Source organism: Trachurus japonicus, chromosome 19, assembly GCF_045865225.1.
Source record: "Trachurus japonicus isolate A0001 chromosome 19, Traja_1.0".
Lineage (NCBI taxonomy): Eukaryota > Metazoa > Chordata > Actinopteri > Carangiformes > Carangidae > Trachurus > Trachurus japonicus.
The window spans coordinates 20,764,847-20,879,828 of NC_140925.1; the positions used below are offsets into that span (position 1 = coordinate 20,764,847).

General features: G+C 43.7%; 11 protein-coding genes across 13 annotated transcripts; 7 read left to right on the forward strand and 4 right to left on the reverse strand.

The window, feature by feature from the left end:
- Positions 1-6,779: 6,779 nt before the first annotated feature.
- On the forward strand, positions 6,780-8,835 carry LOC146967916 (parvalbumin, thymic-like). Its single transcript, XM_085762493.1, has 4 exons — positions 6,780-7,348; positions 7,527-7,659; positions 7,767-7,876; positions 8,599-8,835. Exons 1-4 carry the CDS (start codon positions 7,288-7,290, stop codon positions 8,625-8,627), a joined length of 333 nt encoding a protein of 110 aa, XP_085618619.1. The 5' UTR covers positions 6,780-7,287; the 3' UTR covers positions 8,628-8,835.
- A 7,088-nt stretch (positions 8,836-15,923) lies between these two features.
- On the forward strand, positions 15,924-18,327 carry pvalb3 (parvalbumin 3). Its single transcript, XM_085762520.1, has 5 exons — positions 15,924-15,990; positions 16,477-16,543; positions 17,086-17,218; positions 17,683-17,792; positions 17,919-18,327. Exons 2-5 carry the CDS (start codon positions 16,483-16,485, stop codon positions 17,942-17,944), a joined length of 330 nt encoding a protein of 109 aa, XP_085618646.1. The 5' UTR covers positions 15,924-15,990; positions 16,477-16,482; the 3' UTR covers positions 17,945-18,327.
- A 2,019-nt stretch (positions 18,328-20,346) lies between these two features.
- On the forward strand, positions 20,347-23,835 carry pvalb9 (parvalbumin 9). The gene is made up of 5 exons (XM_085761326.1): positions 20,347-20,566; positions 21,666-21,733; positions 22,243-22,375; positions 22,878-22,987; positions 23,579-23,835. Exons 2-5 carry the CDS (start codon positions 21,673-21,675, stop codon positions 23,602-23,604), a joined length of 330 nt encoding a protein of 109 aa, XP_085617452.1. The 5' UTR covers positions 20,347-20,566; positions 21,666-21,672; the 3' UTR covers positions 23,605-23,835.
- A 1,342-nt stretch (positions 23,836-25,177) lies between these two features.
- Positions 25,178-38,073, forward strand: ccz1 (CCZ1 vacuolar protein trafficking and biogenesis associated). Its single transcript, XM_085761955.1, has 17 exons — positions 25,178-25,318; positions 29,163-29,238; positions 29,338-29,434; positions 29,582-29,679; positions 29,776-29,869; positions 29,995-30,075; positions 30,150-30,197; positions 30,343-30,426; positions 31,193-31,368; positions 31,918-31,999; positions 32,325-32,386; positions 34,316-34,427; positions 34,742-34,775; positions 34,950-35,067; positions 36,457-36,615; positions 37,293-37,420; positions 37,541-38,073. The coding sequence occupies exons 2-17, from the start codon at positions 29,225-29,227 to the stop codon at positions 37,594-37,596; spliced, it is 1,443 nt and encodes a 480-aa protein (XP_085618081.1). The 5' UTR covers positions 25,178-25,318; positions 29,163-29,224; the 3' UTR covers positions 37,597-38,073.
- A 1,580-nt stretch (positions 38,074-39,653) lies between these two features.
- On the forward strand, positions 39,654-45,665 carry dlgap5 (discs, large (Drosophila) homolog-associated protein 5). Its single transcript, XM_085761619.1, has 19 exons — positions 39,654-39,759; positions 40,650-40,892; positions 41,014-41,201; positions 41,376-41,441; positions 41,552-41,591; positions 41,685-41,762; positions 41,867-41,965; positions 42,114-42,188; positions 42,282-42,319; positions 42,410-42,654; positions 42,754-42,927; positions 43,031-43,119; positions 43,232-43,392; positions 43,489-43,590; positions 43,694-43,943; positions 44,075-44,724; positions 44,819-44,984; positions 45,331-45,374; positions 45,492-45,665. Exons 2-19 carry the CDS (start codon positions 40,655-40,657, stop codon positions 45,603-45,605), a joined length of 2,817 nt encoding a protein of 938 aa, XP_085617745.1. The 5' UTR covers positions 39,654-39,759; positions 40,650-40,654; the 3' UTR covers positions 45,606-45,665.
- A 202-nt stretch (positions 45,666-45,867) lies between these two features.
- On the reverse strand, positions 45,868-50,169 carry rsph10b (radial spoke head 10 homolog B). The gene is made up of 18 exons (XM_085762288.1): positions 50,087-50,169; positions 49,893-49,968; positions 49,661-49,729; positions 49,285-49,458; positions 49,122-49,207; positions 48,922-49,042; positions 48,560-48,736; positions 48,311-48,416; positions 48,112-48,227; positions 47,827-48,016; positions 47,619-47,724; positions 47,439-47,518; positions 47,097-47,245; positions 46,775-46,879; positions 46,557-46,664; positions 46,321-46,381; positions 46,050-46,240; positions 45,868-45,953 (listed from the first exon to the last, which is right to left on the reverse strand). The coding sequence occupies exons 1-18, from the start codon at positions 50,167-50,169 to the stop codon at positions 45,939-45,941; spliced, it is 2,013 nt and encodes a 670-aa protein (XP_085618414.1). The 3' UTR covers positions 45,868-45,938.
- A 408-nt stretch (positions 50,170-50,577) lies between these two features.
- pms2 (PMS1 homolog 2, mismatch repair system component) lies at positions 50,578-56,187 on the reverse strand. Its single transcript, XM_085760760.1, has 15 exons — positions 55,901-56,187; positions 55,355-55,494; positions 55,047-55,133; positions 54,873-54,975; positions 54,600-54,783; positions 53,692-53,859; positions 53,503-53,600; positions 53,319-53,418; positions 53,147-53,231; positions 52,903-53,055; positions 51,918-52,731; positions 51,675-51,842; positions 51,488-51,588; positions 51,199-51,368; positions 50,578-50,741 (listed from the first exon to the last, which is right to left on the reverse strand). The coding sequence occupies exons 1-15, from the start codon at positions 55,912-55,914 to the stop codon at positions 50,598-50,600; spliced, it is 2,529 nt and encodes an 842-aa protein (XP_085616886.1). The 5' UTR covers positions 55,915-56,187; the 3' UTR covers positions 50,578-50,597.
- Positions 56,188-56,580: 393 nt separating this feature from the next.
- eif2ak1 (eukaryotic translation initiation factor 2-alpha kinase 1) lies at positions 56,581-66,207 on the forward strand. 3 transcript variants are annotated; one of them, XM_085760762.1, is made up of 17 exons: positions 56,581-56,955; positions 58,517-58,684; positions 59,231-59,367; positions 59,537-59,571; positions 59,665-59,764; positions 59,861-59,941; positions 60,031-60,124; positions 60,217-60,268; positions 60,350-60,408; positions 60,439-60,533; positions 60,669-60,896; positions 61,001-61,109; positions 61,318-61,424; positions 64,945-65,059; positions 65,165-65,244; positions 65,403-65,636; positions 65,866-66,176. In XM_085760762.1, exons 1-17 carry the CDS (start codon positions 56,787-56,789, stop codon positions 65,989-65,991), a joined length of 1,989 nt encoding a protein of 662 aa, XP_085616888.1. In that variant the 5' UTR covers positions 56,581-56,786; the 3' UTR covers positions 65,992-66,176. The 3 variants fall into 3 exon arrangements, with proteins under 3 accessions (XP_085616888.1, XP_085616887.1, XP_085616889.1); XM_085760761.1 differs by having other exon boundaries at positions 60,350-60,533; positions 65,866-66,207; XM_085760763.1 differs by lacking the exon at positions 56,581-56,955 and adding an exon at positions 58,112-58,263 and having other exon boundaries at positions 60,350-60,533; positions 65,866-66,199.
- On the reverse strand, positions 61,463-64,534 carry LOC146967924 (ankyrin repeat domain-containing protein 61-like). Its single transcript, XM_085760764.1, has 5 exons — positions 64,206-64,534; positions 63,850-63,944; positions 63,471-63,639; positions 62,702-62,902; positions 61,463-62,105 (listed from the first exon to the last, which is right to left on the reverse strand). Exons 1-5 carry the CDS (start codon positions 64,287-64,289, stop codon positions 61,476-61,478), a joined length of 1,179 nt encoding a protein of 392 aa, XP_085616890.1. The 5' UTR covers positions 64,290-64,534; the 3' UTR covers positions 61,463-61,475.
- Positions 66,208-66,704: 497 nt separating the features above from the next.
- On the forward strand, positions 66,705-77,059 carry usp42 (ubiquitin specific peptidase 42). The gene is made up of 17 exons (XM_085762464.1): positions 66,705-66,832; positions 68,414-68,663; positions 69,738-69,944; positions 70,102-70,212; positions 70,428-70,527; positions 71,171-71,238; positions 71,335-71,405; positions 71,538-71,620; positions 71,728-71,839; positions 71,936-72,076; positions 72,384-72,484; positions 73,700-73,865; positions 73,988-74,719; positions 74,844-74,926; positions 75,087-76,262; positions 76,600-76,907; positions 76,998-77,059. Exons 2-17 carry the CDS (start codon positions 68,423-68,425, stop codon positions 77,057-77,059), a joined length of 3,762 nt encoding a protein of 1,253 aa, XP_085618590.1. The 5' UTR covers positions 66,705-66,832; positions 68,414-68,422.
- Positions 77,060-78,793: 1,734 nt separating this feature from the next.
- Positions 78,794-111,183, reverse strand: cyth3a (cytohesin 3a). The gene is made up of 13 exons (XM_085762465.1): positions 110,945-111,183; positions 98,205-98,287; positions 97,816-97,880; positions 96,157-96,223; positions 95,465-95,583; positions 92,817-92,897; positions 92,567-92,679; positions 90,376-90,524; positions 90,098-90,209; positions 86,018-86,094; positions 83,442-83,513; positions 82,809-82,963; positions 78,794-80,258 (listed from the first exon to the last, which is right to left on the reverse strand). Exons 1-13 carry the CDS (start codon positions 110,961-110,963, stop codon positions 80,186-80,188), a joined length of 1,185 nt encoding a protein of 394 aa, XP_085618591.1. The 5' UTR covers positions 110,964-111,183; the 3' UTR covers positions 78,794-80,185.
- Between the last annotated feature and the right edge of the window lie 3,799 nt (positions 111,184-114,982).

Sequence of the window (114,982 nt, forward strand, 5' to 3'; positions counted from 1 at the left end):
TGAGCCTCTGTTGACAGCAGTACACCTGCTCTTCCCCAGTCCAGATCTGGGACCAGCGCCCGTCTGAACGAGCACCACCGCTGCCAAGGGCACCGCCATATTGGGTGAACTGGGAGTGTGTGTGAGTGTAAAGAAAAAGGGGAGGGGGAGTGTGTGTGTTTGTATGAAAAGGTGTAATGAGACGGACACATGGGGAGAGGAGGGTGGGTCTGTGTTGGTGGGAGGAATGTGTGTGTGGTGGTGAGGGGCAGGGGGGGGGGGGTCTATCTTTACTCGTTTCCTGGTGCCATGAGAACACAGATTACTGAGAGTCATTTATTACTCCATCATTCAGCGTATAGAACCCCTGTCCTGACAGCAGGAGAAATAACTATCCCTTCAAAGAAAATGACAACATCCGTACGTACACAGCAGGGCGGGATCAGGGTGTCATGCTAAACCAGACCATACTGCCCTACAAAGGCAAAGTGCACTATCTGCATTTTTTCAATTTATTTTTTTTTGACCAATCAAATCTGTAGCATATTCTCTTCAATCTGGTAGAATGTGATATTGGTACTGCTAAAAATGTCCAGAGTTATTGGGCTTTTTATTTTGCTGTGCATCCAAAAAAAAAAGCACTGTGAAACCAAGGCAAAGAGTAGCTACTGTACTCTCTACATTATATAATTTACTCTACAACTCCATTGGAGTGAAACCAAGGCAAAGTGTCATATCTGCACCAAAACCAAGGCAAAAGTGCAAAATTGGTCAGAAAGACAAACTACAAAATACATTTAATTCAGTCCACCTTTATCTAATCAATCATAGACTTGGTAGTTGTTCATAATTTGATGCTTAAATCTGACAATGAAAAACACAAAAAGCTGTTTTTCTCAATTTGGCATTTTTACAGATGTACTTTGCCTTGGTAGGGCAGCATAGTCTCCAAATGTCCAGTTGAGGTATTTTCATGCAGTGTCAGAAGAAGTGTCACTGCCTCCATGGCAATGACAATTACAGTCAACAAGAATGACACACACGTGATGGATCACCAAGGTGGAAATACATCCACTTAGTATATAACAATATATTACATGTGATGTCAGGCTGACATGTAAAAGCAGAGGTGCTGTTACTGCCTCTGCAGCGTGTCGTTGCAGCTGTCGACCACTGGACGGCAGCAGAGTGACAGCTTGTCTCCGTGAGGGGTTAACACACTAAATACTACCGGTGAACATTTGTGTCACTAAGTGTTCAGCAAAGGCCGAGAAAGACAACAGCTTTTAACCCTGAACCATTATATCATTATATCAGCCTGGGACTGAAACCTCTCGCCCTCCGTCCAGGGCCGTTGCTAGGAATTCTGGGCCCCTTAAAGAATACTAAAGTGGGCCCCTACCCCTGACTTTTCCACTTTTTTTTTCTTATACTACATATGTATTATCATTTTTTATTTAGCCTACTTTGTCTTGATGCTAATGCGGCATTACTATGAGTATTAGTCAGGGTCTTATGCAGAATAAAGAAGATTATACTAGGCTACTGGTGTTTTTTGTGGGCCCCTAGAATTACCATCACTTTCCCCCCTATACAACGGCCCTGCTCCATCTGCACCCATCTCTCTGTCTGCACTGGAGCCTTTTCAAAGTTTGATCAGTGTATGTAAACACTTACCTCATGCTGTCCTGTAATCAAACCACAGCTAAGGGACCAGCTTAACAGGGCAAAATGACATTTCAGCAGCAACATACGGTTAACACACGGTTACCACACACACACACACACAAGTGAGGAGGAATCTAATTCACATGACAGGGACTTCTGGGCAGCAAAAGATGGTGGAGAAAGTGTTGAAAAGCGTGACTGTGACCTCTGACCCTGCGTGGACACAGTCACACACTTGAACAGGCACAGACTGAGACAGCTGTGGGACTCCTTACTCCGTGTTCATGGAGAAGCTGAGATTGGACGTTCGCTGACAGAACTCTCATTTACACACACATCCAGAGCCCTGATCAGATAAGAGCAGATCTGTTTCAGTGGCTAATCTGAAATGTGATGAGGTTCACAGGGGCCCGTGGCTTTAGAATATACATAAATATCTTTATTTGGGAATCAGACTCTGCCCAGGGGTATATCACACTACCTCACACTATAGGAGCATGAAACACTACGCTTCACCTTCACGTCAAACCCTCACTTTTATATGGAGATTTGTTGTATAGGCTCTGTTACAAAGAGAATGGGCTGTGCTATATATATATATGTATGTATGTATATATAGGGGGGGGTCTTAACTTGTCACTATGTCGGATCTATCGTACTATGTCACGCACCTCCATCTGTCCTATACACCTATAAATCCACCCTGTCTCTCTGCCTGACACCACTATTTTTGCTGCAACCCCCCCCCCCCCCCCCCTCCATCCTTCAGAGACTTCCGAAGGGAGTCCCCCACCCCACCCCCCCAACACCCATCAACCCTCTCACCCTGTACTGTCCCAGCAAAATCCTATCACTTGCATCCTAAGCTGGCTGGTATTCATCAGGCCCCGATCCAGTTGCGGGGCAGCGACCACATTTGAGTCGAAAATGTAACGAGTCAGGATTTTCCCCTTAGTTACGGCCTAAACAGATGAGAGATGGAGTGGTCAGGAGTGAGGCCGATGGAAACAGCTTGATCTCAATGCATTTAACATGCATTTCATCATTTGCACTTAACTCTACCAGCAGGAGGATCAACTTCCCTCCGCCCTCTGACAGATCACACCAGCAGATCGCTGCTGTCACCCACCGGCCTGCAGCATAACAGTCTATGATTGACACTTTTCTTTCTGTTCAATTCTGTGGTAAAGCAAAGGGAAGGATTTGGAAGTGTTATGCTGAATTCAAACCCACCACCACCAGTATTGTGCTAACGTAGCTTAGCATAAATACTGGTAAGGGGAAACAGATAGCAGGACGTTACGTCATTTCTTGGCCAGGGTTCTCTGGAGTCCCCCTCCTGTCTGGCAACTTGCCCTGGCCGAGAAATAGTTCAGCACATAGTCTCCTGTAAAACACTGAATGCTTGTTTTACACTTTGTTTTTTCTACCAGTTAAACAAACAAGATACAATGTGTGAGTGATCTTTAGAGGTGCTGCTAAGCAGATTCTGTTACCGCCGGACAGAGCCAAGCTAGCTCCAGTCCTGCATGCAAAGCTGTTAGTCAGCAGTTAGCTGCCGCTTCATATTTAGAGACATGAGAGTGAGTATTTGCTAACTCCCAGCCAGAAACAAAATCATTATGTGTCCTAAAAAATAAAAATAAATCATAGCATCCCTGGAACTTATGTTTCAGTGAAACTGTTTCAGCAAGAAACTCAGCAAACTTAACACACTGTAGATGCATGCACAGGCCCACATGAACACTCACACTGGGCTGTAGACTAAAGACTAAAGGTGCATTTACAGAAAACACAAAGTCGTCATCAAACACATCCAGTAGAGAAGAGAGGGACACACACACACAGAAACACACACATGCACATAGCCACAGACAACTGCAAATTAAAGCCTGAAAGATTGTTGCCAAAACAGAGCAGTGAGATAAAACTGTTAGCAAAGACAGGGCGTCCGTGGGAGGCAGGGAGGGATGGGTGTGTTGGAGAGGGTATCTGGGCTGAATTCGAGATCGTCACTGGCATGTCCACACTGCAGCTGGTCAGATAGAAATAGATGAAGCAGTAACCAAACCCAGGGAAAAGGAGGAGCATCCACTTTCCTCAGGGATGCATGGATGAGCTGGGTATCTCTCCTCCTCCTTTCTCTCTTTCTCTCTTTCTCTCTCTGCCTGTCTGTGTCTCTGTCTGAGAAGCCAAACGTTTCAGGCATTACAGAGGGACTTAAAGCTTTAGTCCAGTATGCAGCAGGACATTAAGTCTAACCTGATGACATTATCATTTATCTGAATTAAAATGGCTTCCAAGATAAATTGTTTCTACAGAAGGCATTACACAGAGCAACTGCCTGAGATCTGACACCCTGTCCCAAACTGATTTTATATTTATTCTGTCAATATAGTGAAGGTTAAATGTGAATATAAGAAAATTGGGCATGATTAACCCAGGGAGAAAATATACTGCCTGCTTAAAAAATCAATCTGGTGATGAAGCACTACAGGTTGAATTACTCAACAACACATGGCAGATTATGATTCAACTTTTATAATAAAGATATCATATTACCAATAATGACACAAAATAGTCTGTGAAAGTCACTGATGTGTGGTAGAAAACAGAGAAGGAACATTATGGACAACATACAGGTAAATAGATAGTGAGAAACAAACACCGAGACATGAAAATATGGCAGTATAGACATAGATACTAATAACTCAGATGGTCATATAGTTTGTGTCCATGTTTTGTATTCATTAAAACATTAGGTTTCTTTCTTTCTTTCTCCAATCTGTTAGCAGGATAAACTGTTTTTCTACACTGAATAATAACTTAGTGGTTTATCTGTTGTAGACTTTTGCACATTAGGTGATAAAAACCCATAAATCTTTATGGTTTTTTATGACTATATACAGATTAGGAATTAATGGGAAATTAATAACTGGTGCCAAGTCAGACCTCATAAAGTTAATCCCCACAAAAGCCATTTTGTGTCTATGATACATCCTGTCAAAGTTTCCTTTAGCAGCTCAGCTCCTCTGGATAACCATTGTGTTGTATCAATATCTCAAAGATAGAAGAGAAACCAGTTCAGCGCATGACAAGAATATACCTGGAAGAACACAGAAGGGTCATTAATATGTGAAAAGTGTAACCTACCATCTGTTGGTGTAATGCTCACCTCTGTTGCGTTTCATACTGGTTGTCCCATTGCGTAGTATTTCCCAACACAAGTTGCAGAAACAAATAGGAAAGATCAAGGCCATGTCCAGAAAGTCCAAGAATCGACCTGTATGTACTCACAGAATTTGCCTTTAACTTGTCCCAAACACACATTCGGCCACGCCCTGTCAAGTTTGCCAACATGAGACACGACTTTTCTCAGGTGCAAGAGACAAAAACAAGTTTTCCCTGCATGCAGAAGAAGAGGAGAGTGATCGTCCCTGTTTCCATTGCTCAGACTGCTGAACAGCTGCAAGTACCTGTCAGGAAAACCAACTTCCCTGAATCACTACGTGCACAGGGCCATCACCCCATTCCCATCCATCTCTTTCTGTGTCTGTCTTTTCCTGTCTGTCCCATCCCCCTCTTCCTCCTCTCATCCACTGCTCCATCACGCAGGAAGGACTGCTCTTCCTGAAAACAAGCAGCAGAGCGTGGAAAGGGGCAAGGCCGAGGGGGGCAGGTACGTGGAGGGGGAACAGAGGATGTTTTTGTCATTCCTCTGCCCCTCTGGTTACTGCAGGCCTCACTGTAGTCCATCCTGAGGAAACCGGGCTCGCGTCACTCTGGCCGGGCCTCGGGCCCACACGTGCTGCCTGGTAGGGCCGGTGTGACGCAGCCCTGCAGCCCCTCACACAGGGGAGCTGCAAACATGTTCATGCACTGAAACCGTGGAAAGCACCGCTTTTCAAATCAGAATAGCATTAGAGTCAAGATGAAATCACATGGGCTGTATCTCAGTTTTAATGTGGTGCAGGGAAGGAGTGTGTGTGTGTGTGTGTGTGTGTGTGTGTGTGTGTGTGTGTGTGTGTGTGTGTGTGTGTGTGTGTGTGTGTGTGTGCGTGTGTGTGTGTGTGTGTGTGTGTGTGTGTGTGTGTGTGTGTGTGTGTGTGTGTGTTTCTCTGCCAGAACAAAAGTCAATAATTTTGCCAGCTAGCCACCCTCCATTTCCTGTAGCTGCAAACTGCCAAGGCACCTGCAAGTGTGAGAATTCCTCAGCAGGTGGTTTTCCACAGAGCCCCATTGAGTGATTTATAATGCAACAAATAAAGTGTGTGTGTATGCAACTGGGAGATAAAAAGCTTCAAAGACATGGCCCAGCTCTGCACTGCAACATGCCTTTCAGCTAGGCTATATGCTGCTATGTCAGCCACTTGTTAAGTCCAGTTTTGTTGTGTATTCTGTGACTTGACTGAATGCAGAGGCACATTCTGTGCACCCAGAGTCTGTGCATAACACAGTTCAATGAGAAAGTCTATTTCTTTCTTTCTTTTCTTTTTTTCTATAAAATAAGGGTTTCATTTGACCAGTATTTCAAATGTTTTTTCACTAATCATGATAAATCCATTTTGAGCAACATTATTTCCATTGCATGCTGGGAAAAAGTTCACTGAATTACCTTGATACTATTCTTTTTTTTGAATATTTCTAATTTAAGATTTGCACGCCAGCAAAAAGGGTTTCAAACTAGTTCTAAAGATTTGTTAAGCCATTTGTTACAGTCATAGCCAACTGAATTACCAAACAAGTGGCAATAACAGCTGGTCAAGTGACAAGTAAAATAGAATATGGCTAATTTAAAACATTTAACGCCCTCAAAACAATGGTCAAGATGATTTTTAATTCAACACAACATAGCTGACCTTCAATTAAAATCATTGTGCCAGTGACGTTAGCAAAGAGGACCAAATAAAATAAGCTATAGGTCAGCGTGATATCACTCCAACAACAACAACAACAACAACCTAACAACAACCCAATTAACTATCACATTTTAAAATAGCTAGGAGTCACCAGGGACTAATACTGTGGTATGCACATATAGACCTTCTCTGCCCTTTTAAATACACAGTCACATCAGAACAGAGGTGTTGGTACAGTATATGTGGTATATATGAGAACAAGGTGACTGAGTGGACACAGCTCTGTGGAGTCGAGCCTGAGAGTGACACAGGCCATAATAACAGGATGTTTACAGCCTGCGGACACATTGCCAGGGACGACCACCGGCAGGCAGCAACTGTAGCTGGAAACACTAGTGAACAGGAAATGCAGGCCAGCCAGGTTCCCTTAAGATGCACCAGATATAACCCCACTGACTGCTGCTTTGTTTACACACAGGCACAGTCTGTTTAGGACTTAAATCCAGAATGACCTTTGACCTCCCAAAGGAACAGCTCTGCAAAACACAGTCGTGCAAAGGCAAGATCTTCTGTCTTGACACACACACGTAGGCTGCACATGCACACAAAATGGCTGAAGTGGTCAGCTGCAGGTGACAGCAGACAGAAGGACACTGGTAGTTTCTGACACTGGGGGGGGGTGAAGCCTATTCACTGCCACCAGTTGTTTCTTTCTGCCCATCAGTGGTCACGTATCACACCAGACTGCAACATCCATCGCAACAGACTCACCACCACCACCATGGCTGTCACCGACTTTCTTGCAGCTTCAGACATCACTTCAGCTATTAATGCTTGTAAAGGTGAGGGGGCCATATTGGAGTTAAGTCTTATATCAATACATTGCTTTTGCCCAAAGGTGTGAGGCCTTTATTTCACTGTTTCATTATACTTCAGAGTATAGTGATGTTAGTTGTTGCATAGGAAGAATCATTATTCTAATTTACTTGATCAACTTGAGTTTTATCTGTTTGCTTTCAGCCAAGGATTCCTTTAGCCCAAAGATTTTTTTCAAAACTGTTGGTTTATCCAAGAAAACTCCGACAGAGATCGAGAGGGTCTTCAAGATCTTGGACCAAGACAAGAGTGGCTACATCGAGCAGGATGAGTTACAGTTGAGTTGTATACAAATCTCCTATGTTCTTCTCTGGTGTATGGAGCTTATTGACTCACTGTGCTGCTGCTGCCTCCCTGCTCTCCTTCCTGCTCTCCCTCCTTCAGACTGTTCCTGCAGAACTTCGCCAAAGGAGCGCGGCCCCTGACGGCCGCCGAGACCAGAGCTTTCCTCCTGGAGGGAGACTCGGATGGAGATGGAAAGATCGGCTGGGAAGGTGAGCAGGTCTGAGTGGAGCGCTGCTGCATTGTATTTTAGTTTGTTTGGTTTTTAAGCTTGAATGGTTCACTTGGTTACATTGGTCAAAAGGAGTAAAAGTGTGAAAAGTAAAGTAAATCAAAAAAAATTTAAGAGCATTTTAAAGTCTTTTCTTAACAAAAATGGTAAACATAGATTCAAAATATTGGTAACACTTTATTTGACACCTATCTCTGTAACACATTCTAACCATAGCCTACTTATAATGAGTTATAATGCGGTTATAGCACTGTATAACAATAGTTATAAAATCATAACGCTATTATAATACTTGACTTTATAAGCCATTATATAATGCTCTATAATGTGTTATGCTTATTGTTATAAAGCTTTATGATAATTTATGAGTGTTTATAATGATAGTTATACACGTAAATAAGCCAAACACATTATAACTATATTTATAATGCATTATCGATGTGGGCATTGTCAGCCAGTTACTAACAATTATAAGGTATTATAATACCTGACCATAAGTCATGATAAAACGCTTTATAGTGTGTTATGATTATTGTTATAAAGCATTATGATCATTTATGAGTGTTTATAACTACAGTTATGCAGTGCTATAACTGCATTACAGATTCCAGTATTTTATGTATTAATCTACTGTAGAGCATTGTTTTAGCAGAAGAATTTGGAGGAAAATAACCTAAATGTGTGAAATTCTGCTTTTTCCAGAGTTTTCTGCGATGGTCAAGTCTTCATAAAGCCTCTACGATGTTTGAGTGATCTGTCGTATGGTGGTGATCCCAGGGTGGACCTCTTTTTATAATGTTTAGCTACAGTAAATGCCATGGACTCACCCATGGAAATGTATTTAATGAAGTAATTAAAGTAAAGCGCAAATGAAATCTTGCCTCTCTGCTCTGTGTCTTTCCCTGCCAGAATCAGAAATAAATCTACTTTTCACCACCAGTATGACTGTGTTGTGTTGTTGTCGTGCTGACACCCAGACCGAGCCTGAACTGAACTCTCTCTCTCATGCATTCATGTTATATTGAGCACTTGGAGCGGTTCAGCCTTTCTAGGGGTCGGGGGGGGGGGGGGGGGGGGGGCTTCAGGTTCTCCAATTAATGACAGGAGCAAGTTTCCACCTTGCAAATGACGCATTTGTCATTCTGGCAACTGCAACCTGACAGCATAGGTGGAATAGTACAATAAGGTGTGAATCATATGTTTTCACTTGGGCATCATGTGCAGCCACATTTAGACTCTTTCATCATTTACCACCATAATTAATTCAGACTAAATGAGCATTAAACAACCTCACTGTGGATAGATCACTTCACCTCTCATACTCTCATCACATGACACCACGTACACACTGATTCAAAGTCATCAGTGAAAAATGCATTACAATCGGTTTGCAGTTTGTACATTATGGCTAATACAGCACTGAGCTGTAACTCTTAACAATGTTGTATTTTATGTAACTGCTGAGTTTAGTATGGTTTTAATAAGAGAGTTGACCTCAAACTGTAAGTTATGTAGCCTATGACACAGTGCAAAGACAATTTGCTTTAGCTCATGAAAGCATCAAATTAGTAATAAATAAATAGCTCTGACTGTGTCACATGATTTGCAAAGTGATTCCACTTCGTCACTGCTTCATAGTGAAAACTGTTACAGAACTGACAGTCATCTAATAACAGACCGTTTATTAATCTTCTGTTTTTTAAATGAATTTCTGAAATGTTTTTTTTCCCCTTCAAAAATGCCACTCTCTTTCACAAATGTAATAATGAATGTTTTTGAGAGCATGTCTGCTTGTATGTTTCACTGATATTTACCGATACGATGAACTTATCTTTTCATTTGAAGGAAACATATTGCTGCATTATGTTTCTCTGCCAGTGACTGAGCATTTGTTTAATTTGCTCTTGTAGTAGATGACATCAGGACAGTATTCACTGGCTTTTTGGCACCTTAGTCTTAACCACTGTCCAGACTTGAAATGTTTATTTTAGTGATTGCAGATGGGGAGGGGGATGGGGGATGGAGGGGGGGGGGTCACAGGCAGGGTTTTGGCCCAGCCTGGCCCAGACAGGGGTCTGAGGACACAGCAGCAGCAGGACTGGACTGTCTGGCAGAGCCTCAGCGGTGCAGTGACCCAGCGGAGGAGCTCTGGGACGGGGTAGAGTTTCTGGGCCAGAACATTTACAGGACTTCTGTCGATGTCGCACATTTATTTGCAGCTTTCTCTCAGATGGCAGGCCACTGGTCTGCTGGGCAGAGGAGCTGATAGCGGGAATAATATGGGTCACTTCTATTTCTGCTGTAGCAAGAGAGAGCAAACTCCTACAAAAACATTACATTCTTAACAGGAAGCTGATCTTAAAATATGAACTAAAAGTAATTCACCATCCCTTGATGATTATTAAAGCAGGGAAACATGAGGTTCATCAAAGCGTTCCACAGATTTATCACAAAACCGAATTTCAAATATAAACGTCAGAATATGATGGGAGAGCATCCCTCACTTTCTCCAATTACAGGCGTTCATGGCCTTGCTTAATGGGTTTCAACTCTGCTGTGAGATATTTGTAATTTAATCCCGATATCGAAGAAGGGCAGGAATAGTTACAGTATCTATGGCCGAGTCGTTTGAGGTGAGGGACCTCATTTGACCACAGCAAATGTTAAAGGCCAAAGATTAGTTTTCCGAGCTTTTAAGAAGATTTGTGAAGAGGAAGCAGAGTGAATTTATCTTTTTTTTAAATGCCAGTGCCTTTTGTGGCTGAGGAGAGAATATGTGAAACCCCCACAGTGATGACACAAAATTACACTCCACATTTAAGACATTTATTGTATGAACCCAGTGTTAAAATGAGAACTTATTCAACAAACATGAATGTTTTCGATGTCATTTTTGTGAAAATGTGGTCAGTGAAAACACAGGTTCACCTCAACACTGCCACCTGATGTACAATAGGCTCATAACAGCCTGCAGTCGCCCTGGGAGATGATGGGTGTGAAACCCCCCAGGCCTGGACCAGTCGCTCTGATCACTTCATTGTTCAGAGCAGAGTGAGACGAGACCCCCGTGTTACTGCACAGCCACACGGTGCCACACTCATGAGTTAAGACGATGATGATGATGATGATAATAGCGATGGTGATGATGAGATGATATCAGCTTTCAGTGTTTCCTTAAATAGCAGCTGAAATAGTTTTATCACCATAAGGAGAAATCATGTGAATGTGTGTACGAGGCCTGGCAGATGATCCTATGTACGCATACTATAAATTAAAGTCTGAATACCTCCTGCCAAGTCGCTCCCCGTCCTGCTACTATAGCGCACAAGCACAGTGCCGTGTGAACCAATGTTTACTCATCATCTTGTGCCTGATTTGTATTATCTGTGTCCCCCCTTTTATTTATTTTCACACCCACTGATATAGATTTCATTCACATGAGCAAAATGCATTAAACTTTGCAGATACAGCCGTCCATAATGATGAACTGCTACGTACACTACAGTGACACAAGGAGGCATGAATCCTGAATATTTATTCCTGTTTATTGAACTAATGAGAGAAGATGTTGGAAATGGAGCTGTTTGTTTATACACGTACATGTACTCCACTTGAATCTTGTCTGGTGTAACTGTGAGTAGAGAGCTAAGTGGGGCAGTAGACACTTTGTGCTGCTCCAGTTTTATTTTTTGTTTGTGCACTTTCCCAGCTGGAAGGAACATCTCATGCACATGAATGTTGAGCTGAATGCAAGAACTCACAAATATCATGGAATATATATATTTTTATATAGATTCAAGTCCAAGTTACTGTACAATCTGTGTAAAAAACAAAAGATCTAAGCACACAAAGTGATAAATCTTAAAAATAAAATCATGTTTTCATTTCTTTCATTTTCTTTTTTTGGTCAGGACATCGCTGTCGTCTGTGATAATCAATCACAGCAACTTGACACTTTTCTGACACTGGAATGCCACCAAAGTCATTGCAGACATTGTCCGGATGCCAGTTACACACAAGCTCGTTTTCACCAAAACGGTTGAGTTCAGAGGGCACGTGTGGGCCGTTAATCACTGTCAGTAATTATGATGTAGATGTAGATTAACAGATTATGCTTTGCTACAGGCAATATACTGTGTTTCAGTCAGCATCTCTTTATTAAGGAACTCTTATGGTTTCAATAAAAAACAATATAAACTAAAAGAACATACACAGGGTATATACTTACCAGTTATCACAAGTATTACAATATAAAGAAAAAAAACTATTAGAAATGTTATATTCCAATGGGAAAACTATTGGATACAATGTATAAACAACTGCTATTGGTCCTGTAATAACTCACATTATCCAGAGAAGCCTGGTCTGTCTGATCAGGCTTTACAATAAACAATATGAAGGTTTACCTCATCCTTCACTCCGTTTTGCTGTAGCAGGAACTACATGGCCTCAGAGTACGTTTCACTCAAATCAGCAGTAGTACAGCGGTTAAGCCCTCAAATCTAGGGGAATTGTGCACTTTTTGAAAGAAACATGAAACTTCTACCATAGTTAGTTTATACCATGAGGTTTATTTTAAGATCGGGAGGGAAGTCAGATTTGACCTCTGAGGCCCGGGAGAGGTCAAATCCAAGATCCAAGATCCAATAATATTCAAAAATGCCTATCGCTGGAACCAAACACAGTAGAAAAACACTTAAGGTGTCATTTCCCACTACCTTTTGGGTGCCCATTCTGTTGGTGATACCTTTGAGACCAATAGAATTCAAGAAAATGCATTTAGATCAATGTGGAGGTCAAATAATGCAGACATAGGGAGGTGAACGGTGCAAAAAGGTAGTTTATTTCCAAAATAATAGCCTAACAGTGATGATGATGTTAATAATGATGATAATAGTGCCAATAATAATAATCATTATCATAATAAGCTCTTTTTTTTAACTGATTTATTATTAACTCATTGGCTGCCAGCCATTTTCAGAGCAGAGAGCTGCATACTGCCAGCCGTTTTAGGGCATTTTTTACAGATCTTTCAAGACCCACAGAATATTGTGTTCATGTAAACATGTAAACACCAAAACTACCAAGAGAAAGAATAGACTCTCTTCTTTCATTAGGAAAAAAAGTTTGTTTCTACCTTTTTCCATTCTTTAGTAAACGGCAGTAGAACATTGGCTGGTTTCGCCAAAAACACCTGTTTTTGACCAAAACACCTGTTTTTGACCAGAACACTGAGAAAACAAGCTTTTTGTGGAAAGAAACATGTCAAGCGGAACAGTGACTTTGAAGTTAATATACAACAGACATGTCTATAGACATCAATGGCAGCCAATGAGTTAAAGAGACACTGTCTCTCGGCTCTGTTCGTGGCACTAGTACACCACAGCCGCTTGTTACTCTCTCCCTGGCTCTCAGGCTCCGGTCCACTTGGTGCTCCTCCTCCTCTATCCTTGCCTGACTGAGGGCTGCCACCGTGCCCCTGGTCCACCGGTGAGGGATGAGGGGGACTGCCAACTGGGGGCCCACGCCCTCAGACCGACAAAAGCTTGGATCATGGGCTGACTTTCAAGAGATCGCAGCGAGGGAGCTGCTCTGCTACGTACAAAACCCTGACCCAGAATCAGGTCGTCTGCAAGTGATTTAGCACCAGGTTCTCAACAAACATGCAGTGCGAGATTGGAGAGGACCGGCGGACCACCATCCGGCCACGCGCCAACCCTGTCACCAACGGCTCTACTCGCTGTAATCAAAAGCCGGTTGTCAGGGGGTTTCGCTAGATAGTAGGTAGGGACAGTGGGAATCTCGTTCATCCATTCATGTGTGTCACTAATTAGATGACGAGGCATTTGGCTACTGGGTCATACGGTTTTCCGTGTTTACCTGCACGTCAGGCGCCATCATGAGTACTACGACATGATACAGCCCATACGGACTCATTTCTGCATCAGCAGCTGGTCCGCCACCTTCTATAATCATTACGAGCCCAAACTGCCCCCAGCTGACCGCCAGCCGGTGGGATGCAGCCAGGCGGGGTTCCCGTTATAGAGGGCCAGCCAGCGTCGTGTAGAGGTCCCCTCAGGGCACCAGCCACCCTTGCGGCCGTCCCTCATCCCTTTGAGGACCAGCTCGGCTCCTGGAGAGGGCCGTAGTCCTCAATCCTGGAACGGCCATACCTAAAACGTGACGTCAGCCGACTGCCTTCCACTGATTGGGCAGAGCGTTGTCACTGGAAGAGTCGTGAGCGCGATGTCCGACATGAGAATTCATCTGTACCGAGACCGTTGTTATTCCTTCACCCGAGTTAAATGATGCTGTGTGGAAAACCACGCTGTGGTCCGTAATCGAGGAACAGACAAGTGAGTTTGGAGCTGACGAGAAGATCGAAAATAGAGAGAGAAACAGTGTGGCCTTGCGATCCCCCACCCCTGCTGAGGAGGAACTAGAGAACTCAGCTGTAATGGAAAAGCACCTTTACTGAGCCGTGCCGTGACTGTGTAGTGGAAAAGTGCCAATAGTTACTCCTGCCGTTTATCTGCACTTCATTAAATTTCTTCACTTTGACATTCAAAGTAGAGTTCTCAACGGGCCTGAAAATTACAACCCGACCTGACTCGGCCCGTGGGTTTTAAGCCCGGACCCGACAGAGCTCGATACACCAGCATTAGTTGTCTGGCCAAACCCAGCCCAGCCCAACAAAAAAAAAGAAAACTAAACTAAAAAAGTGACATGCTTTCTTTGCAGCGAGAGCAGATGGTGACGCAGCAGCACCTTATCAGCGGGTGAAACTGATTCAATTTCGGCCACAAAAACATTGTGGTTTTTTGGAGATACACACAGCATCTCGTGCCAAACCAACCCGACCCATCGGCCTTACTCGGGTTTGGGTTGAAATTGAGAACTCTAATTCAGAGTACTGGGCGAAAGCACATTGTGTCAACTCCCCTCCATGGGCCTTCGCAATGCTTCCACACAGCGTCAGACACCACCCCTCTCTCCGCGGAAAGAGGAGGGCGACAGTATTATTAAATTGCAGATTTGCACCTTTACATAAATGCATTTTCTTGAATGTGTTTTGGTCAAAAACAGGTGTTTTTGGCGAAACCAGCCAATGTTCTACTGCCGTTTACTAAAGAATGGAAAAAGGTAGAAACAAACTTTTTTTTCCTAATGAAAGAATAGAGTCTACTCTTACTCTTGGTAGTTTTGGTGTTTACATGTTTACATGAACACAATATTCTGTGGGTCTTGAAAGGGTCTGTAAAAAATGCTCTAAAACGGCTGGCAGTATGCAGCTCTCTGCTCTGAAAATGGCTGGCAGCCAATGAGTTAATAATAAATCAGTAAAAAAAAAAGAACTTATTATGATAATGATTATTATTATTGGCACTATTATCATCATTATTAACATCATCATCACTGTTAGGCTATTATTTTGGAAATAAACTACCTTTTTGCACTGTTCACCTCCCTATGTCTGCATAATTTGACCTACACATTGATCTAAATGCATTTTTTTGAATTCTATTGGTCTCAAAGGTATCACCAACAGAATGGGCACCCAAAAATTAGTGGGAAATGACACCTTAAGTGTTTTTCTACTGTGTTTGGTTCCAGCGATAGGCATTTTTGAATATTATTGGCGGCCATCTTGGATTTGACCTCTCCCGGGCCTCAGAGGTCAAATCTGACTTCCCTCCCGATCTTAAAATAAACCTCATGGCATAAACTAACTATGGTAGAAGTTTCATGTTTCTTTCAAAAAGTGCACAATTTTCATGCTTAGCCGCTGTACTACAGCGTATATTATTAGCCCTATGCAATATCAGGCACTTTTGCATAGGCTTACACTTAGCCTACCATTTAAGCATCTTCATTTATGTAGATATAAATAGACCAGCTCTGTCTACTGGACACATTTTTTGACCAACTGCTTTGACTGCTTTGCACACAGTGTCTATTACATAGCCTATGCATCATATTTCGGGTGAGTGAAAGTATATAAGCTTGTGAGAGTCGCTGAGGGCTTCACTGCAGTGAGCAGATTCATCAGGTTCATCAGAGCGAATCCACTCTAGCCTTAGAGGTAACCCAGAGGTGAGTTTCACTGAAGAGCTGCAGACCTTTAGCCAAGACCTCAGCCTGACTCTCAGAGTGCGTTTCAGGGCTTCAACTTCATGCGACGGGATATAAACCGAGGAAAGGGCTGCACAGGGCCAGATTCTGAGCATCACAGGCTAAGAGTTTGGCTTTGGACAAACTAAGGAACTGAATGAGGAAAAAAATCAATCTGCCATCCAACTACAGCTGCAGAGGATCTTTTGCCTTGGAGGGCTTGATTTTGGGGAGGAAAAAAAAATTGGACTACCTTTTCTGATCATTTGTGCCTTGGAATACTCAAAGAGAGGAACCGTGAAATACAATGCATGGCATAATGGAGATTTCACGTATAGCTTTGTAATTCCAAACAACTGTAATTTTTAAAGTGCAGTGAGGAAACCTGACAGGGTTAGATGCAAAGTGTGTGATTTGCTGCCGCTGAACTGATGAAGTGATGACTTGTCCTCTTCTCTCCTCCCTCAGTTAAAAATGGCATTCGCCTCAATTCTGAAGGACGCTGACATCACTGCAGCCCTTGCAGCTTGCCAAGGTAAACCCCACCAAAACCGTCACCACATACGGTATTAAAACATGATAGTAGCTGCATGCGCACAAAATCATGCACTTAGGCAAATCAGCTCTGCAAGAGAGGGCCTGGACTTCTACATGTCTCATTTGTAGCTGAATGTCTTGCTGCATAATTAAGTTCCCGGTGTAGAGTCACCAGATAACGGTATGACCTATAAGACTTCCTGCCTCCTCCATCTTTCCTGTGTGTTTAACACTGAGGAATCCTTTTTAAGCTCATCTCAGATCAGTGAGGCAGCAGACATGCAGAATGTGACTTATAGAAATGTATAGAAAATGCCCTAGAATAATAGCCTAGTAATCTAGACGCACCCTAGTGGCAGCAAATATATTTGCTCTGATATAGTCTGGCTTGTCAGGCTACTAGAATAAAGCACGCATCTTTATTTGTACTGTGTAAAGAACAGCTAAAATGAACTGGAGATGAATAGAAATGAAATGCTTTGCATCTTTGCATGTGCACTTTCCACGGCGTCTGACACAGTCCTCTCTGTGTCTCCTCAGCTGCCGACTCTTTCAAGTACAAGGAATTCTTTGCTAAGGTCGGCATGGCAGCCAAGTCCGCCGATGACATCAAGAAGGCCTTCGCCATCATCGACCAGGACAAGAGTGGCTTCATTGAGGAGGATGAGCTGAAGTAGGCATCCTCTCTTAGATTTCACCTCCAGCTCCTCGGGGCTCTCGTAGCACAGGGATCATCTTTCTTTGGCCCACGCCGACTTGAGCATGATGTCAGCGGCTTAAAGCATCGGAGAACATTGGGCTACCAGGTGTTCTCCTCACGAGTAACTCTATATCTGCTGCCTCCTCTGGTGTCTCGTGTTGTAGGGCGACAAAGACCAGAGCTGGAATCACAAGGAGCAGAGCTGGAATGTTCTGGGCCAGATCAAGTGCATTTAAATTAGTTTCACAGTGAGAAATCCTGAGTGATCCAGAGCTGTAAAAGAAAACAAAAAAAAATCCAGTGAATAATCAGTCAAGATTTGTAGACAGTGATTTTTGTCAAAAGGTTTTGAAACGGATAGAGAAAGAAGAGTATCTATCAGCTGTGACCTGCTCTAACAGGATTCATTCATCACTCTGTTTCTCTGTGTTGTCCAGGCTGTTCCTGCAGAACTTCTCTGCCGGTGCCAGAGCTCTGACCGACGCTGAGACCAAGGCTTTCCTCAAGGCCGGTGACTCTGACGGTGATGGCAAGATCGGAGTTGATGGTGAGAAACTTGCTTCTTTTCTTTCTTTCTTTTTCTTTTTTTTTGATGATGAATCATATCTGTCGGCCTCAAACTAAAACTGATCTTGAAGTAACTGAATCTCTCTCTGTGCTTGTCTCCCTGCAGAGTTCGCTGCCATGGTCAAGGCTTAAAGGAATAAACTGACCAACAACTTACTCCACTACTCCAAAGGAACAACTTGAGCCAAGACATACTCCTCTTCATTTCTCCTCTTCCCGCTCACTCTCTCTCTCAAATCACACCACTTTTATACACTTGACCTTTCACCCCTGACCATAAACTACCTGCTCTCCCTCTCTCTAACTCTCTCTCTTCCTGGCCATGCTCAGATCTTTTCTGTCCACATTGAATGTACCTAAGTGTATAGCATGGTTGACTTGTGTCTTTTCTCTCTCTCTCTCACTTCTGTCGTCGTTTTAGTCTGTGAGTTTTGCGTACTGTGAGATCAGTGATGATGCACTTTTGTGGGAAACGGACGGACGATGAGAAAGCAATAAAGGTTCTTTTTCAATAACTCAAGTCTGACCCTGGTCTTCAATATGCATAGAAAACTGCAAGGAAAACCAAAGAAGGAAAGAAATGCCTCATAGAGGAACCTCTTTACTTAGACCACAGGATATGACCTGTGAAGGTGCAGTAACAGCTGAGGAATTTATATCAACATACATAACACTTAAAAGATGTTGAGGTAAATCTGACCTAAAGATAACAATGGTCTTTGAATCAATCCACCGCAGTTGAGACATATGCAAACTAATCTAAATAAGTGCATTTTTATAGAAGATTCTGGAGGATACTACTGTCAAATTATCATAAATCATAGGTTTAGTCCACTTAAATCCACACTACATGACCTCAACACTCATTAGAGTGGCCTTTAGTACAAGTGAAGCACAAACGCATAACATTTAGTTAAAAGGCTACCATTGCTACTAAATAATGTAAAAGAAAAAAAAGAATGTGGAAATGAGCCAGACAGTCACTGTGTAATGTGCATTGTACAGAAATATTGACCTGAGGTTTGCTATTATTATCCACCAGAAACTGTAGCAGAAAAGCCCTCAGTAGCTATATCATATCTAACAAAAGTCACGTTTATTGCTTATGAATTCAATTTTTCATTTGTAAAAAGAGAGATGCTGCTGCTCTCCCTAAAGTTACGTAATCACCCTTTAAAATGCCTTTTTGTGCGAACACTAACCAGCTGGGAAGGCATCCTGCTGTGGTGATGAGGCCAGTGTCAGATTCACCCTTGTAATCTAGACTGGATGCACATGCACCAACTCCTAATCCGGCCCTCAACACCACTGTGAGGTTACGGTTGCCGTGGCGCCCTGCAGTGGCAGGTAGCAGCCACCAGATGGCAGCTCTCATCTGTGAATGAATCAAAGGGCTTTCAGCTGGTGTTGTACATTGAAACCTTGGAGACTGAGATGTGTGTTAGAATCAGGTTGGTTTTATTTCCCAGCTCTGAGTTGAGTGAAGCGGGGGTCTGTGAGACCCCCCCGTCTAAATCAGAGGTTCACCGCATTGCAAACTTTGGAGAATAATGAGGTTTATTCCCTTGGTTCTCATTACAAAAAGACTCCCCTGCCCCCCCCCCCCCCCTCTCTGCTAATGCTATTAGTGCTGACTGGATTCACCAGAGATGCTGCTGTGTCAGATGGCTGGAAAGGTTTCCCTCTGCAACAGACTCATCAGTTTAGAGTGGACTGTTGCCACGGTGACCAGGTGTAACACCACAAAAAAAAAAGCACCGACACCCTCACCTCGCAGAAGGTCAGAAGTGTGTGTGGTTGTCCTTCTTGTTTTTTTGTGTTAAAGCATTTCCATTTAAGACCTATTATAAAACTCAGAACTGACCCTTTATCTAACCTCCATTATAAATCAAAGGATGGAAACATCCTAAAGTGTTTTGGCAGCAAAACAGCCTATTAAATATTAAACAGCTAAATATGCTGTTGTCTTTGGTAGATTTTATGATGAGGAGACAGTTCTGCTTTTAGTGCACAACCCAGACAAATGTCCAAACTGGTAACAGGACACTAAAAACAAAAGATGCCAAGGCATTTCCCACCAGTTGCAACTGCCAAATGGGCTGTGTTCATCTCAGGTCAAATCTATACCAAAGTCCTCTTTGAACTTGTTAACTTGTCTGCAGGTTTACAGGTAGATAAAATGTACCCCGACAGTCAGGTGTTGAGCTTGTAGCCAAACATCAGTGCAACACACGACGAGGACAACAATCCTCTGGTGAGTCATAAGATGATTTATGACCTGCTGCTCCCTATGGGCATCTGAATTTAGGAGATTATTCACTAAAACCAAAGACAGAAAGGGGACCTGATTAAATTTCACATGTGTGTAAGCTCTAACATGCACCTGCACAGAGAGATAGAGAGACACAGAGAGAGACAGAGAGAGAGAAGGGGAAGGGAGGGGGGAGAGGGACACTGTAACACCAGGGAAAAGTTGATTGGACCAAGTTATGACAGTGACGGGGAAAGGGAGAGAGCAGCGTGGAGCGGATACAAACAGTAAAGGTTAATTGTGCAGGTGGGCAGGTGAGGAACTTGAGAAGAGGCGACTGGTCTGTGGAACATTTGATCCTCCAGCTCCAGCCGGCGCAGCAGCTCAGTGTGTATATAAGAGTGAGCCAGCTGCCAGGGGCCACCACAAAGCCTTATCTGTCATCTGCTGCTGCTGCTACAGCTGCTTTGGACCTGGACCGAGACGAGCCCCAGCCAACAGCGGTGAGTCCAGCTGCACCGGGACACTCTGCTGCAGGTGTTGGCCAGGTGTGCTGTCTGTCTGGGGATGCAGCTACAGCAGTGCAACTATTTAGGCTACTTTCAGCTTCTCTTTTTTTCTTTTTACACTGTTTCAGGGGTTTACTCAGGTATAGAAATGATAAAACATTCTTAGACAGTAGAAATTCTTTGTTTTTACCAACAAATCCTTTACAAATATGATTGTAAAGGTGTTTAAGCTTTTAGACCAATGATAGGATTTGTTTTTAGCTCAAAAACATTTATTCCTCTAAACTAAATGGTGAATATATCATTACAAACAGGTGATATTTGGATTCCTATATCATTTCTGTGAACTTTAAGGGACGGTATGGAAATTACTTGCAATGTCAGAAAGTAACATTCTTGATTTTGTTTATTTTGTTTTTGTTTTTATTTTGTTGTTGTTTCTAGGTCACGCTCTAGCAGGCTTAAACATTTAGCAGCTCCAACGTATATATCTATAAGTATCTATATTTACAGTAATTGCTTGGGGAATAGTGCAAAATAATTCCAGGAACACTGCAGGAAATCTTTTTTTTTTTTTAACGTTTTTATTAATTTAAAGATTGCTTCTCCACCATTGCACCCTGCTCCCCAATCATTTATGTGCAGTCCCTAAATGCCAATTATGTTGTACAGCCCAACCAGGCCAATTAAGCAGTTCAAGGGCAGCAAATAGTCTCAGTGATTAAAGGGCCACCAGGGGAAATCATATCAGGAGCACAGTCAATAAAGAATGGATCATAACATCATCAATTAGAGATTTATGAAATGAAATATAGGTACAAGGGGGAAAACAGTATAGCTCTTGAAATATTACCAAAACACATTCTCTATTTTTTCTTTCTGCATTTCAAGTATTTTTGCTAAACAATCACTGTGGGAGTCTTGATGAGATCATAATATTAACCTAGAAAAAAAAGAGCTAATCCAGCTTGACACAAAAATGGGACCGAGTTGCCTGAAGTAGATGAAAAAAAAAGTGTGTGACAGAGAAAGAGGGAGAGTGTGTGTGTATGTGCGTGTGAATAATTTACTGACCTGTCCTTTTACACTGCAGGACCAACATGTCGCTCACCTCCATCCTTTCAGCTGAGGCCATTGAAAATGCTGTCAAGGACTGTCAAGGTAGGATTTCAGCACACACACACACACAGGCCCAATCCCTGCTCTTGGAACTACTTATTATCAATTTAATGCACGGTCCAAAGTGACTGATTTGAACAAACTTCTGTGGGATCAAAGCTGCAACTAAACTAAATAACTAACTAATGAACTTATTTCACGTCTAATTTTGATGAAACGTTGAACTCTTACAGAAAGGTTTGTGATCTGCATTGTTTTCATTATTATGCAGTGTCCTCTCCTCATATCCAGGTTGAAATGAAGGGTGATGAAATCTGAGTTTGGAAAGGTTTCTGATCATCTGTTTTTTAGTGGACGCCCGTGTCTGCCAGCTTTAAAAGATAAAAAATCAGAGTTGGAAAAGCTGCCACCTGGACAGCCGCCACAACATAGCCACAGTTTTAATCTGCACGTCAGCTCCCACCCCGGTGGACCTCGTGGCTCAGCTTTCACCCCATCGTTCTGTTCTCTTGTTTTCTCATTTCATTCATTATTCCTCCATGTGATTCCAGCTCCAGACTCGTTCTGCTACAAGAAGTTCTTCCAGCTGTGCGGCCTGTCCTCGAAGACGCCCCAGGAGGTCAAAAATGTCTTCCAGATCCTCGATGAGGACAACAGCGGCTACATCGAGGAATCTGAGCTCAAGTGTGTGACATGTTCACGTTCCTCACCTACAAGCTGTTGTCCCCTTTTCCTACATATTCACAGCTTATACAATAATATGTTAGTGCTCTAATTCTTATCACTACAAGTCGCTGGACACATCCACATGGCTCATTCTTATTTAAAAGTTACTGTATTAATGGAATAATTCCCATACAGATTTATCCTGAGCCACAGAGTTAAGTATACAGTCTGCGTGTATTCTTGTGTCTGACAGAGAGAGATTTAGGACGATGAATTGCACAGTTGTATTATTGGAATGGCACCATTAAGCCGTTTCCTAATAATCCACCATGGACAAAGTGTTATGGTCGTATCTGTGTTATGTAATTCACCTTTGTGTACCAGGAGCTGTGTGTACAACTGTGTAGATTTGGAATTTGTGTGTTTATGCGCTTTTGAAAAGTCAACTCAAAAATGACCTGTGTCTTTGTGCATGTGTGTGTCTTTGTGCATGTGTGTGTTTGTGCATGTGTGTGTCCAGGTACTTTTTGCAGCGGTTCGTCCCGGGTGCACGGACACTGACTGAGGCAGAGACCAAGAGCTTCATCTCAGCAGCTGACGATGACAGTGATGGCAAAATTGGAGCAGAGGGTCAGTGTCTGATTTCTCAGATCCTTATTTCTAAAACTCCCAATGTAGGCAGAAATGATCTCAGTGGTTGGATTAAATCTGAGTGGCTCGGTGCAGCTTAGAGCAGTTTTACTCCCCTGAGATCACAGATCTTAATGTATATATTGAATGTTGAAATTAAAATGCCCTGTGCTGTGTCAGGGTTCTTTACTTATAGTGAACAGACCAGATAGAAACAGCACAACGGATCATTATTTAAGCATTTTGGTTTCATCATGTTGGTGCCTTCAGGGTCTTTGTTTAATCACATTGCTTCAGCTTTGTCATAAATCACATGCACTGACACCAGAGGTCAATGTGTGTGTCAGTTTTGCCCATTGTCCAGTGAGGACAGCAGTCGGCATCAGAGGTCAGCTGTGTTGCATAAAAGGATCAAATGATTGGACAAAAAAGAAGGGATTATTTTTGTCTGTTGGTTTGTCTGGTCACTCAATTAAAGGTCAATTAAAGGTCCCAGTCCCAGTTATGCATGCAGGGATTTTGCATATGGTTGATGCTATTTTTTGGGGGAGATTCACATTCATTTCAACATCATTTCTTTTTCTCCTCTAGAATTCCAGACGATGGTCCTGTCCTGAGTTTTGCAGATAAAGAGGTCTCAAGTCTTCAGTCACCTCCCCACATCTGGAATCAAGTGAACCCGGCTTCCATTACTGGTCCTTTTCTACTAAATTACTCAAATCTGTGTGCATCGGTTGTTTTTAATTGACCTTTTGTCTATTTAAAGACAACAGAGTTTTAATTTGTCTTTCCACTGTGTTGGCCCATGTATAGCCTACTTGTCTGTGCACATCCCACCTCTGATAATGAATGAGATGAATAAACGTGGAAGAATACATTGCCTCTTAATGCCTGTCACTTGTTATTCATTAGATTCTGCAAACTTCATTCTTATTTGAAAATAGAGCACTTTTATAATCATGGTAAATACTGTTGTTTATTATGAAGTTCAAATACAAACACTTAATATTAGATAATAATTTCACAGGACACATATACCAAGACTTTCAAGCCTACACTAATGTTGGTGACAGAGTGTAACTTGTGAATACACAAAACAACTTCAGACACTAAAAGAAAAGAGAGGATGCTTTGATAAATAATGAAATGAATAGTTATCATTTGACTTGATGCAATGTGTAGTAAACAGAAAAAACTGTATCAAATGAGTATGTGTCATGAATACATTTTGACTTTAAAGGTGAACTATTATGTTAGCCAGGTCGTTTTTCTGCTGTTATACTAACCCTCCTCTCGGCCATGTGCATCTGTTGAAGCCAGAGAGAAATAAATCAATAGAGTGATAGATACGTTATATATCATATATGATGTTACGGCATGTACTGTATATTTGCGTTGTCTTATCTGTCATAAACAAGAGATTACAGGTTACGGGGTGTGTTTGTGTCGCGGTGCTGCAGAGACGAGCTGGGACACCGGGACGGCAGCATGTTTTCAGCGACGCAATAAGTGACACACACGTGGAAGGCAGAGAGCCTCCATTCTCCTTCATAACAAGTGAAGCCATTTATTAAACCATACAAATTACTGCAAAGCTGTTTAATTAAGGTAAAAATTAAGCATAGTTAAGCTACAAATCCTGCATAGTTCCTTTTTAATACGGGGTCAGTTCTCCAGGTTACACCCACAAACACTTGGTTGCCACAGTGTGTTTTTATGCAATGCCAGATTAATTCTATAATCATAAAATCAGGGCTCTTTGGGTGCCACATCATCTGTTGGAGGACTTGTTCTTCTTGTCCCTGAGGAAAGCTCTTTCTGATTATGACCAGCCTGTATGTTTGGGTCTGTTGTTGTTTTGCCAAGTGAATTTGAGACTGATCAGATGCCCCCCCTGACCAAAAAGTAGGCCTACTTGAACTTTTAATTTCCAGGTTATCAGGAACATAAAATCTGAATTTAAAGTTTATAAATCTGTGTGAATTCATAGTTCATAAGATAAAACATTCTCATTCAACAAATGTTTTGTGTTACTAGTTTACACAGATTTAGGATATAATATGAACAGATCTTAATGTAATTGTGAGGTATAATTTAAGCAAAGGACAAAACCTCACGTTTCCTGTGCGGACTCGGAACCTTTATTCGGCTTGAAGTGACTTTTACCCGGACAGTTGGGCTTGAGACACCGCGCTGTCAAAAGCAGGAAGTTAAGAATGTAAAGTATAATGCAGCGTCTCCTCTCATTGATCTCATTTCCTCATTTTTTATTTTTATTTACGCCGTCTACAACCACGAGCCCTTGAGCGTGTTGTGTGTAACCTCCGTCAGGTGAGTTTTACCGCCGTGTTGCTCCGCTATAGACCCGCTTCTCTGGACTTTTCCTCCGCCTGGACCTCACCACTCCACCGCTACACCGCTACAGAGCTAGCGGAGCGAGCTAACCTGGAGCTAACCGGCTAACCCCGCTAGCTGCTACCAGAGCGATAGATAGAACTGTTATATCTAGATATAACTAGATATATAATATTATATAATATAGATATAACTGTTATATCTGTCGCTCTGACTGCTACTGCTGACTGCACTTCACATCGGCCGGTGGTTGACCTGGTAACCGTTCATGGACTGGTTGTTGACCTGGTAACCGTTCATGGGCCGGTTGTTGGCCTGGTAACCGTTCATGGGCCGGTTGTTGACCTGGTAACCGTTCATGGAAAGGTTGTTGACCTGGTAACCGTTCATGGGCCGGTTGTTGACCTGGTAACCGTTCATGGGCCGGTTGTTGACCTGGTAACCGTTCATGGGCCGGTTGTTGGCCTGGTAACCGTTCATGGGCCGGTTGTTGACCTGGTAACCGTTCATGGGCCGGTTGTTGACCTGGTAACCGTTCATGGGCCGGTTGTTGACCTGGTAACCGTTCATGGGCCGGTTGTTGACCTGGTAACCGTTCATGGGCCGGTTGTTGACCTGGTAACCGTTCATGGGCCGGTTGTTGACCTGGTAACCGTTCATGGGCCGGTTGTTGACCTGGTAACCGTTCATGGGCCGGTTGTTGACCTGGTAACCGTTCATGGGCCGGTTGTTGGCCTGGTAACCGTTCATGGACTGGTTGTTGGCTTGGTAACCGTTCATGGGCTGGTTGTTGGCTTGGTAACCGTTCATGGGCTGGTTGTTGACTTGGTAACCGTTCATGGGCCGGTTGTTGGCTTGGTAACCGTTCATGGACTGGTTGTTGGCTTGGTAACCGTTCATGGGCCGGTTGTTGGCTTGGTAACCGTTCATGGACTGGTTGTTGGCTTGGTAACCGTTCATGGGCCGGTTGTTGGCTTGGTAACCGTTCATGGGCCGGTTGTTGACCTGGTAACCGTTTATGGGCTGGTTGTTGGCTTGGTAACCGTTCATGGGCCGGTTGTTGGCTTGGTAACCGTTCATGGGCCGGTTGTTGACCTGGTAACCGTTCATGGGCTGGTTGTTGGCTTGGTAACCGTTCATGGGCCGGTTGTTGACCTGGTAACCGTTCATGGGCCGGTTGTTGGCTTGGTAACCGTTCATGGGCCGGTTGGCTTGGTAACCGTTCATGGGCCGGTTGTTGGCTTGGTAACCGTTCATGGGCCGGTTGTTGGCCTGGTAACCGTTCATGGGCCGGTTGTTGGCTTGGTAACCGTTCATGGGCCGGTTGTTGACCTGGTAACCGTTCATGGGCCGGTTGTTGGCTTGGTAACCGTTCATGGGCCGGTTGTTGGCCTGGTAACCGTTCATGGGCTGGTTGTTGACCTGGTAACCGTTCATGGGCTGGTTGTTGACCTGGTAACTGTTCATGGGCTGGTTGTTGGCTTGGTAACCGTTCATGGGCCGGTTGTTGGCTTGGTAACCGTTCATGGGCCGGCTGTTGACCTGGTAACCGTTCATGGACTGGTTGTTGACCTGGTAACCGTTCATGGGCCGGTTGTTGGCCTGGTAACCGTTCATGGACTGGTTGTTGACCTGGTAACCGTTCATGGACTGGTTGTTGACCTGGTAACCGTTCATGGGCCGGTTGTTGGCCTGGTAACTGTTCATGGGCCGGTTGTTGGCTTGGTAACCGTTCATGGGCCGGTTGTTGGCCTGGTAACTGTTCATGGGCTGGTTGTTGGCTTGGTAACCGTTCATGGGCCGGTTGTTGACCTGGTAACCGTTCATGGACTGGTTGTTGACCTGGTAACCGTTCATGGGCCGGTTGTTGACCTGGTAACCGTTCATGGGCCGGTTGTTGGCTTGGTAACCGTTCATGGGCCGGTTGTTGGCCTGGTAACCGTTCATGGGCTGGTTGTTGACCTGGTAACTGTTCATGGGCTGGTTGTTGGCTTGGTAACCGTTCATGGGCCGGTTGTTGGCCTGGTAACTGTTCATGGGCCGGTTGTTGACCTGGTAACTGTTCATGGACTGGTTGTTGGCTTGGTAACCAGTTGGTAACCGTTCATGGGCTGGTTGTTGGCTTGGTAACCGTTCATGGGCCGGTTGTTGACCTGGTAACTGTTCATGGACTGGTTGTTGGCTTGGTAACCAGTTGGTAACCGTTCATGGGCTGGTTGTTGGCTTGGTAACCGTTCATGGGCCGGTTGTTGGCCTGGTAACCGTTCATGGGCCGGTTGTTGGCCTGGTAACCGTTCATGGGCCGGTTGTTGACCTGGTAACTGTTCATGGACTGGTTGTTGGCTTGGTAACCAGTTGGTAACCGTTCATGGGCTGGTTGTTGGCTTGGTAACTGTTCATGGGCCGGTTGTTGACCTGGTAACTGTTCATGGACTGGTTGTTGGCTTGGTAACCAGTTGGTAACCGTTCATGGGCTGGTTGTTGGCTTGGTAACCGTTCATGGGCCGGTTGTTGACCTGGTAACCGTTCATGGGCTGGTTGTTGGCTTGGTAACCGTTCATGGGCCGGTTGTTGACCTGGTAACTGTTCATGGACTGGTTGTTGGCTTGGTAACCAGTTGGTAACCGTTCATGGGCTGGTTGTTGGCTTGGTAACCGTTCATGGGCTGGTTGTTGGCTTGGTAACCGTTCATGGGCCGGTTGTTGGCCTGGTAACCGTTCATGGGCCGGTTGTTGGCCTGGTAACCGTTCATGGGCCGGTTGTTGGCTTGGTAACCAGTTGGTAACCGTTCATGGGCTGGTTGTTGGCTTGGTAACCGTTCATGGGCTGGTTGTTGGCTTGGTAACCGTTCATGGGCCGGTTGTTGGCTTGGTAACCGTTCATGGGCTGGTTGTTGACCTGGTAACCGTTCATGGGCCGGTTGTTGGCTTGGTAACCGTTCATGGACTGGTTGTTGACCTGGTAACCGTTCATGGACTGGTTGTTGGCTTGGTAACCGTTGTTAGGTTTATTTATTTGTTTATTTGTTTATTTGTTTATTAAGATCCCCATTAGCTGCAGCAACGCCACAGCTATTCTTCCTGGGGTCCAACAGTATCAAATATACAGTTGAAAACACAAAACATAAACATTATAAAAATTTAAAACAAAAAAACAAGTGAGCGATATGCTTAACCTAACAAAACAAAAATGTTAGGTGCTGCAACAACAGACGTCACCATGTGTTTAATTCACCCAGTTATGTTTGATCTGAACAGCTGGTGTTGTAAATGCACCGAGGTGTTGAGGCTCAGCGGCTACACGACAGTAAACCTGCACTCACTCTTTACTGTAATTAATTAAAAGCTGGGGCACTAAGCTATTTCCTCCACCGAAGTTATTGGATGCTTGTTATTAACTTTTTAGTTGAAACCCTTAAGTGACAGCAGATAATAAATGACAGTTTTCAGAATGAATATGTGGGGTTTTGATATTATAGAGTTGCACTCAGTTCCCAGTTTATTTGGTACCATTACATCAAAGCATAGCTACGGCTGTCTGGTACAGTAGCCATGTAATGCTGCATACTATATCTATCAAATGATTAGTTTTTGTTGCAACTGTTTCACTTTCTAATCCCTAGCTATTTACACTAAGTGTCAGTAGTAAGCATACAGAGATCGATCCCTTCTATAAATGCCCACTGTGCTTTCAGCTTTAATGCACATCAACTATACTTGGTGTGTGTGTGTGTGTAGCCATCAGCTACTTATTAGTTAATTACTGTTATCTCTACATTTGCCATGTCTCATTATGTGATGTACTTGTCTTCATTCTGCAGACACACGGCATGCTAACCACACTGTCTTTGGAGCAAAGGAAATCCAGACACAAGTTACACTAATGCTGATGATTAGGTAACGATGATGCAAAGCTGACATTGATGTTTCTTGGAAGAAATGTTGTGGTTTGTCAGCTTTTACTCTTCACCAACTCTCTCTTTGTGTCGGTTGCAGCCCCAGAATGGCCTCAGGAATGCAAGAGAAACAGTACACGCCATCTCTGCTTAATTTCTTCATTTATAACCCCACATTTGGACCACGGGAAGGAGAGGTGAGCTTGACTTCTACAAGAAGAATTGTTATGCTAATGTTTTACACCTAAATCAGTTTTCTTTTTTTTCTTTTTTTTAAAAACTTATTCACCATTAACAAAATGTACAATGGTATAAGTCCATCACTAATGTAATGTCTTTCTTAGGAAGAGAAGAAGATTTTGTTTTACCACCCCAGTGATGTTGAGAAGAACGAGAAGATCCGAAATGTAGGCCTCTGTGAAGCCATTGTACAGTTCACCAGGTATCCATCTTAACCAGGTGTCCATCTTCATTCTTACAATAATGTTTTCATCCCTCAGTTTGCTTTTAATTGTCGTGTCTTGTTTTTGTCTTCCAGGACCTTCTGTCCAACAAAGCCAGCTAAATCCCTGCACACACAGAAGAACCGGCAGTTTTTCTTTGAGCCTGAGGACAGTTTCTGGATAGTCATGGTATGTTAAAGGCTTACATGCACATTGATTGTCCAACATTATGTGTTAGTTAAGACTTTATTGGCCTTCTATGGAATGTAATCTACCATTATCTTGCTAATCTCTTTTTATTTGCTTTTCCTCAGGTGGTTCGAAACCCAATGATCGAGAAACCAAACAAAGATGGTAAACCTCCAACAGTTGAATATCAGGAAGAGGAAATACTTGTGAGTTTTTCACATTTTTTCTTTAGATATTGGCAGTTTTACATTTTACTTATCGTGCCCTCTCGTCTTTCTAGGATACTGTTTATGGTGCAGTTGTAAGACAATGCTACAGTATGTACAAGGTCAGTTCCAGTTTGTTTCTGTAACTTCCCTAAATGAAGTGTCTTCCTATTCTAAAACCCACAAAGTAACACGTTGGCAGACTAGCAATTTTAATGCAAAAAGAAACATTTTCTAATAATGTTTTTTTTTTTCCTAATGCCGTAGCTCTTCAATGGCACATTTGGCAGATCGATGGAAACTGGAGGAGTTGAGCTGCTCACACAGAAGCTTGAAAAATTCTTCTACAGGGTATAATTATGTTCACTTGACTTTGTTGCTAGGTGGATATGTATATTGACCTTGCCTTGACGACATGATGTGTTTGAATATAACAATGCACACACGGTTATTTGTAAAAGTCAGTTAAGCCTGAAGTCAGTGTTTTGACAAGGTCCGGGCCTACTGGTGATATTTGCACTAGATTTACTTTGTTTTATCTCTGGGTAAATGTTCATGTCACTCCTGGGAACAGACGTTTGCAGTCACACCTGATTTCACAACAATGATCTCTCTACATTAGCTGTCTTCACCTCACTGGAACAGTGCTGCCCTTGAGCAAAGCAAAAAGCATAAAAAATTCATTTCTAATTAGGGAATACCCTTCTTGAGTGAACGCAGGCTTCCCTCGCCGCCGTGTAACTGAAAGACGGAGCGAAAGAGAGAGCCTGCGGTGTGTGTATCAGAGGTTGGATGTCAGTGCCTCTCTGCCCCAGGGTGATGCAAGCGTCTGTGCAGAGCGCCAATCAGAGTTTCTTATTCAGCTTTCTTTACTGCGCTGTAAGGAGGCTCTCGTAGACGTGTAAACTAACCCTTCGCTCCTTAACCTTCTCCTGTGTCTTGTCATTTTCATTGTGTGTGTGTGTGTGTGTGTGTGTGTGTGTGTGTGTGTGTGTGTGTGTGGTGTGTGTGTGTGTGGTGTGTGTGTGTGTGTGTGTGTGTGTGTGTGTGTGTGTGTGTGTGTGTGTGTGTGTGTGTGTGTGTGTGTGTGTGTGTGTGTTTACTCTGGGGTTTCCAGTATCTGCAGACTCTCCACTTGCAGTCCTGTGACCTACTGGATGTATTTGGAGGCATTAGCTTCTTCCCACTGGACAAGATGACCTACCTGAAGATCCAGTCCTTCGTCAACCGCGTGGAGGAGAGCCTCAGCCTGATCAAATACACGGCCTTCCTGTACAACGACCAGCTCATCTGGTACAGAACGACCGCTTTGCTCCTGACATTCACCATCTGTAAGATTTGACGGCTGTCACGATCGGACACAAAAATCAAAGCACCAACATCTGCAAACGCATCATGGCATGCTGGGCAAACAGAGGTGGCTTTAAACACGGCATCTAATCCTCTTTGTGGGTTTATGTGCTCCCTGACATGTCACTTGCCTTTAATTGTGCCCTGAGCCGCCCAGCTTGGCGCAAAGCACCGGGGATTACGTGATTGCTAATGAAATGGCTCGAGAGCAGTGTGAACTGTCAATAGACAAACAGAGGAGCTGTTTAATTACTGCCCAAATCAGCCCTGGAGCTGCACTGTGCTTTCACTGTAGCACCTTCACAGCCACGGCTCAACTGTAACTACCACCAGGGGACAATTTGTTTCAACATCTTAGCTCATGGTGAAGAGTACAGGTTGCAGCACGCTGACAAATATCCAGTCACACCTTGTTCTTTTGCATTTTGTTTGCACAGTCTCTTGTCAGCGTTGGAAGGTCTTAAATGTTTAACCCTTCGGTTCTGTCTGCAGGAGCGGACTGGAACAAGATGACATGAGGATCCTGTACAAGTACCTGACCACCTCGCTGTTCCCCAGACACTCAGAGCCAGAGGTGAGGGGGTGGGGGTGAATGATGGACTGATCAAACAAATGGCTTGTGGAAGTATGGGAGACAAACTGAGGATGTTACAAAGCAACGGGTGTTTGTGTAGATTATTGCTACCAATTGTGTCTGATCCTAATGCTGCTAATGCTTCACCCGTGATTATAGCCTCAAACTTTAACACCACACTGAATAAATACATAAAAATAACAATGTGATCTACCATAAAGGGTTAATTATAATAATAGGCAGCTGACCTGAACAAGAGCCAAAGTACTTTCAAAGCTGTGCCACATCATTTTTGCCTTTCTGCTCTTGTCTTTTCTCCTCTCAGCTGGCCGGCAGGGACTCTCCTCTGAGGCCGGAGGTAGCAGGGAATCTGTTGCACTATGGAAGGTAAGCCCCCCCCCTCTCCCCCCCTTCCTATGCACAGGACACAGTCTACATTAGGGGTAAGCCCCCCCCCTTCCTATGCACAGGACACAGTCTACATTAGGGGTAAGCCCCCCCCCCTTCCTATGCACAGGACACAGTCTACATTAGGGGTAAGCCCCCCCCACTTCCTATGCACAGTACATTAGGGTAAAATGGGGATCTAGTTTAATTCATTTAATGTCTGGTGTGTTGTGTGTTGCACCAGTTGAATAAACAATAAGCATGAGTAATGGGTTTTGCTTGTTGTCAACCAAATTAGATAAGAGGGGAACTCCCGTGGCTCATGGTGCGTTGCATTTGGACTGGAAAGTCGGAATTTCCAAGTTTCCAGTCGGAAATTTAATTTTAACATAATAATAAGTTGGTGCAGGACTGAAGTCCTCGGCAAATCCAAAATGGCTGCTGTGCACAATAGGAAAAGTGAAAGCTGCTATATCATAACACGTCTGTCTTATTAGTGTCTGATTGCGTCAGTCACACACACACACACACAGCACTGTTCAAGCACACACCAAATACAGCCCAGTGAGTTGTTATAGACTGGTTGACAACAATAAAAGGCTTGTCGTTTGTTGTACTTGGACTTGGTTAATCTGCTCATCTGAGGTAAATAGAAAGCAGCGTGACATGTTGCAGTCAAGCAGCAGCAGAGTGTAGAGTAGCGCGGTAACTTTCTGTGTGTGTATGTGCTGCTTCATGTAACTAACGTTCAAAGGTGAAGTGGGGCTGGTGCAATAGTCCCAAGTGTGACTCCTAGTGACCTATCATGGGGCGGGATTTTACAGCTGTAACTGGAAGACACTGAATTTATGGACCTGATGAAGGTTAGAAAAGTTATTATAACTGGAAGGAAATGAGAGAATAAAGCTACAGATGCTGTTGGAGGCCCATGCAGGCCGAGCTGCACATAGAGAAGGCAGAGTTAATGCACAGAAACGTCCTGCAATGCAAGTACTGTCGTTCCCCTTGATACTAAATGGCATCCATGAACTCCAGCGATTTAACAGCATAACAGAGAATTTCCTGTTCAGTCTGTGATCTTATCATTTGAATCAGTCATGGAGGACTGAATCTTGGAACTGAGAAAATCAATTTGTCCTTTTATGATTGAAGTTAAATTACAGTCTCACAGTTGTCTGCCTCCACCAATCAGTCCAGTTACTGTTAACGGGGGGGGGTCTGTCTAGGACGGCAATGATGCAGTTACTGTTAACGGAGGGGGGTCTGTCTAGGACGGCAATGAACCTGACAGTTACTGTTAATGGGGGGGGGGTCTGTCTAGGACGGCAATGAACCTGACAGTTACTGTTAATGGGGGGGGGTCTGTCTAGGACGGCAATGAACCTGACAGTTACTGTTAATGGGGGGGGGTCTGTCTAGGACGGCAATGATGCCCAACACTGACCGAATATAAAGGTATTACAGTTCATCTTGTGGGGAACCTGTCACTCTAAACTACAAATCTAAACTTCATGGTGGTAATAGTATGTGAGTAGGATTCATCCTCTTGGGACCATGAATGTTTGTACAAAATTTCATTTTAATGTGAATTGTTGAGAAGTGACCTTTTAGATTCAAGTGGTGAACCGACCAACTTGCATTAAACAAATGACTGACAACATAAACCACTCCCCAGAGGATGAGCCCTTCCTGTTTTGGACATAGCTTTCTCCCTTTTGCCACAAAATGACAACTTTTTCCACAGTCCTACGTGCATTCATGCTCTCAAGAGGATAAATCCTTGGTTTGTAATCACCATGCAGCCTTTCCTCCAGTTCCTAGCAAGCCTTTTGAATTTCATTTTTACTCATAGCGATTCTGTCAGATAACCACAATGATTTTCACATCCTCTATCTGAGTAATTCATTTGAGCTCTTCTCTGTTCTCCAGGTTTTTGACAGGACCGACCAATCTCAAAGATCCAGAGGCCAAATTCCGATTTCCAAAAATATTTGTGAGCACAGGGGACGGCTACGAGGAGCTGCATCTGATCGTTTATAAGGTGTGGCTGAGTACATATGTCCGTTGATTCATTCATATGCAAACAGGAGTATTTTTAATGTATTAAAACAGGAAGGTTGTTATTCATTTTTAGGATGATTCCCATAATCTGTGACTGGGTGATTTGTTTATGAAGAGTAGGTTTAGAATGAACTATTCTACTGCTCTATGAAATGATATGGATTTGGGGGATTAGACAGCAGAGTTTTAAAATGATGAAGTACGTGCCATGATGCTCATCATCACGTTAATGTAATTTCCAACCTGTGTGACCTTGATTCTGCATTTAACCTGTATTGGTCTGTTCTTCTCCAGGCGATGAGCGCGGCTGCTTGTTTTATGATCAGTGGTGAGTGTGCGCCCACACACAGTACCTATATTATGAAATTGCCATTCTTCTCTCTTTTGCCAGCTGATTTCTTAAATCTATGTTCTATTATTTTGGTATTTCATTTCATATGTTGCTTACGTGGAGTTTTAATATTATGTTTTTACTCAACCATTCTCTGCTGCGTCTCTCCAGCCTCAGTGGAGCTGACGAGGGAGTTCTGCGAGCAACTGGACGGCCTGGTGGGCCCTCAGCTGACCTTGCTGGCATCTGATATTTGTGAACAGTTCACCATTAACCGCAGGATATCAGGGTCAGTTGAAGATGCATGTTCTTGTTTTGTTATAACTGCGTCAGTGTCACTTTTCTTACAACACAAGGAAGGATTTAAAGCTCTGCTTGAAGCATCAAGAGAATCGTAACAGTCTTGCAGTGTGAGATGCAGACGTTGCAACTGCTTCATAGCAGTTCACCATGATTTTCTTAGTTCATATACTAATCATGCTTTGGCTGTTTTCTCACTCCCCATAGCTGATGCTGCTGTATAATCATGGCTGCAACTGATAATTAAGTCATTACCGATGTTTCTTTCCCCTATTCGTTGTATTCACAGAGACTGTGAAAAAGAAAAATTGTGAATTTGCCACTTTTAAACAGCTGGAAAAAGAAATTATTGTCATTTAGGTTTCTCAAAACTGCTATCACTTATGTGTGATATCTTTTTTCTGTGGAGTACTATTTGGTTAATTAATCATCACAGGTCATTCGAGAGCTTTAGTTTTAACTCCAAGCAGAGCGCCAGTCAACAGGTTCTTGTCTTTCTGTCTTAGTTGGAGGTTTAGTGCAGTTGTATCAGAGGTGATTACAGTAACCGAGTTGTTTGTCATCAGTTTGCCTTCGGTCCTTTTGTATCGACTCTGCCAGGCTGGCATTGATAGGCGAGACTCTGGTGGATATCGTCATGGCACCAGTTAGGGGTAACTGAAGCAGTGCAGCTTTAAAGACTAGCATCCTAGCCTGCAATTTATCCTGGCCTGCTCTCCTTTAACACTTGGCCTCAGATGCGCCCCAGCCTGTAATGTAAGACTGGACCCGCTGGCCAGAACAATGTGACGGGCTCTTTTTAATCACTCTAGTGAAGAATGCTCTGAATAAATGATGCCGTCCTAAATTCCTCAGCTGGCATCCAGGTCTCTGTCCTGATTCGGCCTGATGGAACTGTAAATAATTAGATAGACATTGATAAAAATCAGTTGTCCAGTCCCTTTAAATGCATGCAGCCACACTTCCAGAGATGCAATTACAGTCCTGTTACAGTAATAATGTGATCTCAGCTCACATTGGAGTGCATGGACAGTTGAGTAACTGAAATGCAGAACTTGATGTTATCATCTTTTATGTGTGTTTACAGAATGGCCTAGCTCAGAGAGACCTCATCATTGTGACCTGATGTAGTTTTATACCGGGGCCAAGGCCAAGGCTCTATCCTAACGGTTTAAGACACAGTCAGAACATGTGCAATAGCTCCTTCTGCCATATGATGTTATACATGAGAACAACAACTCACTGAATCAATAAACGCCACCTAAATAAATTGAAACTCTTGAAAAAGATGCATCTTTATTCTGCAAAGACAACAATAGTCCAAATGGTAAGTCCAAATATTGACTTGGTTTCTTCCTTCCTTGTTGTATCTGCTCAGGCCAGAGAAGGAGCCTCAGTTTAAGTTCATCTACTTCAACCACATGAACCTGGCGGAGAAGAGCACCATCCACATGAGGAAGACCGCCAGCGTCTGCCTCACCTCTGTCCATCCTGACCTCATGAAGATCCTGGGCGACATCAACTGTGACTTTGCCAGGTACAGCAACAGAACATCTGCCTAGGACAACTACTGCTGCTGTCTTTCTCCAGATGTTTGTGAAGGAGTTTTTCTTAGTGGACACAAATCAGTTTCGTGGCGATGCTGGCTTTCACAGTAGAAACTAAAGAATAGATTAAAATTGGTTAGTTTTAGTTCTGTAAACCTCCTCTTATGTCAGTGTTGGTAGATAGTATAGCAGCATGAGGATATAAAACATATCTGCAGCTGTGAAGAGCAGCTGTGCAGTGCAGTATTTTCAGATTTTATAAATGAAAGAAGGAAATGTGTAAAACCACCAACTCCCTCTTGTCCCTGGATGTCAGTGAAACTGTGTCATTGTCTTACATAATGCTGTGCTCCCAGGAACTTTGTAATCTTACTACAGTATTATATCTTGTGAAGTGGTCATGAGATTGTAGTCATGTGAGCATCCCATTCTCAGTCTGTGGGACACACACTGGCATTGACTCCCCCAGTAGCACTATCATTTCCTGTTCCCTGTTTCCCATCTGTCATTTTTATTTTCTCAGCACATCTAAAACGTTCTCACTCTGCTATTTATGTAATGAAATATAACCTTTTAGGTAATTACATGTGGGTCTCTTTACGTGTGTTTAATGCAGAGATAAATACAAAATCTTATTTTCCCTTCAATACAATTGTGTGTCTCTCAGGGTCGACGAAGATGAAGAAATCATCGTTAAAGCAATGACAGACTACTGGGTAGTCGGCAAGAAGTCAGACCAGAGAGAACTGTATGTGATCCTGAACCAGAAGAACGCCAATCTGATTGAAGTCAACGGTACGTCCCCGCCACCTGGCTACGAGTGAATCTGTGTCGCTACCACCACAACAGACAATCTGCCTGGAGGTTTAATCTGCACTTCACCCTTAATGCCCTTTTCTCTTTTCTCTTCCACAGAGGAGGTTAAGAGGCTTTGTGCAACACAGTTCAACAACATATTCTTCTTGGACTGACGGAGCGGAGAGGCTGTTTCACAACACTAAAAACTGTCAGTGTTGCAGGGTATCATGACAGCATCAGCGTAATGCAATAATTGCATTGTAAAATAAAAAAATACAATAAAAAGCTTTCTCACCAAGTTTTTTTTTAATTTAACCTACAAAAATTGTAATTTCCTCTTGTAATTATGTGTAAAAATCCAGATTTTTACTGTACATTCACTTTATTTTATTTCATTTTCTTTGTACATACTTGTAGGATTTTGTTAACTGTTTGTTTTGATTTCATTCAAATTAGAATTTGTTCAGTTTTTTGTTTGTTTTTTTAATGAAGGCAACTTGACAAAATTAATTTAAAAACTGACACAGAACAGTTCACTCCAGGTTCCTTTGATGATCAGTGATGGTTTTAAAATGAGATGTCATCATGTCAGAAGTGTTGTGGTTTGTAAACAACTACGCTAACTTTAAATAAATTAAGAATTAATTTTACATGGTGTAAGAAATGTGTTTTTTTTTATTGAAATATGGCTTTAGTTTAGGTACATAACGATGAATAAAGGCTGACACTTGCACAAAGATCACATCCTCAGATCAATCAAAATGAATGCAAACTAGACCACTAAACTTTTACATCTACAACTGGGTAAGATGAATCTTTTATACCACAGACCAGAGTGTGTAAGTGTTGCTGTGATAACAAGGTACCTCTTATAAAGTTTGGGGGAGATCAAATTTAATCTGGCAGTAATGCTATCTTTACAATAGGAAAAATAGGTTCCATGTGTTCATTGTTTTTGAAAAAGAATTACAGGAGAGACTGACTACTGGTTTTTATTGTGAAGCAGAATGCACGACACAAGTGAATATGCTGAGATAAAAATACACAGATGCTGTAAAAAAAAAAAAAAATTATTGGAAACACTCAACCTGATGGATCTACTTCTGTCAAATCTGGCAACCCCCTCATCCATGTGGAGTACCTCAAGGCTCCATTCTCAGGTCCATTTTATTTGACTAATACACAACATGTCCTATCATTTCTGTGCTGACAACACTCAGATTTAAAGATGGCAACGATGATGCTAATATTTTTACTTTCCTTTACAACACATCCTGTAGCGGCCCCTAACCCTTCACCTCCATGCTCTAAAGGTCTCTAAACAAATCACCACTGTTGTGAAAGGTTGTTATTTCCAGATAAGAGACATCACCAAACTCCAAACAATATAACTCTTTATTGAAATCAAAGTGTTGTCTTTGTACAGCTGGTGGACGATGCCACAGCCAGGTGATTAGCTCGTGTCAGGAGGAGAGACAGAGACTCACCTCTACTTGCACCCTGTCATTGGCTACCTGTCAACTACTGAATGGATTTCAAGGTTACTTTTATTTATTTCCTAATGCAACATGTCTGCATGCCAGTGCCTCTCTGAGCTCCATCCACAGATCCTCAGACCAGCTGTTCCTGGCCGTCACCTGGTCCAGGATCAGGGGAAAGGCTGATTTGGCATTTGGTGTGGCTGCTCAAAGCTTTGGAACAATTTAGCTTTTTTTAATTAAGTGCCCCCTCTCTTTGGACATTAAAATGTGTCCATGTCCCCAGGCTTTATTTTTCATTTTTACCCCCTGTTTTTTTTCTGTCTGTCTCTATAGAGTATTTCATGTAGCTGTCACCACAGTATGTTGTTTCTTTGTGTTTTATAATACAGTGCTCTGGTCAAATTATGTTGTTTAAAATATGCCTCAAAATAAATACATTCGATGTGATGTTAGAGAAATTAAAGTGATTGTTTAAATTACACTTTGTCCTCCAGACCAGAGGGCGGCACCAAATCTCAGACTTCCACACGCGCATCAATAATTTGAAGAAGAAAACAATGAACCAATCAGAGCTCGCCGTTGAGTCTGACTCTCAGCCAATCAGCGTCAGCGTTGAGTCTGACTCTCAGCCAATCAGCGTCAGCGTTGAGTCTGACTCTCAGCCAATCAGCGTCAGCGTTGAGTCTGACTCTCAGCCAATCAGCGTCAGCGTAGATGATTTTCAAACTCTCGCCCGCCATGATTGTTGTGTTTTCAGTCCGTCGGTTGTCCGCTAAGTTTTAGTTGTTGTTTTTAACCAGACAGTCCAAAGAAGGACTTTGTTTTTGTCCGTGTTTCTTCTGGGAAAAGGACGAGGTAAGACGTTAATATAAAACATCCATGGGTTAGACAGAGATAACAGATGTAACAGATGTAACTCACTGGTGTCAGATAAGATAAGATAACGTTACTGTCCGTCTGGTTGGTCAATTCAACTGTTAGTTCACGGTTTCCTCTTGTTTCTGGTTGAGTCGGTGCGGGGCGGCTAAGCTAAGCTAACCTCGGCGGCTAACGCATTAAAACACAGTTTAGCTCCAACGCAGCTTCAGTTTTCACAGACTTTATGGTGAAATGATAACTAAACGTTGGGTAATCCTCATGCTGAGTGGTCGTAGTGAAATTGTACTCACTGGCCGTGATAAACAGAAGTTAACGTACATAATCGTTAACGTACAAAATGTACACGATACGCAACGTTTCTTAGCTTTAATGTCTTTATCCTTGTTATGTTGCAGAGTTATTTTTCTTTACATTTTGAAAGTTGATTCGCTTTCTGGTCCTTTCTGAGCTCTGATACTATTATTTAAGTTGGTTTATGTAGCTTTTTAGAAAGTTAACTAAGTTTGCTCACGCTTCCTCAACTGAGATGAGGCAAAACTCGGTTATTCTTATTTAAAACCAGTCTTCATGTTGTAATCTGTGAGGGGAAAAGGATCATGCAACTCCTAAGAAATCATATTTGAATAAACCTTTATTGTTGTTATCATGTTATTCGTCCGTTGATTGGCATTTGTAGTAAATATTGTAGTACTCATTGATTTTAAGTAAAGTAAGTAAAATAAGAGGATTAAAGAGGACAATAATAGTTACTTTCTCATTTTTGTGACAAATACAGTTACATCTATGTGATGCATGTTGATATTTGGAATAAGTCTCATATTTGTTGTTCCTTTGTAACACCATCTGCCTCTTTCTGATTATTCCAGGTAAGATGGAGTCTCGGTTTTCTCACCTGCGCCAGCGGGACACCAGTGTGTCGATGTTGAGGGTCAAACTGTCCCGCAGACGGTCTCAGAGCCAGAAGGAGAATCGTGACCGTGTGATGAACACACGCAGGCAGCTGGACAAGCTGCAGGAGCTGGACATGTCTTCCCTGGACGCCTCCATCGCCGTGGGCAACATGTCCGTCATTCAAGAGAAGACACTGAACACTGCAAAATCTGTGAAAAGTAATGCTGCATCATCCAATACGGCTTCAACTCGCACCTCATCACATAAGAGAATAACTGCTGTTATCATGTTGCTGATCTGATTCATGTGCTCATCAATCCCACACCTGTTTGTCCACAGATGTTGCTGGAGAAGAGAGGTTGAAACAGCTGGAACGCTGGAAAGAACGAAAAGCTCTTGAGAAGGAGAAAGAAAAGAGAGAGAAGGAGCGCAAAGGTGTTTTTAAGACCGGCGTGTATCATCACAAGGATGGCCTTGACATTGGTTCTCTGCCCGTGGCCCCAGTTGCCACAAAGAAGACTAAGGAGGTGAGGACGGACTCAGTAGCCCTACCAGTAAATGATATCCCTTCTATCACAATGCATTGTATTGTACTTACTGGACATGATGATCTAAGTTAAAGGTTATTTTGGCTGCATTGGTACATTTAAATGATAAACGGCTCCTACGAGCTACTTATAATATTTTTACTTGTCTTTCAGACAAAAGTGGTCACAGCTCCTCAGAGCAGCAGAGTCACCCGTTCAATGAAGCAGCAGCAGCAGGTAGTTTCCTCTCTGCTGTTGAACATCTTTCTGATACAAACTTCCATAAAACTTAAAGTTTCACTTGTCACACACTTTGTTGCATAATTTTTCTTTTACCCAAATCTCTACAGCCGCTGAAGAGACAAGACCCAAATACTGTGGTAAAGAAAGGTGAACTATTGAATGTTACTTTTATTTCAAATGATTCATTGTCATCTCTGGTGATTATTATACATCAGGTCTGACCTGTTGCTTTTACTACAGCTCAACCTGCTGCTGAAAGATCAACCAGGACCCGGGCAGCCCCTGCACCAGTTACCAACAAGACCAAAGTTTGTGCAGGTAACCGATGAGAGAAAATATTCTTACTTGTTACTGAACCCCGAGACCAGCGATCGAGTTTTGTCCTATTGTGTTTCCTTATTTACATATCACTGTGTCTGCAGTGGAGCCGACCGTACGAGGTCTGTCGACCAGATCAACCAACAGGCCTCCTGTTACAGCAGCGCCGCTGCTGAAAGACAAACCTAAGGACAAGGCTGCAGGTAACAAAGAGCTGAGGCTGTTGAACATTTCTTTGGTCTTTGACAGAAATTGGAAGACCACTGGAGGTGTGATGGTCAGAATAAACAAACACAGACATTGCTGTTGTAGGAAACCACTCTTAATGTCAAATATCCCCTCCACCTTCAGATGCAAGAAGCACCAGGAGTAGAGCCATTGTCAACCTTGTGGCCCCCCCTTCTGGCAAAGAGAGAAACTGCAAAGGTATTATTTAATGATTGTAGAACCATTTGGTTTTGGAAACTGACCAGTTTTGCTTTTCCCGTGTGAACATGAGCTATTGTTTTTGACAAACAGAAACTGCCAGTGAGCCCACTCAGGCGCCTGTCCCCAAGGTTAGCATTTCTATGAGTCTGTGATTACATCTTTTATAACTTTTTTCTTTTACTCTTAGAATATGTTGACATAGTTTCTGTCTGTTACAGGAAGCTGAGCTGAAGGAGCCTGAGGAAACTCTTCCACCCCCCAGCCCGTCGCCCAGCCCACCGCCCAGCCCTGAGGAAGAAGACATGGTGGTGGACCAGACTGACGCTGTCCCCGCTGTGCAGTCTGTCGAGGCTCCGTCCTCCTTTGCTCCCCAGGGTTTTGTCTTCCAGGCTCCTGCTACTCTGCCGTCCTTCAGGTTTGAGCCTCTCACTCCTCGTTCAGCAGAGGCCTTCCTCACCCCCAGGTCAGTCTGTTTCCCTCTTCTCTTATCTGTTTGTCTTCAGCTATTTAATACTCAGGACAGTGACTTTACATGTCGTGTTGTTGTGAATCTTTGACCCAGCTGCAGCTTCACGCTGCCACCACCTCCTGTGTTCAACTTTGAGTCTCAGTCTGAACCAAGCGACCCCTCTCCCCCTAAATCACCTCGCCGCTCGCCACCTCGCCTGTCCCCCACGCTGGCCCCTCCAGCTCCCGCCAGCCCCCTGGAACCCCAGCATGATGTACCGTACTTCAGGTGAGAGCCCTTGTTTTACCTTTCTTGTTAAATATGTTCTAACTTTACAATCAGTTGTTTAGTTTTAAGCCCATCTTCTTTTTTTCTTTGAAAATAAATTCAGATTGGAAATCAGCAATGAGACAGACAGACTTACAACTCTGTGTGTCCAGTGGGAGCCCAAAGTGGAGGATGAGTCCATCCCAGAGGAGAGTGAGTAACAAGAGCCGCATCCTGAACATGTGAATTAGCAATCTGCAGCTGTATTGCCAGTATTCCCTAACTAAACAAATGTGAATAAGTTGCCTTTGTGTACCGTCTATAGTGAGAGACCGCATGCGTACAGCTGTCGGCCAGGCCAGGCTGCTGATGAAAGAGCGTTTTAAACAGTTCAGCGGTTTAGTCGACGACTGCGACCTGGGCCGTGGCGAGAAGATCACCACCTGCACGGACCTGCAGGGATTCTGGGACATGGTTTATTACCAGGTGAGTGCCTCGCAGCGGAGAGACAACACACTGTTTCACACACCAAGTATGTAAAGAAAAGGACAGTTTATAGATGGATGTTTTGTAACTTTTCAGGTTGAGGATGTCAACAAGAAGTTTGAAGCTCTGAAGGAAGCGGAGGGCCGAGGCTGGGTGGAAGAACACAAGCCTCCTCCACGACAGAGGAAAGCTGTGAAGGTGAGTACAGTACTCAGTCATCAACACACTGTTTTTGCCCCCATAACTTCCCCTCATTTATGAAAATAAAACACTCCTTGTTCCTGTCTTGTCCTTTTGACAGAAGCCGTCAGCCGCCGCCGCCAAGCCTGCAGGAAACAAGACAGCAGCCAAGTCTCGCCTGGCAGCCGTTAAGGCGGCCATGAAAGCCAAACAGCAGGCGGCCGAGGCAGAGAAAGCTGCACAGGATGCTGGTAAAAGCCAGGATGACCCCGGTCTGGACTCTCAAGCTCCCCAGGCAGAGCCCCAAAAGCCAGACACGGTGGTCTTCGATGGAGGCTTCTTTCAGGTGGAGAGTCCAGCCAAACCACCAGGTGAGAATACAAAATGACACACACACCCCTAAGAGTTTTAATATCATGTATCAGTGTTTGCTTCTCTGCTGTTTCTGGCTGCTTGAGCTCTAAGACTCAGATTAAGGTTTCATACATCTTGTCGTCTGTAGGTTCAGTGAGAAAATCCAGCCGTCTGAGTGCTGCCGTGCTGCCCCAGGCCTCTCCCTGCCCCAGTTATCTCACACCCAGACGGGTCACCCGGCGTTCCCTCGCTCTGACGCAGACCCCGGTTCAGAGCGCCGCCTCGCCTGCTCAGCCCGTCTTCACTCCTGCCCAGCTACGCCTCACCCTGGAGCAAACCCCGGCCACACCACAGTCACAGCACGGCTCTCCCCAGCCGCCTCAGGAGAGGAACGAGACTGTCAACGCCTCTCTTTGTTTCTCACCTGTCAAGGAAGCGGTTTCAGACGACACTCGGCCTGAGGGAAGCCCCGCCCCCCCGACAGAACCAGCGCCAGTGCAGGAAAATCCTGCCACACCTGCACATTCTCCACTGCCATCCAGTTCTGTAGTGGAAGAGCAAGGTGAACCAGCTGAAGCTGTCGGTGTTAACGTCAGTGTCTCTCCAAGACTCTCCCTCTCTCCATGCAAAACACCTGCACCCATCGCCCCCGCCCCCGAGCCCTCATCATCTCTGAGTTTCTTGCTGTCACCCTGTGTGACTCCCAGCCAACCTCCCAGCTGCTCCCCCCCCGCCGTGCACAGCCACGTGGAGGCACCAGAGTCTGTGTGTTGTACACCGGACAGCTCGGTTGTTGAGGTAAAGTCAAGTCTCACCGTCGGAGGTTGTTTAAATCACAGCTTGGCATTTTCTCTGTCTATACAATCAACTAATTATTCTCTCGAAACTGTAGGAAATTCCTGGTTTGGACTTTGAGCGATACCTTCAGCCTTCACAGAGATGCAGCCTGTCACCGAGCGGGGCAGTTGCCGTAGAGACACAGTCACCCATGGCAATGGATGTTGAGATGGAGAGTCCCAGAAGTCAATCTGAGGATCTGCTAACTGAACAAGAAGCAGGTATGACTGATATTCTTGGGTACTGTGCATGCACGAGCCTGGGTACACTGGGTCTTTTTTCCTTAACAACACTAATGGATTCTAAAGCTGCAGTAAGCATTTATTGACATTTGGGATGAAATGAATTTGATGAATATAGGAAGAATTTGAGTACTAGTAGTTTAAAAATAAATATTGAGAAATATTGTTTTACCTGAGACATCAGATGTGCATACTGCAACTTTAAGTTCAAATATTGTGATGACTTGGTGTGAAGCTCTCTGACACGGGTCAATTTTTAAACTGTTTTAAATTGCACTTTTTTTTTTTACTCACGGTTATGCTCACTCTCTCACTGTTGCCACAGCACTGCCAGAGGTTCCCTCAGTGTTCACCACCATGTCACCACAGGTGTTTTCCCTTATCCTCCAAATATTGACTTAAAATGATTAACTATGCTGCTAACTAATATCCCAGTTTCCTTATTGCTGCTGTAACATTGCTAAATATTATTTTCTGAACTTTCAGGTCCGGACAGCAGAGTCTCCCCTGCTTCTTTTCACCCCCGACCCGACGGACCGGATACGCCAGTCTGTTTGTCCAAGTGACCTCATGGTCTTCACCCCTCCCTCTCATCTGTAGCAAATTGTTCTTCTATTTCTATTTTAACATGTATTGGGTAATTGTATTACTCCCTTTTTTTTTTTGAGAAAAAAAAAATATAAGAGTGATTTTTGACATTTTTAGATTACAGGAAAATAGTTTTGTCTTACTAAAGGTTTAATTAAAGCTGTTACAACAAGGATATGGCCAGTACTTCTTCTTTACACCCAAGCACACAGCGATCGTATCAGTGCATTTATTTCTGTCTTTGAAGGCTGTAGGTATGTTGTGTAGTTTGGGCCAGAGCAACAGGCTTCATTCAGTGTTCATGTGGTTTCTTTGCTGCATCCTCTGCCTCATTCATCAGCCTCTTCATCCTCTCTCTGCCTGTAACACAACACATGTTTGAAATCAAAAAGTAAACTGCACACAGTAAAACTCATAAATTCTAGCTGGTAATTAAAGAAAAGAAAAAAGAATGACCTTGATTTGTTTGACAGTAGGAACTGGGCCTTCTGGCTGTTTATCCTCCGTCATGGTTTTAGTCACCAACTGGTGATGATCAAATGCAGGAAAGAAAAAGTGGTTGAAGAACTGATGGATTGTTTGGTGTTTGGCCTCCAGTTCTCTGGTTTGCATGTCCTCTCCCTCAGCTTGATGCACTTCTGTGCTCTCTATAAGAAATATATCTTTTAATCCACTACATACATTCATACAGATTCATTCTCCCAACATAAACTAAACAAATACAAACCAGCAGACTGAGGCTGCTCTTTGACTTCAGTCTTGACATCTCGTCGACTCTCTGGGGTGTCCTGAGCACAAAACACAAACACAATATAATAAAGTTTATTACATAAATTAATATCAAAAGCAAGGGTGTGAGAATATTTATACTACATCGGTGCAGAGCTCAGGAGAGGCTTGAGAAAGGATGTGACCAACTGTGTAGAGGCTGTTTGTAGTTTGTAAGATTTTCTCACTGCCCACCTCAGGAAGATCTCTCCTGGTCTCAGCGTTAGATCTGGACAGGGATCGGCACCGACACTTCACCTCAACACATCCCAGAAGTACCTCAAAAAACTCCAGGAATGTAATCTGCAGTGGAAAACGAGTGATACAGAGGGAAATGAACACACAAAAAGGAGTAAGCAGGTGATAACTGATCTTTCAAAGGGAACTGATGGATGTGCAGACACTAGTCAGACCTCCAGATTCAGGCAGGATGACAGGTTTTGGGGGTCTCGGCTCTCTGCGGTGATGACCTTCAGGAACTTCTCTGTGGTCAGCTTGTCATCCAACAGATGAAGATCCTAGTGCGAGTTAAAATGAACTAATTAACACCACGTTTTAAACATGGCTGGAATCATACATTGTGATGTGAGGATGATTTGGTGGCTGCTGGTGAGGGAAACATCTGTCGAATGTGAATGTGATTTGTCCAACCTCTATTTAATAGAACACCAATAGAAACTGTCCATTACTTGTATGTCTTAAAAATGGAAATCTTTATGTTACTGTGTGTTGCACCTTGAACATCCACAGCATGTGTCTGCAGGTCATGGTCTGGTCATCACCCAGGGCTGAATGGACCCTGCAGTTAGCCTGATAGACTTCCCAACACCTCTTCATGTGGTTCATGGACACCAGTGAAAGGTCTGGTTGTCCAAACAGGAAGCCTGGACACACAGCAGCGGTTAGTGAGCACAGCTGCTACTGCATAATAAAGATTTTCAGGGATTATTTTCACTGTTTTGCACAAGATCTTATTAAATAACTGGTTTTCCTGTGTGGGAGCTTAAATATCCCTATTTGATAATATATATAATTTGTGTACATGCACATGACTCCATGTTCTTATGTTGTTAGCACCTTTTACATTCTTAGCATTAGGGAGGATGTCGTCCGTCAACAGTTTGGATAAGCAAGCAGCCAGAACGTGTTGTTGTGCCCTGTGAAAGGAGGAAAAGTCATGTTTCTAAATTAAAATCAGCAATAGAGGAGAAAAAAAGAGGTTTCCAATCTACGGGTGGGGCAAGTTTTATTCCTTACAGCATGTTTTCATTGTAGATATGGTAGGCCACGATCACGAGGCAGCTGAGGAGCCTACGCAGCGGAATAGGTGTGAAAGGAGAGTGGGTCTCTGTGGCGGCTTCCTCTGTGGCACAGAGAATGAAAACATTGACCACTGTGTTTCTCAAAATACTGCGATCAGTATTCTATATGTGAGATTTAAGGCATAGTGAGAATGGTTCCTCACCTTTGATGAAGCGGTTTATCTGTGTTAGAGTGATGTCGTGGTGATGGATGTTACAGTCTTTGAGCAGGCGCCACAGCTGCAGGCGAGACATCTGGAAGGTGTTATCTTTGAAGTGGACATGGCCCAGTCTGCTGTAGAAACTGTTGATGGACCGCAGCTCCATGTCGTTCCTCAGCAGCACAAACTCCACCTGTTACTCAGGAAACAGGATTCAAAGCAAGGATGCCAGGACTAAATCGTACCGTAGCTGCGAGGGGTTTACCATAGAGCGGGACGTCACCTCACCTGTTTGCGCTCAGTGTCGCGCTTTCTGTCCGGGAATGTATCCAGAAGACATTCAAAGTTCAGAGCCATGTCCGATCCCAAGTCCGATGAATCACCACTTGGCAGAGGAAACGCACCTGTAGCAGGATGCAAAGCTGTGAGTCGTTGTTTATGAGGTTTTCAGACTGTAACATTGAGCTAATATGCTGTAGGTGTTTACCACACAGTGGAGTCAGAGCTCTGTTTCCACTCCAGCTGGGTGTCATCATCTGATCATCCACAAACTCTCCTTCAAAAACATGACCGTCCTTGAAGGTGAATTTTCCCTATGAACCATAAATCACAGTCACTCTTAGTGTGTAACTTTAGTATAGATGTGTTACTGATTGTGATTTTCACTGTCTTTTGTTGTATTTTGTTGAATTTATGGCCATAATCATTGACAGACAATCATGTTTTTCTGACTAACCTTCCCATCTTTTTTACTGTTCTTCCATTCTCCCTCATAGACGGCCCCCCCGGCATAGTAAAACGTTCCCTGTCCGTGCCTCTGGCCCTGAACAAACTCCCCTGTGTACTGGTTACACTGGGAATACTGGGACCCATCCACCCGCCTGCGGACCCAGGTCTGAGTTCCTCGCCCGTGCTGCCAGAGAGGGAAGCTCAGATCAGTCACAGAAAGGTTTATCAAGGTTGATGTTTTCAGAGAGTCTTCTACTGCAATTAAAGTACTTAGGGGCTATTTGGAGATCATACAACCCCACTTTTAAAAAATGATACTATCCCTTTAATAAAAAGAAACTTTTCCTGAAACCAGATGATGCTTCATACCTGGACCCCATCCTGCCACATGCCAACATGCTGCTGTCCCAGGGTCAGCCACCTCATGCTGCCCTCTCCATGCCTCTGGTTGCTCTTCCACTCACCACAGTAAATGTTTCCAGAGGGGTAGCTTGTTAAGACACATGAATTACTTTTAGAAGTGATGTAATTGTGGCTGCTGGTTAGATTATTTCACTGTACGTACATACCATCTCTCTCCCAGCCCCTCTCTGTTGTTCTTCACCCAGTCTCCTTTGTACCAAGAGGTTTTCTCCTGATTGTAATACACTACGCCCTAAAACAAAGACAACCAATATAAAACTTATAAAGTAAAATAAGACTGAATATGTCTGATAACTTGGTTAATCGTACCTTTCCGTGCCTCTTGCCCTGATCCCACTGCCCCCTGTATGACACACCGTTTATGGCACATCTGTAAGCTCCAGTCCCATGTCTTATTCCATTACACACTTCTCCTTTGTAAGTGCTGCCATCTGCCCAAGTGTAGACACCCCGACCCATGGGCATGTTGCACACAAAGTCTCCCTGTTGGGATTAGACATGTTGATTTACTTCAAGATTTTACCAGCATCATTTGTAACTACTATATTAACCATTCCTTTCTCTGTTTTATTTCATTATTCATGTATAGAAGATGTATGTGTAGAAATGTAATGTACAAATCAATCAAATTAAAGGAAAATGATAGCAAAAATGTGAGTGTGTGCATCCATAGCAGCTTAATTACCTCATATTTCATTCCATCTGCCCATGTGAAGACACCTTTTCCATCCATAAGTCCCTTGGTAAACATGCCCTTCACAAAAACAAAGCAGGGACCACATGATACAGGCTATCCTGCTGGAAATACACGTCTGGTGAAATCATCACGTATTTCACAATGGTACTTTGTAGGGAAAAAATGACACAAAGCCTTGAAATAAACTATTGACATGTGTATACTGTATTGTAAAATCCACCTTGTACATGTGACCTCCTTCAAAGTGAGCAGCACCTTCCCCGTGAAACTGGCCGTCACAGGTTTCTCCTTCATACCTGCCAGTGAGACACCAGAGATCAGTATATAGGCTATCTATGACCACAGGTTACAGCCACGACCAGTCCAGACGATTCACTTATTAGTTGTGAGCATAGGTTGTGAGTGACATTTTACCTGTGAATAATTAAACTGAAGAGTGTCGGGAGTTCCCACAGGTCACCGCTACCAGGCAGGTCACCTGCTGAATTCACCTTCATCTTCCCCCTTCCCGCTCTTTCCGTGTTTCTAGATTTCTTGACGTTTTTCTGTTCATCATTTATTTTCCTAGTTTTCTTCTTTTCTTCGTTTTGTGTCATTTTCTTCCGTCTATCTCTCTCGCACTGGTCGGGCGCGTCTCCATGGCAACGACGAACAACGCGCACCAACTACGGCAACTGCACTGCACCAAAACAGGTCAACGCAATAAACAGATAGCAACGTTTTATGTGGTTTATATCGTTTATTTCCTCTCAGTACAATAAAACAAAGAACAAAACAAACAAAGCAACAAATAAAAACGGTCAATAATACAAATGTACAGTGTCTGCAGACAGGTTGGACTCTTTAACAGTTTCTCCTGGTATGGTTCAGTCCTGTGAGATGATGTCTGCAGACAGACTGACACCTGACAGTGTGCAGGTGGGATTCAGTCCTGTGAGATGATGTCCAGGTTGGCCAGGTGTCTCATGGTGGGCCGGCCGTGAGGACAGTTCCATGGATGTTCGATTTCCCCCATATGAACCAGCAGCTTCTTCATCTCACTGACACTTAGAGCAGTGCCGATCATCACCTGAAGATGGATGTAAACAAAGCAATGTCTGTAAAAAACTGTTCAATGAGTCTATTACAAAGTTCAGTAGCGGGTGTTTCTCTTGCGTATAATGGACAATCACATGTCTTTACACTTTAACCCTATTGCCAGGACTCACAAATGCTTACATTACTAAAAAAACATCCTGTTTTACATGTCAGTTTTATTTGCTGCTCCACACAGCCGTTGGTCTCCACTATTTTCAGCACACTATTACAATTACATTTCAGACTGGAGGCTCAGGAAAATGTGCATGTTTACTTTTTTATTCCCAGCAAAAATGTGCTACATTACATTACAATATTGTTTTAACAGTTAATGGAATTAAAGGAAGATCAATAGCTACTGGAAAGGCAAAGAAAATAATAAGTTGACCCTCAAGTAAAGCAGAAACTTGTAAATATGATTTGTCTAAGTATTGTCAGTGTAAACTCACAGATTTTCGACACGCTCTGGAGGCAAACATCTGTCTGACTCTGGATGGTTGACACATGACCCCCGGGCTGTCGCTCAGCATGAAGATCAGCTCCTCAATGTCGCCTGGACCGAATGTCCAGTTCTTACTGGTGGGCAGAGAAACCAGCTTCACCCTCTCCATCACCTGAGCTACAGTCACAATGGAAACGTGGTTTAGTGGTTGCAATTATCCAGTTGTTACATCTTTGTATTAAACATTAAAATGAAATGAACTAAATGGTTCATGTCAAACTGCTGAACGTCCTCACCGTCCTCGTCAACCAGAAAGTCAAAGCCATTCTTTCTGAAGATGTCGATGTTTTCTAAGAGTACGTTCTCGCTGACTGCAGGGAGGTGAAGTTTCTGAGGGCTGCAAACCAAAACCAACACAGATCAATCACTGGCCAATAGAAAACTATACCATGTAAAAATGTAACTACAGATTTATATTCTCACGCTATGAGTTTCTGTCCTTGGAGCACAGTGTGCTGCTGCAACATCTCAAAGTTGTATTTCTCATCTGTGGCGTGTTGGTCGATCATGAAGATGTCTGAGTTGAGTTTGGTGATGATGAAGCCCAAGTTAAACTGACCGATGATCTCCATCTCTCTGAACATGTCTTTACTGTAGAGACAAATAGATTATTTACTCTAACACCCAAACACTGCTCCACTCAGTCAGTCAGCAGTAAAATCCTACCTGATCTCTTTCCTCAGCTCCTCCTCTGCACTGTGATTCTCTCCAGGGTTGATCTTGGCCCTGAAGCGGCGGTACTGAAGCTCCTCACCAGCCCGTTGTTTCTTCTGGTGCTGCATCCTCCTGATCCTCCGCTCCAGCTCCGGTAACGAGAACTGGAGCGGCACCGTCCTCTTCCGTAAGCAGACGGGAGCATCCACCTTAGAGGGAGGGGACCCCTCAGTACACTGAAGGTCTGTAGGGAAATGTAGAGTCTCTTTCCTGGCCCTCTTAGCATCAGGGCTCACTGTAGCACCCTGGGTTGAAGTGCACTGCTCAGTCTTTATCTCTGGGTCTTCAGCAGCAGTCTGGCTGCTGTCTGGTGTTTCTTCAGCTTCATCTTCTACACCGGGTGTGTCAGTCACTGGTTCAGAAGACTGACTATATGCAGCTGCTGGAGTGGAAACACTGTCTTTTTCATGGTCTGAGTCGCTACATGACCTCATCCCATATCTGAATCCATCCAATACTGACTTTCCCACCGAGGAGATTCTGGCCAGATCTTTTACAGGTTTCATCGGAGACTTAGCACTGGGATTGGACGTGGGAGGTTTGACAGGACCCTTAAAAAAAGACTGCATTGTTTTCTGTGTTGGGCCACTGTTGGCAGATGATTTGCTTGAACTGGAGCTGTGATGACTTGAAAAGGCAGCTTTTAGAGAGGCCAGGTTCAAGGTCGACTTTGGGCTGTGGATCACTGGTTCCATGGCCTCTCCAGGGTCCTGCCTGTTGCCATCGGAGGGTACGACCTGATGCAGTTCAGCTGTAGATGTGGCCTCTACGGCAAGGGACAGGAAAAATGTCAAAGTTAAAGCAGCGCAATGACAACGTCTCCACAAAATACAACCATAAAAGAACTCTCTGGGATATTACTTTCTTATTATATTCTTATTTATATTGTACATAATAACTGTTCATATGCAGGCTGAATGTAATGTTGAGGTCTTACTGGTGCTGGGCATGGGTGTGTAGTTCAGGCTGATCTTATTCACTCCAGCCTCGTACATGCTGATGAGAGAAGTCTTCAGAATAGCCAGCAAGAGTTTCTCTTCCTGCAGGAAAATCTGTCGCTTGTCTGGGGTTACGTTCACATCCACACACTCTGAAATAACAAAAGCAAAAACATTCATGGAGTACTCAAGGATCTTCATGTATATCAGGAATAGAGCTGTGATATAATGATTTTTTCTTACCTGAGGCGACAGCTATGTTCAAAGCAACAAATGGATACTGATGTCTGTTGTACATGTGATAAACTTCATTCACAACTTTGGTCACCTGTAAAGTGGGAATATCCAGAGGTCAGACTGGAATAGACGAACCTCACCTTTAAATATCCTAATAAGTTGGCTGCTCATCAAATACCTTGAGGGGATCACATGGTCGGTTATTAATGAAGAAGAACTGTCTGTCTGTGGCACTTCTCCCAGCACCGTGGTCTCCTCGTGTCACAAACCCTGTGATGCTGCCAACGTACACAGTCATTCATTTAAAAACTGTTTTGGATGCAGAAAGAGGGACTGGACTTTAATGCTATGCTGCCACTCACGTGAAAAGCTGTTTGGGAAGATCTGCATTGTTAAGTCCATATTCCTCAATTATATTTTCTGTAGGGGAAACTTGCTGGAAAGGCAGAAGATTCTGTAGCTGTGGGACACACGACAGACATTTAACCACTCCACATAATGTCAGGTTATGTTCAAGACAATTGTAAAAATCAATGTGACTATATTCCAACCTGTTTTGGTCCAAATATGGCTCCTATATTGTCTCTCATACTCTGGCTTCCACTGGTGCTGAGCACTGTGCTGCGTTTGCCCTGCCCGTTCTGGTTGGAGCAGGTGATACGCACCCCTGTAGAGATGATACAGTACGACTGCAGCACGTGGATCATTTTGGTATATTCCTAAAAATACAAATCAGTGAATATTAGGGATTTAACATAAATGACATATGCAATTCAAACAGGCACCTAAATGGCTCTAAACTAAAGTAATACATTCAAAGATACTACAAGACAAATATGCATTAAACATTATGTTCTGAGACATGACTTTTTCTCAAGAATTATTTAAGTATTTATGGTCGGGAAGATCTCACATTCACTCATTTACAAGCATTCAGATTAATTATGAATGTGTTTTCATTGTCATTTCATTTATTATGTAAAAATCAACTTGCAAAGTCTACAAACTTGGATGATGCATCACCCTGAACATTTATACTGGGATATAACTGTGGTTAAATGTGATATAAATGTGGTCTATTTTTGAGAACATGGACTTAACTAACATAAACTTCTAGAATGATGATGTGTTATGATATAGTGGTGGTGATATAGAATGATATAGTGGTGGAAACCTTGGATATCTATGCTTGCATTCACAAAACAAATCCCAACATATAGCTGGAAAATCTAACTTGGAAGATAAGCTAAAAGGAAAATGGAAACTGGGGAAATAATTGTTAATAATTTTGCAGCTTTTTGCTTTAAGAGGTCTCTGCTGTTTAATTATTCATCAACGTAAAGCAACAAATGATTGTATTTATTGTCATTAAAGCAGAGAGTGTATGACTAACTGTGAAACCAACTGACACAAATTATCTGGAAAACTGGAGTAACAGAAAACGTATGTGGTGGTGGACCTTCTTTATGTTTCTCTGGAACTCCTTGTGTCGAACAGGCAGGGTGCAGAAGAGCTGCTGCAGGCTGACGGTGGTGCCCTGCTGGCGGGGTTGGGGCAGCTGCTGCACCAAGTGGCCCTGGTGGTCAAACACCAGCCTGGTGCCCACCTGGCTGGACTCGTGGCACGTCACCACACTCAGGTCGCTGCAACACAACAGTTGGATAAAGGCTGAGGAAGTGAAAAGGGATTTAGGTTCACATGGTGAATCAATGAGGCTGTTGAAGTGTTTTACCTCAGAGCGCACAGAGAGCTGAGAGCTTCACCTCTGAAGCCGAATGTTTCCACATGGATGAGATCAGAGAAATCTCTCAGCTTGGATGTGTGATGCTTCAGCGCTGTGGGACAGAGAGGAGGGTTCAGTGGGTTGGTCTGCTTTATGGAGCAGATACTCAAAGCTCACACTTACTTAGTCCTTCAAAGTTGGCCTCCTCTACTCCTTTCCCATTATCAGACACTTCTACTAGTTCAACTCCACACTCCTTGAGTTTCACATCTGAAACATGTAACAATGTGTTAACAAATCAAACACATTCTAGTTTTATGCAGTAAAGTCCTTTACAGCAGTTACAACTTGTTGTCTAATCAGACCTATCTCTTTATCTTTTGATCAATTTTTTTCTTAAAATGATTTATTTTGTTGTGCTTCTTAGAGTTAAGACATGAGCCAGGAAATTAATTACGTGATATATAAGTCTTAATGTAAACTTTGCTTACCAATGTTGGTGGCCCCTGCATCAACGCTGTTTTCCACCAGCTCTTTGACAGCAGTGGCTAAAGTCAGGACCACCTGTCCCGAGCAGATCTGATGCACCGAGTGTTTATCGATGGCCTTGATGGCCCCTGCAGGCTCTGAACTAATGAGAGGAAATCAAACACATTGGTGAGTGATAACATGACCTCAGCTTTATTAATACTGGTGCAACAGATTAACACATGCTCAACTCTCAGGATACTATCAAAGATGTAATAACTACAGAAACCTATGATATATGATCAGTAGGGTTGTGGGAATGTTGGGTGACCTGATTATAATGTGGACTTCTACTAAAACTTAGTCCTTTATGTATAGATGTGAAATTATACAGAAATGAGCACTTTCATTAGTGTGGTTCAGTTTCAGGAAAACCTACAAGACAAGAAATTGGAACTACATGTAACAACATCTAACATTACACATTTACCATGAAGATTTGCATAGTGTTGTGAAAACATGTATCAGCAGGCCAATATACTAAATACCAGGGAAGCTAATAAACTTACCAAGCATCAGACATCTTCACAACCTGCACAGCTTGAGCCAGACTTCATTCAGACTTCGACATGTAGCGGTCTCTACATCATGTTGATAGAAGACGGGACGCTAATTAACATGTTGCATCCATGCAAATGTAGCTACTTTGTTTTCACTAAAGTGTTGTGGTGAATCCGTCCACAACTCCGTGCTGTAAACACAAAGTGAAGCAGGTCCGCGCGCAGCTCGCTAATTGTTCACGAGCGTCACCCGTGCGCAAAAACTGCGCAGTTTGACGGTTAAACGTGAAAATATGAAATTTAGTTTGTTAAAAAATAATGATTTTACAAATTGTAGGCGTGATAAAAACGTAAAAATAACGATATCTGTGTATAAAAGTAAGTACAAACCGACCCGTTGCATCAAACTCTGTAGCATTTCATCACCACATCCGCCGCGACCTTTGACCTGCTGCGATGTTAGGGCGCACCTGCAAGTACCTGCTGTTGTAAAAAACGAATACATCGTTTTTTGTTTCTGGGTCTTTCTCCTCAATATTAAACCTTCAACTTATGGATTTACTACAACTGAACATCTCTGTTGATTTTAAACGGAGATTTAGACTGAAATCTATGTTTTCAGGGTAAGTTAGTGACGCTGTGAAGTCACGCAGGGTCATTGTCAGACGGTCCCTGAGCAGCCCTCAACTCATGGTGGTCGGTGTGGGACCTGTCTCTTTTCTACTGTCTTTTCAGATATAACCATGCGATGTACACATTAGAGAAGCTCGGATGTGTCGAGTGTTTTAACATATCTCATCGCAGAGATGGGGTAGCTGCTGTAAACTGGGCAGCGTTTTACATTACACACTTTGTTTGAGGGAGCTATCGCTAAACACAGAGAGAAAGTAGAGAAATGTTCAGTTCGAGAGCCAGCAGCGGGGTGCTGCGGTCGGACCAGAGCTCCAGCGGCAGCAACCTGTTGGCCCGACACGGCCTTAACTCGACCAGGAGGAAACAGTCTGGGACTAACATGAGCCTGCTGAGTCTGGCCAGCGACGAGGACGATGAGGTCCAGTTCGACAGTAAGTTAAGCAGCTTTTCTGTGCTTAAAGGGGCCGCTGGTCCTGTCATTAGGAACAATACTGTTTACCTAATGAGTGAACTAAACATAGAGGCTGTGTACCAGGACAAAATGTCTGCCTCTGAGTAATTAAAATTAGCATGTGTGTTTTTTTTAGTGGCAGGGGCTCAGTTGGGTTATTTATATGCCATGTGTTTATTAACGTCACCAAGCCCAGCCCACCATTACCCCAGCATAAAATCACATAGCCTACACCAAACAGCTGTTTTACATTTTAGCTCATTTCATAAACTGCTGGTGTATCTTGGAGTGAAATAACAAACTGTGTTTTTAGGAAGTGTGGTTTGGTTTTGGGGAATTACACTACACTAACTACACTTCCTAAAAATGACACCTCTGGCCTACATCATGTATTCAGAGATATTTGAGCCTTTCTCCCAGCTTGGGACAATCATCCTACAACTGCCATTTCACTGTGTTAGTGCACCTACAAACTAGGATCAACTTTGGTCCTTATGTCATAGAAATAACTTGATTACAATACTCAAATCCTGTTCTAATGTATTAGCCTACCAGAAGTTATTCCAATCCTGTTTAAAGTCTCTAAAATTGTGTACTTTTTCGGTCATTTAAACTGATGTGATTTTTTCCCCTTTTCTTTTGCAATTTCTAAACAGAGCTGTAGCTATATCACAGTAAATAGGCCCATCATTATTACTAATGTCCATCCTGTGACATGCAGATCAGTATATTGGACCTTATTGGTCTATTATTTCTTTCAATACCTAATCTGAAAGTCTGATAGGCTATATGGGAAAAAAAGTAAAATATTGAATAAACAAATGTTGGGATAACCTGATTTTATTGTTCCTAAGTCCAAGACCATAAGTGGATTTTGCTTGAGGTTTCAAACATTGTATCTTTCACATTTGAAGTTGGCAATCAAGTCAAGACTTTCTACTCCACACATCCTAATCTAACGATCTAATGAAAGAAGAGGTGGCAGGCGATATAACCGCTCCCTCCCACTCTGGCACTGGGGCCAAGCATCTCAGCTGGGTCATGTTGTTAGGCCACAGTAGGTGGAGGACGTGGTGTCTGCTGGACCAGGCAGATAAGCATTACTGCTGTAGACGCCCCCTTATGTAGGCTATAATCAAGATGCATTCGTTTTTGTGCCTTGGAGGTGAACACGATAATCATTATTACAGCTCTGAGTGGTTAATACATAAAACGACTTTAATACAGAAAAAGATGGACCTAGGAGAAAAAAACATTATTGAAATCATTGCAAAAATTCTTGAAGAAGGTAAGACAGTTGTAACTTTATATACAGTAGATAGGCCTATATACGCGAGTATTTGATTTTTATCGGCAGTTGAGAATATAATCTAAAGTGTTTTTGTGCGTCAGTATCCAGTCTGGAGTTTTTGAGGGGACATTTTATTGTAAAAATAAATAAATAGCAGAAACAAAACTGAACCAGAAATTGGGAGTTTTTAAAACAATGATTCACCACTGTTTCCTCTTTCACTTTTTTTTTTTTTTTTACCTATGCTCAGCTTCTGACACAGATACTGACCGTGAGGTGTTGATTGCTGGTAGACATTACCCATCCATCCAAGAGTTTGCCTCAGCAATCCCCAACCACCTTCTTCTGGGGTCTCTGCTGGAGCACCTGTGTTTCGTCTACGAGAGCAATCCAGCACGCTCACGCATGCTGTTCAAAGGTATCTACAGAGTTGTTATACAGGAATTAAAAATAAGTAATTATGTGTTTACACTGCAAAAACTCAAATATGTTACCAAGAATATTTGTCTTATTTCTACTCAAAATGTCATTTCTAGTCAAAACAAATCTCATTATACTTAAAATAAGACTCATCACATTAAAAGTAGCTTGTTTTTAGACACTTTTTACTTCTTTCAAGCAGATTTTATAAGTAGAAAAATCTGATAGTGGAACAAGTTTTTCTTCCATATAACAAGCACAAAAAACTAGCTTTCACTGGCAGAATTGTCTACTTATTTCAAGTATAAATCTGTTTGGAACAAGGGAAAATTGTCTAAAAACAAGTTAATTTTTAGGTGATGAGTCTTATTTTAAGTGGAAAGAGATTCGTTTTGACTAGAAATGAGACATTTTGACAAGAAATAAGACAAATATTCTTGGAAAGATTTTGAGTTTTTGCAGTGTAGGCTGTGAGAAGTATTTTGAATGTACAGTTGGTGGTTAACTCTGAATTCAGTCACATTTAATCTGTTGTCTTTGACAGTCATCGGACAGCGTTTAGCAGCAATGAACCTCCTCTCACCTTTGGCCATAAGTGATGAGTTCAGCACCGTCAGACTTCAGCACAACCGGGCCTTCACCGAGCTGCTGAATGCTGCCAGCTCCTCGTTGTACCCCCAGGTAAGTGGACATGTCAAGTTCAACACTAGGCATATATTATAATATGTGAGAGTCGCTGATATGAATGTCAATAAACATTCAGGTCAAAGCAGTGCATGCAGGTTATGGCTTTGTAATCTTATCAGTGTTTATTGTTGTCAGCTCACAGTGTATTCTTGTTATTTTACAGGGTCTCAGCACAAATACACACAATCCGTCTGCAAGGTAAGGTTCACCTTGTCTGGTTCTGAATATTGAGCTTCCCCTGGGCAATATGCAAGTTCTATGTAAGAAGTGTTGGTTGTCGACCTCCCACAGGCCCAATGAGGGACTATTTCAAGCGCAGACGTCACGGTATCTTAGTGAGTTTGAAGAAGTCTGCAGACTTGGAAAAGGATCGTATGGAAATGTATTTAAGGTATTGTGCTCAGTTCTCAACTACACTATTAATCCTGTCCAGTTCCTGTAAAGCACATGGGTTAAGTCATGTTTTTTCTCTGTCATCATCTTGTAGGTTTTGAACAAACTTGATGGACAACACTATGCGATGAAGAAAATTCTGATCAAGAAAGTCTCAAAGGATGACTGTATGAAGGTGGGCTGTCAGGGTTTTATCAATAGGCCCTTTACACCCAAATACAGAGAAATACACTTCAGTGATTGTGGTTGTTTTCTTTAATCCAGGTCCTCAGGGAAGTGAAAGTGTTGTCCAGCCTGCAGCATGTAAATGTTGTGGGTTATCACACTGCATGGATGGAACATGTTCAGCCTGTAGCGTGTGAGTATTCAACCTCTGTCCTGGGATGTTTGTTTGGCTGAAATAGATAAAGTTACTGTTCATGGAGATTAATGAAGGAACTGTGTTGGCAGTGGATTCCAAGTCTGTTCTGCCTGCACTGGAATCACCCGGACAAGAAGACGAGTAAGACTGAAAACAAAGTTACAAACCAGCTGCGTATGATGTGATAGCAGTGTGTCTAATAACTGTGAACTGTTGTTGCAGCTCTGATGAGAGCCCTGATGGCAGCAACACCGGCTCCTCTATAGTGTTTCAGAGCTTCGGTGAAGCACCAACAGACGCAGCACCAACAGACGCAGCACCAACAGACGCAGCCCCAAGTACCAAAGCATCTGCAGCAGACGCCGAGTCGGTCAAGGCTTTGGTCCCGGCCCAAGAGAAGGGCCAGGTGGTCCCGGCCCAAGAGAAGGGCCAGGTGGTCCCGGCCCAAGAGAAGGGCCAGGTGGTCCCGGCCCAAGAGAAGGGCCAGGTGGTCCCGGCCCAAGAGAAGGGCCAGGTGGTCCCGGCCCAAGAGAAGGGCCAGGTGGTGTGCTCCAAGACAATGCGACGTCTACCAGAGAACTATGTCCCCTGCGTGTTCCTCGGGCAGCGTGGGGCCGTGAAGAGCTCCAGATGTCCGGCCATGGGCTGGGACGGCTCAGCGTTGGTAGAGGAGGGGTCCAGCAGGAGCAGCATCGAGCTCAACAACAACTCCATCGACAAGGAATGTGGGCAGTGGGCCGTCAAATGCACAACAAAGCCTTCCAAAGAGGTAGGTGACTAATTACTAGCTAGATTAACATTTCTTTCTTTGCATTCCAGATGTTTCCATGTTTAAGTGAAATGAGTTTCATGACTGTTCCTCTGTGTCTGCAGGTTCAGTTCCACCTGATGCTCTACATCCAGATGCAGCTGTGTGAGCGCTCGTTAAAGGACTGGGTCTCTGAGAGAAACGCCAAACCCAAAGAAGAACAAACCTCAAGATGTAATTGTTAAACATATTATGAATAACTCTACAATTTTATATTGTTCCAATGTAGATTTCATTTATTAAAAGTGCACAAGTTTGATCAGTTTGTCTCTATTTACAAACGACTGCTAATGTAATTGAATACATTTATGGTAATAATTTATTTCACATGTGTTCTAAAGAAATTAAACACGTTGCACTTTTTGATTTGTAATTTTTTCAGGTCCTTACGGATGTGTTGATCCTGAACACACACTCGGCCTGTTGAAAACCATCCTTGAAGGAGTGGAGTACATTCACTCCAGGGGAATCATGCACAGAGACCTGAAGGTAAGGGGCTTTGACAGATTGTATTTAATGGGAAGTCAAACACAACAGGTGTCACCTCAGACTAACATCTAATACATTTGTAAAAGAGTCCTCTTCATCACCAGTCACAAAGGAGATGTCGTGTGTGTTCTCCCAGTAGTTGAAGACAAAGTCATACAGCCTCCTGGGCAGGGTTTCTTTCACTTTCTCTTTCTTGTCCCAGACATGTTGGAGATAAATACAAGTCTTACAAATATCTTGAAGTCTTCTTGGCTGCTGAGTGAGTTTTAGTAGCCGGTCTCTCTGCTTGAAGAAACATGGTAACCTCAGAGTGAAGGGCAGGTGGCCATCTTGGTTGTAGACTGTGAGCGGGGAGGTGAGGCTGAGGAGTTTGACCAGCAGGGAGCAGTTCCTCACGTTACACCTGTGGTTCAGGAACAGAAACAGACAGTTCTCTCCTGCTCGGCTGAGCTGATTGATGTTAGCTCCAGACCTGAGCAGCAGGTCCAGCAGCTCCTCGTTGCCTGAGCTGCAGGCCTCGTGTAGCGGCGTTATTCCCGCCTTGTTCTCTGCATCGGGCTCGGCCCCGCGCTGCAGCAGCTCAGAGAAGCAGGTTAAGTCGTCTTCCAGGGTTTTAGTGGTCTTCATAGCCATGGTCACAGCAGCTAAGTGCAGAGGAGTGTTTCCACTGGTCTTCACCCCCTTGAGAAAAGGATTTAAGATTTAGATCTGTTAGTTAGCACATCATTTAATAGCCCAGCCAGAAGACATTTTGGCTGAACATTTTTGCATTTGTGTATACTGAGATATTTGTAATTCTTTATGGTAAGTAGGGTTAGGGTTAACCCTAACCTTATAATAATAATAATAATAATAATAATAATAATAATAATAATAATAATAATAATAATAATAATAATAATAATAATAATAATAATATTGTTTTCAATGTGTAATCTCAGAATAAAAGGTTGAAATTAGACCTAAATTATAGGTTAATTGATTTATATCAGACTGAATATCATCAGGCCACATCTCCTGAATTAATTTTTATCTGTTTCTATGTTAATACCTTAGTTTTGATTTGAAGGAAATGTGTTAGACATTGCTGAACTGCTTCCATGGTGAACATTATTGCTTTTAGCGGGAAAAGCACAGGTGTTACTAATAACAATAAGGAGGTCTGCTCTATTAAAGTGAGTCATCAAATATCCTCTAATCAATATCATTAATTGCACCTGTGCTCCACCCACTGTGTCAAAATGACCCAAAACAAACAAGAGAGCAACAACACAAACCATGTTGATGTCGGCCCCCTGCCTGCTCAGGCTGGCTATGATGTCCTTATGAAGCATGGCGGCGGCCATATGAAGGGCCGTCATGCCGCTGCTGTCCACTGCATCAACCTGAGCGCCGCAGCGGGTCAGGATGTGGACGGCAGACACCGCGGCGTAGCGCACCGACAGGTGAAGGGCTGTTTCCTGACCCGGTCCCTCCACCTGTAGAGAAACCACAAGAAACAAGACCAGAGAAAAATGACTTAAAATAACTTAAAGACAAACTGAGGAGGCTATTCACAATTTATGTTTTAATATATTTAATTTCAGAATTACATTTCATTTTTTACACACTTAGCCAGCACTTTAAACCCTCAGCCATTAATCAAGACTTTTATTGTAATACAGCATTTCCTTCCTTTCAATTTGGGAATTTTTTTATTTTATTATTATCACATATTTTTTGGACATTTTTGGACAGTGGAAAGAGACAGGGAAGTGGTGAGAGAAACTGAGGCAATGACACACAGTACAGGTCGGCAGAGTCAGGTATCAATCCGGCGATCACTGCATTGGGCATTGCCAACATGGGACGTGCACTTAACCACTCAACCACCGAGCACCACTGGGAATTGAATGTTACTCTGGCGTTGTTGGGATTACACCCTAACCCTACCCCTTACACCCTAACCCTAACCCTTACACCCTAACCCTACACCTGTTGAATTTCACCGATAGTAACTTACATTAGGTTAAGAAGAGGCTATTTATCGTTCAAAACACGGGTCACCTTTGCATTGATGTCAGCGCCGTGCTCACAGAGCAGCCGTAGACAGGCCTCAGCTTTACGGTGCACACCGATCATGGCCGTCTGCAGCTTGGTGTCTGGTTTGGGCCATGTGGGGATCTTCGGCCAACCGATTATCACCAGGTGTAGCGTGGTCCGGCCGAGATGGTCCCTGGGACAGAGGAACAGACTTTGACACTGAACTTTCACAGCTTGAGCAGTAACAGGAAGTCTTCAGGTCGCTAAACCACAAGTTAAATACCGTATACCTGAGCGTCTCTGTCTAAGGAAATCTAAACTTTGAGTTTATATCTAACAACCCGGTATTGATGGATGCAGTTAGGACGTTATTGTGCATTTTCTGGTGTGTGTTTGTGCACACCTCATTTCAGGGTCTGCTCCTGCTGACAGCAGGGTCTGCATGCTCTTCACTTCTCTGTGAGAGGCAGCCAGGTGAAGGGGAAGGACAGCACGGCCCTGAGGCAAGACATGTCGAGTTAGAACGCAAGATTTAATACACCAAGAAAATAGTAACTACATCCTTACTTGTTCAAACTTGATGTATGGTACTTGTTCCTTTATTTATTTATAATTTTTTTTTACAGTAACTGTTGTTAGAAACTTAACAGGAGCAAAAACACTGCAAACATTAAGTTTCTTTTGATTACTACCTTTAATCAAGTTAACCTTTATGCTCTTAATTTAACATTTAAAAGATGCTTGCGTTGTTGCAGTTACCTTCCAAAAAAACGTTTCCCAATGCAACATCTTGCTCCCATACTTTTTTGACACATCTTCAACACGTCCCAAGTGTTCCTCCATCACAGCAGCGTATAATCCACTGCTGTGAAGCTCGATAATGTTCCTTTAATCCTCCAGCATGACGAGGTGTCGCAGCTTCCCAGTTCTCTGTGCTCAGTCTTTGAGAAGGGCGCTGGCAATCAGAACCTGTTTATTCTTGTTGTTGCAAGCGTTCATTTCTGAGAGAGATTCTGGTTAATGTTGACGTGGGAGAATTCAAACCTTACTACTTCTCCTTTCTGTGTTTGGTGTTTTCTGCAGCTGCTTCCGTTTTGGTGTTGTGTGTGAGTGTCTAACTTTGACGTGCAGCCTTTCTGTCGGGACTGATAACGCGGTGCTGAGTGTGTGTGGGGCCAGTTAAAGGGAGTAGTCAAGTTGTAGTGTTGTGGCACTTATGTATTTTTTGTTTTTAGTAAAGCAGCATTGTTATTTCTTAATCACTTCTCCTTTTTATGATGGACACACATCCAGTACCTACATCACAGTGTTGTAGTCCCTATTTTCATTCAAAATATTTTTGCAAAATAAGTGTTTGGAATGTAATTTTTCACTATTTCACTATCCCCTTAATATTTTTATGAAACATGGTCTAAATTCAAAAACCTCTGACATCTGCATCTTCACACCCAGGCAGCCACACATGGAAATAATTGTAATTTCTTTGCTCTTCTCACAGCCAAGGAACATTTTCCTCCACGCTAAGGACCGCCATGTTCGGATCGGGGACTTTGGTTTGGCCTGTAGGGATATGATATTTGATGGACTGAAGAGAACCAGCCCTCCCACCAGTGGTAATACTTCATTCTTGACTTAATGTATTTTCATGGCACAGTACTTCCTAGAGCCAATAGATGGCGCTATTTGCTTATAAGTCACATTTCTGGTGTGTTTTGCAGATTCCTCTCACACCACAGGTGTTGGTACGTTTGTGTATGCTGCACCAGAACAGCTGAAGGGCTCCCGTTATGATTCAAAGGTAAACACCGTAATAGTACAACTTATACCATTATTTGTGTCATGCTAAACCACTGTGAACTTCATATTCGTCACTGTAACAATCTCTTCTTTGACATGTGAAAACACTGTCAGTCTTTTGGTGTTTAAACTATATTAATCTAGTTGTTATCCTTGCAGTCAGACATGTATAGCATCGGAGTGCTAGCTCTCGAGCTATTCCAGCCCTTTGGGACGGAGATGGAGCGAGTCCGAACCCTGGGGGACCTGAGAGAGGGGAAAATCCCAGACTCGTTCTGCTGCAGATGGCCAGTCCTGGCTAAATACATCATGAAGCTAACAAGTAAAGATCCTACTGTCCGACCCACAGCTAGCCAGCTTCTACAGAGTGAACTCTTCTGCAGTAAAGACATGGTATGGAGTGTTTCACTTTAAAAATGACATCAACACAATTTAATCTAAGTTGTTGCACTGTATGTGTTGCATAATCTCCCTCTGGGGATTAATAAAGTAATTTTTATTCTTATTCATTCTTATTCTTACATGCTTGTGTGTTTTCAAAATAACATTTAACACACAATGGCTCCAGGAAGACTATTACACTTGCATTTACACTGAGGGCTCTGAATTCTTTGTCTATCAGGTGATCCATGGTTTGCAGAGAAGGGTTGAAGAGCAGGAGGAAGAGATCATGCAGCTGAGGAGACAGATCAGTCGGCTTCAGAGTTCACAAGCAGCAGTTCATGTCTCTGAGCTGGACAATACCTGAGCCTTACAACATGTAACAATTTACAGACTGTCAAAACTTGATATGTTTAACTACTGCTATACTATGTTACAGCTGATATGGTGCAAGTGGTGGAGAGAGAGAGTGTGTGTGTGTATGTGTGCGTGTAAGCATTTGAGTGTATCTTGATGTAAGGGTGCAATTATTTATTTCAATAAATCATATGTCTGCTATGTCTGATGGGATTTTCAAGATTCAATGAATAGTAATTCATTCATTCAAGTCATTTGGATCGCTGCTTTGAAACTTGTACATTTATGACAAACTGAAAAAGTGATTGACAGGTAGATTTAATGATGTGTATTCTGATTTCCTGCAGCTTCTTGAACCTGCAGCAGAAGCAGCTGCTGAGGACAGAGTAAGACTTTCTATTGTGATTTTATGGGGACATGGGCACATTTATTTCCACGTGCATTTAGCTGATTGTTCAGATGTTGGGTTATAGTTTTCAGGGAATGCACTTGGTTATGTATTCACAACCTTCATAAGTGAGGTGCCATGGCCACACATTTCAGCACAGACACGGTGATCGGTGCCATCAAGTGTTTGTGGTGGGTCTGGATTTACACAACAGCTGAATGTAAAGCACGTAATGTTGATTGTACATCATGTACACAAAGGTCAGAGGTGTGTACATGCGACTTCCCGAAACACGTTTCTCGCAGAGAAACGGCCGACTGAGCCAATCAGCGACGTCGTTTCATCGCAGGTACCCGGATGTACCCGTGGGGCAATTAGCTACGTCATTGTTCACCGCCGGACACCCGCTGGAAATAAGGAATGGATTTACAACCGATATTAACGTATTCGTAACATATTCCAGGTGAGTGCTGTGTTGCTTATGTGATCTAGGGACAGTTTGACAGTGCAGCCGCGCTGATTTAAAGGGCTAAAGCCTCAGAGAGTTGTTGTAATACCCTTACACCGGGTCTCTGTCATGTCGGAGAGAGCAGCGCAATGGGCGCACACAGCCGCCGGTGTCGAGCCCCTCCTTTCATCAGCTGCCTGGACGTCCAGCTACTCGGGCCGCTTCCCCACTCACACCTAACTTATCTGGGAGCGGAAGCAGAGAAGTGCTCACAGACATTCATAGTTAATGGCTGCGTTATCTCCGCCATGTCGGAGAGCGCCCATCGTGCGGAGCTAGCTACTAGCTAGCAGCGCTAGCTAGTAGCTAGCCGCGCTAGCCGCGCTAGCCGCGTTCGGTGCTAACTGTTACGTCGCCGTTTCCATGGTGTTGAGCTTCTCGGGCCGTTCGCCCTCAGCAGCCGGTCTGTCCCAGACCTCTGTAAGGGTCAGGGTGAGGTTTCAGCCGGCGACCTTTCTCCCTCGACGGTCAGCGAAGCCTTATGTGGTGTTTTAATGAAGTTGAGCGGCGCTGCGTGTACAGGCCTAGCCGTCGCCTGCTAGCCAATGTGAGCCAGTCTGCTGGGCAGGTGGGAGGGAACAGCTGCTCTTTCAAACGTGCCACCGACCGTCGAGCATATTTCACTCGGTCGCGTATTGAAATCGATAATATTTACTCCTGTGCGTTTTGCAAACTATGTTCTCGTTTGTAGGTTTCACAAGTCGATCGATTTGAATAAATTTAAATTGGAATAATTTCCTAGTGTGTTGACGTTTGTTTTTGCCGCTAAAAGAAACATTGCAATACGCACACAAATGGCTGTCATTTGAATGAAATGAAAGTAAACTAGTTAGATTCAAGGAGAGACTACAACACAAATGTACTGTTTGTGTTCATTAATAGCTTCAATTAACAAGATTGCTGGTGTTATCAGTCAGTTCAGATTTCTCTCACCACAAGCCATTGTGGTCATAGTCATAACATTCAATGATTGATCTAATAACAACATGCAACAAGAATTCAGGCCTGGGAGATTTAGCTATGTCTAACTGCCTCTAGGTGGATTATTTTGTAAGACAACTAATGTGCTGTTTTAAAATAAATATATCAAAATATAATTATTTATATAATATAATTAGACTGTAATTTTGACTGTTATACTACTAGAAAAGAGTGAAAAGTGACGATTCAGACTTTAGAGACTATTTAATGGTACTTGCTGATAATTTGTGATTGAAATAGTTATGTTTACAATGCATTTAGTGGTTATAATTTTAATGTAGGGTAATCTGATTTGGGCTATGGTAGAATCCTCTCTAAGAGCAAAGGTTGTGTATAATCCACCGTCTGTTTCACTTGTGGTGGAGAACAATCCTACAAATTTAGAAAACTGCAAGTCCCCTTAAATACACAATTTAAGGAAGAAAGTTGTGCCACAATTTACTACACCCAAATCCACATCTAAAGCGACAACAAAGATGAACAATAGAAAAAACTTTTTCTGTATTTCCTACAGCTCCAGAAGTTGTACACATCTGTGTTTCTGTTCTTCCACAGCAATGAACAATGACCATAGTTGACAGATCTTCCGAAAAATCTGACCACGAGTCAGTCGGTTGCAAGCGATCCCCCTTCAGCAGTGGAGACGTGGGGATGGAGGGCAGCTGTTCCAGCAGCTGGGCGGTGGGCGCCGCGATGCCCAGTGACTCTCCCAGGCTGAAGGCTGCAGGGGGCTGTCTGGGCCCCACACCTGGAGCTGCCGTCTACAACAGCACCCCCTCCCCTGTGGACCGACCCAAGGAGCAAGGTAACAGCAGCAACAATTATGCATGTATTATACCACTAATCATGTTATGTGGCCCATATGGGCACACGTCTTGTTCCAACTCATAAAAAAGGCAAGGCAAGGCATCTTTATTTATATAGCGCATTTCATACCAAGGCAACTCAATGTGCTTTACATAAAGACAAAACATAAAAAAAGAAGAAGCATAAGACAGAATAAAAACAAACAAAACACTAAAAACAGTGTTAAAAGCAAGAGCAAGTAAAAGTAAAATAAAATAAAATAGATAAAGTTTTAAGTTCTCAGCTATAAGCACGTGAAAAGAGAAATGTGTTTAACCTGGATTTAAAGGTGCTGACAGTTGGGGCTGATCTCAGTTCTGCTGGTAGTTTGTTCCAGTCGTGAGCAGCATAACAGCTAAATGCTGCTTCACCATGTCTGGTCTGAACTCTGAGCTCCACTATCTGACCTGAGTCAGTAGATCTCAGAGCTCTACTGGGTTTAGACTCTACTAACATGTCATTCATGTATTCTGGACCTAAACCATTTATTCTGGACTGGATTTATTCTGTATTCTGGACCTAAACAAAACGTTTTTGAGACATCTGACAACTATAAAGTTCTTTTTATTTTCTTTCACTGAATTGCTTGTGATTTAAGTTATTTGAATTTTACATACAAGTAATTCATAGCTGTAATAATGAAGTTTCAGCAACTGTATAAGAGTCTGACACAACTGGTTTTGTGGGTGTTGTGTTGCTGCTTCCATTCTACTTTCATTCATCCAGTTACATAACTAAGCCAGTTTTTAAGTGGGAGCATGATCAATCATTTGTGCTTGTGACGCAATTGATGTTTGGATATAAAGAGCAGCAGTCCTACTTGTATTTGCAGGAACGAAAGAGAAAGCAAACTGTTTTGTTTTTTCATCAGCTTGTTTGACTGTTTTATATCAGTAGTCAGAATCACATTATGTAACTCATGAGAGAGATAGGTATGATTATATGGTGTAGAGTACTTACATTAACAATGTTAATGGTTTAGACCTTGTAAATACATTGAATCTGATTGTAGCAATGGCCTCTTTGTCTCCAGTGATAAGCAGTGGTGACGGCATCGATGTGCCCCAGAAGGTCCTCTTCCCTCCAGAGCGGCTCAACCTGAAGTGGACCCAGGTTCACCGCATCGGTGCAGGTCTGCAGAACATGGGGAACACCTGCTTCCTCAACTCGGCGCTGCAGTGTCTCACCTACACCCCTCCGTTCGCCAACTACATGCTGACAAGGGAGCACTCTAAAACATGTGAGCTAATGTTCAGCTTTTCATGGCGCATCTTTGCACTTGCCTTCTTATGTAATTGTACAGTGATGAAATGGGCACTTGGCAGCATCTGTGAGCTGCTGTCTTTCCTGAATCATGTCTCACATTGGTGTTTTTTGTCCATCTGTCTCTGCTGCAGGTCATGAGCCTGGGTTCTGTATGATGTGTACCATGCAAAACCACATCATTCAAGTTTTTGCCAACTCTGGGAACGTCATTAAGCCCATTGGTGTCCTCAATGAGCTCAAAAGTAAGTGACCGACTGTGAGGTTAGAAGGTTGAAGTTGTGCTCTTTCATAAAATATTTACCAGGAGTGAATGCCAGGAGGCGCTGTGTGGCTGTTTACCTTTCCATTTTGGAGGGAAATCTTGTAGTGAGAGTTAAAAGTGAGAAATGCACTGTTGTAAACATGACAAATACCACAAATGCTTACAAGTCTTCCTGCCGGTCTTTTGCCCTCACAGGGATAGCAAAGCACTTCCGCTATGGAAGCCAGGAGGATTCCCATGAGTTCCTGCGGTACACAGTGGACGCTATGCAAAAGTCCTGCTTACCTGGAACCAAGTGAGTTTCATCCTAACCTGTGTCTGGAAAAAGACATGGATAGTGAGACAACCACCTTTACTTTGAATGGTTCACAATAATTTCAGATTCAACCGAAGGCGGTTATTTGTTATTTGTTCATTTTCCTGACCTGAACTCAAATGCATGATATTAGTGAGAAATGTTAATCTTGGTATTTTGTTGATTCACTGAACGCTCCACCCAGAAGGGATGTTGCATAAAAAACTCTGTGTAAATATAGAGAAGTCATTTATTTTACTGCTGAAATATATTAAATCAGTGTAGTATTTTCCAAGTATGATGCCTCCATGCATTAACTACAGCCACAGCGGGGCATGTTTAATTGATACACTGCTGAAGGGGATTTATTTTTTTAGAGAACCTCATATCAAGTCAGTTCTCCCTCTGTCCCAACAAGTGGCCTCTCAACATGTAACTCTTGCTCCATGGCCTCTCTTTTTTTCTCCTGTTATTTGAGCTGAGTGAAATTTTGTAACATGTCAGTGCAAAACACTGCGTAGTGACTTTTTTTTTCTCTGTACAGTGCAGCCAAAAAAATTGAATTGTTTATTTATTGAATGAATAAGGCAGGCATTGATTTATGTGATCACCCTTTTCCTCATAATATTTATCTTTGTGCCAGATTGGACAGGCAAACACAGGCAACCACTTTCATCCATCAAGTATTTGGCGGGTACCTAAGGTCCAGGGGTAAGTGATTGTTGTTGATTTGTTTCTTCCACTTGATGTCATGTTTTTATGTCTTACATCTTCCCCAGACTAATAACACCGATTTGTCTTTTTCAGTTAAATGTTTAAACTGCAAAGCAGTCTCAGATACATTTGACCCGTTTCTGGATATTACTCTGGAAATAAAGGTAATTAAATCCAGTTCTCACCCATGGGTCTGACACGTCTTTGTTTTACTCTGTAACACATCAATTACTTCAGATGTAATCAAGGATCTTTCACAGTACTAGATCTTAAAACAGGTTTTTATCTCCATACAGACAGCTCCCAGTGTCTCCAAGGCTCTGGAGCAGTTTGTGAAACCAGAGCAGCTGGATGGAGAAAACGCCTACAAATGCACCAAGTAGGTTGCTTTAAACTAGCACAAGCAATTCAGAAAAGATGGCAAGCGTTGTGTTTATTTGTTCATTTACATATTTTGACTAACAATTGAACATTTCTCCTCCTTAGGTGCAAAAAAATGGTCACAGCCTCAAAGAGATTTACCATCCACCGCAACTCTAACGTGCTCACCCTCTCACTCAAACGCTTTGCAAACTTCAGCGGAGGCAAAATTACAAAGGTGGACAGACATATTCAGAGCAGCAATCTAACCGTGATGCCTCAGTGACTGTGTGGTGGTGATGTGGTGTTAATCAGCTGTTTCTGTGGTCGACAGGATGTGAAATATCCGGAGTACCTGGACCTGCGGCCTTCCATGTCTCAGTCCCAGGGAGAAGCCCAGGTCTACGGGCTGTACGCTGTGCTGGTCCACTCTGGATTCAGCTGTCATGCGGGACACTATTTCTGCTATATTAAGGTACTGGCACTGCTACAGACCACTGTGGTAATCTATCAGGACGCTGCGGTTGCTAAGCGCACATGCATGCGTTTTTCTCAACACAACACTCTGACGTTATCAGAGCTGAATGCAGACCGAGGTTTACCTGAGAAAATACAGATTTCTTTTTCTTTGTTCATGTTTTAAATAAGAAATAAAGAACATAAATGCAGTTTTACTTTACATATTGACCACTTTTTTTGTTAATAAAGTCATATATACTCAGCAGTGGAAATCAAATGTAGAGTTGTGTCAAACCTGCCAACTCTTCTGTCATGTCTCACAGGCGAGCAATGGTCAGTGGTATCAAATGAACGACTCCTCTGTGTCCGTCAGTGACATCAGGTCTGTCCTCAACCAGCAGGCCTACGTTCTTTTCTACATCAAGTGAGTAAATCCAAAAAGTTTTTATTTTCTGCACAAGAAACTATGGGTCAAAGGAACTTAATATTGTATGATTCTCCTCCCTCACTCAATATGCTTTTTAATAATCTGGGAAAATGTATATTGATTGTATATACAGTACAGACCAAAAGTTTGGACACACTCAATGCATTTCCTTTATTTTCATGACTATTTACATTGTAGATTCTCACTGAAATTCCACTAATGAACCCTGACAAGGCAACACCACCTGTGAAGTGAAAACCATGTTCAGGTCAGGTTCACCTCTTGAAGCTCATCAAGAGAAGCCAAGAGTGTGCAAAGCAGTAATCAGAGCAAAGGGGGGCTACTTTGAAGAAACTAGAATTGGTGGGGGCAGAGATAGAGGAGGAGGAGGAAGAAGAAAGAGAAGACAAAGAAGAAAAGAAAAAGTGTTTTCAGTTATTTCACACTTTTTTGTTAAAGCAGAAGTAAGCGATCCGGTGGTTTTGGCTAATGCTGCGTTCCAGGCAGGCTTTTGAAATCGTAAATTACAGCTTCAAGTCACAACTTACGACTTTGTAGCGTTCCAGGCAACCCACTCGTGTTTCTCCGACCTGTTTTACCTGTGAAAGTCACTATAACGGCCACTCGTAACTTCTGACCCGTGAACTCGTACCAGATCGAACTGGTACAACTTCACAGGACGGAAAAACAGGAGTCTACGAGTTTCCTTGAACGCACCATAACAGTCCTCGTCCCTACGTCGCCACATTCACGGCGTTCCTTGGCTGCACACACAGCCCTGCATGCCGTTCTCTCTCCTCATTGGATAAAAACTGTAGGATACGATAAATGTTTTCTCCTGGGCTCAGAGCAGAGCAGAGTGACTGACAGACCCGTGTTTCAGACCAAACACTCTATAGAAGTGATTGCTGTCGGAAGATACAACTATTTAAGACTTATATTAACACAAATATATCACTTACTTCTGCTTTAATTCCACATGTGTTCATTCATAGTTTTGGTGCCTTCAGTGAGAATAAAGGAAACACATTGAATGAGAAGGTGTGTCCAAACTTTTGGCCTGTACTGTATTTCAAATATATCTAATAAACTGTTCTTTTATCCTGGGATTTTACTCTTGTAACATTTTTCCTTAAGCCTTAAGCCTGGTCACTGGAATTAGTTTCTCATGTCTCCAGATGTTTTCAGTGTCTGTTTCTCTTGTGTCACCAGGTCCAACGATGTGAAGAGAACAGGGGACTACAGCCACATGGGCCACAACCCGGGGGTCCCTGGTCAGTCGTCTCCACGGCCGGTGGTGATACCACGCATCAACACCACTGTCCACCACAACAACATCGGCTTCATCGGTCCACAGTTGCCCCCACACATGACTAAGGTACCACAGACACGCTCTCATCCTATTGTGAGTGTGTGAGTGTGTTTTGATGTTATCACTTCATAAAGTTGTCAGTGTTTGACCCGGGAGGGAACTGACACCTCACGCTTGTTTTCCGTCAGAGTGCCCTTCATGTCAACGGGAATGGGTCTCTGAGGGACTACCCCCCGAGCTCCAAGCCCAGCACCAGCAGCAGTGTTGTGGGCAAACCCAGCCACGGCCCGGCCTCGTCCTCCTCCATCTCCCACGCCATCAGCCGGCCCACCATGATCCCAGACCACGACAAGCGCCAGAAGCTCTCATTCTTTATTGGACACGGCAAACAGACCCGCCCATCCTCCTCTTTATCCTCCTCGTCCTCCTACAGCCAGCCGTCCTCTGCCAGCAGCAGCAGCTCCTCCTCTTCCTCCTCCTCCTCTTCCTCCTCTCTATCCTCTTCACAGTCTACCTCAGATGTCCACTCAGACGTTCGCTTTGTTCCACGTCAGCTCAACCACGTAAACGGCACATCTCGCAGTAACGGGGATCACCACAGCGGAGGCAACGGAGCGTCGTTCCTGGTGCCGTACGGCCAAGAGTCGTCGGAGGAGTCGGACCAGGAGAACTGCGGCGCGCTGGACAACGGCTGTGTAGGCAAGGCTCATCTCAACGGAAACAACACAACTGCAGATGTTTTTGAGAATTCTTCGCAAGCCACAAATGGAGAGTCGGGCGTACACCATAACGGGAACGGATTAAACGGATCGGCCTACGGTGGCTCTAAATCAGGCCAGAACGGCCAGAACGGGCAGAACGGGCAGAACGGGCACCATTATGGACAACACAAAGTCAATGGACACAACACCTCTGAAAAGGTAAGTCACAGGCTTTGTGTTTTTGCTATATCTTTACAATATTTTGCTTCTTTTTATTTAATTAACCTTTAAAAAAAAAAACATAAACAGAGGTTACATTTCATTTAATATTTGTGCCCTTCAGATGTCTGGCAGTAATCTTGGAAGTGTGTCCTCTGTGGCTGCCATCGCCACTAATGGATTAGATGGTGACCACAGTCACACAAGGTACGGTGGTAATCCAACAATGACAAGAAAAAAAGATGATGTTGTGCTAATCAAATATTAGAAAATTGAAAAAAAAACTCTAAAATCACTGAAGTAAAAGTTATTTCTGACAATCTATAGTTTTGGTTTAAATATTTATGTGTCTGATTTGGTTTTCCAGCAAAGAGGAATACAGTTCAGCCTCATCCCATCAGGCCACGTCTTCCCACAGCGTCCATCCTGCTGCTGGTGAAGGCCAGCACCTCTCCACTTCTCACACAAGGGCTAAGAGTGTGTCTGAACCCCCGCTTCAGCACGCAGCATCGTCCGCCGTCAGCACCCCACCTCCCTCTACTGCTACAAAGACCTATTCTGTTGGATCTAGAGAATCTGCTTCCTCCTCTGCACATCACGGCAGCCCCGCGGCCTTATCCCCCCCACCACACGGCTCCCAGAGCACCAGCGGGACACCTGCTGCTCCACAGAAGGTTAGCGTGAGTGGGGCCGAAGCCAGGGATCTACCGCAGACCAACGGACCGGCAGCGGGGAGCGAAGGATGTACAGACGCTAAGGAGCAGCACCAGTACAAGCCCGGTTCTAGAGGCAACGAAAGACAATCTTCCCGAGACAGGGAGAGGGACAGGGAAAGGGACAGACCGCGCTCTGACTGCAGCAGAGAGAGGGACAGGGAGAGGGACAGGGAAAGGGACAGACCGCGCTCTGACTGCAGCAGAGACAGGGACAGACACTACAGGGACAGAAGCCAGGAGCGAGACAGCGACGGTGATCGTTACCGGTACAGCCGGGACCACGGAGATCACCGGGACCACGGTCGGTCGAACCGGGGCCGCGTGTCGCATCACGATAGATACTACAAGGACAGGGACTCGGAGCGGCACAGCGAGCGGACCGACCCCCACCCGAGGGAGCGCGACCGCGACAGGTGCTCTCACCATTACCACCACGACCACTACCGCAAGTCCAGAGAGGAGTGGGACTGTGAGCGGAGGGGGCGCGGCTACTCGCGCCGCGAGGAGCGGTCGAGCAGCCGCAGGAGGGGGCAGCAGGACCGGCGGGACGCCCGGGTGACGAAGGACAAGAGCAACGGCAGGGACAGGGACTACTACGCTGCAAAAGAGGAGACCTACTCTTCCGCCGCAGCGGCAGAAACATCCTCGAGGTCCAAGGGCTCGCCGCCTCGGTCTGCCAACAGGGACGATCAGAATCACAAGAGGACTGCTGCTGATAATCCAGGCAAGGAGAGAGACAACAGCTCTGAGGCCTGTCACTCTAAAAAACCCAAAAAGAGCAAGAAAAAGAAGAAGTCAAAGGACAAAGACAGACACCGTGAGAGCGGGTGAGTGTTACGACTAACAATCTATAGTTTTATCCATTTTTACAGCAATTATAGTGAAAAATGTTGCTCTGGCTGCAGCTTCCCAAAAGTTATTTTGTTGCCTATGTATGTCACATAATGAGAGCTTGTTTATATTTGGGTTTTGGACTCGAGAAAGGAAGACATTTGAAGAGTTGTGATGGCATTTTAAAAACTTTTTCTGCTGTAATTTTGATATTTTACAGCCTTAATGATGAATCAGTAATGAGAGTATGGCAGGATTTGACTTTAGCTGATCAGTTCAGATGTAATTGGTGGATGAAGAGTGGTCATGTGTGTTCTGTCTTTCTCCTCGCAGCTCCGACGACTCAGACAGAACCGCTGAAACGAAGAAGAAGAAGAAGAAGAGCAAGCGGCAGCGGGACGGCGAGGCGGAGCGGCTCAGTCCAGCAGCCAATCACAGCCACAGGAACAGAAGCAGCGAGGACAGGGACAGCCGCAAGCGCCGGCACCACGACACCAAGGACGCTAAACACCACAACGGTTCCTCACCTGAGAAGCGGCGGCGGACCGACTACACGGACAGCAGCAGCGACCCGCCGCCCCCCCCCCACCACACCTCCCCCGTCAACGGTTCAGCTCACCGCCACCTCAACGGCCACACAGGTACGGCAGCTTTCTCACATTCAGATTCATCAAGAAGCAAATCGCTGAATTTAAAGGTTGTCAGTTTAAAGCGCTGGTCGTGTTTTGCAGGAAACGGTTACAGCCGATCCACCGGCGACTCCTACAGACTCTCCATCGGCCTGAAGCACTGACCGGTGAGTGGCCGTCCTCTCTGATGTCGCTGCGTGCTTCATCAGCGCCAGTGGACAACAGGAACTCTCATGGGCAAATGTGTTTGAGCTCAGAGCCCTGCAAACAAATAGCATGAAAGCCTCTTCTTTGTCATTTCAGACACACCGACAACATTTTAAGAACAGCAGAGGAATGACATCCACAACTTTTTGACATGGTGCTTCGTCATTGGGAATATATTGTATTTTTACCGCAAGTAAAGTGTTTTAAAATGTTCAGAAGTCTTTTTTTAAGGCATTGATTTATTTGCCGCAATTCTCCTAACTACGGTTAAAAAAAACAAAAAAAAACTGTCACCTTGTTGAACATTTATGATGAAAAATATTAATATATACTTGTATGAACACAAACAAAGCCTGGAGCTTAAACATCTCAGCTGCTGCTCAGTGGAACTCAGGACTTGAAAACTTGTTAACATCCATCACAGATATCCACACGCTTCAATAATGAATGAAACAAAAGGGAAAACTGCCTAAGAGAACTGTAAGGCATCACGTTGACTGCAAGTTCAAGATGTCATCATATCTACAGAGCTGCAAAATGTTTTGCTTTTTTTTTCTCTTCCTCTTAAAATTTGCAATTTTCCTTTGGCTTTGATCCCACTGGGAGCAGACGGACGGAGGGAGGAGATGGTTGATGAACGAGGCAACGGTGCAGTGGTGGGGACGAGGCTGGGCTGACTGATACCTCCACTTTAACCCTGGACAGACTTGAGGACATTTCCCAGCTTTTTTTTCTCTCTCCTTTCTTTTGTTTGTTTCCATTTTTGCTCTGAAGCCTAAGATTCACTCACTGTAATTTTTAAACTTTTCACTTTTTTCAAGGTGCGGAGACTTTTCTCTTCATCCCGGCTCTCTCTCTCCTCCCACACATTCTTTTTTTTCTTTTTAAATGTTCAAAAAGAAAAACATCAAAAATTTGTTATCATGGCTGTGGACCATTTGTGTTTGCTTTTTAATGAAAAATACAGTTTGTGTCTTCTAGCATCATAAAAAAATACTGTGAATTTAATTTTGAACTGTACTATCAGTTATTTTTATACATAAAAAATCCTGTATCAGGATTATCAGTAGATGTTATGTTGTTTTGCTTTATTTTTAGAAAATCCTGTTCATTTTGACCATATTCTTTGGACAAAAAACAATAATGAGTATGGTTAGCTTTTGTTTTGTTGTTGTTTTTTTCTTTTTTCTTTTTTTTTTTCAATTTTAGACAGACGTTGAAAAACTGCTGTTATACCTTTTTAGTTTAGCATGTCCGAATTTATACATTGTATAAGGTAAAAGCCTTAAAATACATTTGTTAATGTCAGAAATTGTAATTTGTTCTTGGTCTTTGACGTTGTTTACAAGTTGCATTGAAATGAATGAAGAATTCAGATTGAGACGAGTGACGAGTTGCCAGGGAATTTTACAAAAAGCTCCTGTCTGCCTTTATATTACGTAGAATAGACTGATTTGTATTTGTTGAACAAACCTTTCACTTCATTGAAACAGTGTTGTAGATGCAGTGGGCGAGGGTCGCAGCAGGGCACTCGTTTGTATTCAGGTTTTGTTAAATCCACGCGCTTGTTTAGCGGTCAGGGGCGGCGCGGCGGCTCAGCTCACTATCATTTATTCACTTGTTTCTACAAGTGAAATAACCAAAGACCTGGTAAGTTGGTAAGACCTCTTCCACTGAAATGACACCAAGTGTTCTCTGATCAGCATGTATTTTTATTCAAAGTCTTCATCAAAGAATTCAGGAGCAGTTTTCCCCAAACTGACTTCAAACCAGCTGTAAACCTAAAAGCTGCACCACCTACGGGGCTGGTTTGATCAGTCTGGGGGGGAAAAAAACACAATCCTCAGATTCCAGTCAGTGTTCACATGTTTGGACTTTTTTTTTTTCTTCACTTTTTCAAGGGTGTTTTAAATCCCACTTCTATCTATGCTCTCAGTTTTTCTTTCATATAACATGTATCATTTGATCCTTAGTCATACACAGCATGAGGAGGTTTCACTGCTCTGCACAAGGTCCCTCTTCCACTATTGTAAACTGTTAGCTGTTGAACTAAAAGATGTGAACGGGTATAGGCTATGGCCATTATGATTTACATGCTACATAAACACAACAAAGAACAAAAAAAACAAAACAAAAAAAACAGTATGTACATTATATACTATACATGCATAATGTCAGTCGGGGGGAGGGGCTGCCTCTTTTGTTAAACTATAAGAAATAAATACAAAAGAAATGAACTCGATCACAGAGGTGGATCTTCAATACATAACCGTACGAGAACTAATATATGATGCATTGGTGGCCACGCAAGAAGGTCATTCCACTTGATATATGTTGGGTATTATTCCCCAGACTGTTAGCTTTTTATGTTTTCAAAGAAGAAATAAGGGGGGTGTACTGTAAATGTAAAAAGAATATGAGTCTAGGTTTCATTTTCTTGAATAAATCAGCGTTTGCATATACAGATACGAGTCCGTTGAGGGCTGACAATCAGACCAGCTGATTTACAAGCTTGAGGCTTTCTGTAGTTAGAGGATACTATAAAAGATTGTTGGTGTTGGTGAAGACGTGTGAGGTGGAGATGAAACGTGGACCGGCATCTGACAGCCAGCGGGCGACCCCGCTCTGGATGAAAGGAACGCAACATGACCGGGGAGGTTCAGCTTTCACATCCTCACAGCAGCAGCTGCCATTCCTCACTTGTCCGGCAGAGGGCGGTGTCGCCACAGCCACGTTCAGTCGTCCACTGAGTCCAGTCATGGCTGTCGGGCCAGTCCTTCATCCCTTTGTCCATTAACATCCAGTTGTGTAAAGATTGTGGAGTTCCTTCGACACCGTTTCCCTCCAGTGCTGAAGTCTGCACCGCGTGGAATAAAAGCTTTTCATACTGAGGCGCAGATCGTCTTCAGGTGGAGATGAACTCCATCCATTCAGTCAGAACCACTCGGCCTGTCTGCTGCTGAGTCCTTATAGCCCCTGTAACACTCACACACACACACACACACACACACACACACACACACAAGGACTCTGCTGGTCACAGAAACAGTGGTGATGCAGATGTGGATGAGACGGGGCGGTCATCATTTCTTATTGGCTATCCTCCGCTTCCTGGTGGCCAGCATGTCGTAGAAAGGATCCCTGCTGATGCTCGCCCTGCGGAGAGAGAACACAAAGAAGGACACACATCAGTGATCGACTGTTTTCAACCACCCGCCTCAGTCTCACACACACTTTTTAATCATCTGCTGATATTAAAACCGACTGTGGTTTTGTTCTGTTGGACCGATGTGTCTGAAAACACTACAACCTGCTGCAGGGCTTAGGCTACAGAAGAAGACATGACAGGATCAGTCTGTGATGTTCTGGAGGGTTCTGGGACTATTTTTGGGACGAGATTCAGTAATTTCTGTGTGTACTAACCTGACCTTAATCTGTCTGGTTGCTATCAGTCAGAGCATCCGACCCACAACACACCACGTCTTCTGCCTGAGCTGCATTCTGCTGGGTTTAGAAATCTGCTCCAATTCTGATTGATCAACATCAAAACATGTTGTTGACTGTGATTTGTTACACCCCCATAAGTCTGCTCTTTAATTACGCTCTGCTCGCTGTGATATAAATATAGAAACATCTTATCATCTGCATCTATTATCCACAGAAAAAAAAAGTCACATCAAAAACTATTCAGCACCAAATTAAAGGTTATTTCAGTTCGCTTATTTGAGTCAAAATGTAAACAGGAGAGTTTTCTGCCACCGCTGATTCACTGGATAACGTCAATGTCACTGTGACCAGACATTTGCTGCTCTTGCATATTCAGGAGGATTCATTGTGCTTGATAATGGAAATCTCTGATCATCACAAAACTCGGCTTTAAACCACCAAATGTGGAAAAAAAAATAGCAAAGCAGCAATTTATGGTGGATTTTCATCTTCAGTGCTGTGATTGTTCAGCTTTTTCCGAAGAAAATAAGCAACAGAGATGATGGCATATGATCAAGTGGATATGTTTAACAGTTGCGTGTGTGGCGGCTTTTGAGCAACGTTCACATACGGTTTTAACTGTTTTCCTGTTCAGCCTGTGAACATTAGGTCTAATAACAACTCTAAATAATAATAATAATAGATTTTATTCAGATGCGCCTTTCTAGGCTCTCAAGGTCACCTCAGAGGAAAAACAACACAGGAATAAAAATAATTAGAATATAAAAAAGGCAAAAAAAACCAATAAAAGCAGAATGAGATGTAGCCTATTATGAGGGGTAACCAGTCTACATCCAGCTAGCAACTAGCTAACATTTGGGTGGCTAATTTAGCTTGTTATTTTGTGCTAAGCAGGTAGCATGTGTAGCATGTAGTAACAATACATACCACCAAGAGAAACACAACAAGGCTGTAAAACCAATTTGCTGAGGGGGGTCGACTTTCACTTTTATAGACATTTGAATCATTGTGATCATAAAAACTGGACTACATCTGCTTTAACCTGTTGCTGCTGTGTGTGTGTGTGTGTGTGTGTGTGTGTGTGTGTGTGTGTGTCCTCCCTTCATGTCCTGATGTGTTGTCAGTGTCACACTGAAGATGAGAACAGCTGAGTAATCCCCGGCCTTCCCAGCAGCAGCTGCAGCACTGGACATGCTGAGGTGGACACACACACACACACACACACACACACACACACACACAACAGCTACCACCAGAGCAGTTTCCACCACTGCAGATGAGTCAGGTCTGGTTATAATGTGTGTGTGTGTGTGTTCGGTGTGGTTATAATGTGTGTGTGTTAGAGAGAGGATGTGCTGACCACAGGACAGTCTGCCGCCACCTCGGCTGAGTAAAGGGACAGTGCGGTTGAAACGCCGTCTTGCTGAGTCTGATCTGTGATCTTTATCGCTCCAGCAACAGGAAGCAGCTTCACCTTATGATGTGATGAGATAGCGACTGGTCGGAGTAAAAGCACCAGCAGCAACACAACCTGTTACCCAGGCGACAGCGTGTCATCTGAAGGTCGACCAACTCTAAATGTCCTGACCCCAGAAAAATGAGGCTTCTCTTGTCTTTGCAATCACTTTAACTGTCCATGAAGAAGCCTCGCTGTAACTTAGCTGCAAAAGCCCATCACTTCCATTTAATGGGTCCACATCTGTCAATGCTGAGTGGTTTTTTAATATCATTAGAGCAGGGAAAGCCTGTGTAACATGATTTTTCCTCTGATATTGATCATATTTGCCAGTGAAGCTGAAGCTGAGTGGATGATAACCAGCCAGCTGATCAATTCCCCACCGGGTCCAATTTACCGCTGCACCTCCACTCTGCTGGCTGGTTAACAAGGCAGCGTTTGGAGATGACAAACCGGGTGCAAAGGCTGCCAGAACTGTTGTGAGAGCGCAGCAGGGCAGGGTGTCTGAGGAGCTGTGTGCGTGTGTGTGTTATTCTTTGCTGAGCGCGACTCAATGGGAAGTGAGCTTATCCAGCAGAGCAGAAATCACCTCTGAGTGTTATCTGTGTGGAAGTGTGAGAAAGAGTCACATTTAGTCACCAGCATGTGTGTGTGTGTGTGTGTGTGTGTGTGCAACCGTGTGAGTGTGTGTTTGTGCTGCAGTGCAGGTTGTGATTAAGCTCACAGCTCAGTGTGTGTGTAGGTTTCTCCTAGTCAAGGTCAGACATGTGAACGGCCACATGGGAGCAGCCGCCGCCTCTTACTTGATGGATTTGATCCACTCCTCCTTCTCCTCTGGCGTGGGGGCCGATATCCTGTACACCACGTGGTTGCCCTCGACGACACGGCCGTCCGCCTCCGTCTTGCAGGCCTTGATCACCTGACCTTTGTGGTTCGGGTTGTAGAGTTCGAAGCAGTTCTAGGAAGAGACAGAAACTGATTAACATGGTGAAAGAAAAACATCTCAGCAAATATGTTTGGTTTTTAATCTCTTTTTATTGAAGGTTTTGCAGATGGGGGGTAGTGGTACCCACACGGAAACAACCTGTAGGTTTTAAGATATAGACATAGAATTGGCCGTTTTATATGCATATATGTTATATATATATGGTGCGTATGCGTATATATGCACCATATATGCAGCATATATGCACAGATAAACTGCATATAGGTATCTGTGCATATGGTGCATATATACACATATATGCACCACATATACAGTATATATAGCATATTAAAACCTATAGGTTCTTTCTGTGTGGGTATATATTTAGTTTAGAAGAAAAACAAATGACAAAAAAGTTGAAGACAGGGAATATCTTATTCAACTTTAAAAAAAAAACTGTTTAAATAGAGTTTAGTGTGTAAATCTAGAACAGTGTGTGCATTGTTCTTACAGGTTTCCTGGGCTCGTCCACCTCTCTGATACTCAGGTTCTCCAGGGGAATGATCCCACGAGGCTCTTTATCCTGCAGACACAGACAGACACAGACAGACGACACTCAGCATCAACACGATGCTCGTTCACAATGTAAATGTTCCTGAACCACGTCTGAGACGGGACCATGTCAGCGATGAGACACAACGACCAACAGTCTGTCACTCACATCTGCTATCATCCAGTTCACCACCTGGTGGCTCTGGAGAGGATGAACGAGCTTTGTTCAAGTTAAAATATGAAAACCGAAACTGTCCTGATGCTACATGTAGCGGCTGCATGTAGCGGCTCCATGTAGCGGCTCCATGTAGCGGCTCCATGTAGCGGCTTCATGTAGCGGCTCCATGTAGCGGCTTCATGTAGCGGCTGCATGTAGCGGCTGCATGTAGCGGCTCCATGTAGCGGCTCCATGTAGCGGCTCCATGTAGCCGCTTCATGTAGCGGCTCCATGTAGCGGCTCCATGTAGCGGCTCCATGTAGCGGCTCCATGTAGCAGCTTCATGTAGCCGCTACATGGAGCCGCTACATGTAGCAGAGCATGTAGCGGCTTCATGTAGCGGCTCCATGTAGCGGCTACATGTAGCGGCTACATGTAGCGGCTCCATGTAGCAGAGCATGTAGCGGCTCCATGTAGCGGCTCCATGTAGCGGCTCCATGTAGCAGAGCATGTAGCGGCTCCATGTAGCGGCTCCATGTAGCGGCTCCATGTAGCGGCTCCATGTAGCAGAGCATGTAGCGGCTCCATGTAGCGGCTTCATGTAGCGGCTCCATGTAGCGGCTTCATGTAGCGGCTCCATGTAGCAGAGCATGTAGCGGCTACATGTAGCGGCTCCATGTAGCGGCTTCATGTAGCGGCTCCATGTAGCAGAGCATGTAGCGGCTCCATGTAGCGGCTACATGTAGCAGAGCATGTAGCGGCTCCATGTAGCGGCTCCATGTAGCGGCTCCATGTAGCGGCTCCATGTAGCGGCTCCATGTAGCGGCTACATGTAGCAGAGCATGGAGCCGCTGCATGTAGCGGCTCCATGCAGCGGCTCCATGTAGCGGCTCCATGTAGCGGCTCCATGTAGCGGCTCCATGTAGCAGAGCATGTAGCGGCTCCATGTAGCAGAGCATGTAGCGGCTCCATGTAGCAGAGCATGTAGCGGCTACATGTAGCGGCTTCACTCTGCCTGCAGGAAGTTAAAGGTTCAGGTGTTTTATCTCCACATCATATTGAGCCTGACAGCGTTTCAGTCAAACACTTCAAGGTGATTAAAGCACTGGAGGTTTTTATTAACCTGGTCATGTGGGGGACAGACGAAACCCCACACACCCCATCCTCTGGTGGGGCTGGGGGGGCCAGATGTGTGTGTGTGTGTGTGTGTGTGTGTGTGTGTGTGTGTGATGGGGTGGGGGAGACCTTGAGGAACAACCCCGTGTCCTGCTTGTCATCTTCCTACTAATGAGGGGGCACAGCAGGGGGGGGACGGCTGCTCACAGCTGCTGTGTGCGTGTCTCTTTGAATGTATACCACCACAGACTGTGTGTGTGTGTGTGTGTGCGCGTGTGTGTGTGTGTGTGTGTGTGTGTGTGTGTGTGTGTGTGTGTGTGTGTGTGTGTGTGTTCTGAGAATCAGGGATGGCGGGGTGAAGTGTGGGGTGACCCCCCCAGCGGGGTGGGGGGAGGGTCTTGGCATACGGCAGCAGGGGCCAGATGTGTGCCACAGACTTTGCAGATGTTTCCCATGATGCCTCATGTTAATTGCTAGAGTGAGGTTCATTCAGGTCAAAGGGGCTACATCTGTTAAAGAGCAGGGCTGGGGGGCAAAGACCCCTGCCTCTGTCCTAACGCTGTGTGTGAAGAAGAGACAATGACGTGTGTGTCCTTTATTTGATGATCTAACTACATCTATGTGAAGTTTAGCTCCTAGCTCCTTATTGTTTCTCATGTTTACATGCAGGCAGCTAGTTAGCTTAGCTTAGCAAAGAGCCTGCAGATGTACAAACCTGTGCAAACCCAAAAATGTACCATTTGGTTTTAAAGGGATAGTTCAACATTTTGGCAAATTGGCCCATTGCCATATTCGCTATATAGCAGTAGGTTCGTTACCTTTAATTGTCGGTGCAAGCTGTTTTTAGAACGGTGGAGTCTCTGCATTTACCTCGCAAACAACTCCCGTTTCGTAACGTTGTGTTATTATCTCATAGCGTGGTGAATGTGCAGGTCACAACTTGTCCACCAGAGCGTTGTGGAGTTGTTGGATTGTGTATTTGATGAGTTTGATGAGGGAAACCAAGAAATCCCATGAGCCTCCGTAGCGTAGCTCTGAGCAGCTCGCCGCTCTGCTCCGCCGTTCTAAAAACAGCTTGCACCCACAATTAAAGGTAATGAACCTACTGCTATGACTATAGGGATTATGGTAATGGGCCAATTTGCCTAAATGTTGAACTATCCCTTTAAAGTGGGGGCTATGTGGTATACAGTTCATTGACCTGAGGTGATGATATGTTTGAGTCGTGTCATCACCGTGCGTCGGTCGACTGGTTTACTTACTGTTGTGTACTCGAAGTAGTAGAGGCAGTTGTCGGTCAGAATGAACCACCTCCTCTTCCAGGTCTTCACACGGCCGCCTGCAGACACACACACACACACACACACACACCACACACACACACACACCACACACACACACACACACACACACACACACACACACACACACACCACACACACACACACACACAGGTCTGACTTTAACAACCTGGAGAGGTGACGGCGTCGTGCAGGTGAAGTCTAACCTCAGTCTGACCTCCCAGAGACCCCGGCCCCACGCGCCACATCTGGTCCTGATCAAGTCTCTGTATTATTATTAGACTGAATCAGAGGCTGGATGCCCCCCCCCCCCCACCAGCCGCTCCCAGTCCCCACAGACCGACGCCTCAGGGCTGTAAGGCCAGCAGCGGGGTGGGGGGGTGGAGTTAGGGGGGGGGGCGGTGGGTGGGAGCAGTCCAAAGAGATTTCTTTACAAGAAACAAAAAGTCTCCATCTGCTTTGATCATCAGATAAAGGTGGATTATTGGGATTATTAGATGTCGGTTAATTACACCATCGGTGATGCAATGAACAGTTTACCTATGTAATCAAAAATAGACATAATGTGGCTGATGTCGATGTACAGTCTGCAATAAGCACCCCATAATAACATGTTTGCTGACTTCACAGAACAAGCAGAAAGCTGCTGTTACTGATGTAATCAATATGTAATGTGCACCTGACCTAGATTTTCATTCTATACCGCGATGCAGACTCAAATCCAACGTCTACTGTGTATTATTCATAAGCAATATTTACTTCCACATGCAGCCACTGCATTTTCCTCTCTGAAGTGGAAGGAGCGTGTACAATAGTGTTGCTGGGTGAATGTGGATATATGTGTTACTCTGCTACCATCCACCATAAGGCGGCGCGGAGAGCTCTTTATCCCCTTTAACCATATGTTTCATTTCATCCTCAAAACCTGACAGTTATTCTGGCTTCCTACAGCAGGACCCTCTGATGCAGATTTATCACTGGGCTGTTTGTTTTTGGACGCTCCAGAGAGGGAGTGCAAATAAATGTGGGAAGGTTCAAAATTATGCACAAATGTGAGGGAGTAGAAAGTCTCACATCCGTCTATTTTTATGATTAGTACTATTGAACCAGATAGAAATAGTTTCCCATGAGTGTGATGTAGTCGTTGAATAAATATGAAGTTCTCACAGGCATGAGCACCATATTTTTACACTGGCTGGCTGTGTATCTAATAGAAATGTTGATCTGGTTACATGCTGAACACTTCTTTTTTTTTTTTTTTTACATCTGTCTTTGTCTGAGAGAACAAGCTCTCCTTAACAGCTCATAGATATTCTGAAATATATTCAGAGTCTTAAACATCTAAATGACTGAATTTAATTCTCATGCTGGATGCTGATGGATTCAGGCATAGCAGCGGGCTGGATCCGGGTTAACAGTGTGGGTGTTATGAAAGCTTATGGAGCTTCACAGCCTCAGCAGTGCAGCTGGATGTCATATTGAAGCTCTGCCCATCATTAACCAGGGGCTCCTGTGTTGAAGCTAAAATTAGCAGTGTGGGATTCACTAATGGGGGGAAACAGAATCTAAAATGATCTGGCAAGAGCAGCTAGTGGAACAGAGAGCAAAAGAGAAAGAGGAAGAGAGAGGGATGTGTGAAGCAGCAGGGGGAGGTATGGAGGCCTGTGGGGCAGGAAAACAGGGACAAAAAATGGAAAAGGGGCAAGGGTCGCCTTTAGTTCACTGCATGAGCAGTCACGCAGCGGCACGTGTGCATTCCCACAGCGCGGATTCAAGCGGCACCATTCACCAAAGCTCGATGTTCTGGCAGATCGCTGCAGAGGAGCGGTACGACGCAGGGCAGCGACTCCAACGTACAAAACATGAGGGACCAGGTCAGCTGACCCCTGGTTAACAGGAATCTACATGAGGGGAAGTCACTTACATCACAATGATGCATGTGACTGTTACATGTTGAAACTCCAAAGCCTGCAGCGGTGTCATTTCGCAGAATTAGTTTTGGTCATTTGGTTGACTAGCTAAGAGCTAAGCTACATAAAGACACACTGAAAGAGGTAATGTTACGCCAATGAGAAAAATACAGGAAATATGCTTTTAAGTTTTCTTGTTGAGAATGAGCTCATTCTCATGTCTGCAGACAAGTACGAAGCTAACGTTACATCCAACAACGGGATTTACTAGCACGGCAAAAAGACTAGAAACAGGAGTAAGTAGCTCGAGCCAATTTGTGAACTTTTTGGGCGCTAATGACTAATTAATTACTAAATGCCAATGTCTGATTATTCCTTTAAATGAGGCCATTTTAAATCAGTTATCTAGACCAATAAAGAATTAAACCTGAAGGTGAGAACCCATTCATGTTAATGTGTCTTAAATAAAGTAGAAACTCCAGCATTGTGTTATATATTTACCTGCATGAAGCCCTTTGCTTGTTTGTGCGTGACTACGATATACATGAGCTGGTCTGTTTGGAGTGACTGGCTCAACGGTGTGTTGAGGTGAACATCTATCTGTTCTGCCAAGTTTCTTTCTTTCTGCTCCACATGTTTTGCAGCAACAGAGTGGAGCCCTCAGCGTCATGCAGCTCCTCCAGAGCCACGAGAAGAAGCCAGTCCTCATGCAGGAGTATGAGAGAGATCAGTGACCTTTCCTTTGGTTGAGATGATGATGATCCATCACCTCACACTGCCAATAACAGCTCTGATACAAGAAGCCAACTACATGAGGCGGCTAGCACGTTCAGGGGGCCGGTGTGCTAAGGAGATAATGGCAGCCAGTGCTGTGCTGTGCTATGCTATGTATGAGGTCACTCTGTGATGAACTGGGTGGGTGGAGGAGGAAGGAGCGTTACCTACCTCCTAATACAGATTTAAGAAGGAACAGCCATCACAGAACAGAATGAAAGAACAAAACACAGGGTGAAAGGGTGAAAGGTTAGAGAGGGAGTGAGGGAAGGACACAGTTAGACAGCAAGCACAAAACATCCACCATGAGAAAGAGAAAGAGTGCAGACGGAGGGAGAGAGAAGGAGAGACCACATGAGACCAAACGAGGAGGAGAGGTCGTGTGATGAAGATAGAAGAGACACTTCAGATCTTCTAGCGACCTACACGGAGCCATCGTGAAGGTCGACACTTTCCTGAGCAAAAACCACCAGCTGAATAAAAACAGTATTTTGTCGTTCTGTTACCGTCAGTGAGTCAGTGAGGTTGATATTTTCCAGTTCACGGCCAGTTAATGAACAGATGTCTATTAAAGGTACATTGTGTAGGAATTACTCCCATCTAGCGTTGTGGTTGTAGATCACAAGCAATTCAGTCCTATTTTTCATGCTGCATTCACATGAAATTGGGCAGACGGCAGACGGACGACAGCCGCTACACGTAACGGCTTAAACAAGCCTTTAAGTAAACAAGTGGTCCGTCAACACGAGGAAAAACAATACACGTGACAATATGTTGTCATGGCGATGTGGTATTGTTTTACCGTCTTTCTCTGGACTTCTGTGACTAAAATGACATCTGGTTTGTTAGCGACGGCCGTCTGCCCGACTGCAGGTGAATGCAGCATCAGTGTAACATGGCAGCAGCACCGAGCTTACCGTCTCCATGGAGATATGAATGATATGAACGGCTCATTCAGAGCTAAAGGAACACTTCACTTTGTTGATGGGGGGATTACTGGTTAATGAAAAACAGACTGAAGATAGTATATAATAATCGATTTTCCTGAATAGATAACAGGAGAAGTTACACAATGTCCCTTTAATTAATAATACATTCCAGTTACCATGACGTTATTATCGATGTTACCATCACTGACTCGTGATATCTGTCAGTTGGATTTTGCATCTTTTCCAGTTGTTGTTAATGTTTAAATCAGCTGTTTGTCCAGGAGGAGCTACCGTCCTTCATCATGGCTGCCTCCTAACACACAAGTCACACACGCACAAACCAACACACTTCACCAAGGCGATGAAGGTCGTCCTGACTTTAAGAAACGTAATCACAGGTTAGTTTTAGTGAATGTGAATGCACGTACCGAGCTTCAGCAGCCAGCCTTCTCTGTCGGGGTTGAAGAACGTGTGCGTCAGATCGTTGCCGTCGTCCTCGGGGATTTTGAACGGCTCGTTCTTGATGCTGTCGTACAGGTTCTGTGGACAAGAGGAGGAAAGATATTTATCACAGGAGGAAACAATGGAGGGAAAAGCTCCGTTGTATGGAGTGAAGTGAAGCAGAAACACACACACACACACACACACACACACACACACACACACACACACACACACACACTCAGTACTATGGACACATCCTCACCCTGAGCAGCTCCTCTGGCAGGTCTCCTCCCTCGTTGATGCCTCTGTTCATGGAGATGAAGCGCTCCACGGGCGGCTTGTCCCTGACGTTGGGGTTGTGTAGGCTGGTGTTCAGCATGATGATGGCAAACGACAGCACGTAGCAGGTATCTGAGGGCAGCAGGAAGCCAAATGAAAGGGTTACGAAGTGTACTTACACCCTGCCAGGAACATCACGTATCAAGAGTAGAGATGTCACCATCACTTGTTTTCACAATTAATCGCAGTATTAAACGCCACAATTAATTAATCGTAAAGATTCTTAAATACCGACACTTTCTGAAAAATATTACGTCAATACCATATCTGCAGATGTGCACCAAAGTAAAGGTACATGCACAGATACTGGTCCATTTAACTAAAGTAACACTGGATTGGTTATATGTTAGCATGTCAAAAAAACTATTAAAATACATTTAAACATTTGGTATAGATGACAATTAATGACTTAAATATTTCAAACACTTCCCCCAGGGATTAATAACTGGTCCTATATTAAGAGATTAGTAATGTAATTATATTTTGACTATATTTGATTTTACACATTCATAGTGTTGTGAAATGTATTAATGCATAATAATCGTGATAATCGTAGTACTGTGATTATTTCTCTGACAATAATCGTACCAAGAAACTATGGTGACATCCCTAAGAACATACTTTATCTCTACTGTACATCCACATCTATCTGTTCAGCAGAAATATGATCACATGACACAATGAAACACACAACACAGAAAACTTCATGTTGAATACAAACCACACAAGATCAAAACCAGGACACAATTACAACCTAGTTCATTCTCTTCGTACTCCATTTGGAAAATCGTGTATGTGCATATATGTACGTGTGTGTATGTATGTGTGTGTGTGTGTGTGTGTGTGTGTATGTATGTGTGTGTGTGTGTGTGTGTGAGGGGTGGGGGTGTAGCGTTAATGTTCAGGCTCACACGGCCCAGTGGCTGCCTGTAGATGAATCATTCATTCCACTCTGTCTGTCTGCTCACGCTGACACACTTTGCTGCTGCTTATTGTCTGACTGCCGACACACATTCTTTGTGAAGAAAAAAACACACACACACACACACACACACACACACAGTGGAGCTTTGCACACCGTGTGCACAGCAAGAGGAACGTCAATCAGCGTGTTGAAACAACTGATGATGATGATGATGATGATGAAGCACTGAAGGAAACAGGCTGATCATTAGAGATGTGTGATCAATTAATGTCTTTATGGGCCACACACATGGTCCCCACATGGTCACACACACACACACACACACACACACACACACATGTTCATGCCTATGTGCAGATTACAGGACTAGAACATGTTTTTCCATAATGGGGACAAACTGAGTGGAAACAGTGACAAAGACGTCTAATATTTGTATAACTGGTGAAATATAACAACCCAGTTCATTCATAGCATCAGCCCTCTTACTTGAACAGGTAATCTATTACAATCTGGAGTATCCCTGCCTTCCAGCAACAATAAGTTGCCTTAAAACATCTTTAATTATTTACAAACTGTTGTAGTTGTTGACTTTGTATCACTTCACCAGGTTGAGTCTAAATAATGAATGTCCTTGTTTGTTGCTGGTTGTTCACTCTGATGGAAACTGTAATCTGGTTAATCCTCATTGAACCTTAGTTACAGTAACTCTCATGGTTTAATGATTGAAATGCATTAAAAAGAAAACAGGCCATCCTATAATAGACCCTCAGGCAGTGTTTGTGTTGCCATGTTTTGGATTTCACACATTGCAGCAGCTCGTAACTAGGACGCTGCTAACAGGTACTTGTGCCGTTGCCAAGGGGAATGTGGAAAGAGTTTTAAAGATTTTTTAAATAAAACAGAAGTCCCAGTTTGATTTAAAAAGCATATTTAAAACATGAAAAACAGGTAGGGGGAAAATGAATAAAGATGAAATGGATAAAGCTACAGTTATTAACTGTTATAGTTGGGTGAAGGAAACTGATAAATGGGTTAAATTAACTAGATCTAACTGATCTAGGGTTTAAACAGTTAATATCAATGTGAAAATGGTTAAAATAGTTTCAGGTGATGGATAAATATTTGTTACAGGTAATAAAAGGATAAAAGAGATGTTATCAGGGGGTCTATAGATAAGTGTGTGTCTGACCTGTGGACTGGAAGACTCCGGGGTTGCACTGACAGTACCGCGACGCAAACGCCTCCATCATCCGGTCGATCTTCTGGGCTTCACCGGGCAGACGGAAACTCCACAAGAACTGTCTGCAGGACAGACAGAGAGAGGGGGGGGGCTTGATTTGTGATGTCACAGGGGTCAGGGGGTCGGGGGGGTCAGGGGGGTCAGGGGGTCAGGGGGGTCGGGGGGGTCAGGTTCAGTCTGGGTTCATCACTCCGTTCACCTTAGCGCTTGGACGAGGTTCAGGTCTGCGAACTCGTGCAGCTCCACAAAGGCCTGCAGCACCTTGATGTTGAAGTCGTCCCTGTGGAGAGAAGAAAAGGAGAAAAACTGATTTCCACTATTGTTCTAGCTGCAGCCATGTTGGTTTGTTTTGTTAAACTATCCAGGATGTGAAGCCAGAAGGCCGGGCGGAGGAAAAACATATTTCCTTCTTGACAGCATTTCTCAACCTGAAGTTTCCCCCAGCATTCCTGTCATACTTGTGGCCTGATTCACACCGGACACTGAGCAGGTCTGGGAGCAGTTTCACCAGCTGGCCTGTGTTGAATGTTTCTCCACCCGAGGGGAGGAAACGCTGCGTTGGACTGATGAAAAACAGCTAAAACCAAACTCACAAAGCTTCTTTTTTTCCCTCTCCAAGGTTTGTTTGACCATCGGAGGGGCTTTCAGAGGAAGAATCAGCAGCTGCCTCGGGCTGCGGTCGCCCCCTCTCTGATACATCAGGCTCTATGATCCTGCCTTGTTGTGTGCTGTGTATTGTTCCAAAGAAACCAGGAATTCTTCAGACTTCAGGCTTTTTTAGTTTTAGTTTTCTTGTCCAAGGACGCAGTGGAAAAGTTGAGAGGAGAACAGAGAGTTCTGGCTCAGAAGAAGCAGCAACAATCCTGGATTATTAGGAGGGTGAAGTGTTTTTTTTATGTCTGGAGCTTAATAAAACAAACCTTGTCCTACGAGGCCTCTATAGGTCGTTGCTATAGGTGACGTTATTACAGAAGGAACTGGGATGTGGCCTGCTGTTTGGACTGGTGAAGTCAAAATTAAAGATAAATATAAACAGTACGTAACGGTGAGTGAGTGTTTAGAATGTGACAGTATATATAGTATATATATGCTGCCAAACACAGACTGTCACTCACCCACTCTGCCTGCAACATACCATAATACCAGTCTGCATCTAGCTATCTCTCTCCCACTGTCTCCACCGCTTTTCCATGTGTCCCCCACGTGCAGCCCCCCCCCTCCCCCCTCCCTTACCCACCGTGCAGCCCCCCTCCCTGACCCACTCCACATCCCCTTCTCTCTAACGATAGGTTCCAGTTCCTTGCAGCTTAATTAGTGATAATTACCGATGTGAACCCTGAGCCTGTGTTTAGTGTGATTTGCACTGGGTAGGTGGCCTCTTTGATGATCCTCCAGCAGAGCACCCCCCCCCCCAAACCCCCTCCTGTGAGCCTCATTGAGAGCACGTTGTGTGCTTCATTGTCTGTGCGGCTGTGTGTTGGGCCGCTGCAGAGTCGCTGCTGAGTCGATGCAGACTGGAGTTGATGGGACTTTGAAGATCTATTTTTAAAAAGCCAATTAATTCAGTGTTTAATCGAGATTCCTTCTTTGAAATACCACTACAGGAGTTAATTTTTTTAATATCAACTTTAAAATTGAAATTGTGACCTTTTCTTCTTATGATGTAGCTTTTTAGGCGTTTAGTTATTTTTGCTATACGTTATTTTCAGGCTAATTTTTATGTACTTCATGAAAAATTTAAAAGGTTATAAAAATACCTCAGTGAGAGAAGATGATAAAACCGTCTTGGTTGCTAGGTGACTGATATAAAAGTCAATAACCAATGTTGGATTAAGTAGCTATGGATAAAGCAATGAACCAATATGGAGTTTTTACAGACAGACTGGTCATGGTGATAAATGGCCAATAAAAAGCTGCAGCTACATGGACTATGACTATAACTATACTATATGTTGTTGTTGTTGTTGTGTATTTCTTTAAGAAAAGAGAAAGTAAAGGATCCACGTATACTATATACATAAATAAAGTTCTTTCATTATTTGATTTATCTTTGTGCACCACTTTGCTGCTCAGGCTTTAACAACTGTGTAAATAATTCATTAAGGCTGAAATGAACTCTCACCAGATTCTTAAAGACAACAATCAATAATATTAGTCATTGAAAATGCATCACTTCCTGTTCCTTACAGCTTGTACTGTAAAAGGCCTCCGCTACAGTAACACACTGCAGCTAATGTCAGGAGTGATTAGCGCTCGATTGGTCGCTGTGTGTTTTATCAGCTGTGGATAATGAGAAGCTGAATGGACACAGTGTGTATGTAAAAATAGCACTGATGGAAGCTTTTAATACCAAATCTTATAATGTAAATGATCTGACTGCAACTGATGATTTCCTTGGGCTGTGAGTTGTGTGTAATTGAACTTCAGTACTTTCAGCTCCCCATCTCCTGGTTTTGAGTCAGCCTGCTTTGTTCCTCATGTAGTGTGTTTAACTATCTAATCCCCCCCTCAGATAACAGCATCTATCTCACTAGTCGTCTGTGTGTGTGTGTGTGGCTGCGCTACAGCTGCTGCTTCATCACCCAGCAGGCTGGCCCGAGATCTGACCAGCTGCACTGCCCCTTTATTACCAGTTAGAAGTCCACATGGGTGGACTATGACAAGACACCCACACTGCCTCAGAGATTCATGTTGAGGGGGAGTGGGTGTTGAGGGGGGGGGTTCAATCATGTTCTCCCTCTTTAGTCAATAAATCCAGCCCATAATTTCCTACTCTAATCATGGAGGAGGTATAAATCCCCTGTAAGCAGGGCTTTCTCCTCCAGCCTGACTGATGCTCTGTCTCACCGCTCGCCCAAGTAGTCTCCGATGACGGTCTTGTTCAGCCCCTCTCCTTTGTAGAGGAACTGGGCGATGTCCTCGGGGGTGTGCTGCAGCAGGTCGTTCTCCAGCAGGAACTGAATCCCCTGGAGAGAGAGGGGGAGGAGGAGGAGAAGGAGGAGAGAGGAGGAGAAGGAGGAGAAGGAGGAGAGAGGAGGAGAAGGAGGAGAAGGAGGAGAAGGAGGAGAAGGAGGAGAAGGAGGAGAAAGGAGGAGAAGGAGGAGAAGGAGGAGAAAGGAGGAGAAAGGAGGAGAAGGAGGAGAAGGAGGAGAAGGAGGAGAAGGAGGAGAAAGGAGGAGAAAGGAGGAGAAGGAGGAGAGAGGAGGAGAAGGAGGAGAAGGAGGAGAAGGAGGAGAAGGAGGAGAAGGAGGAGAAGGAGGAGAAAGGAGGAGAAGGAGGAGAAAGGAGGAGAAGGAGGAGAAGGAGGAGAAAGGAGGAGAAGGAGGAGAAGGAGGAGAAAGGAGGAGAAGGAGGAGAAAGGAGGAGAAGGAGGAGAAAGGAGGAGAAGAAGAACGGTTGTTCATCTCAGTTCAGTTCAGATGAAAGGGAAATAAAAGAGTTTCACTGATGAGTGGAGTCATGTTATTTCATGTGCAGGGCCACAGAGGCATCAGATGCTGTGATGGTTTATGATGAAAGACATAAAACAGAAGCGTTACCTTCTTTGGGTCCATGTTGAATTTCTTCCTGCCCATGGCTATCTGTTTGTTTCTCTGGGATGTTTTACTGCCACAGAAAAACATAAAACAACTGAAAACAACTGATTGTCAAGTAGCTGAATGTCAAACACAACAATTACATTTTATTTATAGTCTGAACTGGGGAGATTATTTCCTGCCACATCTGTTCCACTCATTATATGCTTGTATGTTCATGCTTGAATCTAATCTGAAAGACATATGCACAGGGAGACAAATAAAACCCCCACTGTGCACAGGCTAACCCCAATGTGTGTGTGTGTGTTTGTGTGTCTAATGCAGGTGGGTGATTAAGTGACAGATAAGAAGACAAAACAGGAATGACAAACAGTACACACTGACACACAATGAATCACTAAGGAGAACAGCCTGATTGATTTACACTGGCACATATTGACTGTCACCGTCTGAACACAACATCCCATGTTACGGTCTGGACCCTCTACACAACAACGCTGCTACACGGGGCTGAACAATGGGCGCAATAAGTCAAATTTATCGACAAATAAGCAGCTGAGTCTGGCTCATGTGACCACAATGCTTCCATAGAAACCCACTTCCTTCCCAGGTCTATCTACCGCGCTCGTACATCCCAGAGTCACTTCAAACAAAAAGCACCTTTGTAGTCTGACTGTCTCTGATCATGCAAATCCCAAACCAACGAGGGAACCAGGGCCATAATAACTCTACTGGCTGCTATTTATGATGGGTTTAAAACTGATATCAGCGTTATTTAGAGCTGTAACGGTCACACAGGTCATGACCTGAATTTATCCAGGAATTTTACTGACTCAGACTCACCGTCAAAACGTAAATGTTGGACATAAAAATCCTCAATTGTTATAGTCATCATCTGAACTAAATGTGTGTGAAACTCAAATGAACAATCTGCAGTTCAGTTCTATCTTCTTACACATTTATTTTGTCCAGTAGTACAGTACATTAATGACTAAATACATGACAAACTGATATTCCTTCCTGCCAGCCTCAGCTTCATGTAAATGTTTTATTCTGATAACACTAACCCTTTGCCTAACCCCAGCAATGTTAGCATGCTAACACATTTAACTAAGGTAAACATGAGGCATGCTCACATTTTTAATACTGTGTTCATATTAACACGTATGTTATCATTTAGCAGGGCCTACACAGCTACTAGTTTGATTGTAGACTTCAAAAATACACCGATCGAAAATCATCGACAATGGGAGTATTTATTGTTTTTTACTGAATTGTACATTGAATTTTTGAAATTCAAGTAAAAAAAAAAAGGAATTGAATATCTGAACCATTCATTGGACTTTTGTTCTTGTTTTTAATAACAAATGAGCAGCAGTTTAATCAGTAGTGGAAAAAAGAAAAGTAAATGAAATCTCATGTTTTAGTATCGGCATCATGTACTAGAGAGCTTTATGTTGAGTGGTATTTTTAATATTCTGCTCCTCACACTTCACCAAGACCTCAGTGGGTTGGATTTACACTTCTCCAACAAAAAATAAATTGCACTTGCAAGCTTCATAAAGGTTGAACTTACAGCAGAGAAGTTGTAATGGATTAAAAGAAGCCACAAAGCTCAAAGGAACACATGATGGATTCTGTAGACGGACTAGACTGGCTTACCTTTCTCCAACACACGTCAGCTGCTCGATCTCCGTCATGACCTCTGCTATCTCAAACTTCAACCTCTGAGAGAAGAGAGTGACAAAGCAGCGACAGAGTGTTACAGTGTGAGATGGGACTGCATTCTGTGGAAAAGTCATTCCTCATTTTTTTCCAGCTGACCGGGAGCACAAAGTGGACTGCACGTCAATTTGCATCATGCAAAGAGACGTACAGAGCTCTGGCAGCAGATAGGCAAAAACAAAGATCAGAGATTATGAATGTATATTGTACTTGTCTAAATATGTCGCAAAACGATAAAACCATCAGCCTCGAACAGTAAGACAAACACACAATGCACCTGTGTGTATCACAGGCTTTTCTACAGTACAGTACAGCGTCATACACACCTCAATATCATCAAGCAGCTCTCTCTTCCTGCGTCGGATGTTCGACAGCTCATCCCTCTCCTCCAGGGACAGATCCTCAGGAACTGAAAGACATGATGCAGAAAACACAGCACAGCTTAACTTCCATGTCTACGCTCTGCTCGGCCTCTCTCCGTCATCTCTACGCTCTGCTCGGCCTCTCTCCGTCATCTCTACGCTCTGCTTCTACGCTCTGCTCGGCCTCTCTCCGTCATCTCTCTGCTCATTCCCAACAGCTGGAGGAAGAGATGAAGGAACACAACACAATGAGCTCTAAATCCAATCTAGTGCCTGCAAGTTGTAAAGTTGTTGAGATGGATTCGTCCCTCAGTATACAGCCAAGTGACAGGAATACTGCTGCTGCTGCTGCTGCTGCTGCTGCTGCTGCTGCTGCTGCTGCTGCTGCTGCTGCTTCGACTGATTTCACCTTGTTCTGCTGGAGCAACACATATCAGGATGCTGCATGTTCGTCTTAATTAACTAGAGAGAGGGGGCGAAGGATCTTAATTATTCCACTTGAAAGTGCTTCACCCCCTTCCCTTCTTCTCCATTTGGCTCAGGGGGGGGGGTTCTATTAATAAAACCAATCCAGATTAAGTTTTCTTTCATTACATGTGAATTTGGTAATTTAACACGGCCTACAACCCTGATTCCCCCAGCCCTGAGGCCTTTACTGCTCCAGGCATAAAAAAAGGGCAAGAAGGGAGTACGACTTCTCTCTCCACGCTGCTCCTCGCCATTTTTCATTCTCCGTCTTTTGTCTTTATCTACCCCTCTCTCCTCTCTCCTCTCTGTTTCATTCTCCCACACATACACACACACACATTTTATTTCTCAATTTCCTCTGTCTTCCTGATGCACAGAGAGCCCGAGCAATCTCACTTCATTAAAGCAGCTTAGAGGCAGAAACACATCTCTCTACGGGAAACAGCCCGTCTAATATCACAGCTTCAGCGCTGCCTACATGTTGCTAAAGGAGATGTATGAATATATATCAAGAACATCACTTGTTATTTTTTCCTTGCAGGCGGAAGTCTGTGCCAATTAAAGTTAAAAAAAGGTCAGTGGGCTTATAAGAGGAAGCATTCAACCCACTTTTAATTCGACAGCTTGTAAAAGAGTTGAGGGGAGCGGAGTGTAACAATGAGACAAAGCCACTTCCTGACCTGGTTATGTAATGATGAGGGTCAGGTAAACAGCTGAGGGATTTCCTTTGCGGCCCATGTTTTTTAATAGAGAACAGAGGGGGATATAGCTACAGTACAGAACTAAGAAACCTTCATTAGCGCTGCTAACCTCTGGCTAAGTCACTGCACTGGAGCAACACAACTGTGAGAACTGTGAGTCGTGTGGCTCGAAAGCCAATTAGTGCTCCTAAAAAAGTTTTCCAGGCTGCTACACAAGACTTTAATCTTTTACTTAAGGAATGTTTTCTGTTTTCTTTTGGTCTACATGCAATGAAATTAGGAAGAAGCAGAAAGACGTGTTGCTTTCTGCCAGATATATAGTAGCTATATCTATGGCTTTGTGCCAGCTAAGCTACGTAGCCTAGCTGCTGTAGCTTCATCTCCTAACACACTAACAGGAATGGTGTCAATCTTCTCATCAACCTGTCTGCAGGGAAGGGTATAAGGGGATTTCCAAAAAAATGTGGCACCACCGCTGTACACCCACTGAGGGCATTAAAGGTAAATGTCAACATTTTTGACTCAGATTCACTGCAGTCTCGTTTTGCCAAAGCCTGTGGAGGGTTGATGCATTTGATCTAAACAGAGTCAGACTGGCCTGAGGAGATGCTGTCATTAAAGGTCAAGATGGTAAACTTCACAACTTGTTTCTGCCACAGCAGTTCCAGTTCTCATACAGCTAAAGGATGACAAATACAGTTCAAGGTTTAGACTCTCCAAATCTGTCACAATTGAGATGACACACACATAGCCTCAGATTTTGAAACACTTGGTGATTAAAAATATATATAACAGTAATTCAGTAACAGCTTTGATAATCTGTATACTTCATATTCTCATGTGTTTAATGATGATTACCAAACGTAATGCTAACAGAGCTGCTAGCATGTACACACTAATACTGTAATATTTGAGGGTTTTGTTTAAAAATTAGATAAATAGATTTGTCATTGTAAAATTAATGACATGTTCTTTAGCAAAAGAAACAAACAGTTTGAATATATCAACCTCTGTTCTTGGCTTTTTCTTTCTTTCTGTTTTAGCAGTCACCAGTTAAATCATCAGTTATCTAACATTAGGATTAAGTTTTTAAGTAATTTGCCCAGAGGAAGATAATGTGCACACACAGCAGACAGCTTCATGTTTTCCATTTGCCTGAGGCAGTGCATTAGCTAATGGAGATATCCACTGGCTGCAACAGTGTGCATGATTACAATCTTCATTCATTACTAATCTAATGAAAAGCAGAGGATGCACCCTTTAATAAAAGCCCACCACCATTATCCTCCAATCCAGGCCTCTCTTACTGGATCTGCTATGATGTACATGTGTCCATCAAACTACACTTTGGTGGAAGATGGTGGTGGTGGTGGTGGTGGGGGGGGGGGGCTAGTCTCTAGGTGGTCCTCCAATTACATTATTAACACACTTCCCCCTGTGACCTTCTATGGAAATGAGTTTAGTGTCTTCAGCAAACACAGCCACGCTTGAATGACACAATCTACTGAAATCACTGATGGTGTGAGTCATTGCTTCACAGCAAGAAGAGGGCTGAGGGTTGGATGGTCCAGTGGCGAAGCAGCTGCAGCTGGGGAGGCACTGATTTAAATTGAGCTAAATCTGCAGGAAACTTGACTTAAAGCACATTTTAACCTTGGTGGCTTCTAAAAGAAATCTCGTCTATGAGAGCTTAGAAATCCACTGTGAGCTGCGGGTTGAGAGGGTCCGAAGGGTTTAAACTCGGCCATGTGCAACAGAGAACAAGAGGCTCCAGTAATTTTCCCCCCTAAAAACAAAATCCCTCAAAATCTACTTTTAGGAGTAAATCCCCTGCTGCTCTTCACACCCAAAACTAACAACTGTCCCTGACCACCCACTGAAACCAGAGGCTTTGATGGCATTTAGACTAATGCAGGGATACTTTGGCACGCACACACCACCACCAGTCTCCATCAGGTTCATAACTTTTACAGTGTTTACTTTGGGCGCCGACAGTGGAAGCCACCTCATCAGACTGGACGTGGGGAGGGAAATATTCAACAGGCCTGAGAGCAGATTGAAGGACTTCCCTACGAGCGGCGCTCATGCCAGTTGTGCAGGAAAAGCGGCACAGTCCTCGGAGCGCATGGAGCTCAGAGTGAAAATCCCACGCTCACTTAACACTGGCTGCAGTCCCAGTTCTCACTGACTCCTGTGTGTGAGAAAGGATTTATCCAGATCCGCTGGTTTTTAAACCAGCGACTTTACTTACTGTGATGTCTTTTAAAGTGGATGAGCTTTAAAAAAAAGAAAGAAAGAATAAAGATAACCTTGTTACCCCGCTTGGCCTCTCCAGCACAATGCGACACATGCAAGGAAGTCATTAGAGGACAGGAGGAAAAGTTCCTCTGGACCCAGACTCTAATCTGAAGCCCGCCACCCTCAATCCCTCGGACTGTCCATGACGGAAGACAAGACCCGCTCTGAATTACAGCCGGGGTCGTACAGACAGACAGACAGACAGACAGGCAGGCAGACAGACAGACAGACAGACAGACAGACAGACACACAGACAGACAGACACACAGACAGACAGACAGACAGACAGACAGACAGACAGACAGACAGACGCGTGGATAGAAAATGCACATGAGCACATACACACCCAGGCCAGCTGGCACTAATCCCACGCATCGGCCCTCCCCGCCGCTCTTTAAGCCCGGTGTGAGTCTGATGGGGCAGCAGTGTGATGTATAACAGCGTATACATACACAGATGTTGCCGCCGACCAGTCGCTGCCTGACTTTAACCTACTTTGCATCGGTGATGCGGGATAAAATAATGTGACAGTAAGTGTAGCAGCAGATCGGAGATGAGTCTGGCCGTCTGCAGAGGCACTTTGGCTGCCAGCCACAGAGCACGGAGAATGATTGGCTGTCAGCAGACAGGCCGATGAGGGGACGGGGCTGTGATACAAAGGGCAAAAAGGTCACGTGCACACAGGAGTCTACATGCATGTGTACATATGTGGCCATAAGACCAAGTTCATCATGTGAAATATCTACTCTAGTTTTTATTCTGGTGAAAACAAACTATTGCTGCAGGAACAATTATTTTAATGACTGATCATTCCATTAATTAATTCTCTCAATTAATTAATCTACCACTATTTAGGCTGTATTTACACAGTCTACAGTTATTATCATTACACTATGTAAAGCACTTTGGTACTCCGAAAGGATTGTTGTAAAGGGCTGTATAAATAAAGTACATTTACATTTACATTTTTATTTTATTTATTTATGTCCAACACTTCCATTTTTGTGTACAAACTGCACACCTTACTGCTGTACAATCTATACAGAGTATATATTCTATAACTGTATATATTCTTGAAACATTTTGGCACATAACGATACAGAATGTCTCTCTCTCTCTCTCTCTCTTTGTCTGTTTTTTATATTTTCATGTTTGTTTTTATATTTCTATATTTGCATTTTTTTTTTACCCTCTATGTTACAATGCTACTACAACAACCACATTTCCCATGTGTGGGATAAATAAACAGTCTTATGTCTTAAAACACAGTTAAAACTTAGTATTTCATTTACTATCATAAAAACAGAATTTATCCTTAGCTTTCTGACTTTTAACCTCTTGACCAAGCAAACTTAAGAATAGATAGTGTCCAGTATCCTCCAGAAACTACAACCCACCAAAGGAGGGCAATAGACAAGAAACACATGTCTCAAGATACCTGACAAGACAGATTCTTTCTGGGTTAAATATAAGAACCTGTGAAGCAGGGCATTAGTCTACACATTTCTTTACTCTAGTAAATACACAAAGAAGAACATAAGATAATACAAGACAATAAAGAAAAGAGTTGAGGTGAATAATATACTACACAGTATAGCTTCAGTTTAATTAGAGTTGAAAAAATGAATTGACCATTTTTAATTCTCCTGATTAAGTGAGTCTGTTCAGATTGTATGAATAACTGATGAATGTGTGTGACGTGCTACCTGCGCCTGCACAAACATGCATTATTGATATGATCTGGTGCCCCGCTGTAGTCAGTTCAGTGATCATTTAGTAACACACTCTACACTCCTGCCCTTTGCGTGAGAAGACATTCGGGGGGCTAATATGGCTTCTGGTTTTTAACCACCGCTGGGGTCTCAGGGAGAATCTGGGGCTTGGGGGAGCTGAACTGCCCCCCATGCTGATTGCTCTGGTTAATCTGCAGTTTTGTAGAGGGGACCCCCCGCTGTGAACGCATTTGCGCGAGTGCATGGCTGCATGGGAGGTGGTCTGCTGCACACCCTGTCCTCCTTATATGACACATCTGCTCAGCATCAGCACTATGTCAATATGTGATTCACTGAGCGCTGCCAGTGGGATCTGAGGGACTTCCACTGCCATATGCTGGCGGCCAAAGTAACTGTAATCTGATGATCTGATCGGCCTGAGAGTGAATTAGATGGATGCTGTTTCTTCTGGCATCGGGGCAGGATGAGGAGGCTTTAGGCTGAGCGCCGTCCAAGCAGCTCACTGTTCCCTCGCTGCGACAGAGCTCAGAACATCGTCCAGGTTTTGGACACAATTTACGGGTAAACTGTAAAAACCTTCAGACTAATATCTTTCACTTTTAATCATTCAGGGGGGAATAATATTGAAAAGTGAGGCTCAGCGCGGGGTGGGCGTCAGAGCCTGTTTGCTTCTATCTACATCCAGCCTGAATCTAGACTGTACAATATGAAGCTGTTACTGTGTCAGCTGTTTTTGTGGTGTGACATATTTGGAACAAGTTGTGGATAATTTGCTTCAATTAACAAACATATTGGATTTTATGTGAAACTGCCTGCTGTAAATTTGTCTCAGCTTTCTTGCCTCACCAAGTATCAGGAGATGATTTGAATTGTTTTTGCGAATCTAAATGTTATGGCTCTGGGAATATCAGTATGAGCACATTAATTACCCACCTGGCATAGCTGTTACCGTTATTTTACACATTTAGAGTAGTTTTTATCCTTGTAAAACTGTAAATATCACATGTTCAGCCTCACTATGAGTTAAATCACTGGGTGGAACATGTGGATGTGACAATACATTTCTAAAGCCGACATATCTGAGGGATTATTTCCTGACAGATACCTGTGGGTGTCAGGTGATTGACAGGAAGCCGAATGAATGAAGCGCTTTATCTGATCTGAACACGCTCAGCTCCATTATTGTGATAGATATCTAAGAAATCTGTAGGCTGGGCCGGGCGCTTTTCATTCTACACACAACAACGTACCAGAGAGGAAAATACGTTTTGATATCTCCAAACACGCTGACGATGCGCAGACACCGGCAGAAAAAGGTGGGTGGGGGGTGGGGGGGCTGTCAGTGTCAGCCTGGATGAAGCCAGCCGCTCCGTGTGTGTCTGCTTGTCCAGGATGTTCCTGTGATGGTTGTGCATTTGCCTGCAAAAACACTGACTTTGGCTGACCAGCGCCATCCCATCCACAGTGAGAGCAGAGCAACCTTTGATCAAAACAACAGCTACAGAAACCACCCACAGAGCTCAGGCCCCCCCCTTCTCCCCCTCCCTCAGCTCCTTATAGATGGACGGTGTTCAACATCAACCTGTCCCATGGCTCCATGGCTACCTGCTGCTGGATCAAACAGTTCCCATTAGAAGCAGCTCTCTCCTCACACAGCAGAAGAGAAAATATATAAAACTAATACGCTCCATCCAGATTATGAAAAAAAGAAAGGGGGGGGGGGGGGGGGCAGGAAATGAAATAACAGAGCGCCAGGACATTTTACTAAGGTGAGAACGAGCTGGGCCTGTGGGCGTTGGCGTGGTTCTCCATTTCTATCGAGCCAGTAGCCAGGAAACACACGTCCCCCCCCCCCGACTCTCTCTGTCTGTCTGGTCAGCTGGACCCGGTTTCTCTCCTGGTCTCTCTCCTCTCTTCTCTCTCCCTCTGCTGAGATGAGGTGTGTATTACTGGAGCTCAGTCCATCTCTGCTGCCTGTGTTCTTCCCTGACTCCTGCTCATTTCATTTGCTGAGCCTTTTGTCTCCATCTGCTCTCCATCTCACACATAAAGAGCCCCCCCCCCCCCCCGACAGCTCCCAGCTATAACTCCAGGCAGAGCGTACCTCTATTCACCACAGAGGAGATGTTGTCTTCCCCCTGACAGACAGCTACAATGTCTGGTCTCCCACACACACACACACACACACACACACACACACACACACACTGCCATGGAGATGGGAACATGTGGAAAAGCCTCTCCAGTCTCTCTAATCAGGTCCATGTGTCCTCTCCTCAGCTCGTTACGATGCGACTCGGCCCTGCACATAATGCGCCAACAGTGTCTGTGTCTGTGTTTGTGTATTTGTCTTTGTCGCATGCGGTGTAATGTTCTGTATGTTTAATCTTCTAATGTTGCACCACAACACCCATAATCTTGGCAGTAAAAATTAATTTTCTTGTTCTTGCCAAATCTCCCCCTAAGCCTTTAAACAGCCCCGCCAGCCTGCCGGGTCAACCAGAGAGATTGTAAAGGGTAGCTACGTTTTAGCACAGTTTTTGGCATCCGTGTCAACACACAAGAGACACATTTTTGCCTAAACCAGTGCAGACGTTGATCTCAGGCCTGTGAGATGAGACGCTGAGGCCACTTCGATCCAGCTCCATGTTTTTATACCAAAGGGCAAATTCCTCCTGCTGCCAGGTGAATAAAAACATGTGGTAAGTGCATCAGACATTCACACACAAGCAGAGGCTTTATAGAGGACACCTTCACATCACCATGCAGTATCAGCGTGTTGGTATTGTTCATTATAGAAATAGCTTGACCATTTGGAAAATGCATTTAGAGTCATTTTGTTCTGTGTGGTAAATGAAGCTAACAGACAGTTAGCTTACCTTAGCATTAAGATTGGAAACAGAGGGAAACAGCAGCTTGGCTCCTATAATAAAACTAGTGTTGAACATAACACCCTGTAAAAGGTTGGTTGTGTTGGTTTCTTACCCTTTATAAGGCCTTATATTTATAAGGTTTCTTACCCTTTATAAGGCCAAGCTAGTTGTTTAATCCCATTTGCTTCCTGTTTCCAGTAATGCTAGGCTAGGATAGCGACTTCTAGCTCTCTCTGCAAGAAAGTGAATACTTCTAAAAATGATTCATAACATTGTTGGATTTATTTGTAACACTTTTTATTTGACGTGGGAGGAAGGAGTCTAAAAGTCTGTCGTAGTTGTTTTGTAGGCTCTATTATTCAGCTGATGAATGAAACATTTTAGGGCCTGCGATTAATTAAAATGACAATTACAAGTCCCCATCGTCTACTGACGACGTCTTTAAGAAGTTTTATTTTATTATTATTATACAATAATGTTCTTAAAAAAACCCACTCACACACACTTCATAAATCATGGCAGTAGTTTGCCAATCAACTCTCTGATCAAATGATTGACTAATCATTTCGGCTCTAATGCGTTTCCCTTTTCCAAAGTTATGCATGAAGCTCATCTCCAGGGCGACGTCAGGCAGATGAAACATGCAGATGCAGAGAGAAACAGATGTCTGAGCTCTGTTTCACTGCTGTCTAGCCGTTCAGCACCGACCACTTACTCTAAGCCGGGGGGGGGGGGGGGGTGGGGGGGGGGTACAACCAGAGAACAGCCCCGGCTCGCCCCAAGTGACTGTCTGATGTCCACCCACACACTCCCCTCCAGCCACAACAAAGAGAGCACCCACAGCACGACAACCTCCCCTTCTTCCCCACTAGTCCCTCACAGACCCTGAACCAGAGAAACCAAAAGAAACCACACGTACAGCACACTGTGTTGATTCAGGGGTTTCTTTTTTTTACCAAAGCCACCTGAGGTTGGGTTTCATGCCTGCTGTGGTGGATGTCACAGGCAATAAATGCATGAAGCCAGGAGTCCATTAAGTCTGATTTAAAAGTGCAGAGTGGAAAAGGCACAGCACTTCTCTCTCAGGGACATATTTCATTACAACAAAAAGAAGACAAAGATGTGCATGCATGATTCTGCGCACAAACACTGCCATGTGTGCTCCATTACAAAAAGCCTACACAGACAAAACATCAGTGCTGCAGTCTGATACCAGTTGTTATTTTAGCGAACACACTCGCACCACGTCCAGTCCAAAGAGAATAGAAGAATTGAAGGAAAAAGCCGTTCCCATTCCACTTTCCCACGGTCAGATAGGGAGAAGAGTGCTGATTGACAGCGTGTTATCACGTCCTTACACAGGAAATATGGTCAAGAAAACCCTCACTGGGGCCCCACAAACAAACATTAGTTGCACATTAGTTGCCATCTATACCTGCAGATACAAAACACACTTTCTCTGGAGCCTCATCGGTGACATCAGACACCTTCATTCAGGCTGGAAAGGTGCAGGAAAGTTTTTTGAAAAGGTGGATTGTATTCCTCTCAACGTTTTAATGCCCCTAAACTCCCAAAGCAGCCATTCACCCAGCCCACATTAATCCCCTAACTGACGCATCATAGAGCTGCTATAAAGAAGAGAAAATACAAGAAAGCCAAGTGTTAAAATTCATGGCCTCCCTCCAGCCGTTCAGTGAACTGTTTCCCAGCCAGTTTCTGCTTCTGTGTTCTTTCCACTTCTCATTCCAGCTATACAATGATTCTAAAAATAGACACATGAGTAATAAAAAACACTTAGGATTTTCAGCCTGTTGCTGATTTCCATCCATTTTGAGGCCGGGCCGTGTCTGCTCCGTGGCATGTAAACTGAGCAGAAAAGCGCCAACTCTGATTAGTGAGCGCAGTAAACATGGACTAATGAATTCCATGCTACAGCTGAGTCCCACAAACAACACTCAGTGGCACCGTTTATAGTTTCACTCAGAGCTCTAGGAAAAAGATCTATGGAGTGAGACAGTGCAGGTTATAGCTTCACATTGTTGCACCATTGTTCCACCAGGGACGACTCTTACTGAGATACAGCGTTGTCTCATCTGTGTCCTGTTGCACTTTCATGAGAGGTGGATTGTGGGAGCATTAGTTTTCTTTTTATACTATTTCTTAATCCTATAGAATATCATGGCATCAGCTGGCCCCCGCCCTCTCTGTTGTTCCCAGATTGGTTCACTGGTGCAGAACAAATTATAGCTCCAACTTTGAACATATGTTGCACGCATACTGTACACGCAGGCGTGAGAGTACAGCCCCTAATGTACACACATGAGGATAATGTGCATTTGTCGGCATGCAAAAGAGCACTGAGCTGAAAGGTCATCGGACAGCATGTGGGGGGATTTTAATAAAAACTTGAGTTTGTAGAAAAAACTACACACTGACAATAGGATTCAGTTGCATTTTGTCCCTTATGCAGGAGCCACTGAAACTATTCACAAAGCCACTGACACATCACAGCCAGTTCCTGAGCTGTGATACCAGCGTATCAAGTGCATGTGAACAATGTTAAGTGATGTGCACGCAGGTCAGCGGGAGGGAGCGAGGGTGCGAGCGAGCCAACAAGAGCTCTTGATTAGTTGAACATTTATGGTAAGTTATTTTAATAATTCACACACACTCCTGCACGGTGCCGGGCGCAATCTGCCCGAGCATGTGTCGCATGTTTCCAGTTGGATCCAGACAGCGTGCCTGTGTGCTCTCAGACATCCTGTCACATGACTCAGTGACCGATATCTCTCAGAGCAGCCTCGTCTATGGGCTGTGCGCCCGTAGCACATGCATTAAAGCAAGCATGCAACACAGCAAGGTTTAAGAGGAGCACATAGGTCCAATCCTCAAATATTACTTCAAATCAGCCCCTGGAACAACACTTGACTGTTGTGACATAAAACACAGATTAAAAAGGATGCATGTGTGCAAAGTTGATATTTTTTACTATTCCAAGTGTCCAAAACATGAGGACATTTTTCCCTCCTGGACTCCTTCATACTTTGTTAATTTAATGACCATTTGAGTTTAATGTAATTTATTAACCAGTGGAAAATGCTGCCTGATGTTGACGCTAGAGGAGAGGTCAGAGTGTCACTGACAACTCTGGAGTGCATCCTCTGAGGAGCATGAATGTCCTGCACTAGATAATAGAAAAATAATGCAATGGAAATGTGAAGGAAGAGATCATTTCTATTCTCACATACACATATTTGCTTATGCATATTCAGACTGCTCAGACCAGAGGAAGAGGGGAAGAGAAGAGGGGGTGAAGCTCAGCTAATCTCCAACAGTTTAACTGACACACTGTTATCAGACGTTTGTTTACACTACATTGCTCCTCAAGGCCTTCAGCCCACAAGGCGGTTTGGATTATCTGCTCAGAAGCGTCCTGCGTGTGTGTGTGTGTGTGTGTGTGTGTGTGTGTGTGTGTGTGTGTGTTTCAGCCACTGTCGGATATTGAAGCTGCAGCTGCATAAGCAGCAGTGTAATTCAGGTTTCACACAGGTTCAATTCATTCAGCTTTATCACCACATCACACTGTCGGGACTGAGGTGCCACATGGTTTTACAGTGTCTCACCACAGCTCGTCTATGTGACCTCACCACAACTAACACCCACCAATAGAAACACTGTGTTACTCACTAATGAGTCCTAAGGATGAGCTTTTCACACATTTTGCACAGGCCTATTAATATTTCACAACAAAGATGAAACAACTGTATGAGCTATGAATCATTTCAGTCATATTTTGAGCAGAAAATGCCAAATATTCCAGGGTTCAAACATCTCAAATGTAATCTACTGTTTTTCGCTGCCATGTAGTAGGATGTTTTGGGTCTGGAAATATTAAAAATCCACCCTGAAGTAAAAAAAAAAAAATCTGCTATAGAGAAAATACGTTTTCCTGTTAATCTGCAAGTGGCTGCATGTCATTACACCAATTCTGTAATATTTCATCTCAATATCAGAACTTTATAGAGTGAGTCAATCTACTATTCCTCCAAAGTCAATACAGGCATTTATTTTCATTTATTTTCATTTATTTTCTATGCTTTGCTACAAGGATGCAGATCTTCTGGGTCTGTCCTCTGCCAGTCAGATAGCTAGGACCTTATCACTTCCCACCAGTTTACTGGCTTCAAACAGGGCGACGAGATAGAGAGAACAACTTCAAAGCCTTACAGCAAGACATCAAACAGATGGAAAAGGGGGAAAGGGGGGAAAGGGGGCTGCATGGAGGAAAAAACGCTGTGTTTTGGCTTTTCTCTTTTTTCTTTTTTCTTTTGGAGCATGACTACAGCGTTTCTAAACATGTTTCCATAGGGAACAGAACAGAACAGCTTCTCACCTGGGAGGATGGAGGGCTACAGCTACCTACATCCTGTTATTAACAGGTGTTACATCAGGACCAGGGTTGTTTTTTCCTTAGTGAGACTGCAACAACAACAACAACAACAAAAACACAACATCTTGGATCAGCTCCCTCCATCTCTGCACATCCGACTCACACACACACACACATCCCTGCACACGGAGGAGAAACCATGGGGACACGGCATAAAATCCCCACAAAACAACAGCCTTACCGTGATTGTCTTCATCCATGTTCACCGCAGCAGTGACAGGGCAGTCCGGGGCAGTAGCCTACAGGGCAGTAGCCTACAGGGCAGTAGCCTACAGGGCAGTCCGGGGCAGTCCGGGAGAAGGTGGATGTAGCAGCGGGTTTCTCTCCTTCCACCGACCAGGGAGAAGCAGCCTGAGCCGCCGGTGCTGTGTGTGTGTGTGTGTTGACAGGCAGATGGGTGAAGGAAGGGGACTGGGGGGGCGCAGATGTCAGCGGGGGAAATAAAGAAAAAAAAACGGAGGGAATAAATAGATAAATAGATAAATGAATGAAAGCAGAGAGTCTGGGTGGTCGTTGTGTGCAGAGCAGCGCAGCTTTCAGAGGTGTGTGTCCGCGGCTCTCTGCTCCATCCTCCGCTGCTCCGTCTGCACTCACATTAGCTACACTGCAACCACGGTGACGTCACTAAGCCACGCCCCCTGCAACCCCCCAACACACACACACACACACACACACACACACACACACACACACAATGCCAGCACACTACAGGTGTTCAGTGTGTTATTGTCATACTTTATATCAATAAAGGATAAATTAACCATTCAGCTATTGAATAATAAGCTCATCATGTTTTCTTGTTCAGCCTGCTTATAGCTGCGTACTGTAGCCTGTATTACTGTAGCCTGTATTACTGTAGCCTATATTACTGTAGCCTGTATTACTGTAGCCTGTATTACTGTAGCCTGTATTACTGTAGCCTGTATTACTGTAGCCTGTATTACTGTAGCCTGTATTACTGTAGCCTGTATTACTGTAGCCTATATTACTGTAGCCTGTATTACTGTAGCCTGTATTACTGTAGCCTGTATTACTGTAGCCTATATTACTGTAGCCTGTATTACTGTAGCCTGTATTACTGTAGCCTGTATTACTGTAGCCTGTATTACTGTAGCCTGTATTACTGTAGCCTGTATTACTGTAGCCTATATTACTGTAGCCTGTATTACTGTAGCCTGTATTACTGTAGCCTGTATTACTGTAGCCCAGGCATCACCAAATGGCGGACCTCGGTCCGGACCCGGACCGAGTGGTGGTTCGATCCGGACCCGAGACCAATCTCTAATAAGTTAACATTTTCCTGGAGCATTTTTTTGGACAGTGGGCTCAGCTATAGGTCAATACGGCAGCTTCACTCAATTGAGCCAATCAGATCGTTTGTTTACCCTGCGCGGCCAGCGCGTCCGAGAGGGACAGAGAAAGGAGACGGAGATGACAGCCTTGCTCCAAAATAAAAAAAAGTTGATGCTGAAGTCAAAGGCGAGCCGCCGGTGGGATTGTGGCCACCGCCGCCGCCGCCTTGGTTAAGCATGTGTGTGTGTGTGTGTGTGTGCGTGCGTGCGTGCGCGTGGGGGCCGTTCAGATGGGTCTCTTGTTGCGCGCACAAGCCCATTACTTTAATGTGCGCTCACAACCGAAAGCGACGCCGTAGCGGTGTGTATACGGTGCGACGTGCTTGTTTCCTGCTTCTCCGCCGGTGTTGTGTCAGACCCCCGGTTCTCCCTCGGTCTGTAAACTTTTTCACGCGGCGCTCTGCCCCGTTTGGAAGGAGAAGGAAGCCCGTATGCGGGAAGACGTCGCTTCAGAGATGTAGAATGTGTGTTATAGAAGAGAAATACCTATTTCAGGACTACTGACTTGTATCACCAGAACAGAACAGACATATCCTGTGATTTTCAGCCTCCCTCCATATTTAATGGAGGGGGACAATACAATGACAGTGCAGCTATCAAGATGCTTTTGACACCTTGGCCTCAAAAAAAGAAAGAAAAAAATAAGCACCAAAAAAATAATTTATTCTGTCTTGTTCTCTTTAATTGAAATAACAGGCCTTAAATTAATTTGCCTGGGGGCTACTTTTATTCATGGTAAAAAATTAAAAAAAAAAAAAAAGCTAGTTGTTTACTATACAAGTGCACTATGTTAAATGTTTCCTGTATTACTGTAGCCTGTATTACTGTAGCCTGTATTACTGTAGCCTATATTACTGTAGCCTGTATTACTGTAGCCTGTATTACTGTAGCCTGTATTACTGTAGCCTGTATTACTGTACTTGCTGGTTTATGTCAGGTTGGATGACAACACTTGGCTGTAAAAAGGTTTCCTCGCAGTATCCACAAATTATTTGGAAGTTATAAAACAAGGTGAACGTTAATTATTAACCTGCTCAGCTGACATAGCATGCATTTTGCATTTGTTCAGCTTCATTTTCTATCTAATGCTGTTAAATGGCTTAAACTACAGCCTCAAGCAAACCAAATTTTAAATGGTATTCTTTAATTATGCAATTTAAACATGTAATAATGATTATTACCAGTTGGAATGAGAGAAAAATCTGGCTCATCCAGTTTAAAAGAAAGCACACCAACTTTTCATTGGGTGTTTAACACGTTTGATTATTTCATTAGATCAATGTTAATGCAACATTTATTACCATTCTTTGTTTCTATCCTATCCTACCAGGGGAGCCATGTATTTCTAAGGGCCTGTGACTGACAGGGGCCTTGAAAAAGATTAGATGATTAGGTGATTTTGATTTAAAATATTAAATTATTAATCCTCCAATATGATATATTTTAATGGGGCCTCTGTGTCCAACCCTCCTCACCCAAATGGACAAAAAGCTGCCACATCCAGTTTGTTAGTTTTTCAGTTTCTGACTGAGCAGTTACAGTGAAACATCATTTTTGTTTTACTCTCATACAAGAATTTACTCCTGATTTATGATTTAAAAAGAACAACACTCAGGAGTCACACACACAGACACACAGGGGGGTTGCTTGTAGCATTCATGTGGCTCAGTCAGTCAGGGGTTAAACTCCTTAGTCAATAAGGTGAACTGATAAGAAACGTGTCAGATGTGTCTTTGGTTTCGTTGCAGATCAGATTTAGATGATTTTCTCCTTAAAGCCACTTAGTCCTTGCTCATTCTAGTTAAATTATTCAGAAGTAGTTCATATTTTATTATGTGCTTCTTTCACAACCCCCCCCCCCCCCTTTTTGATGAGCTCTCTTAAACGGGCTCTTAATGTAGGTTACTCACCAAATATCTGCCTTAAAAGTGACTGTGACCTCATGCATCCGCCCCACGCCCGTCACTGGTGATGCAGCCGGTGACACTTTCAAAAGCTCATGGCCGAACCAGTCTAGCGCTGGTACTTCCTGCCCGTCCCTTCCCATGTGAGCTCACGACTCACTGAGGCTTTTCCTGGGAAGATCCAGGCCACGCCAAAAGTGATGCACTGACGGGAGGAACAGAAAGCCTGGACCCAGCGTGAAGTCCAGAGCTCAGGAAGGGAGTTGTGCTGAAGACTCATTGTGCAGCTCTGCAGGGGGACAATAGGAGAGAGTTACAGAGAAGGAAGTGATGTGGTCAGCCTGTCCTCCTCCACCCTCACATTGTTATGAAATCTGATCTGATCTGTGTCGCATTCACTTCTGAGGGCTAATTAACAAACTAAAGTTGGAAAATGTTGCTGAAAATATATTGGCTAAATATATCAGCCCCCTATTGACCCACACACTATATTTACAGTGTATATGTATCCTGTATAGGCTCCATGTTCCTGTCCTGCTGCAGTGCACACAGCAGATTGATGTGGGAATGCAGCATTGTAGCTCAGTAATACTATAGGCAATAATAGATTCGCTTTCTTCTGTTGTGCAAATTTACAAATCCAGAACTTGAGGCTCTCGGGTTCATGGAGTTCTGGGCCCTGAGAGCGATGGCAAGTTCACCTGTAATTCATCTTTATGTGTGGATGGTTTCATATTCAAAGTTGTGGTCTATGTAGAGTCTTATTGTCTCCTAACATACAAATTGAATTTTGTGCTCGTAGCTTGCATTAGAAATGATTTTTATTTTTTTAATCTGATCTACAGTCCTCTCTGCAGGATAAAACTATAACCATATATTAATTTAGGTTGTTAATTCCCACTGTGTTGAGCTCAATACTTTCACCTCCACATTTGACAAAAGATCAACGTCTGATATTTTAGC

Coding starts and splice junctions, on each gene's coding strand:
- cyth3a (XM_085762465.1), bottom strand. Junction 95,584..96,156: donor TCAACATGGACCCAAAGAAG/GTAACGCTTCTG, acceptor CTCTCTCTCCAG/GGGATTCAGTTCCTGCTGGA. Junction 80,259..82,808: donor GAGTGGATCAAATCCATCAA/GTAAGAGGCGGC, acceptor CTCTCTCCGCAG/GGCGAGCATCAGCAGGGATC.
- rsph10b (XM_085762288.1), bottom strand. CDS start 50,169: ATGAAGGTGAATTCAGCAGGTGACCTGCCTGGTAGCGGTGACCTGTGG. Junction 48,228..48,310: donor AGCTCTGACTCCACTGTGTG/GTAAACACCTAC, acceptor ATCCTGCTACAG/GTGCGTTTCCTCTGCCAAGT. Junction 46,880..47,096: donor ACATGCTGTGGATGTTCAAG/GTGCAACACACA, acceptor AACTCGCACTAG/GATCTTCATCTGTTGGATGA.
- eif2ak1 (XM_085760761.1), top strand. CDS start 56,787: ATGTTCAGTTCGAGAGCCAGCAGCGGGGTGCTGCGGTCGGACCAGAGC. Junction 60,269..60,349: donor TCACCCGGACAAGAAGACGA/GTAAGACTGAAA, acceptor CTGTTGTTGCAG/CTCTGATGAGAGCCCTGATG. Junction 60,897..61,000: donor CAACAAAGCCTTCCAAAGAG/GTAGGTGACTAA, acceptor CTGTGTCTGCAG/GTTCAGTTCCACCTGATGCT.
- pvalb3 (XM_085762520.1), top strand. CDS start 16,483: ATGGCATTCGCCTCAATTCTGAAGGACGCTGACATCACTGCAGCCCTT. Junction 16,544..17,085: donor AGCCCTTGCAGCTTGCCAAG/GTAAACCCCACC, acceptor GTGTCTCCTCAG/CTGCCGACTCTTTCAAGTAC. Junction 17,793..17,918: donor TGGCAAGATCGGAGTTGATG/GTGAGAAACTTG, acceptor GTCTCCCTGCAG/AGTTCGCTGCCATGGTCAAG.
- pvalb9 (XM_085761326.1), top strand. CDS start 21,673: ATGTCGCTCACCTCCATCCTTTCAGCTGAGGCCATTGAAAATGCTGTC. Junction 22,376..22,877: donor ATCGAGGAATCTGAGCTCAA/GTGTGTGACATG, acceptor GTGTGTGTCCAG/GTACTTTTTGCAGCGGTTCG. Junction 22,988..23,578: donor TGGCAAAATTGGAGCAGAGG/GTCAGTGTCTGA, acceptor TTTCTCCTCTAG/AATTCCAGACGATGGTCCTG.
- ccz1 (XM_085761955.1), top strand. Junction 30,198..30,342: donor AATGCTACAGTATGTACAAG/GTCAGTTCCAGT, acceptor CTAATGCCGTAG/CTCTTCAATGGCACATTTGG. Junction 37,421..37,540: donor CAATCTGATTGAAGTCAACG/GTACGTCCCCGC, acceptor TCTCTTCCACAG/AGGAGGTTAAGAGGCTTTGT.
- pms2 (XM_085760760.1), bottom strand. Junction 53,232..53,318: donor GACCATGTGATCCCCTCAAG/GTATTTGATGAG, acceptor CCCACTTTACAG/GTGACCAAAGTTGTGAATGA. Junction 50,742..51,198: donor CCAGAGCGTGTCGAAAATCT/GTGAGTTTACAC, acceptor ATCCATCTTCAG/GTGATGATCGGCACTGCTCT.
- LOC146967924 (XM_085760764.1), bottom strand. CDS start 64,289: ATGGAGGAACACTTGGGACGTGTTGAAGATGTGTCAAAAAAGTATGGG. Junction 63,945..64,205: donor GGGAAACGTTTTTTTGGAAG/GTAACTGCAACA, acceptor GTCTTGCCTCAG/GGCCGTGCTGTCCTTCCCCT. Junction 62,903..63,470: donor GCGCTGACATCAATGCAAAG/GTGACCCGTGTT, acceptor GTTTCTCTACAG/GTGGAGGGACCGGGTCAGGA.
- LOC146967916 (XM_085762493.1), top strand. CDS start 7,288: ATGGCTGTCACCGACTTTCTTGCAGCTTCAGACATCACTTCAGCTATT. Junction 7,660..7,766: donor ATCGAGCAGGATGAGTTACA/GTTGAGTTGTAT, acceptor TCCCTCCTTCAG/ACTGTTCCTGCAGAACTTCG. Junction 7,877..8,598: donor TGGAAAGATCGGCTGGGAAG/GTGAGCAGGTCT, acceptor TGCTTTTTCCAG/AGTTTTCTGCGATGGTCAAG.
- usp42 (XM_085762464.1), top strand. CDS start 68,423: ATGACCATAGTTGACAGATCTTCCGAAAAATCTGACCACGAGTCAGTC. Junction 70,528..71,170: donor TCCTGCTTACCTGGAACCAA/GTGAGTTTCATC, acceptor TCTTTGTGCCAG/ATTGGACAGGCAAACACAGG. Junction 71,621..71,727: donor AACGCCTACAAATGCACCAA/GTAGGTTGCTTT, acceptor TCTCCTCCTTAG/GTGCAAAAAAATGGTCACAG.
- dlgap5 (XM_085761619.1), top strand. CDS start 40,655: ATGGAGTCTCGGTTTTCTCACCTGCGCCAGCGGGACACCAGTGTGTCG. Junction 41,763..41,866: donor CAAGACCAAAGTTTGTGCAG/GTAACCGATGAG, acceptor CTGTGTCTGCAG/TGGAGCCGACCGTACGAGGT. Junction 43,944..44,074: donor GAGTCCAGCCAAACCACCAG/GTGAGAATACAA, acceptor TGTCGTCTGTAG/GTTCAGTGAGAAAATCCAGC.